The sequence below is a fragment of the Rhinolophus sinicus genome, chromosome 18 (assembly GCF_057876585.1).
Source record: "Rhinolophus sinicus isolate RSI-liver-muscle chromosome 18, RSI-T2T, whole genome shotgun sequence".
In the NCBI taxonomy this organism is placed as follows: domain Eukaryota; kingdom Metazoa; phylum Chordata; class Mammalia; order Chiroptera; family Rhinolophidae; genus Rhinolophus; species Rhinolophus sinicus.
This window is the reverse complement of record NC_142518.1, coordinates 67,171,328-67,305,189: the sequence shown is the minus strand read 5'-3', so window position 1 is coordinate 67,305,189 and position 133,862 is coordinate 67,171,328. Positions and strand designations below refer to the sequence as shown.

At 41.2% G+C, this 133,862-nt stretch overlaps 3 protein-coding genes across 15 annotated transcripts; 2 read left to right on the top strand and 1 right to left on the bottom strand.

The window, feature by feature from the left end:
* The first annotated feature begins 932 nt into the window (after nucleotides 1–932).
* TIMM8A (translocase of inner mitochondrial membrane 8A) lies at nucleotides 933–4,973 on the top strand. Its single transcript, XM_019716680.3, has 2 exons — nucleotides 933–1,172; nucleotides 2,718–4,973. Exons 1-2 carry the CDS (start codon nucleotides 1,041–1,043, stop codon nucleotides 2,877–2,879), a joined length of 294 nt encoding a protein of 97 aa, XP_019572239.1. The 5' UTR covers nucleotides 933–1,040; the 3' UTR covers nucleotides 2,880–4,973.
* A 27,289-nt stretch (nucleotides 4,974–32,262) lies between these two features.
* TAF7L (TATA-box binding protein associated factor 7 like) lies at nucleotides 32,263–51,888 on the top strand. Of its 2 annotated transcripts, XM_088794838.1 has the most exons (13): nucleotides 32,263–32,603; nucleotides 35,848–35,915; nucleotides 36,721–36,799; nucleotides 39,339–39,472; nucleotides 40,174–40,300; nucleotides 40,533–40,588; nucleotides 43,389–43,430; nucleotides 44,233–44,380; nucleotides 44,713–44,826; nucleotides 45,265–45,483; nucleotides 45,682–45,794; nucleotides 46,945–47,004; nucleotides 51,255–51,888. In XM_088794838.1, exons 1-13 carry the CDS (start codon nucleotides 32,369–32,371, stop codon nucleotides 51,297–51,299), a joined length of 1,440 nt encoding a protein of 479 aa, XP_088650964.1. In that variant the 5' UTR covers nucleotides 32,263–32,368; the 3' UTR covers nucleotides 51,300–51,888. The 2 variants fall into 2 exon arrangements, with proteins under 2 accessions (XP_088650964.1, XP_074179887.1); XM_074323786.2 differs by lacking the exon at nucleotides 32,263–32,603 and having other exon boundaries at nucleotides 35,844–35,915.
* A 3,624-nt stretch (nucleotides 51,889–55,512) lies between these two features.
* DRP2 (dystrophin related protein 2) lies at nucleotides 55,513–96,381 on the bottom strand. Of its 12 annotated transcripts, XM_074323372.2 has the most exons (26): nucleotides 95,986–96,378; nucleotides 87,540–87,676; nucleotides 86,431–86,624; nucleotides 86,218–86,309; nucleotides 85,369–85,545; nucleotides 81,088–81,251; nucleotides 79,315–79,471; nucleotides 77,687–77,807; nucleotides 76,253–76,521; nucleotides 75,721–75,867; nucleotides 75,193–75,271; nucleotides 73,399–73,459; nucleotides 73,029–73,090; nucleotides 71,955–72,029; nucleotides 70,822–71,023; nucleotides 70,514–70,599; nucleotides 68,684–68,841; nucleotides 68,181–68,347; nucleotides 66,424–66,535; nucleotides 65,091–65,227; nucleotides 64,741–64,806; nucleotides 64,419–64,484; nucleotides 63,392–63,535; nucleotides 61,349–61,586; nucleotides 60,056–60,176; nucleotides 55,513–59,736 (listed from the first exon to the last, which is right to left on the bottom strand). In XM_074323372.2, the coding sequence occupies exons 5-26, from the start codon at nucleotides 85,483–85,485 to the stop codon at nucleotides 59,612–59,614; spliced, it is 2,874 nt and encodes a 957-aa protein (XP_074179473.2). In that variant the 5' UTR covers nucleotides 85,486–85,545; nucleotides 86,218–86,309; nucleotides 86,431–86,624; nucleotides 87,540–87,676; nucleotides 95,986–96,378; the 3' UTR covers nucleotides 55,513–59,611. The 12 variants fall into 12 exon arrangements, with proteins under 12 accessions (XP_074179473.2, XP_074179474.2, XP_074179475.2 ...); XM_074323373.2 differs by lacking the exon at nucleotides 86,218–86,309; XM_074323374.2 differs by lacking the exon at nucleotides 87,540–87,676.
* Between the last annotated feature and the right edge of the window lie 37,481 nt (nucleotides 96,382–133,862).

Sequence of the window (133,862 nt, the reverse complement as noted above, 5' to 3'; positions counted from 1 at the left end):
TGATAAAATAAAATTAGTGGAAAGCATGAAGATTTCTTGCTATGTCGATTAATCATGCAGCCTCCCCAGCCTCCCTGAAGCGCCTGTGTTCCGGATAACTGTTGTGTGGCATTGGCTTGGCATATTCCTACCTTGAGAACTGGACAGGATCTTTAGCATTTAACCCTTCCGGCTCTTGGAATCAGAGACGAACTCACAAGCCAAAGCACAGTGCATCGCCTGGCACACAGTAGGCATGCAGTTTTATCGGAATAACGCTGACAGTTGGGGACATATTCTGCCGGAGCCTCGTTTCCCCACATCAGGAGAGGAAAATCATCAAAGAACTAGAGCCAGGGGCCCAGGACAGCTAAGAGACTGGCCCAGCAGTCCCTGCCGGGCACCAACACGGCTGCTGGCAAAGCGCTGGCCAGTTTAGAAGCCAGCAGATGCGGGGTTGTTTGGCCGGCCAGTAACGGGCCACGTGGTCTGCAGCAATTTCCTTTTTTTTTTCTTTTCTTTTTACTTAATTCTTTTCTTTTCGGAATAACGTCTGGACAGCGCCCAGGCCCTGGGATGCAAGCCCTGAGACCTCAGTGCGCAGGCCCGGCGCTGCCACGCGGATCGCCGAGCAGGGAAGGGGGCGCAGGTGGGAGCGGGACGCGGGGGCGGCCGGGAAGAGCGCCCGGGGGGGGGGGTCAGGGAGTGGGAGCAGGGCCGGGGGCGCGAGCGGCACTGGAGCGCGCGGGTGGCCCGAAGGAACGTCGGGCACGGGCAGAGGCAGGGGGCGGGGCTAGGGGCGCAGATCGGAGCGGGACACGGGGGCAGCCGGGGGCCCGAGGCGGCGCTGGGGACGCAAGCGGGAGCGAGGCAAGTGAGCGACCAGGAGGCGTGCAGAGCGGGGGTTAGGGGTGGGGCTCAGGGGTGGGTCTCGCGCAGGCGGAGTGCGCTCACGGGGCGGTCCCCGAGGCCGCGGGTTGTAGTTCCGGTTCCTTGGCGGAGACACGTGAAGGTCGGTGAGTTGGTGCGGAGTTCATCTCGGCACGCGTGGCCGCGCTGGGATGGATTCCTCCTCGTCTTCTTCTGCGGCGGGTTTGGGCTCTGTGGACCCGCAGCTGCAGCATTTCATCGAGGTGGAGACTCAGAAACAGCGCTTCCAGCAGCTGGTGCACCAGATGACGGAACTTTGTTGGGTGAGGAGCCTGGGGCCGCGACCTGGGCACTGTCTATACCTACTTTTCCCCAGTCCTTGACCCGCGGGACTCGCCACGACGTCCGGGATTCGGGGAGGGGGAGCACCCGACAGCACCCCTTGATACCCTTAGGTTCCTCAGGCCGAGCTGGATGGGACAAAGGGTGACTCCGCTTCTGAGGGGACTGTCACTCTGGACTTCAGCTTTGTTGGTGCAGAGGACTGGTGATCGTAGGACCGGGGATTATGCTGCTGTCCCAACCAGCACTTTAGGCACCTGAGGTTGAAGCTGTCTAGTGCTGGTCAGCGAGACTGATGAGAGCACCCCAGTACTGGGTTCTTATTTTTGGAACCCCGAGTCCCAGGGAGTGAGTGACTCTCCTGTTTCGGGATTCCTTGGGGTTTGCCTTCATTATCCAGTTGCTCAAACCGTCCCCTGGCAGAAATGAGTGGCTGTAGCTCACTAACTGTAACATACACACTACTGGGTTACAGTTACTGTAGCCCACTAACTGTATCAGACACACTTACTTGCCTTCTTGTTGCATGGTTGTATAATGTCAAGCCATTTTGGGTCTGAAGGTTGAGGAATTGAGTATGCCTTGTGAGGGGACTTTGGCAAAAGGGCGGAAGACATTTACAGCTTGGGATCAGAGTGTTCCCTGGCTGCCAAGGACAGCATAACTGCACTGCCCTGACACACACAATTCACAGAATTCAGAGGCCAAGGGTAATTTTTCTTGGAAGCGGAGGGTCTGAGGCTTGTGTACACAGCAGAGAATAATGAAGAAAATTCATTTGAACTGTTTAACTTGAACTATATACATTCGTCAGTTTTCATAGTTCTTTTTCCATAAACTTGCGGTATTGCTGGACTCCGATCCTTAACACATGCTTACTTAACTCTGTCTTGGACAGAGTGCTTTGATTCTTTTTAAAAAATCTGATTCATTACATTTGGGCCAGGAGTGGGGTGTGATTAAGGACTCCTCTATAAGAATTGGTAAGCATTTGGAAAATGCATACAGTTTCCCATTCATCTTGAGGAGTCAAGAACCTCTGGCTTAAGTAGACAAGGTCACTTAATTACAGATTCTCAGGTTCCTTTGGAAGGTTTTAAGGTGTCTTGCTGCAGTGATTTATCCTTTCAACCTTTTATTCTGCAGTTAAAGGCATTTGATGCATTTGACATTGTGGAGTTGTAACCAAATTCAGCAAAGGGTTAATTCACTTGTATTTTGCCATTTTCCTTGTTCAGTAATATCTCAGCTCCACAATTTTCTGGCCCTATGACTTTAGGCAAAATATCTGTGCCACAGCTTCCCTCTTTGTAAAATGAAGATTAATAATATTACCTATTCCATAGAGTTACAAAAATTTGAGGTAAGGCTGTAAAAAATTACCACAAAGTAAGCTGCTGCCAAATGTGAACTATTATTAACATATCAGATACTGTTTTTAAGTGGAGTTTATTTCCTTTAGGCAAGAAGTTACCCCCTCTTTCTTCCCAAGTTCCCTTCATGATTCTGTATTTTGTCCTGAGCAGGAGAAGTGCATGGACAAGCCTGGGCCAAAGTTGGACAGTCGGGCTGAGGCCTGTTTTGTGAACTGCGTTGAGCGCTTCATTGATACAAGCCAATTCATCTTGAATCGACTGGAACAGACCCAGAAATCCAAGCCAGTTTTCTCAGAAAGCCTTTCTGACTGATTTTAGCATTACCTTTTTGGAAAAGGAAGGTAGTTCAAGAAATGAAGAGTGGTTGATGGAATGATTGAAGAAAAGGCTGTGGGGTATTGGCTCCTACTCTTGTCACTCTTGGGACGCCCTGTCATCTGAGAATGACCAAAGACCAATTTTTTGTGTGTTTGGGGTTTGAGGGTCATATGTGTATTTGGTTTTTTTAAATGTTAATCTTGTGAAAACAATTGATAGATGAATGGAAAACTTTACTAGATGCATATTACTGTATGTGGGACTATGTTTTTCTCAAAGTCCCATTAACTGCTTCCTATAATTTGGGTAGTGGAACTGCTTTCTATAATTTGATAGTGGGACCACATGGGTATAATCTGTCATTTGTGTGGATTCAGTGCTCATTTCTGGGGACATTGATGTACAGCTTTGTGTCTCTGAGAAAGGGCAGCAATGGGGGAAGAATAACTTGGTACTTAACTGTAGACCTCCTTATCTAGTGTTTTGACCATCAGTGTTGGGGAAAAAAAATTATGGAATGTTCATACAATTCAGCTTTCTAAATTATCTCCCTTCCTTATACTGTGATTGAGGTAGTACAGGCAGCCTCAATGTCCAGAGGCCTTTAGTTATAAAGGAATCTAGCCAGTGAACATAATTCTCATTGCTAAACTGCCACAAGGAAGAAAGAAGTTAACTTACCCTGTGTATCAGGGTCCAAGAAATTCAAAGATATGCCTAAATAAGTTATAAAGATTTAGGCCTGTCAAAAACTAACAGCAGTTTCAGGTAGAGGTGCATGCCTAATGTTAATCAGTATAGATTCCATTTACTGCATTCTTTTGATCACTGAAATAAAAGCTTCTACAAGATTCAACTCTGTGATTGAGAAGGCTTTCTATTCTGGTTATCACCAGTACCCTGGAGAGATTTCGGTGTGGGCTGGTTCCAAGGCTGAAATGTAGTCAGTCTGGGTACCTGCTCTGTGCAGGTACAACACAGTATTCCAGGGATATCTGACCTTTTTGTGAGAAAAGAGATCCTTTAGATGAGATATGGAGGGAAGGAATTCAGTGCTGACAGTCAGTTCTCTGAGTGTAGTAGGAGAGTTTATATTAACTGGTTCTCTTCTTCAGATCCTAGTAGACTGGAGTATAGACCTAGAGTGGAATTGCTTGTTGGGTGCCTCTAATGCGGATCCATGAAAGTTGGGGAAATACACATTTTTAGAAGCCTCAAGTCCTTTTTACTTTTCCCCATATAGGCACGACAAGGACATTTTTAAAAATCCTGATGACAACAATTCAACAAACATTTTCAGTGCTTATTTTTTGCCAGACACTGTTTTTGGTGCCAGGGATTCAGCAGTGCATAAAAACAAATCCCTGCCCATGTGTGGCTTATGTTCTAGTGAGGGGAGTCAGGCAACAAACACGTAAATATATCAACATAATAAGTGCCATGGAGAAAAAGCAGTGTTAGGGAATGTTTGTGGGGTATTGTTATTTGAGATAAGATGGTGAGAGAAGGCCTCCTTGGGATGGTGGTCTTTTCAGCAGAGACCTGAAAGAATTAAGTGACCAAGCCACGTAGGTATCTGGGAGAAGAACATTTCAGGCAGAGGTGATGGCAAGTCCAAAGGCCCCAGGGTGGGAGATGAATGCTATGATGTTAAGGTAGAACAGTCAAAAGGTCAGTATGGCTGGAATGAAACGAGTGAGAATGATGAAGTCAGAGAAATGCCTGAGACAGATCCGGGCTGGGGGGTGGGGACATGTGCTACTCATGTAGGGCTTTGTAGGCCATTGCAAGGACATGGCTTTTATCCAGTGAGATGGGAAGCCATTTGAGGGTTTTTAGCAGACAAGTGATGTGATACAACAATTTTTAGGAGGGCTGCTGTGTGAAGAACACGTGCATGGTAAAAAAAGAAGTAGCAGCACCAGAGCAGTGAGAATAATGCTATTTTGAAGTCCAGTAGAAATCAGGCTTTAGGGTAGGTGTCTGGCATATACCTTATATCTATATGCTCCTATTTTTTTCCCCTACAAAATTTAATGTGTTCATGTAAAACCTCAAATCGTAAAGTAAAGTTCCTTTGGTGTTTTACTTGTTCTTCCTTCTTATTATATATTATTTATTTTATTACTATATCGTTATTCCTCCTTACTCTTCCTTCATCTAGTGTTATTACATTTAGACACAAACTTACATGTCTGTTTCACAGTATTATTGCTTTCTCAGCTCATACACATAATGAGAAAGAGGGTCTCAGATTCATACAATATGCTTGAGCACCAAGGATATGTTTGACACTACTAGGCACCAGACAATGGGAAAGAAGAGGCAGAACATTTGCCCTCATCCTCAAGGAGATTAAGTACCAGAGCAACAATGTGAGCTTCTGTTTGTTTTGTCAATCTCAGAAATTTATGTTCACAACCTTGACAGAAAGGTGGTATTATCAGCCCTGATGACATTCAAAGTCCTCATTTCAAATATTCAGAGTAGGACACTCAGGACTCAACTGTAAAACAAGAGGATTGGATTATCAGACTCTTCCTGAAATGAAATCTTTCTTAGAAGCCTGCCTAATTTATAAAATAGCAAAGCAAAGCTGCTGCGACGGGAATCTGGAGGCCTGCCCACTTTTGTCGCATGCCGCCCCCCCAAACCCCATGCCCTCACCCTGTGGTGCCTAAGGCACGGTCTTAGGACCTCTAGGCTTTTACCAAGCATACTGTGCAAATGAACCAGGGGATCCCTAAGGCCCCTGCCCATGAGTCCATGAATGAGCATTAGGGATGACAGATACAAGGAAATCAAGCACTTCATATTTATGGTAACAAGTCTCCATAAGGAGTTTGAATTACAAAACGTAACAAGTCAATAAACCCCCTGCAAAATAGCCTTTATAAGGAAAGCAGTCAATGGTCCTTTAAAAATTTCCCTCAAATCAGTACCTTAATAAAAAATCTTGGTCTAGGGAAATTTTATTCCAAAGACCACCCAGTAGTGCCTCTCAAGTCGCTTCATACTCAGCCTCATTATTGTTGGCATCGTCTGGACTCAAAAGAGGCTGATGGAGAAAATTCTGGTAACCTTCAGTTTCATTCCATGGAAAAGTGAGGATGTTGTTTAGATTTATTGCTCTCCAGTCAAAGGACAACAGATACAGGTACAGACCAAAAGGGACGTTTCAAAAGGTGTGGAGGAAGAAAGGCCAAGGACTATGGTAAGGAAACCACAGGCAGTACCACCGAAGCTGTTGAGGGCCTATGGTGCTTTTCTTTGAAATGAGTGGCAGAGCAGGTGGGGACAGCAGCAGGGAAAAGGAAATACTACCTGGGAATGACTGCATAGGTACTGAAAATATCAAAGGCCTTGTTCAGATAGGTAACTCATTTGAATGCTTATACAAATCACAAGACAAATCAAGAGTATCCCGCCCAGGGCTGGTTTTGTGATACGCTTCCCTAAAACAGCTTCTTCAAAGCAATGCCCAAACTTGATACCTGACATGGAAAGTGAACCAGCAGAAAAGCAGATAAGAATGTACACCAGGAGGTTGCTCTGGCGATCATGAGGTCACACTATGAAGACGGCAAAAAAAGATGAATCCTCTGATAAGAGAAAATAATTGAATTATTAGTTTTAGTACTTACATAAGAAACCCTAAAGCAGTTTGGCAATGAAATCATTACATTCTGTAGTAACTTAGCAAGTGACCAGCATTTGAGCAATTAGCCATTTAATATATTAACTAATGAAATTTGTGTATCTAAAGCTACATCTTGCGAAGATCACTCTCAAAAAGGCAAATACAGTATAATTATGGTACTTTCAGCGACACAGAAATGCATAGAAGGGACAATTAGGATATAGCAAACCACGATTCAGATATACCAATCAGGAACACTAGAACAAAAGGGCCAACAGAATTTTAAGCTATAACTGCATTATGATAATAGTTATGCTTTATCGGGGGTATGTATACTGTTTGCCACACACTGTACTAAGTATTTTGCATGGATCATCTTTTTAAAAATTACACAAACTCTGAGAGGAACTATTATCATCATGCCCATTTTATAGCCGGGGAAGCTGAGGCTCAGAGAAATAAACTTATTCAAGGTTACACAGGTAATAAGTTGTAGGTGGAATCTGAACCCAGGCAGTTTACTCCAGAGCTTATGGTCTGAACTACTATACTAAATTGCCTCTTAATGTGTATTTAAAGATAGGAAGTAATGTTTCTTTAAAAGTCAGGGCCAAAATGACTAGAACATTTCATTCCAGAGATAGCATGGTATAGTGGAAACAGCATAAGTTTTTTAGAGTTAGCAGAACTGGGTTCAAATCCTGAGTCTGCCAACACCTATATGACCTTAGAGAAGTCACTTTACCTCTTTGATCTTCAGTTTCTTTATAAAATTGAGATGGTAATACCTACCTTACAGGGATGAAAAATGAGATCACATGTAAAGTGCTTCGCATACTGTAGATGCTTTAGCTGATGATATTTATTATTACTACTTTTTAAAAAAGATTTTCTTGGGGAAGGGGAACAGGACTTTATTGAAGAACAGTGTGTACTTCCAGGACTTTTTGCAAGTCAATTTATCCTTTCAGTCGTAGTTGTGGAGGGCGCAGTCCAGCTCCAGGTCCAGTTGCCGGGGGCGCAGTCCACCGTCCCTTGCGGGAGTCGAATCGAACTGGCAACCTTGTGGTTGAGGGCCCACTGGCCCATGTGGGAATCGAACCGGCAGCCTTTGGAGTTAGGAGCATGGAGCTCCAAATGCCTGAGCTACCGGGCCGGTCCCCTATTTATTATTATTAAGAGAGCTGAGCATCTTTGACAACCCTGGCAGAGTCATTATCTGTGAGAACAAGAGAAATGCAAGAAGTCACTTAATGAAGCTGACTAATGGATGAAATGGCACAGCTAATGGAGCATATAATAAAAATTTTGAGTTTAGTATTGCGATCAGTGGAAGCTACAGGAGGATTTTAAATAGTGGAGTAATAAACTATTTGCACTTTTTTACAAAAGTACTACACACGTTTTAAAATGTTCAAACCTTATAGAATTGCTTAAAATAAACGAAAGTCCTCCCCTTACTCTCACATATGCATTTAGAAAGATCACTTGAGCAGCTATGTGGTAGCTGGATTAAGGCAGAGAATAGTAAGAGTATTTCACTAATTCAGGCAAGAGAATATGGAGGATTTAGTTCAGACAGTGGAAGTGCAGATGAACAGGAGGGGACATATTAGGAATATGGGGGCGCTGTGAGAGAGAAATATGGAGTAAAGTGGAAAGGAAGTAAAACAGATGGTAGGAAAGGAGGTAGCGTATAGAATAATGTGCCAATGAGAGGATGCCGTGGGGTTCAAAGGGCAGCAAATGTGACTGGAAGAGAGGAAGATAACAACTGATCACGTTGAGCAGGCTACAGAGAAGATACACAAATGGCTCTCCCCAGTTCCATAGCTCCAGAGTCTGGGTAACGCCTGAAATTGGTTATTGTTGCCTTCCAATTTAAAGAACATAAGCATACCCCCAAAGTCAGAAATACTTAAAAGATTACTCACAAATACAGTGTTCTATAAGCTTTTATCAGGAAAAGTTAGAAATGAGCCAAAAAGGGAAAAAAAGATAAAATGTCACTTGAGTTATAACACTGTGTTTTGATGAGGAAAGGAGGAAGGAGTAGAAAGACAAAAAGGAACAAAGAACAGAGTGGGGAGTCAGAGACTCAGCAGTAGTATTCGTTAAACTGTACTTCAGACCTGTAGTTAATTCCTTAAGGCTTAAAACCATTTGCTACATAACATGACTAACCTGTGTACTGAACCAGTATTGTTCACATTAAAAATCTAATGTGGTCACGATATTGCTAGGTATACCTTATTACTACAAAGGAAACCTCATCAACACTGCCTAGTTCTTTTTCTAAACAACTATCCTTCAGCATCATTGTGTGGCAGGATATACCACCAGGTCAAAGGAGATGATCCTCATTTTTCAAGCACTTTCTTTTTTTCCCCTTCCTTCAGGCAGGTCCCAAGGATGCGTTCTTTTCTTCTTTTCTCAAAGCTGCTAATACCTTTGGGTTCTTCTTCCCATCAATTTAACTATTACTCCTAATTCATCCGTTCTTCCTATTCAAGACAAGCACATAAGCCCTTAACATGTTAATGGTTTTGCTTTGAATCACTATGGGGAAATAGATATGGGACAACTCACAGAATAAATACGGGGGAAATTGCAAAGGTCATGAAATTTTACAAATTTCTAGCAGTCAACTCTGATTGACATTCCCTTCCTTATTGATGCGGTGATTACCAAGATCTCCCTTGGTCTTTATTCCTAACTGGGCTTTCAGCAAGCTTTCCCACTTCACGCAAAACTCAGAAGCCACAAAATAAAAGGTTGTTGATTTTGTCCACATAAAAAAATTCTGAACAGCAAAACCTTCCATAAGCAAAGTTAAAAGAAAAAAAATGGGGAACGCATATTTGAAACTATTTTTCCAGTTTTTATTTTATTTATTATTTATTTTTCAGGTGTACAGCATAGCAGTTAGACATTTATATAATTTACGAAGTACCCACTACTAGTTCCCACCTGGACATAGTTATTACCATATTATTGATTATATTCCCTATTTGGATTTCTTTATCCCTTCACCTTTTTCACCCTGCCCCCCAAACCCCTCCCATCACCCCAATACATCTAGTACCCATCTGACACCATACATAAATGCATAGTTATTACAATATTATCAACTATATTCCTTATGCTATACCCTACATCCCCATAACTACTGTGTAACCAACCAATTTGTACTTCTTTTTTATTTCCCCCTTCTTCTGCCTCCCCGCCCCCCCACTCTGGTTCAAGCCGTTGTTTCTCAGTCTAGTCACGCTGGCTGCCGGCCACTCATGCTGGCCACTGGCCACTCACAGCAGCACACAGCATCCCACAGTAGCTCACGCCAACCTCTAGCTGCTGATGCCAGCCTCGGGCTGCTCCTGGCAGCCCAGCTCCAGGGAGAGCTGTTGTTCACAACCTTAGCTGTAGAGGGTGCAGCTCACTGGCCCATGTGGTAATCGAACCGGCGACCTCGGCATTAGGAGCATGGCACTCCAACCACCTGAGCCACAGGTGGTTGTACTTCTTAATCCCTTCCCCTTTTTCACTCACCCAAATGCCCCTCCCATCTGGCAACCATCAAAATGTTTTCTGTATCTATGAGTTTGTTTCTCTTTTGTTTGCTTATTTATTTTGTTCTTTAGATTCTACTTGTAAGTGAAATCATATGACATTTGTCTTTCACTGTCTGACTTACTACACTCAGCACAATACCCTCTAGGCCAGGGGTGTCCAAACTTTTTTCAACGTTTTTTACCAAGGGCCATATGCGGTAAAATACACAAACAGCCGGGCCACTCACTCGAGGTGAAGTACGTATTGCCTCACCTGGTTTATTTAAGTAAACTAAATATATTTTTGGAATTCACTGCGGGCCAATTAAAAATGGATTGCGGGCTGCAGTTGGCCCGCGGGCCGCAGTTTGGACACCCCTGCTCTAGGCTCACCCATGTTGTTGCAGATGGCAAGATTTCATTTTTTTTATGGCTGAGTAATGCATTGTTTATATGTACCACCTCTTCTTTATCCATTCATCCGTTCAGGGACACCCAGGTTGCCTTCATATCTTGGCTATTGTAAATAATGCTGCAATGAACATATGGATGAGTATGTCTCCTCGAAGTAGCATTTTGGGTTTCTTCAAATAAATACCCAGAAGTGGAATTACTAGGTTCTTCTTTGTCTCTTGTTTTATAGTCTTTGTTTTTAAAGTTTATTTTTTCTTGTATAAGTATTGCTACTCCAGATTTTTGTTTCGTTTTGTTTACATTTTCATGAAGTATCTTTTTCCATCGCTTTACTTTCAGTCTGTGTGTGTTTTTCCACCGACTAAAGTGAGTCTCTTGTAGGCAGCATATGTAAGGGTCTTGTTTTCTTATCCATTCAGCCCCACCTATCTTTTAATTGGAGCATTTAATACATTTACATTGAAAGTAATTATTGATAGGTATGTTGTTATTGCCATTTTATTGTTATTATTTTTTTTTTTCGTCTTAAAGAAGTCCCTCTAAGATTTCTTGTAATACTGGTTTGGTGGTGATGAACTCCTTTAGTCTTTTCTGTCTGGGAAGCTTTTTATTTGGCCTTCAATTCTAAATGATACCTTTGCTGGGTAGAGTAATCTTGGTTGTAGATCCTTCCTTTTCATTACTTTGACTATTTCCTGTCAATGCCTTCTGGCCTGCAAAGTTTCTGCTGAGAAATCAGCTGAGAATATTATGGGAGCTTCCTTGTTGGTAACCAACTGCTTTTCTCTTGCTGCTTTTAAGATTCTTTCTTTGTCTTTAACCTTTGGCATTTTAATTATAATATGTTGTTGTGCAGGGTGGCCTGTGGGGTCTCAGCTCCTGCTCCCCACATAAGAACGCAGGATGTGGCTAGGCCAAAAAGGAACACCCACAGAGCCATAGGTAGGGGAGTCATACCACTATACTCTCGCTTTCGGCTGGGTTGGAGACACAGGAAGCAGGAGCCACAGAATCCACAATCCACACCGCCACACTCCGCGCTTGCCAGCCACCATCTTGCTAGCCCCCATTTTCTGCTAGCATAGCCACAGCAGTTATATTAGTGGCCAGTGGCTCACTGGTTACAGCTGACAGCCAACTAGCCACAGCTGATGGCCATCAAATCACAGTTGATGGCCATTTACTACCTGAGCCAGCACCTTTCCAAGTGAGGCCGAGAGCCTGGAAACTGCACTCCTGGCTCTGTCCCCACATATGTCTTGGTGTTGGTCTCCTTGTTTTCATCTTGTTTGGGATTCTGCACTTCTTGGACTTGTACATCTCTTTCCTTTACCAGGTTAGGGAAGTTTTCTGTCATTATTTCTTCAAATAGATTTTCAATTCCTTGCTCTCTCTCTTCTTCTGGTACCCCTATAATGTGAATGTTGGTATGCTTGAAGTTGGCCCAACCCCTTAAACAGTCTCATATTTTTTGGATTTTTTTTCTTTTTGCTGTTCTGATTGGGTGTTTTCTGCTACTTTATCTTCTAAATCATTGATTCAGTCCTCTGCTTTATCTAATCTAGTATTGATTCCCTGTAATGTGTTCTTCATTTCTGCTATTGTATTCATTATTTCTGACTGTTTTTTTTCTTTTATGTTTTCTATCACCATGTTTATATTTCCTGTCTCTTTGTTGAAGTTCTCCCGGAGATCATTGAGCATCCTTAAAACCAGTGTTTGGAATTCTGTGTCTGGTAGATTCCTTGTCTCCATTTTGTTTAGTTCTTTTTCTGGAGCTTTGTTCTGTTATTTTTTTAATTTTTATTTGGGACATGTTTCTTTGTCTCCTCATTTTGGCTGCCTCCCTGTGTTTGTTTCTATGTATTAGGTAGGGATGCTATTTCTCCCGGTCTTAGTAGAGTAGCCTTATGTAGTAGGTGTGCTGTGGGGCTCAGTGGTATAGTCTTCCTGGTCACCTGAGACTGGTGCTCTGGGTGTGTCCCTTGTGTGGGTCATATGTACCCTCATGTTGTAGTTGAGCCTTGGTTGCTGTTTGCAAGTAAATGGGAGGGATTAACCCTCAAATTCATTGGTTGTGAGGACTGGCTGTGACTACAGTGGAGGAGTTGTGGTACAGGGGCTGACCCTAGAGCAGGATCTGCCTCAGCATGGCTCTGATGCCTGCTCAATTTGCCCTTTGGGTGTTCCATCCTCAGGGGTGGCTGGGCGATGCTCCAGCTTGTTTTGAAGCTGGCCATTGGGCACACCAGCCCCAGGGCCACCTGGAAGGGGACTTGCTGTAGGTAAAGTTCAGACGCATCCTCTGCCCCACCCAGGGCCACCCAGCAGGAGTCACAAAGCAATCTGCAGATGGCTGTCATTTGCACCGTGCTTAGAAGTGCCTCGAGAGGCCAAGCCATGAACCAAAGCCAGCTGCTGCTAGTGTCAGGCTTGGGGCTGCTCAGCTAGAGGTGTGGGATGTGCTCAAGCCAGATGCTGCTTGTCTGGGTTCTGCGAACCTTTGAGAGACCCTAGGAAAGTCTGTAGCATGAGCCAAGGCAGGCAGTTTGTATGAAAAAGCCACTGGAAGTGGCTTGGGTGTGCTCAAAAGTTGGGTGGGTTAGAGTCTCAGAATCAGCAGGGCTTGTTGAATGAATGGTGTTAGCCAGCTTGATGTAGATTCAGATATGGCAGCCACCTGCATCTGCATGCCAGGAAGAGGGAGGGCTCAACAAAGAAACAATGCCTTCCATCACCTCCTCAATCTGGGAGAAAGCTGCCCCTCCAGCCCTTGTCCTGAAGCTAGACAACTCCGTTCTCCCCCACATGTCCCTGTCACCTCTCCAGCAGCTGCCCCAGTGCTAGAGCTCAGAGCCAGTGATTTTGTCAGTGAGTAAGTCTGTGAGCAGTCCCTTTAAAAGGATCACCTGGGTCTCCAGCCACCCTCCATCTCACTCAACCACAATTTCTGCTGGTTTTCACAGCCAGAAATTATGGGGTCTTCTCTCCCTGACACTGGAACCCTGGCCGGAGAGCCTGGTGTGGCACTGAGACTCCTTGCTCCTTTGCGGGGAGTATTTGGGGAACATCTACAGCCAAGATATTGCTCCCGATTTTTAATGGTCACGTGCGGGTGTGGGACCAGCCCATTCCACATCTCTGCCCCTCCTACTCGTCTCAAGGTGGCTTCTTCTGCACGTCCTTAGTTGTAGGGCTTCAGTTCAGCAAGATTTCAGGTGATTCTCAATGATGGTTGTTTTGTAGTTTAGTTGTAATTTTGATTTCAAAATTGGCCAAGAGAGAAGGTAAGCACAACATTTACCTACTCCACCATCTTGACCAGAATTCCTGAAACTTTTCTACAAAGGACTAATTTCCTCATTGCAAAGGGTCCCTAAACATCAATAATAAAAGACCGTTTAATAGAAAAATGAGCAAAGGATATAAAGAGACAGTTCACAGAAATGGAAATACAAATGGCTCTTGAACATGTGAAAAGATGTTTATATTTAATAGAAATTTGAAAAATCCAACCTGAGATTTCGCTCACATATTAGACTGGCAAAGCAAAACTATGATAACATACCACTTTGTGTGGGTGTAAGAAAACAGGCATTCTTACATTATTGGTGGGAGTATAAATTGGTACCACCTCTGGGACAGCAGTTTAGCAATATCTACCAAATTATAGATGTAGAAAGCTCCTATTCCAAAAATCTGACTTCTAGGAATTCATCCTACAGATGTACTCACATGTGCAAAATGGTATATAAACAAGGTTATTAATTGCACCATCATTTGTAGTAAAAAAAACAACAACAAAAAAAAAACAACTGGAAACAACCTAAGTGTCTCTCAATAAGATAGATATTGGTTGAATAATGTTCCTACAATGAGATACTTACCATACAGCTAAAAATAAATAAATAAATAAAAAGAATGAGGTACCTTTTTATATACTGATATGTAATGAGCTCCAACACATATTGTTAAATTAAAACAGCAAGATTCAAGACACAATATGGGGGGATTAAAATAAATGTACACATTTGCTTGAATAAGTATACATTATCTGTTAAAGAATATTGTTAGCATCGGTTGCCTCTGGGGAGAGGAACTATGTGGTTCCCAGGGGAGAAAGGGAGACTTTTTACTATATATCTTTTCTCTATGCCTTTTGAATCATGCGAATGTATTACCTATTCAAAAAATAAATATTATTTTAAAAACAAAATTTATACTTTCTTCAGAACTCTGAACTCCATACTAAAAAGTGCAGAGATGTGATGGAAACCACTTCCAGGAATAAAAGCCCTATATTTCAACTACAACACTTTCAGATACCCACTAGTCTCAAATAGATTATTTGTACCTATGGACCTTAAGCAGGACTAGGATAAGGGAGGGGTGAGTAAGGAACTCACCTCATGTGCAAAATTTAAGGATGCCAAAAAACTCAGTAATCCAGATAAATTCTATTTTAATGCAATATTTTAAAATAAAAATTAATCCATAAATCCATGATAACCAAAATATCAAAATTTTAAATAAGAACAATGCCGTACTGAGCCATACTGGAGCCTGAGGCAAAAAGAACAATGTGGGGCCCCCATACATGTTTTTATGTATTCTTGAATGGTTAATTTTTTCCAGAAAATTAAAGCAGTTGAAAAAATGTTGAAAAATTGAAAAGTAGGTAGATTAAAACTCACAGCATTAAATTTAAATGTTTTATCTACTCCAAAAGCAGAATGTATTAATTTTTCTATCCTGGCTTTAATGGAAGCAAACTCCTCAATAATATCTTCATTAAAATCAATAATATTTTCATTAAATATTTTCTCAGACCTAATGAGAATATGTAGAATTTGAGGGAAGTACTAATAATCTGGTGCAACTTAAATGCAAAGGAGATATTGGAGAGTCTCTGGAGTTGAGACTCATAAGGTAGACATGGAACTATTTAGTTATGCCATGTCCTTAGAGTTTGAATTTTATTTTGAAAGTGATGGGTAACCTCTAAAGTATTTTAAACACGTGTTTTAGGAAGACTACAATCACACCAGTGTCAAGGACTGAAAAAGGACAAGACTGGAAGTAGAGATCTGATAGAGTTTTAAGGTTGAAATACACTTGCAAGGTAGATAGGCTAGGTTTTGATGACCAAATAAGAGGAGTAAGAGGGAAAGTGTGAGGATGACCAACCATCCAATATTCACCCATTTAGTCTGTTCTGTGTTGGATTATATTACACGTTTGTTCCTCAAATATGTGAAAGGAAATAAATCACTCCCTCCTTTCTAAGAAGTGTGCCAAGCACCTTTTGTTTTTGTAGCAGAGCTCACCATAAATGATCCATCCATTACACACACACACACACACACACACACACACACACACACACACAACTGGTAACTTGACAGTTTTGTTTTCTTTCTTAGGCAAGCAAAAATATTTAAGATGATGAAACAGGCAGAAAAAAAGCCATTCACATTCTTCTGTGAAAGAAAGGAAGTTGGCCTTTTAAATACAGAATTAACATCTAAGCCAATGCTGCCTGTCATCCTAAGATTATATTCCTTTAAAAATAACCTTTGATGCTCATTTCCAGTAACACAGTGGCCAAAATAACCTGAAAGTTCTCCCATACTACAAAACACTTAGAAATCCGAAATAAAATATAACATCCTTTAAATGTACAGCTGAGTTTGCAAGTAAGTAAAGGAAACTCCCAAGGATCCAAACAGAAAGTGAAATACAGAAAACCAGAGCATTTAGTGGAAGTTGGAAGTTTTAGCCACTCTGATGGTGAGGTGCAGGTGGTTTGGTTATCCACTAAGTAATGTGCATAGGTTTTGGTGGCCATGTAGAGGTAGGAGACAGAGCCTTGGGCCTAAGTAAGGCAGGGGGCTGGAACTGATGCACTTGTCGAAAGTTGGGACTTTCAAAGGATTACACCTTTAATAGGGGTGAACTAGACAAAAATCCATTCACTGGCATAGGGAGACAACTTGGGATCTGGGAATACAGAAAAAGGGTCTACCTATGAGGATTTGTAACTTTAACCCTGCTTTCACATGGGCTTGGTATTAAAAATGTATACCTCCTGCAAGGTTCAGGAATCCTCCAGGTTAAAAAAAAAATTAGCGTGAAGTGGCTCCTAGTTGTTGATATCCAACATAAAACATCTCTAGGGGAATAAATCCTCTACAAGATTCCCAAAGGTATAGCTGCACTGAACAGGATTTACAGTTAAAAATTACAAAACACATGAAGAAACGCCACACCATAAATCAATATCTGAAGACACAACAGCAGGATTAGACTCCAAATACTCAGGTAGTAGAATCATCTAATACACTATAAAATAACTGTTTAAAAATGATCAAAGACATAATTAAAAACATGAGAAAAGAACAAGACATCATTAAAAAAAAGACCAAATACTTCTGAAAGAAAATTCTAGAAATGAAAAATAGTTTTAAGATTGAAAACTCAATGGCCAGATTAAACCACAGATTGAGCACAGCTAAAGAGTGGTAAACTAGAATATAGCTATACAGAATATATCACAGAGAGGTAAAGAAATAAAAAAAAATGTGAAAAAAAGTTAAGGAGACTAGAGAACAAATGGAAAAAAGGTAATAGTCAAAGAAATAATGGTTGAGAGTGTTCCGGAACTGATGAATTATAGATGTAAATTCTTAGAAACAGACAGTATGAGTTCTGAGAGAATAAATACAACTAAATTCACTTTAGACCATTTTGGTGAATCTTCAGAACATCAAAACAAATTATCATAATTATAATACTTAACATTTTCTATGTGCCAGGATTGTTCTAAACACTTTACTCAAAAGATAATCGCCCCTGTCCCCACCTATCTGGGCGGATCCCTGCAGGAGTAAACAGAAATGCTAAAACTCGTGGGCTCTGAATCTGGTGCAGGAAGAGCTTTGGAACTTCAAAAGCTCTCCGCATACCCACAGGGATGCACTGCCCTATGATCCAGGAGAACTGTTAACAGAGGAGAAGCCCGCCTTCCAGGGAGTTGCCCCATTGTGTGAGAAGCAGGAATAGTGCAGAGAAAACAACACTACAGTGTGAAAGAGAAAAAAAGGCTGCAGTCGGAGAGAAAATAAAACACTCTATCAACACGTACTGGAAAACAAAAGAAAGACCGCTTCCTATTAACCTGTTGCAGAACCCACTCCTGTAGATGTCTAGGAAGAGAAATAATACATCATTAATTGCCATGAATAACCAAGGCAAAAAGACAGCTCAGAAAGAAAGTAAACAGTTTCCAGAAAATGAAGTTAAAAATGTGGAAATATGTGACTTAAATGACAGAGAATTCAAGATTGCAGGTCTGAAAAAACTCAACGAGATGAAAGAAAATACAGAAAGGCAGTTTAGTGAACTCAGAAACACAATCAAAGAACAACATGAGCATTTTACCAAAGAGATTTAAATTTTAAAAAAGAACCAAATAGAATTTCTGGAGATTAAGAGCTCGATAGAAGAAATTAAGAATGAAATAGCCAGTTTAGGAAGTAGAGCTGACCAGATAGAAGAAACAATCAGTGACATCGAAGATAGAAATCTGGAAATGACATGGATGGAAGAAGAAAGAGACTTGAGAATAAAAAGAAATGAAAGAACTCTACAACATCTTTCTGACTCCATCAGACAGAGCAATATAAGAATAATGGGCATACCAGAAGGAGAAGAAAGAGAGAAGGGAACAGAGAGTATATTCAAACAGTCAATGAGAACTTTCCAAACTTGTGGACAGAACTGGATCCTGGAATCCAAGAAGCAAATAGAACACCTAATTACCTCAACCCTAACAGGCCTTCTCCAAGGCACATTGTATTGAAGCTGTCTAAAATCTACGACAAAGAGAGAATCCTCAAGGCAGCCAGGGAAAAGAAGATGGTAACCTACAAAGGAAAACCCATTAGATTATCATCAGATTTTTCAGCACAAACTCTACAAGCCAGGAGGGAGTGGAACCAAATATTCAAACTATTGAAAGAGAGAAATTATGAGTCAAGAATAATTTACCTAACAAAGATATGAAGGAGGAATAAAGACCTTTCCAGACATACAGAAGCTGAGGGAATTTTCTAATACACGACCTTCACTACAAGAAATATATGGTGATGGAAGGAGAACTGACTCTGGATGGTGAACACACAATGGGATTGATAGATGATGTTATACAGAATTGTACACCTGAAATCTATGTAATTTTACTAAAAAAGAGAAAAGAAAGAAAAAAAACAAATACAAAAGGAGGCTATTCGACCACCATCAACAGGGACAATTTGTGGCAACCAAAACATAAAAAAGGGGAGAGTAAAGGCCTGAACTGGAATATGGGAATGGAGAAAATAAGCGTGCTGAAGAAAATGGAATACTCTAAATATCAAACTTTCTTTTACACAAATTTAAGGGTAACCACTCAAAAAAAATCCAGAACTGAAATATATACTGTAATAAAAGAAGAAACAGAGTGAAACATCATAGAATACCACCACACAGAAATAATAGACAACAACAAAAAGGGAAAGAAACCATGGAGACACAATCTTACCAGAAAACTAAAGATAGAATGACAGGAAATCCGCACATATCAATAATCACCCTAAATGTAAATGGACTGAACTCACCAATAAAAAGGCACAGAGTAGCAGATTGGATCAAAAAACTAAACCCAACCATATGCTGTCTCCAAGAGACACATCTCAGCTACAAGGACAAGCATAGACTCAAAGTGAAAGGATGAAAATTGACACTCCAAGCAAATGGTATCCAGGGAAAATCAGGTGTAGCCATAATGATATCAGATGAAACAGACTTCAAGGGGAAAAAGGTAACAAGAGACAAAGATGGACATTAGATAATGGTAAAGGGGACTGTACAACAAGAAGACATAACAGTCATCAATATTTATGGCCCCAATCAGGGAGCACCGAAATATACCAAGCAACTACTAACAGAACTAAAGGGAGAAATTGACCAAAACACAGTTATACTAGGGGGATTAAATACATCATTGACAGCTATGGATAGATCATCCAAACAGAAAATAAATAATGAAATAGTAGCCCTTGATGACACATTAGATGAAATGGACATAATTGACATGTATAGATAACTTCATCGTAAAACATCAGACTACACATTTTTTTTCTAGTGTACATGGAACATTCTCAAGGATAGAGCATATATTGGGACATAAAACTAACCTCAGCAAATTTAAGAAGATTGAAATCATACCAAGCGTATTCTCTGATCACAAGGCTTTGAAATTGGATATCAACTGCAAAAAGAAAGCAGGAAAAACACAAATACATGGAGATTAAACAACATACTTTTAAAGAAAGAGCGGGTCAAAGAAGAAATTAGAGGAGAGATCAGAAGATACATAGAAACAAATGACAATGAAAATACATCCTACCAAAATTTTTGAGAAACAGCAAAAGCAGTTTTAAGAGGGAAATTTATATCGTTACAGGCCTATCACAAGAAACAAGAAAACTCCCAAATAAATAACCTCACATTACACCTTAGAGAACTAGAAAAAGAAGAACAAATGAAACCTAAGGCCAGCAGAAGAAAGGAAATAATAAAAATCAGAGCAGAATTAAATGAAATAGAGAACAAAAAGACAATGGAAAAAATTAATGTGAGAAAGAGCTGGTTCTTCGAAAAGATTAACAAAATTGACAAACCCTTGGCTGGACTCACTAAGATAAAAAGAGAGAAGAAGACACTAATAAACAAAATCTGAAATGAAAAAGGGGAAGTTATAACGGATGCCCCAGAAATACAAAGGATCATCCGAGAATACTATGAAGGACTATATGCCACCAAATTCAATAACCTAGAAGAAATGGACAAGTTCTTAGAAACATATAGCCTTCCTAGGTTGAACCATGAAGAACTGAAAATCTAAACAGACTGATCACCAGTAAGGAAATTGAATCAGTCATCCAAAACCTTCCCAAAAGCAAAAGTCTTAGACAAGATGGCTTCACTAGTGAATTCTACCCAACCTTCAAAGAGGATCTGATGCCAATCCACTCAAACTCTTCCAAAAAATTGAAGAAGCGACAGTACTCCCTAACTCATTTTATGAAGCCAACATTACCCTGATACCAAAACCTGGCAAAGACAACACAAAAAAGAGAAGTACAGACCAATAACTCTGATGAATACTGATGCAAAAATCCTAAATAAAATTTTAGCAAATCGAATGCAACAATGCATTAAAATGATTATTCACCACGACCAAGTGGGGTTCATCCCAGGGGCACGAGGATGGTTCAACATCTGCATATCCATCAATGTGATACATCACATAAACAAAATAAAGAACAAAAATCATATGATTATATCAATCGATGCAGAAAAAGCACTTGACAAGATACAGCATTCATTTATGGTTAAAACACTTAATAAAATAGGTATAGAAGGAAAATACTTTAACATGATAAAGGCCATATATGACAAACCGTCAGCTCATATCATAATTAACGGTGAAAAACTTAAGCCCTTTGCTCTACATTCAGGAACATGACAGGGCGGTCCCCTATCACCTCTGCTTTTCAACATAGTGTTGGAAGTCCTCGCCAGAGCAATCAGGAAAGAGAAAGAAATAAAAGGCATCCAAATTGGGAATGAAGAAGTTCAACTGTCAGTCTTTGCAGATGACATGATGCTGTATATAGAAAACCCTAAAGACTCCACCAAAAAGCTTTTAGAAACAATTAAGTGAACACAGTTAAGTTGCCGGCTACAAAATCAATGGGATTTATAGATGATGTAATACAGAATTGGACACCTGAAATCTATGTAATTTTACTAACAATTGTCACCCCAATAAATGTAATAAAATTTAAAAAAAAAGAAGTCCATTGCATTCCTATATACTGACAATGAAATCTCAGACAAAGAAATATTAAAAAAAACTTTTTGCAATTGCAACAAAACGAGTAAAATACCTAGGAATAAACTTAACCAAGGATGTGAAAGACCTATATGCTGAAAACTGTAAGACATTTTTGAAAGAAATTGAAGAAGACACAAAGAAATGGAAAGACATTCCGTGCTCATGGATTGGAAGAATCAACATAGTTAAAATGGCCACATTACCCAAAGCAATGTACAGATTTAATGGAATCCCCATGAAAATCCCAATGACATTTTTTAAAGAAATAGAATAAAACATCATCAGATTTGTATGGAACCACAAAAGACCCTGAATAGCCACATTAATCCTAAGAAAAAAGAGCAATGCTGGAGGTATCACACTCCCTGATTTTAGCTTGTACTACACGGCAACAATAATGAAAACAGCATGGTATTGGTAGAAAAACAGACACAGAGACCAACGGAATAGAACTGAGAACCCAGAAATAAACCCCCATGAATATGGACAGATAATTTTTGACAAAGAAGCAAAAAACATACAATGGAGAAAAGACAGCCTCTTTAATAAATGGTCCTGGCAGAATTGGGAAGCCACGTGCAAAAGAATGAAACTGGACTGCTATCTGTCACCATGTACCAAAATTAATTCAAAATGGATCAAAGACTTAAGCATAAGACCTGAAACAATGAACTGCATAGAAGAAAACATAGGTACTAAACTTAAGGACTTTGGGTTCAAAGAGCATTTTATGAAAATGACTCCAAAGGCAAGGGAAGTAAAAGCTAAAATAAATTTATGGGAACATATCAAAGTTAAAAGCTTCTGCACAGCAAAAGAAACCATTGACAAAATAAAGAGACAACCAACTGAATGGGAGAAGATTTTTGCAAACAGTGCCTCTGATAAAGGGCTAATACCGAAAATATACAAGGAACACATAGAACTCAACAACAAAAAAGCAAACAACCCATATGAGAAATGAGCAGAATATCTGAAGAGACATTTCTTCAAAGAGGACACACAAATGACAAAGAGACATTTGAAAAAATGCTCAACGTCACTAATCATCAGAGAAATGTAAATCAAAACCACAATGAGATATCACCTCACCCCAGTTAGAATGGCTATCATCAACAAGACAAATAGTAACAAGTGTTGGAGAGGGTGTGGAGAAAAAGTTATCCTTACACGTTGTTGGTGTGAATGCAGATTGGTGCAGCCGCTATGGAAGGCAGTGTGGAGGTTCCTCAAAAAAATTACGAATAGAATTGCCATATGACCCAGCAATCCCTCTCCTGGGTATCTACCCAAAAAAATCTGAAAACATTTATACATAAAGACACGTATGCTCCAATGTTCATTGCAGCTTTGTTTACGGTGGCCAAGACATGGAAACAACCAAAATGTCCTTCGATAGATGAATGGATAAAGAAGTTGTGGTATATATACACAATGGAATACTATTCAGCGGTAAGAAAAGATGATATAGGAACATTTGTGACAACATGGATGGATCTTGAGAGTATAATGGTAAGCGAAATAAGTTTTACAGAAAAGTTGAGAACCATACGATTTCACTTATATGTGGTATATAAACCTAAAACAACAAAAGAACAAGACAAACAACTGAAAGAAAAAAAATAATCATCGACATAGACAATAGTTTAGTGGTTACCAGAGGGTAAAGGGGGAGAAGGGAGTGTGGCTCTAGAAGAGGGTAAACGGGGTCTAATATATGGTGGTGGAAGCAGAACTGAGTCTGGGTGGTGAATACACAATGTGAGATATAGATAATGTATTACAGAATTATACACCTGAAATCTATGTAACTTTACTAACAATTGTCACCCCAATAAACTTTAAAGAAAAAAGAAAACAAACACAGAGAGTCCCACGAAGAAGCCAACACCAAGACACATCACAATTAAAATGACAGAGGTTAAAGACAAAGAGAAAATCTTAAAAGCAGCAAGACAAAAGCAGTTAGTTACCTACAGGGGAGCTCGCATAAGAGTGTCAGCGGATTTCTCAACAGAAACTTTGCAGGCCAGCAGGGATTGGCAGGAAATATTCAAAGTAATGAAAAGCAAGGACATACAACCAAGATTACTCTACCCAGCAAAGCTATCATTGAGAATCGAAGGACACATAACGAGCTTTCCAGATCAAAAAAATAAAAAATAAAAAAGTAGAGGAGTTCATCTCCACCAAACCAGTATTACAAGAAATGTTAAAGGGACTGCTTGAAGAATGAGGAGGAGAGGGAGGGTATGAATAATAAAATGGCAATAACTCCATATCTATCAACAATTATTTTCAATGTAAATAGTTTAAATGCTACAATTAAAAGATATAGTGTGGCTGAATGTATAAGATAACAAGATCCTTACACGTACTGCCTAAAAGAGACTCACTTCAGATGGAAAAACACACACAGACTGCAAGTAAAAGGATAGGAAAAGATAGTTCATGAAAATGGAAACAAACAAACAAACAAACAAAAGCTAAGGTAGCAATACTTATAGCGGACAAAATGCACTTTAAAACAAAGGCTATAACAAGAGACAAAGAAGGACCCAGTAATTCCACTTGTGGGTTATTTATTCAAAGACACCCAAAACGCTATTTCAAAGGGACATGTGCACACATACGTTCATTGCAGCATTATTTACAATAGCCAAGATATGGAGACAACCTGGGTTTCCATCAATGGATAAATGGATAAAGAAGATGTGGTACATATATACAATGGAATATTACTGAGCCATAAAAAATAATGAAATCTTGCCATCTGCAACAACACGGATAGACCTAGAGGGGATTGTGATGAATGTAGTAAGTCAGACAGAGAAAGATAAATGCCATATGATTTCACTTATATATGGAATGTAAAGAACAAAATAAATAAACAAAACAGAAACAAACTCATAGATACAGGGAACATTTTGAGGGTTGCCAGATAGGCGGGGATTTGAGGGGCTGGGTAAAAAAGGGGAAGGGATTAAGAAGTACAAATTGTTAGATACAAAATAGTCATGGGGATGTACTATATAGCATAAGGAATATAGTTAATAATATTGTAACAACTATATATGGTGTCAGATGAGTACTAGATTTATCAGGGTGATTACCTCGTAAGTTATATGAATGTGTAATCACTATGTTGTACACCTGAAACTAATATAATATTGCATGTCAACTGTAATTGACAAATAAAAAATATGTATTTTTAAAAAATAATCTGAAGTGTAACCTTCTAATTTGAATAAAGCGATGGCTCTGGGATTATAAAAAATAAGAAACATCTCAAATCAACAGTCTTACTTTATACCTGAAGGAACTAGAAAAAGAAGAACAAATTAAACACAAAGCTAACAGAAGGAAGGAAATAATAATAATTACATCATGGAGATGTAAAATACAACATAGGAAACATAATCAATAATATTGTAATTATTGTGTAGATGGTAGATGGTTACTAGACTTATTGTGCTGATCCCTTTGTAAGGTAGATAAATGTATAATCACCATACTGTACACCTGAAAATAATATAATATTGTATGTCAACTATAATTAAAAATAAAGTATAAAAAGTTTAGAGTGGAGATAACTAAAAGAGAATACAAAAACAACAGAAAAAATATCAATGAAATAAAAAGTTAGTTCTTTGAAAATATCAACAAAATTAAGAAGCCTTTAGTGAGACTAAGACAAAAAAAAGGAAGAGAAATTAATAAAATCAGAAAAGAGAACAGTGACATTACTGTCAATTTTACAGAAATAAGAAGGATTATAAAAGAATACTATTAACAACTGTGCATGAGCAAATTGGACAACCTAGATGAAGTGGAAAAGTTCCCACAAACACAGAACTACCAAAATTATATGATGAAGAAACAGAAAATCTCAACAGATCTATAACTAATAAGGAGAATAAGTCAATATCAAAAACATCCCTACAAAGAAAAGCTCTTAAGCATCACCTCACTGATAAATTCTACCAAACATTTAAAGAAGAATTAACTCCAATGTTTCTCAAACTCTTCCAAATTTTGTAAGGGGAAGGCACTTCCTAACTCATTTTAAGAGGCCAAAATTACCCTGATACCAAAAACAAACAAGACACTATAAGAATGGAAAATTATAGACCAATGTCCAGAACATTGATATAAAAATCCTCAAAAAATACTAGCAAACAGAATTCAGCAAACTATTAAAAGGATTATATACTACGACCAAGAGGGATTTATTCCTGGAATGCAAGAATTTTTCAACATATAAAAATCAATCAATGCAATACATCATGTTAATAAAATGAAGGGGAAAAATACATGATCATTTTAAGCAATGCAGGAAAAGCATTTGACAAAATTCAACACCTTTGCCTAAAAAAAGCATTCTACAAACTAGGAATAGAAGGAAACTTCAACATGACTAAGTCCATATATGAAAACCCCATGCCTATCATCATACTCAATGTCAAAAGACTGAAAACTTTCCCCTAAGATCATGAATAAGACAAGGATGTCCACTTTTACCACTTCTATTCAACATGTATTGGAAGTTCTAGCCAGAGCAGTGAAGTAACGGGAAAAAAAGTCATCCAGATTGGAAAGGAAGGCATAAACTTATCTCTGTTCACAGACGACATGATCTTATATGTAGAAGACGCTAAAGATTCCACGAGAAAACTATTAGAGCTAATAAACAAATTCAGCAATGTTGTGGGACATGAAAGCAACACAACGAAACCAGTGGCATTTCTATACACTAACAATGAACAACATGAAAAGAAAATTTAGAAGACAGTTCCATTTACAATACCATCAAAAAGAATAAAATACTTATGAATAAATGTAACTAAGGAGGCAAAAGGCTTTTACACTGAAAACTACAAACATTGGTGAGAGAAATTAAAGAAGACAGAAATAAATAAAAAGACATCCTGTGTTAAAGGATTGGAGGACTTAATATTGTTAAGATGGAGGTACTGAAAGTAACAGATGAGCAAGAGAAACAAACAAACAAACAAACAAACAAACAAACAAACCGAAACTCATAGACACAGACTACAGTTCAGTGGTTACCAGAGGATAAGGAGGTGGAGGGTGGTAGAAGAGGGAAAAGGGAGTCACATATATGGTGATGAAAGGAGAACTGACTCTGGATGGTGAGCACACAGTGCAATATGCAGATGATGTATTATAGAAATGTACACTTGAAACCGATATAATTTTACTAACCTATGTCACCCCCAATAAATTTAATAAAGGTTAAAAAAAGATGAAGGTACTACTCAAAATGGTCTACAGATTTAATGCAAGCTCTATCAAAATTCCAATGGCAATTTTGGAGAAATAGAAAAAGCCCTCCTAAAATTCATATGGAACCTCAAGGGATCCCTAAATAATCAAAAGAATCTAGAAAAAGGAGAAAAAAGTTGGAGGATTCACACTTTTGGATTTCAAAACTTATTGCAAAGCTACAGTAATCAAAACAGTGTGGTATTAGCATAAGGACAGACATGTAGACCAATGGAATAAAGAATCCAGAAATAAACCTTTGCATACATGGTCAGTTGATTTTTCACAAAGATGACAAGACCATTCAGTAAGGGAAAGCACAATTTCTTCAACAAGTGGTTTTGGGAAAACTGGATAGGATATCCACATGCAAAAGAATAGATGGACCCTTACCTTACACCATATATAAAAATTAATTCAAACTGGATCAAAGACCTAAAAATGTAAGACCTAAAACTGTAAAACTCTTAGAAGAAAACATAGGGGAAACCTTTTAAAAATATTTTTATTTTTATTTATTTTTGAAAGATTTTTATTTAAAAATATAGCAAACATACAACATTACATCAGTTTCAGATATACACCATAGTTGTTCAACATTTATATAGCTAAAAAAATAATCACCCTACACCATACTACGCTATCACAATATTATTGATGATATTCCCCATGCTGTATATTACATCCCTATGACTTATCCGTTTTATACCTGGAAATTTGAACTTATTTCCGTTCACCTTCCCCCCTACTTTTTAATTTTACAATTACAGTTGACATTCAATATTATTTTGTATTAATTTCAGGTGTACAGCATAATTAGACACTTGTATAGTTTAAGAAGTGATCCCCCTGACTAGTCCAGTACTCACCTGGCAGTATACATAGCTAATACTATATCATTGACTATATACCCTATGCTTTACTTTACATCCCCATGAAAATTTTATAACTACAACTTTGTACTTCTTAATCCTTTCACCTTTTTCATCTTTTCCCCCAAGCTCCCTCCCATCTATCACTCTGATAAATCTGGTACCCAACTGACACCGTAATAGTTATCACAATATTATTGACTATATTCCTTGTGCTATACCCTACATCTCCATGAGTACTTTGTAACAACCAATCTGTACTTCTTAATCCCTTCCTCCTTTTCACCCAACCCTAGCTCCCCTTCCATCTGGCAACCATCAAAATGTTCTCTGTATTTATGAGTGTGTTTCTGTTTTGTTTGTTTGTTTTGTTTTGTTCTTTGGACTCCACATATAAGTGAGATCACATTGCATATATTTTTCTCTGTCTGGCATACTCCACACAGCACAATACCCACACAACACAATGGGTTCTTGCCACCACAGATGACAAGAACCCATTGCCTTCTGTAGCCAAGCAGTATTCCATTGTATGTATGTACCACATCCTTTTTATCCATTCATCCATCGATAGACACCCAGGCTGCCTCCACATCTCAGCTATTGTAAATAATGCTGCAATGAACATATGCATGCACATGTCCCACTGAAGTGGCATTTTGGGTTTCTTTGGAAAAATATCCACAAGTGGGATTACTGGGCCCTTCTTTGTCTCTTGTTATAGCCTTTGTTTTCAAGTATATTGTGTCTGGAATAAGTACTGCTACCCCAGTTTTTATCTTCCATTGCTATTTTCATGAAATAACTTTTCTTCATCCCTTTACTTTGAGTTTGTGTGTTTCTTTCAATCAAAGTGAGTCCCTTGTAGGCAGTATATGTAAGGGTTTTGTTTTCTTATGTATCTGTTCAGCCACCTGTGTTTTTGATTGGAGTATATAATCTATTTACATTGAAAGTAATTATTGATAGGCATGCACTTATTGCCTTTTTATTATTCCTATTTTTGATCTTTTTTTTTTTTGTCTAAAAGAAGTCCCTCTAACATTCCTTGTAATACTGGTTTGGTGGTGATGAACTCCTTTAACTTTTTCTTGTCTGGGAAGCTCTTTATCTGAACTTCGATTTTTATCACTGAATATTTCCTGCCAGTCTCTTCTGGACTGAAAAGTTTCTATTGAGAAATCAACTGACAGTCTTATGGTAGCTCCCTTATAAGTTACTAGTTGCCTTTCTCTTGCTGCTTTTAAGATTTTCTCCTATGTTTATTGGACATTTATTTACAGTGGCCAAGACATAGAAACAACCAAACTGTCCTTCACTAGATGATTGCATAAAGATGATGTGGTATATATACATATATATGCACAATGGAATAGTATTCTGCCATAAGAAAAGATGAAATAGTGCCATTTGTGACAACATAGATGGATCTTGAGATTATTTTGCTAAGCGAAATAAGTCAGACAGAAAAAGCAGAGAGCCATAAGATTTCACTGATATGTGGTATATAAAATGAAAACAACAGAGGAACAAGACAAACAAATGAAGAAACAAAAACTCATAGACACAGACAAGAGTTTAGTGGTTGCCAGATGGTAAGAGGTGAGACGGGTGCTAGATGAGGGTAATAGGGATCAAATATATGGTGATGGAAGGAGAACTGACTCTGGGTGGTGAACACACAATGGGATTTATAGATGATGTAATACAGAATTGTACACCTGAAATCTATGTAACTTTACTCACAATTGTCACTCCAATAAACTTCAACTAAAAAAAAATACATATGATAAAGATAGATATGAGTGCTAAAGAAACCCACAATGAGATACCACTACATACCCATTAAGATAGTTATTATTTTTATAAAATGGAAAATAAGAAGTGTTGGTGAGGATGTGGAGAAACTGAAACCCTGTGCATTGTCCATGGGATTGAAATGGTGCAGTAATTATGGAAAACAGTTTGGTGGTTCTTCAAAAAGTTAAACATAGATTTACCATATGATCCAGCAATTCCACTTCTAGGTATATGCCCCAAACAATTGCAAGCAGGGACTCAAACAGATACTTGTACACCAATGTTCATAACAGCATTATTCACAATAGCCTAAAGGTGGAAATGTCCCAAATGTCCTCTGACAGATGGATGGATAAACAAATGTGGTATATACGTATGATGTAATATTATTCAGCATTTAAAAGGAATGAAATTCTGATGTATACTACAACATGGACTAACCTCGAAAACATTAAACTAAGTGAAAGAAGCCAGATACAAAAGGACAGATGTTGTATAATTTCACTTATATGAGGTACTTAGAATAGGCAAATTCATAGAGACAGAAAGTAGAGTAGAAGTTACCAGGGACTGGGCAGATGTGGGAAATGGGGAATAACTGCACATCTAATTGTGTAGAGGAAGTCTGAGCATGTAGACATAGACACAGTTAGAGTCAAATGGACCTGGGCTTAAATTAAGTACTGGTTCTGCTGTTTACTAGATGTGTGACATGGGTCAAATTAATTAACTTTTTAAAATCTCACTTTACTCATCTGAGGAAAAACAAAACAGAATCATAGTCACACCAAACTCAGAGCAATTGTCAGGGGTATGTGAGATAACGCATATAAAGCACTTGGCAAAGAGCTTAGCACCTAACAAGCTCTCAATGAATTTTTACTATTATTACCCATAGAACAGGTCCTGGCACATAACTCAATAAATTTCTGTTGAAGGAGTACATGCAACTGCATAGTTGCTATAATGATGAAATGGATTAAAGCCTTAGTCGAGGTGGGGGAGGAGGGATTTGGAGGAGATGGGTCCAGAAGAACTTGTTGGAAGGACTGCAACATGACAGAACAGAACACAGAAATATGTTCCGTATGCATTTGACAACATGATAGTATGTATATGACAAGTTTTTATTTGTATGTCAATGCTACTTCTGAGATCAGCTTTCCCCTACCAAGATAAATCATAATTCGTGCCCTTTCCTTTATTTCACTTTTCATTCTTAAGGAAGAAGGGGCTGGAAATCTGGCAATAAAGGAAAAATTACATATGTGTATGCCTTCATGTTAATTTTTGTTTCCTTGCATGAAACTCTTACCATATTTTAATCATTTAATAAATATTTCAAATCAAGCCTGGCACATTATATTCTCAATTAACATTTGTCGGATGACTAAATTTATAAGTGAGCAGTTTCTCACTATGCTCCCCTCCTGCACTCATAAGGATGCTCCCTGCGATACCTCTGTAAGAGCACTATTTTTATTTATCTAATATTTATTTCTGATTTTCTTTAAAAAATGTTTTGAAGCAGCTTTCAGTGTTACTTATCACACAAGATAAAAATAACTCCTGGGGGTGTACTGTATCCCTTTCAGTTTTCTTCATTTCTGAATTGAATTTTCTTTTCTTGATGTTGGTCTCCTTAATATTGCCTCAAGGTTTAGACTGGAGGAACCAGTATGTTGGAGATAATAATCTTGAAAGGAGACATTGTATATAATCGAAAGGAAGAGGAAAGAAGGACTGTTCGTTTTTATATTTTACTGTAGGTGGCCAGTTGTTTCTCACAGGGAAATCTGACCCACCTGTCACGTTGGCTCCTAAGGAACTGCTGTTGTAAGTGGATCATGCAGAGTTGAACGTCATGTTGCCTTGCTGGGAATATGGAACAGGAAGAAAGCCACAGGACTGCCCATTCGGTCTTGGGAGGATCCCATGAGTCTGCACAAGCAAAAATGAGTTGAAATCTATGTATGGACACCTCTCTACCAATCCATCTTCAGCTGACTGAATGTTGTATAATAGCCCTTCTCCAAAGCAGGGGTGGAATGTTCTGGTTTTACCCCAGATTTTCTACTCATTTCATTTTTGGAATCAGCTTATAGATTCCAGGTCTTGTTTGTATATAACCTTATTCTTTTGCTTTTTTAAAAAATAATTTTGTTTCATATCTAAAGCCTTTGTATTCATCCGTGATTCATGCTCAGCATTATTTGAACCATTTGCCATTACACAAAAAGAAATACTTATTTGTGTTTTAAATAAAACTGGTATAGGAAAGTCTTGAAAACAAACTAAGTAGGATCTGGGAGAGACTGGTTATTTAAGATAAGAGAAATATCAACATATACCAATGAGGTTTACAGTTGTTAGAGGTGGGTTGCAAAACGGGTTCTAAGTGTCCTAGCAGCTATCACAAGGAAATTTAATTTCCTAATTCACATTGTTCATATGAATAAAAACACACAATTACTCAGTTATTTCAGCTACTGAAAATGGAATTTTTTCTTTGAGTTATTATTAAAGAATTATTTTGGTGTAATAAATGCCTTCAAGAATATTATACAGTAAATGAAAACCGAAGTCCATCGATCTATTTGTATTACCACCCTCAATGTAGCCAGCCCCACAGCATAATACTTAAGATCAGTGGACACATTCTAAAAGGGACCGAAAGATTTTGTTTATATCTGAAGCTCTGATAGTTTAGCTTCACTGAATGAAAAACAATCACTTATCCAGAAAAAAATGATTGTACAATAATTAGTTTTCTAAAAATATTCCTTACAATTAAGTTTACATAAATGTTAGGCAGTAGAGACTTCACGGCTATAATCTCTAACGGGCACCCGTAATGTCTAATATTTTTCCTATGTCTTTAAGGAGAATACCTTTGACATCACTTTATGAAAGTTCGGGAACCTTTTAGGTCACGTGACTGAGCCGGTAGCCATTTTACGACCTCAACAAGGTAGATCATGGAGTACCCTGAGGGACGGCTCTTCGATCTATCAGAAAGAGATTCAGCACCAACAACTTCAACATCAAAAGTAGTGAGTTTTGAAGAACCTCAAATTCTTGTAGACTGTGGAACTGAAACCGCTGATGATCCCGGCACCCAAACTGCCAGCAATGAAGGCCTCCGAACTCCTGCCAACCAAGGCGCCCAAGTTGCTGCCAGATCTCCTCCGGGAAACTTACTGGAAGGGATAAGTAAGTGGCTTTATGTTCTCCCACACACACAAGTTAAAGATATTCTTTGGGAGAAGAGAACTACTAGAAGTTTATTTGAACGGCACGATCCCCGTTAGGAGAAATAAGTGGTTTAACTTGTGTCCCTGTCCAAAAGATGTGAGGTAAAGACTGTGGAGGACAGGGAGCTGCTAATGTGTTAGAGTAGTTTGGGCGCGGATTCTAGTTATTTAATGGGTTTGAGCGGCGGCGTATTTGTCACCAGGTGAGGTCGCCTTGCCTGGGAACAAGTCGGTCCAACCTAACGGGTTTGAGGAGCAATTGAATGTGGGCACCCCTTTTACAAATATCACCGTGTACTGGTAAAAGTCCTGTTGCCACCCCCCTGAAGGTTGGCCCTGTGTCAAGGGAATTTGTTTCGAAGCTTTGTTCTGCGAGGTTCCCAAGCGATCGTATCGCCGTCTCGCTCAGGGCCCTTCGAGCCTTTCCACTCCGGCACGAGGCAAACTGGCCGCCGCGCGAGCCTATCAGCCTGTGCGCTGGGCCCGGCGGCCGCGGAGGCGTGACGAGGCGGGGAGGGGCGGTGCGCGCGGCTTCTACCTGTCGCGGCGCTGTCCGCCCGCCGCCGCCGGCGGTCCCCACGGTCAGCGGACCAGGAGCCCACTCGCGCCCCCCCGGAACACCCGGGACAGAGAGGTGGGTCCCCCCACACCCTGCGCGGCCTTCAGGTGCCGGCGCGAGTCGGCGGAGTTGCAGGTGAGTCGGCCCGGGACGGGCAGAGGGCTCTCAGGTCAGTGCCCTGAGCCTGCGCACTGTGCTGCTCTTCCTTGCCTGCCTGGACTGTGAGGTGCGAAGGCTGGGACCCCTTGGCTTTCCAGGGAAATGTGATCAAAGTTTAGGAGCTGGACTTTGCCTTTGGAAGCTCGGTGCTCCTGGGATGAGGATGGCGTGGTCATCGCCTCCAAATTGCCGTCAGCGGCTATGAAGTTAAGAAAATGCCCCTTTCGGCTGGTGCTGACTTGCGCTGCCTGGAGCATGTTGTTAGGCGCCTTCCAGCCAGCTATAATTCTAATTCCAAATCTAATTCCACCGACGCGAGATGGAGCCGAGGTGGTTGTGAATGGTGGAGAGCGGTCCCGTTCATTTAATTAGCGATCAAAGAGTGCTTGCTGGGGAAAAAAAAAAAAACACACAAAAAACAAAATGAGAATGCCTTAAGTATGATACAACCAACCAGTTCATTGGGAAAATGCAGGTAAAAATTTTTTTTTACGTATTGAAAACTGATTTCAACCAGGGTTGTCTCCCTTCTCTGAAATAGTTTCCATATTTACATTCTTTCTTTTATAAGAGAGGAGTTGTGAGAAAGGCATTGAAATGAACAAAATGCCCTAGTTTTAGTTCTGCTGAGAAATCTAAAAGTTACAACTGATCTGATAAAATCTTGCTCAGCTGCTAGTTCTTCAAATAATCTATATTTCTTCTTCCAACCTTAAGTATTTGTTACTCTTTGTTCTGCTATGCAATATTCCCAGCCCCAAGATTTTTAATTTAATTTACTTTATTTTAATTAACTTTCCTCTTTATGTTTGCATCTCGTGTGTGTGTGTGTGTGTGTGTGTGTGTGTGTGTGTGTTTGTGTAACTGTATGAAGCAGGAAGAAATGAGTATCACAAATAATCTCTCCCTTTCTCTTTTTTTAACTCTCTCTCATCCTGGATATCTGCTTTTCCACTGCTGATACCTCTTGTGCTTTCTATGCCTTTCTGGTAGTTTCTGGCATCATACTAAAGGACTGAAATCATAACTAGTGAGTGATTTCACCATAATAAGGTCTCAGACTAACTTGTATGTGTTTTTTACGAAAGGTTTCAGTGGTATCCAAATTCAAAACTCAGAGCCCAGGTTAATAGTTTACAGAGTATTAGGAGCTGTACATTAATTTAAAATACAAGATTTTATAACTTGGTGTATAATATCGTGTTCTTAGAACATAAGAAAACTTTGTCAGGTTACATATACATTGCCTTTTTTCCCCTGTTGAGAAGAAAACAAATCTCCTCAGAACTGTGGGCCTTAAAACCCAAAATGCAAGCCACTTCAGATATATCCCAAATAGATGGAAAATAAGGTGAAAAATAAAGTTTAACTTGGAGGAGATTATTCACTTTACTGTGGCATTTTATATATACAGAGGGTGCCAAAAACTGTGTACACATTTTAAGAAAGAAAGACTGTGTTAAAATTATAATACTCAATATATATGGATAACAAAAGGTGAATACAAGTCACATTTGACTTTTGCAATGACAAGAGGTGCTCAAAGTGGTTACCGTCAGTGTCCAGATACTTCTAATTACGGCGAATTACTGCTTGAGCAACATTGACCAAAGTGTCCACTTGTATACATTTGTTTGGCATCTGGTATATGGATCCATCTTAGGATTCTCTTTAATAGCTTTTAGGGGTATTTCAAATAAGTGGTGGTTGTGAGGATTAAATGAAATAACAGACCTAACACACTCAATGTAGTAGCTTCACATAGAATGCATGCAGTAGGTGTTAGTAATGAATACATCAAATTGGATTTTACATTCTTTCCTATCACCCTTCAGGAATGCATCTGTCCCATGAAGTTAGGTGTACTCATGTAGATACCCTAGCCATAAGAACTGGATTTTCCCCAAGGTAACTCGGAGCTCTTTATGCTGGCTGTAGAGTCATAAAAAGCTGCCTGCTCTCACATGAGCTTGTTCAATTCCTACCAATCTATTAAGGTGAATGAAGTATTGAAAATTAAGCTCTAGTTTCCTTCTAATCATCAGAACATTTCTGCCAGTAGTTTTGGGGTTGATTTCGGCCTTTTTTTGGCACTCTTCCCTGCAGAGATATATAGTTTGCTTCCGTAACCCCCACTGTATTGGTGAATTGTATGTAATCCTTTACCTGAGAGCCTAAGAATATCACTAAAAAGACTAATGAATCATGTTTCATAACAGCTCTGAGTTCATTTGTTCTCATTTTATTTGGATTAATTTTGGAAAATATGCACATATTGGAGGGGAGATAGAGTGACTTTTAGAAATAATAAAGTTATGTCAATTAAGGTATTTCAGAAGTGTACACACACCATTCCAGTAAAGGTTATGGGCAAGATCGTGTATAATTTAACCAGTACTACCAGAAATGGTCAGCAGAGGGAGCAAGAGGAGTGTTGGTGACTTTCTGTTGGTTTTGTTTTTGTTTTCATGAACTCAAAAACAAGAGATGAGTAAAAGCCAGCATGAACCTCCTGCTGACCCGGAGAACCAGTTTATATTGCGTCTGCCTCGGGTAAGAAACCTTTGTATCTCAGAGCAAATATCTTCAGTGCATAAGTATTAGATCTGCTTGGATTCTGTAGCATTTCTATTTAAGGTAGGCTATAAAAACTGAGAACATTTGTTTTCCAGGAATCATATTCTGTTAAGCATCCCTATCCTCTTTTAGCAGCACTTCTTTTGTCTTGTACATACCACCTATCATGTAGGTTGATTTCCTGACAAATAGCTGTGATGATGATGGCTTCAGTCACTTACCACAGACGCTAACAGCCTGTTCACTGGACAGTCAAGATAAGACTCTTCTAAAATCCTTTCTGTCACCTCAGAAGGGGCAGTGAGAGGGACCAGCACTGTGTCCTGCAAATTCATCACCATGCAAGGCTCTTGAAGCTCATCTCAATATTGTGTTAGGTTCTCTTCCCCCATTGAGACCTGTATTCAAGTGTTATTTAGTCTATGAAAGCTATATTAAGGATGGACTTCAGAAAGCTATTTCTCCAATTAGGGTTAATACTCAGTAAACTGCAACTAAGCATTTCCTTAGCAACTACAACTGAAGGACAGCAGTGTGAGGCAGGAATATAGAGCCGGGAGAAGGCATTAACTGTAGCTACTAAAAGACAACAATGAGGTTAGCATCAGTCTCATCCTAAATTGACTTTCACAATGCATGGTATCTCATGGTACATGGCACTGTTCCTAATGTTTGGAAGGTTTAAGGCTTTATTTAAGGAGGACTGTTTCTGACACATATATTCTATTAGCTTCTAAAAGACAATTCATCCTTCCGATTTGTCAATTTACCTCCCTTTTAGGAACATGCTTCTACGGTCAGGAAGATGATACGTTCCGGACGTGCTGCCATGAAAGACAAGCTAAAAATTGACTTATCTTGTAAGTAGTTAATATCCATTCAACATACACTGAACAGTAATTTATTAATAGATTGCTATGTGCCAGGTGCTATACTTGATACTAAGGATGTGACAAAGAATAAAATGTGGTCTCTGTCTTGGTGGACTCTAAGAGAGGCTTAAGTCACTCCCATCTCTTTTTTTAAGAGGAAATGAAGTAGATATTATATAACTTGAGGTAGTTGTCATAGTGTGTGTAGGAAGAATTTGGGGGTCAACTGTGGGATTTGCATTTGCTGATTGTTTCCTCCGTACAAGCTTCTGACTATCCAGGGGAATAACAAATGAATGTACTATTCTTTGTTTACAAAGGTGATATATCTTTTTCTTGTTTCAATCAAATTTATTAGGTTTTTAAAATACAGAACAGTATATAAAGAAGAAAATAAAAAATGGCCCATTATCTCACCATTCAAGTAGCCCTTATTGACATTTTTTTAAAAGGGTAATACAAGTTCATGGCTAGAAAATTCAAATAAAACAGTAAGGTTCAAAAGGAGGAGTGAACCTCTTTTTTACAGTACCCCAACATCAGTGCTAAAGGTAACTGATAATAACCGTTCTCCTTTTGTTTCCTTACAGACAGAACTTTTATGCATAATACCAACATTTAAATAATCTGTTTTTAAAGTTAATTTACACAAAAAACGTCATGTCAAACATGGTTTGGCACCTTTCTTTTTTTCATTTACTATTAGAAGATTACACTTCAATCCTCAAAAGGTATCTATGTTTGAGACATCGGGGCAGGATGCAGATTTGTCAGTATAATATATATATATATATTGTATATATATGTATATACACATACATACACACACACAAGGTGTGATCAAACAATATGGTGAATGTTTAAGTAAAAAAAATTGTTACAGTAAAAGACACATTGCCATTTATCCTCCTTAAAATACTCCCCCTCACTTTGAACACAATTATCCCATTGTTCTTGCCACTTTCTGAAGCAGTTCTGGAAGCCCTCTTTTGTAAGTGTCTTTAGTTGCGCTGTTGTGGCTGCCTCGATGTCCTGAATCATTTCAACTCTGGAGAAGAGCCAGAAGTGGCACAGTGCCAGATCCAGTGAATAAGGTGGATGGGGACACACCATAATGTTTTTATTTGACAGAAATTGCCATACCAGAAGCTATGTGTGACATAGAGCGTTGTCATGATGGAGGATGATTTACAGCACACTTTAAAACACACCTTTTTGAACCATAGCTCACACCCGACTGACTGCACTGAACAAGTTGAAACTTGTCACACATGCTGTTACTAAAGTTTGATGTGCCACTTTCCATCTTGAAGATCCCTCTCTTTCCATTGGATGGCACTTGTCATCAGCATTCACTGTAGTTTTTTTATCACAATGGGAAGGCTCCGTGTCACACATCACTTCTGGCATGGCAATTTCTGTCAAAAACATTATGGTGTGTCCTCATCCACCTTCTTTGCCAGATGGATCTGGCACCATGTGACTTCTGGCTCTTCCCCAAAGTCAAAATGACCATGAAAGGTAAACGTTTTGAATTGATTCAGGACATCGAGGCAGCCACGAGAGCGCAACTAGAGACACCAAAGAGGACTTCCAGAACTGCTTCAGAAAGTGGGAAGTACAATGGGATAAGTGTGTTTGAAGCAAGGGGGAGTATTTTGAGGGTGATTAATGGCAATGTGTCTTTTACTATAATAATTAAAAAGATTTAAACATTCACCAATCACCATATTTTTGATCACATATATGTATATATGTGTATATATTTACATATATATGTGTAGATATGGGCACACACACACACACACACCAGAAGGTGCCAAAAAATGTATACACATTTTAAGAAAGGAAAAAACTGTATTAAAGTTGCGCTGATGATAAACACTATGAGCACCTCTTGTAATTGTAGAAGTCAAACGTGACTTATATTCATTTTTTGTTATCAGTATATATTGAGTATTACAATTTTAATACAGTTTTTTCCTTTCTTAAAATGTATATACCTTTTTGGGGCACCCTCTGTGTGTGTGTGTGTGTGTGTGTGTGTGTGTGTTCCAGTATATGGCTATTGTGTAGAATTTTATCTTTGTAAAGCCAACTAGAGGTTATAACTTGAGACTTATTAGCACCATTCTAGGATCAACCCTTCCCTCACCTGACCCTTTGAAAACGTCTGTGTACAATAACACAATTGGATGCTTCTTATGGTGTAAACATGAACGGGGTTGAATAAATGAAATTTGCCTTTCAGTATGAGAGTGAATCATTTACCATTTTATCCACATTTAGTTCACAATCTTTACCAGGAAATCAAGTGACATAAACTGGGGGGAAAAAGAGCTCCATGTACTCTGCCTTCTTTTCTCTGGGGAGTTACTACTGGTGTGCACAATTCTAGCATTATGAGAATTAGTAGATTTCACTGAAAGGCTAATCTGTCCCACACAAGTCTACATTATTCAAACCCTAGTAGGATTAAGAGTACATTGGGAAGATTTCAACTTTGATCTTTCCTGCTTCTCTTCAGCTGACAAACGTCATGCGATTGTTGAGGTGGAAGATGTCTCACTAAATGCTAAGCTGGTTGACTTGCCTTGCGTTATTGGAAGCCTGAAAACTCTTGATAACAAAATGTTTTATAAAATGGCAGATATTTCCCAGGTATGGATGAGTTTTCTTAACCTTTCTTAACCTTCACATCCTTGCATGAATCCCTTTTTCCCTCCTTTTCTCTTCCTTTCAGTGTTCCTTTCCTCTTGGTGAATGGCTGCCTGTCACTTCTAATTTCGAACTCAATTGCACAGGAATACAATGGCGTGTTCTGGTTTGGTGTTTGATCCATAACTTTTCACTACTTTATCCAAATAGCTTTTAGAGCCTCCTTTTTGCCATTTATAGTGACTTGAATTATTTGAACACTATGAGCATCTGGGATTTTCTTCTGAACATTCTGTTAAAGCAGTGTGCTGTTAACGGTGGAGGTTTACACTGGTTCTTATTCACCATCTCTACTGTTGACTTCTTGTTTCCTTTAAAAATCAAAATGCTAAGATTTATTTGTTTTCAACATATTCCTTTTGCAGTAGTAAGCACTCAAGCTAAAACAAAAACAACAACAACAACAACAACAACAAAAAACACTCAGAGTCCACATACAGTGCTGCCGAGAGAGAGAGAGAGAGAGAGAGAGAGAGAGAGAGAGAATGAATATGAATGTATGTAATACTTGGTTTTCTGCAAATGCTAAGTAATACTCTCCTTACTTCTATGCTCCTGGATTTCTGGTGGTAAGAATGATCACGATTCATTACTAACTCAAGATTTGTGGCCATAGTCAACTTGTTTGTCTTTGTTAAATGTAGATGCTTGTATGCACCACTGATGGTGATCCCCACTCTTCTCTGGAAGAACCAGTTGCTTCTGCTGATCTTAAAGTAATGGGGAAAAATAAAAAGGAGAGACTGAAAAAATATGCCTGGAAGCATGGCAGTAAGTCACTGGCCCCTTGCTTATTCTGGCTAACTACATTTATCTGCTGAATCCTAATTACTTGTGAGCCACACTTAGGTGTTTGGTTCATTAGGCATCCAGACACTCTTAAAGGAATGAGTCATGTCATGAGCCAGTAGTTTATAACATGACCTTTCTCCTTATCAAATTCAGATAGATATGTGACTACCATCAGTCTTACATATGTTTCACCATGTTGAATTTATTTTAGTTACTCCACCACTTAAGAATGTCAGAAAGAAAAGGTTCCGCAAAACAACAAAAAAGGTTAGTTGTATACTAGTTGTTTGTCTACTGGGTGGATTGGAAAATGATTATGAGTGGGGGGAAAGGGAGACAGTCAGTTGGGGATTAATTTGTTCATTCATATATATGTCCAGTAAATGTTTATTGAGTGTGAGCTAAATGCTAGGCACTGTGGTTAGCAATTGGGAATATATAGTAAAGGAAAACAGATCTGCTCCTTGAGATTATACTCTAGTCCTTTAGGGATCTGGATGTGTCTTGAATTTGAAACTTCTGCTAATACTTTTAGTTTTCAATTGCAAGATCTAGCTTTAAAGTGAACTCATCCAAAACCTGAGAATTGGGAATTGTGGTTATATTCCTAACCTTACCTCAGACTTGTGGAACCTTGGGCAAGCTACACGAGCACTGTGGCTTAGCTTCTTCTTTTTTTAATTAAACTTTTCAGTTTAAAATAATTGTAGATTCACATACAGTTGTAAGAAATAAAAGAGATACCATGTACCCTTTACCCAGTTTTTCCCATTGTAATTTTTTGCAAAATTATAGTACAGTATCACAAACAGGAAATTGACTTTATTACAATTCACCAATCTTTTTTTTTTTAATCAAAGTTTATTGGGGGTAACAATGGTTAGTAAAGTTACATAGGTTTCAGGTGTACAATTGTGTAACACATCATCTATATATCACATTGTGTGTTCACCACCCAGAGTCAGTTCTCTTTCTATCACCATATATTTGATCCCGTTTACCCTGTCCTACCACCTCCCTCCCCCCTCTCCCGTCTGGTAACCCCTAAGCTATTGTCTGTGTCTGTGAGTTTTTGTTTCTTCATTTGTTTGTCTTGTTCCTTTGTTGCTTTCAGTTTTATATCCCACATATGAGTGAAGTCATATGGTTCTCGACTTTTTCTGTCTGACTTATTTCGCTTAGTATAATAATCTCAGGATCTGGTGTATATACACATTGGGATACTATTCTGCCATAAGAAAAGATGAAAAGGATTGCAACAACAATTCACCAATCTTATTCAGATTTCTCCAGTTTTACTTGTACTCCTGTGTGTGTGTGCTTAGCTCTTTGCAGTTTTATCCCATGTGTAAGTGTATTCACCTAGATAGTAAAGATACTAAACAGTTCTGTTACCACAAGGATTCCTCATCTTGCCCTTTTACAGCCACACTCACTTCCCACCTATCCTACAGCCCCAGAACCCTGGCAATCACTAACATGTTCTCCATTTCTCTAATTTTGCCATTTTGAGGATGTCATATAAATGGAATTATACAATGTATAACATTTGAGACTGGCTTTTTTCAGCATAATTTCCTTAGGATCTGTGTAAGTTGTTGCACATATCAATAGTTCATACCCTTTTATTGCTGAGTAGTATTTCATGGTATAAATGTACCACAGTTTGTTTATCCATTCACCTGTTGGAAGACCTCTGGGTTGTTTCCATTTTTTGACTATTTTAAACAAAGCTGTGAGCAGGTTTTTGTGTGAACCTAAGTATTCATTTATTTGGGATAAATGCCCAGGAGTGCGATTGCTGGGTCATATGGTAATTGCATGTTTAGTTTTATAAGAAGCGACCAGACTGTTTTGCAGAGTGGCTGTACCATTTTACATTCTCACCAGCAATGTATGTGTGATCCAATTTCTCTATATTCTCTCCAGCATTAGGTGTTGTTGCTATTTTTTACTTTACCCATTCTGACAGATGTGTAGTGATCTCATTGCAGTATTAATTTGCATTTCCCTGATGGCTAATGATGTTAAATATCCTCTCATGTGCTCTCTCATTTGCCATATGTATAACCACTCAGTGGAATGTCTGTTCATGCCTTTCGCCCATTTTGTAAATGGATTTTTTTTAAATTGTTGAGTTTTGAGAGTTCTTTTTTATTTTCTGAATACTAGTCCTTTGTCAGCTATCTGCTTTGCAAATATTTTCTCCCAGTCTGTAGCTGGTCCTTTCATTTTCTTCACAGAGTATTTCAAAGAGCAAAAGTTTTTTGTTTGATGAGATCCAGTTTCTTGATTTTTCCTTTTAAGGATCTTGCACTTTGTGTCACTTTTATGAACTCTTTGCCTAGCCCTGATCATGAAGATTTTTACCTATTTCTTATTTTCTAAAAGTTTTACATTTTACATTTAATCCTGCAATCCATTTTTGAGTTAATTTTTGTAAAAGGTGGGTTTAGTTCAAGGTCATTTTTTTTTGTCTTGTCCAATTGCTCCAGTTCCATTTGTTAAAAAAAAAAAAAAAAAAAAGAAAAGAAAAGAAAAGAAAAAAAAGGCTGTCCTTCAATTGTATTGTTTTTGTACCTTTGTCAGAAACCGGTTGGGCATATTTGTGTGAGTCTTTTTCTGGGTTCCCTGTTGTGTTCCATTAATCTATGTGTTGCTCCCTCCACTGATATCACAATGTAGCTATATAGTAAGTCTTGAAATAAAGAAAACTGTTCTCACTTTATTTTTCTTTGTCAAGATTTTTTAAACTATTGTGGAGCTTGTACCTTTTCATAGAAACTTTAGAATAAGTTTGTCTATGTCTATAGAAAATGTGTTGGGATTTTTATAGGAATTGTATTAAACGTAGAGATTAATTTGGGGAGAAGTGACATCTTTACTATGTTGAGTCTTTCAATCTATGAACATGGTTGCCTTGGCTTTTATATTGTCAGTCAACAGCATTCATTGAGTGCCTACTAAATGTAAACCTAGGTTAAGAATAGTTTTAGAATTCTTTAAGCTTTAGTGAAGTAGGAAAATCATGCTATAACCTTATTGTTTATTATGTTTTATTTCATAGCTGGTTGATTTCAAACAAGTGGAAGAAGTCAGCTTTACTGAGGTAGAGCAGTCATAATATGACTTTATTGTTTGACCTTAGAGTGTTTTATTTCATAGCTCATTAATTGCAAACAAAACAAAGAAATCATAAAGGTTATTTTCAAGCCTTCCTTCTCACCTCTAACCCCCACTCTCATACACATACACTGAATTTGATTCACTGAAAAATGAATTCATTGTTTAATGTCTGACAACTCATAGAGGAAAAGATACAATTTGGCCAGTGACCCTGTGTATTCTAATCTGCTTTTTTCCTCTGATATTTACTTAAAAAAACATTTCTTGGAAGCCATTTCTTAAAAGGGTTCACTTTTACCAGCAGTTGTTTGCAATTGCTTATTCCCCCTCAAAGTTCTGTCTTCTATTTGTGGCATGACGAATCGGTTGCTGTGGAGATAATTGTCTAAAACTGGATTTAAGGGAGGACATGTAGCTAAGACCCAGTTTTTATAGGAAAATCTCTAATAATAAAGATGTGGGGAAGTGGAATCTGGGAAGTTGGATTTTTAAGCCAAATTACTTCTAAAAAATAAATAAGGAGTTATAGTTCTTTTCCAATGTGGGTCACGGCAAATAATTAATAACTGAGGCCTAAAGGTTGCACCTCAGAGAGAGGTCTTTAACACAGAGTTGCAGATTGAAAAGATTAAATGTCGCAAGTAATTTTGGGGGAAAATAAGCTTACTGTACAAAAATCTAGATCCCAGTCAAAGATTCCTTCATAAATAGCATCACTTAAAGTATAAATTTGGCTGGATGGATATATTAAAGAGGGCTAATTATTTGAATTCATTTGTGTGCAGGAAAAGGACAGTCCTGCAAAACAGAGAGTGTTAAATGAGATTACTGGTATTCTCCCTTCCCCTCCTCTGGTTCAGTACATTGACTCTCCTGATGTAGAAAAAGAAGTGAAAAGACTGCTATGTTCAGATACTGAAGCTGTCAGTGCCCGTATCCTTTTGTACTAAATATGTTCTGTGTAGTGTGTCCCACCCCATATGCACTTACTGACAAGCCCTTACTTCTGGTATTTGTGTGCCAATTTTAATGTGTAGAACTTAAGACTTTTGCAAATGTTACTTTCTAGCTAGGAACAGTAAATTTATGTAATAGAAATTTATTTACTTGTGTAATGCAATATAAGGCACTTCTCCATACTAGAAATCCAGATACGAATGGCCTGAATTTGGACTAAATTAAATAGCACTTTCAACCAGAGATCCTCTTTCTTTTCAATGGCGCCTTTTCCTTTCTGCTTTTTCCTTGACTGCCTCTTCTTTCAGGATGGGAAGTCATTATTGAAGGTGAAACCAAGGAGATAGAAAGTCAAGGCTTCATTCCAAGCTTTGAGATATCCCCAGGCATGAGTAACTATGAGCAAGGTCATAGCTCATCAGGTACATTAATAAAGGCAAAGCAGGAGCTTCAGAGAGGGAAGGTGTTGACTGTGTTTAAGACCATTCTCCATAGACTCACAGGCTAATCACAGAAAAAGGATGCCTTTGCCCCTCTTTTCCTCTTATTGGTCCCTCAGTACTTTAGGGGTTTTAGATTGGGGTTCTAATATCCCATCAATCCCTGGTAGTCTAAATTCCTATGGGCCCTTAGATTCTCTAAATATCTTGATCATTGAGTACTTGAATGAACGTTATTACAGTGTTTTGCATTTCCTGTCCTTGCTTTTTGAAGGGAATAATCTTCCTATGAGACAAATTATTTATAAAATTCATTGGTTGCCTAGGAAACTTGAGGGGAAGGGATGTAATTGCAGCTGGAGTGGGAGTCATTTGAAAAGTTGCAGTTAGTTTCATCTTCTTCTTGCTTAAAACCAATAGAATATGGTATGTTTCGGGAGAAGTGCAGTCAGTCCACCAGTAACAGTGATGATGAGGATGATGAGGATGATGAGGATGACGACGACGACGATGAAGTGGATGATTATGATTACGAGGATGAAGAGGAAGAAGGTCATGAAGAGAATCTGCAAAGGGAGCTACAGGCCAAGTTAGTTGAATTTAGCCAGTATGAATCAAAGGAAGGAGCCAGTTCAATAGGTAAGTTAGAAGAAAAAACAAAAGGTGGGAGAGAGTATGTGGCAGTGCTAAAGATTGGCTTTAAACACACTTTAGATGCAAGGTTAAGTTTGAGAAGTTATTGCTTAGATGTGTAGTGGACTTTTAGTTGATTTGAAACTCTATCTGCTAAGTTTAGGCTATGTTTAGATACATAAAGTTTCTGTCTATCTTTATTAGTCATGGAAATTCAGAAGCAGATTCATTACTTTGAGAAAAAGCTCCAACAGGTTCGGTGCAAAGAACAAAGACAGAAAGATCTCATCAAGAAAGTGGAAAACCTGACACTTAAGGTAAATTCTTGTTGGCTGGTATAAAGATATCTTGGTATCTTACTTTCAAAATTCCATCTTTGTGTTTCCACTCATGTCATCTCTGTGCAGCATTCTTGTTCATTCATGAACCTAAACAACTTCTTAGAAACCCCTACTAATAGGCGTATTTCCTTTTAGCTGAGTAATTTTGATCATCTCATATAAGCAGTTTTGGGGAAAGGATCAGGAGACTTGAGATAATTGTTGCCAGTATCGAGCATTTCCTATGTGAAAGGCACATAAAGAGCTGAGCATTTTACATGTATCATCTCATTTCATCCTCATATCCCTGTAATATAGGTATGGTCACTATTCCCATTTTATAGATAAGGAATTGAAATTCAGAGAGGTTAAGTAACTTGCCAAGGACCACAGTAAATGGTAGGGCATAGATTGAACCCTGTTGTTTGTGCCAAAATATATTCATTGTAGTGAAAGAGAATTAATTAAATTTATTTTTAAATTTTATGATGCATGCTTGAACAAGAATAAATATCTTGCTTTATTTTTATAAATACACATTTTATTAACACACATTTCAACAAAAGGAAAATTGTTTACTCCATGTTTGCTTTTCCCTTTATAGTGAAGGAAATTCTGAAGCATCTGGAGAATTCCTTGCCAGATTTCATTTTTTGTAAAGCTGTAGTCATCGAAGAAGAGCAAGTTGACATGAAACTATACCTATTAAAAGTGTTGTTTTTTAGAATAACCAAGTGAGATAATGGATGTGGGCACACATCTATGATTGTTGTTGCATGCAGTACTAGTTAGGGATAGTAATCTTCTGCGCTAGTGCAGGGAAATGAAGGAGTCAGCACAAAATTCCAAGCCAGCTTTTTAAATAGTCCACCACAGTCAAAGGATTTGTGCTAAACTAGAAAAAGGCATCCCAACCATTTATTTTAGGACAAGAAAAAAAATGCTGTGTAGGGTATATAAAATCAAATCAGTGGTCTTGTAGTTAGTGGGTGCTGTTTTTATACACTAAGTCCTTTAAAAAGAGTGCTCTTTTGTTACAACTGACAGTTTTCTTACTTATCAAATTGCTTGCTAAACTCTTTGTCTCTCCTGGCTCTTTAATTTTTTTGAGGCTCAGCATTCATCATTTATACAATTTGTTTTCCAGAATCATTTACATTCTGTGCTGGAGCGGCTTAAGTTACAGGAAAAACAAAAAGATAAACAGGTAAGAAGTATGTTATCAAATCAACCAGAAAACCTTTGATACAAAGAATACCCCACCCTACCCTCAATCTCATTTCTGGCTGTTCTTTACAGGAATGGTAGTGGCCAACTCTTCTAAATGAGGGTAGCAGGTTGCAACAAACTTTGTGAAAATTCACTCATTTAACAGATATTGAATGCCTACTATGTCAAAAGCCTTGGATGTACATACAGTGTTGAATAAGACATAAGACAGATACAATACTTGTCCTCATGGAGCTAACAGTCTAGCAGAGAAGATTGACTGTAAACAAATTATCATACAAATTTAAAGGTGCTAATCGTAAAGAAGTGCTATGAAGGAGAAAAAGTCACTGGTGTTACTTGAATAGAGTCCTGAATTCAACTGTGGGGGGGTCATGATCAGCCTTTCTGAGGAAGTTATGTTTAGGTTGAGAAAGAAGTGTAAGTCCAGGCAAAGAGGGGATGAAGAGCTTCTTGGATGGAGCATATGCCAGGTCCCACATTGGGAAAAAACTTGACCTCTTTGAGGACCTCTGGAGTATTTAAAGCAAGGAAGAGAGTAACAACATAAGGTTGGAGAAGTAGGCAGAGGCCATACTGTATGGTTCTTTGCAGGCCATGGTAAGGAGGATGGGTTTTAGTCTTAAGTACAATTGGAAACCCTTGATGAGTTTTAAGCAAGAGACTCACATTAACTTAAAGATCACTCTGATTCTTATCTGGAGAATGGATTGTAGGAGGGCAGGACTAGAAGCAGGGAAGCCAGTTAGGAGTCTGTGTGGTAATCTAATAAGAGGAGATGGTCACTTGGACTAAGGTGGTGGCAGTGGAGCCAGAACGAATATATATATATATAATATATATATATATATATATATATATATATATATGTGTGTATGTGTATATGTATATGTATATATATATATATATATATCAATAAAAATGTTTTATAACAGCTTTATTGAAATATAATTCACGCACCATACAATTCACCACTTAAATTGTACAGTTCAATGGCTTTTAGTATAGTCACAGAATTGTGCAACCATTACCACAATCACTTTTAGAACATTTTCATTATCCCCAAAAGAAACCTGTACCCATTAGCATTCACTTCCTATTTCTTCTTAATCACCCTTACTCCCCACCCCTAGGCAACCACTAATCTACTTTCTACTAGTCTACTTTGCCTACTCTGGATAGTTTATATAAAAGGAAACATATAGTCTTTTGTGTCTGATTTATTTCACTTAGAATGTTTTCAAGGTTAATCCATGTTGTGGCATGTATCAGTACTTTATTTGATGGCTGAATAATATTTCTTTGTAAGGATATACCACATTTTGTTTATCCATTCATCCATTGATAGACATTTGGGTTGTTTCCACATTCTGGCTATCATGAATAATGCTGCTATGAACATTAATATATGAGAGAATGCATTTTAAAGGTAGACTTGATGGGAATTGGGTAAATTACTGGGTGTTGAAGGAGAAGGAAGTATTAAGAATATGTGCCAGATATCTAACTTGAACGACTATATTATTTAAAGCCACAAGAGAGTGAACAGACTGAAAAGAGAAAAGGGAAGTATGTGATAAGTGAAGGTCAAGTAGCTGTATAGAAAATGTATGCTGACTCTAACCTTATACTGTTGAGGGTAACAATTTTAAAAGACTGGAGTTCGAATTAGGAAGATGGGCTTAGCATGGTCTCTTAAGGTAGAGATGATGCCATCCCCATCCCCATCCCCATCTCCATCCCCATCCCCATCCCCATCCCCATCCCCATCCCCATCCCCATCCCCATCCCCATCCCCATCCCCATCTCCATCCCCATCCCCATCCCCATCCCCATCCCCATCCAACAAGGCCAGGGGAATTCTTATGTTCTGTATATTCCCTTCCCCTCGGCAAATCACTTATCCAAGTACTGCTTATAAACAGTCATGTGAACGGTCAAGATCACTTTAGCGCCCACTAAACATCTTTGTTTCCATCAATGCAAGTAGTTAGTATCGGGGAATTTTATTTTCGACATAGAAAGATAGTCGTAAAGTTTATTCACTCAGAGCCCTTTACATTAGCTCACTTACCCAATGTATATTTATTGAGTGCTACTTTAAGCTAGGTACTGCAGGGAGCTACAAAATGCTTACAACAGTTTCTGCCTCCAGTTGGGGAGAAATTTATGAAAGGGATAGGAATTTAAAGGAATGAGAGCTCACTTTTGTCCATGAGAATTAGGGAAGACTTCATGGAGAGATGGTGTTTGGGGCCTCAAAAGGTGGGTAGAGGTGTTTTTTTTAAAGATTTTATTGGGGAAGGGGAACAGGACTTTATTGGGGAACAGTGTGTACTTCCAGGACTTTTCTCCAAGTCATGTTGTTGTCCTTTCAGTCTTAGTTGTGGAGGATGCAGTCCAGCTCCAGGTCCAGTTGCCATTTTCTAGTTGCAGGGGGCGCAGCCCACCATCCCTTGCAGGAGTTGAGGAATCGAACTGGCAACCTTGTGGTTGAGAGGATGCGCTCCAACCAACTGAGCCATCCAGGAGCTCAGTGGCAGCTCAGCTCAAGGTGCCGTGTTCAATCTTAGTTGCAGGGGGCACTGCCAACCATCCCTTGCGGGACTCGAGGAATTGAACTGGCAACCTTGTGGTTGAGAGCCCACTGGCCCATGTGGGAATCGAACCGGCAGCCTTCGGAGTTAGGAGCATGGAGCTCCAACAGCCTGAGCCACTGGGCCGGCCCTGTGGGTAGGGTTTTAATAAGGGGATAGGGAAAGGAGGGCATTTTATGTAGAAAGTAGTATGCACAATGGCTCAGAGGTGGTGATGCCAGGCTAAAGAGTTTAGATTTTTGATGTAGGTCATAATGAACCATCAAAGCCTTTTTTTTTTTTTCTTACTTGGGGGAGTAACTCAGGAAGATTTCTCTGGCAGCAGTATGTAGGAGAAATTAGAGTGGGCAAAGATTAGAGGAAAGATGCCAGTGATAGAAGGAATCGGAACTCAGCAACTGATTGGATTTACAGGACAAAAAGGGGGAACAAAGAGGAGTCTAAAGTCTGGGTAACTAGAAAATGGTATGTCACTAACAGAAATGAAGGCAACAGGAAGAGGAATATTGGGGTGAGGGATGGAGAAGGTGATGAGTTGATTCAGAAGCATGTTGACTTGGAAGCATTTGAAAATGGGAGATTGGAGAGTGGCCCATGCATAGAGATGGTCACTGAAACTGTGGGGATAGATGAGTTAGCCAGCTTGACTGGTCAACAAGAAATCTGAAGCTAGGGGAAAAGCTCCCTTTAGAGGGTGGTGGGAGGAGAAACAGCCCACAAATGAGAAAGAACTGGAGCAGTCAGTGGTTATAATTATGGTCAGCATCCGAGTGAAAAGATCCTCTAAGTTACTGCAGGTGGCAATTATAGCAGTTCTGGTAGGTGGCGTGCAGCATAGGATCATTTTGTAATGCTCCATTCTTTTCATTTCACAGAATGAAAATCCACACTGGTATGGAGCGATGTAAATTGAATAATACTCAAAAACCATCTTTGTCCTAAACACAGTATATGCCTCTCTGAGTGTTATCGATCACTTTGCCATTTCAAGTAAAACAAACAAACAAAAATTAAACCCTACACCACAAAAGGTTCAGAGCTTCTGACATCAGGATAAGTAGAACATTGTCAGGCTCCTGATTGGTCAGGACTCTGAACCGGTTTCTAATTGTCTCATAAATGTGGCAACAAGCAGCAGCTAAGACCTGGTATAAGACCAAGTGTGTTCAATGAGACAAGAGGTTCTCCCAACTGCCTTATCTCTGACTCTTAGACTATAGCTACAGTGACCTCCTCTCCATTGCCCCCACACTGAGCTGTGACCTCTGTACACTCTTTCCAGAAGTACAAATTCTTAACAGCAAGCCTATTTAATTTTTTCAGCATATTCAATTTTAAAGCTTCCTTTTATAAGTTTGGCATAATAAAGGACAGTATCATGCCCACAGTATTGTGTATGCATTCTTGACTGTGGCACTGTTCTTTGGAATATCACAAGACTAAGATTACCCTATAAATGCCAAATTACAGTATTTCTTTTTGGTTCATATAAGTAAACTCTCTTCTTAAAATTAAAGTTTATTGGGGTGACAATTGTTAGTAAAGTTACATGTAAGTAAATTCTAGATCAAATAATGGAACTTAGGATTTCAGATGACTATTTCATGTTTTTCTGCCTCTCTCCCTACAGCTCTCTTACCTACAGAAAAAACTGAAGTACTTTCTGGAGAAGTGAGGGGAGCCTTCAGCCTGGCACACAAACCTTGGATTCCCCATGCAGACCGAAGACTGCATGAAATTTCATGTTTCTGTTTGTTTCATTGCCCTATGTTGAATCGTTTTTATGTTTCTCTGAGCCATTTTTACTAATTACATTTGAAGTTTGTAGTCATGTAGAAAAGGATGGAATATAAAAAAAAAAATAGTAGACCTAAAGACCCAACTCAACTAGGACACTTTGCTTCTCTGTTTTAATTTGACAGTTACGTACATTGCTCTGTTCTAGGGTGCCTTCAGATGATTTAGCCATGCGTGCCAAAGACAGTGTAGCCTAAAGGCCATACAGCTAATTTGCATATGTTTTAGCTTTCCATTCTTCTGCTTGCTTTAAATATTTCCTAAAACATAGAACAAATCAAATCATTTTTACCAAGGGCTCAGACTGGCCACAGTGAATTTAAGTGCCTACCTCGCGGCAGCTATTATAATAGGTTGTGTCCTGTCTCTGTTCAAGTAATAGGGACTGCTTTCCTGCTCAGGGATGATTTCTTGCCACTATCTTTATTCTGCTGTTGTGTTTTTAGGATTGTGGCTGGTTATTATTTGCCAGTGAAGGAAACAGTTATAGCAGAGATGAAATTCTGAGCTGTTGTCCTTATTCTGAGCCTCTTCATCCTAACCCCCATCGGAAAGGGTTAGGAAAAACCAGATGCCTGTGAAAAACCCTGTGTGGTTTTGTTTTTTCAGCTGTAAAGGTTTTCCACTCTGTATTCTTTAAACAATAAATAAATCCTTCATTTTAAATGGATTGCTGTTACTTTATTAAACCACTCACATGATGTGAGTGCACTCATATCCAAAAGGAAACTGGAGAGACAAGCAGTAAACTCTATGATTAGGAAATGCCACACAATGCTGTCAGTGCTGGAGCTCCTTCCAAAGAGCTCTTAGGATAACTTGTAATGATCTAAGCAAATGATCTCATAATAACCATATAGCATTGGGATTTCGAGAGAGGGTAGAGAGAAGTGGTAAAAATGGCAGCTCCAATATTTGTGTTATGTTGTGGAACAAACACAAGGTTGGAACCCCAGCTCTGCCATTCACCTTGGGCAAGTCCCTACACCTCTTAGAGCCTCTGTTTCCTCATCTGGAAATCAAGGGTGATAATGCTTATTACCAAGAGGCATCTGAGGATTTTCTGGAAGTAGCCCACCTAGACCCAGGTCTGCTTCCAATTGATCACGTTGGTACTGCTCTAGGAAACATACTCCCAAGTGTTCTCTGCTGCTTCTAGTGCTCGCATTCCAAGCTGAAGTTAATAAGCCAAGGGCAGAGAAGAGGAGGTCACTAAGTATGGGCAGGGCCTATGGAGGAGGGATGACGACAGAAGGGCTAATTAGCTGATGGCTAATGCAGGGAAGAAGGGACTAAGGGAGATTGAAATGTTAAGGGCAAACGAAATGAAGCCAAGATTAGGAGAGAAGTTAGAAGACAGCTTGAAAATCAAGATGATATAAAAAGCAATTTCCTCTCACCCTCAGAAACCCAGAATTTAAAAGATGAAAAGAGAATGGGGAAAAGGAATTGAGTGTCAGAGGCAGAAAGTGGGGGAAGAGGGAGAGTTTGAAAAGCAGATAGGCCTTACACAGTCCATGAAGTGGTCTCCCTAATAAGACAAGTGCCCATTCGATCCCCTACAAAATTTTTACGTTATTGATTATATTCCCCAAGCTGTATTTCAATATCACAATGACTATATTGTGACTAATTTGTACTTTCTAATCCCTTTATCTTTTCCCCCATCCCCACTTCCTTCCACCTAGCAACCCCATTTCTTTTCCCCCTGTATCTTCGAGTCTGTTTCTGTGTACTGTGCTGTACACCTGAAGCTGAATAATAATGTCAACTATAATTTTATATATATGTATATATATACATATATGTGTATATATATACACATATACACATACACATACATATATATATACACATACACATACATACATATATATATATATATATACATATATATATATTTCCCCCCCCCCACAGTGGAGTACGGCATAAGGAATAGAGTCAATGGAATTGTAAGTTATATATGATATCAGAGGGGCAGTAGATTGGGGGAGGGGATTATCACTTTGTGAGGGGTGTAAATGTCTGTTGCATTGTTTTGTACACTTGAAACTAAAAAGAAGAAGAAGAGGAAGGAGAAGGAGAAGGAGAAGAAGAAAAGCAGTAGGCCTTTTCAGATGAAAGAAGGCAGAAAACTGGAATAGAAACATAAAAAGTACCCTGGGGCCATGAGAGACTGAGGCCAGTGAGGGTGGCATATATATGACAGGTGGCATCCAGGGGTGACAGAGGTAGAAGAACCCTGTCCAGCCTCTGCCTGATACCGCAGCCCAAGAGCAGCCAGAGCTCTGCTGAGATGCGGGGGGGAAGACAACAGGAAGGGGCAAGGTCAAATTCATGTGTCTGCAGGACCCTTCCATTCCCTCTGCTGCCCTGTCTCATTGTATCCTGTAGTAACTGCTTCACCACTGCCCTCCAGTCCCCCAAGGCTTGTTGCTGCCATGCCTCTCCCCACCACCCAATACACACAAATATGATACCCCATAAAGTTTTCTTTATCTATAGCCCAGTGATTCTGACTTTTGCATGTTAACAGACCTGCACTGTCCAATATGGTATCCACTAGCTACATGTGGCTTTTGAGCACTTCACATGTGGCTAGTCTGTATTGAGATGTGTGCTAAATATAAAATATACACCAGGTTTCTGTAGGGAGGCTGCGCTGTGTCAGCACCTTGACGACCTTGCACTATCCACACAGGCCACGTAGGCAAGGCTCAACTGTAGGCTGCCTTGGGCCTGGGTGGAACGCCCTGTAATCCTCCAGAACACAGGAAGATAGGCTCTCTCATGAGCTGCTACAAGATCTTTCTCAGTTACCTCCCTATCTTGAGGGAGGCTGCCATGAGGCAGTTTCTCATCCCCTCCCCGTCATTCTGTTGAGGCATGGGACTTTCTGCCTGCCCCCCAATCCCAACGGAACGTCTGCAAGCCATAAAACTGCTTAGCTGCAGCAACAGGCTGCCCCACCATCCACGGTGCATGTCATAGGACCCCTTTTGCTTCAGTGTTGTCCTGTGGGACAAGGGATGCAGAGAGCTAATACCATTGCTATTCATGCTCTTGGTGTTGCTATAAGTAATCAGTTGTCTGGGTCTTTGTGGGTTTCTTGTTTCTTTACCAGCAGAATCTGTCAGGCTATTTGACAATTTCTAAGACTATTTTTTTAAAAAAGGAATATAAAATATTTCATCAATAATTATTTTATTCTGATAACAACAAAGGAACAAGACAAACAAACAAAAACTCATAGACACAGACAATAGTTTAGTGGTTACCAGAGGGTAAGGGGGGCGGGGGGTGGTAGATGAGGGTAAAGGGGATCAAATATATGGTGATGGAAGGAGAACTGACTCTGGGTGGTGAACACACAATGGGATTGATAGACGATGTAATACAGAATTGTACACCTGAAATCTATGTAACTTTAGTAACAATTGTCACCCCAATAAACTTTAATTTAAAAGATATTTTGGATATATTGAGTTAAATAAAATATATTATTAAGATCAACTTCACCTGTTTATTTTGATTTTTTAATATGGCTGCTAGAAAATTTTAAATTGCACATGTGGCTCACATTATATTTCTATTGGACAATGCTGTTATAGATTGGTGAGAAAAGAAAAATTTGTGGTATGCAAGAAGGACTGACAGTTTTATTTAGCCAGAAAATGGCATTTGTGAAAACTATCACCACCCATTCACAGGGATATATATATATATATATATATATATATATATATATATATATATATATATATATATATATCTCCTTAATATAAGTCTAAGGGCTAGACATATAAATTGAATAAATGTAACTTTATGGAAACTCACTGCATTGTCCTTTTTTTACATATTGCTCCAGGGTGGTACAAAATTCCCCAGACTGATGAGGATGGTGCTGAGAACCATTGCTATAAAGAGCTCATTCCGTGATGGGATAACTAGCTAATTTGTGTGAAGCCTTAAGAGGCAACCACTCCAGGTAACTGTGGTGGATGCAGCTGGTGGGGTGTTTTTTTGGTCCAGTAGGTGTTGGACCAGGGAAGGATGTATAATATCAGAATCAAAGAGTATAACCAGAGGAATCAAAGTGAACAAATACAAATTTATTCTTTTCAAAGCAATCCAAGGGAAAGAGGACAAGCACCACAGTGAGTGGCAATGAAAGTTAACCAATTTGCTTCCAGCCTTGCCCCTTACTCCCAGACATCTAGACTTTATGCACCACCCTTACCAGCTCCTCGGAATCCCTTCTCCAGCTCCCATCCTTGGGACCAGTTCTTGCAGCCAGCAAGCAGCAAAGTGGTCTTCAGTCTGGCCTCAATACTGCTCTGGGGACAGCAAGGACATTCAGCAGGTCCCTTCCCCCCAAATGCAGCAGCTGTGGGAGGAGATGGAGGCTGGGAGCTGAGCCCTGGCCTTGAGCCTCTCCTTCTCCCACAGCGTTGGTGTTAAAAGAGTAAGAAGGAGCTGAAGTATTCCTTTGTTCCCAGGGCTGGATTTTGGCAGGGAGGCCCAGAGATACAGGTGCCTCACTGAACAGCTAAGTCTCCATAACCCTAGAGCAAAGCCCCCAGTTTCTCCCTTGGGCTGCTCCTCTTAAGACAGCTACTTTCTTGGTTATCTGTCACATATGTCAAAGGAAGTTTGATGAGCTTCTTGGCCTGAAATGTTCTCAGAAGCCATAAGTCTGCCAGTGAGACTGTGTGTTGAAGGAACACTAGCCCGAAGGTGGGTATGGAGCCCAGGTCCCAAACACACACCTCAGGCAGTCCAGGCTCCTTAAAATGAGTCTGGAGGCAAAACATCTCCCAGGATTGGCCTCTGTCTGCCCCCAGGGTTTCTCATTACTGCAGGTCTGCCAGCCCAGTTCCTGGAGCACGAGAACGCAAACAGTTTTCTGTGCAAGAAAATATTTCCAAACTTTGAGCCTTGAAGGAAATGGGTACTTGAGAGCCTGGATTTCAGCCTTTCCATTCTGGAGGGAAGGGCACATGTCCTCCCTAGGGAACCATACAGCCAGTCAGCCTCCCCTAACAATTTCCCACTCAACATGACTCCACTCCGCTCTCGCTTTAAGCAGAGGCACCCTCATAATGGCTTTTTGGCCTCTATCAGATTCTGCTGAGAATAAATCGCCTATCAATACTAACTGTTCCCTAACAGTTTGACAACAACCTCAGCAAACACATTCTTTATCACAGATGCTAACCCCACAAGTCTGAGGTTTTCCTCAGGTTGCCTACCCAGCAACTCCCCTCACCATACTTCCAGTACAGGGCCATAAACGGCACAGCGTCACACATGAGGCCTCTAGGAGACACGACACATAACAGATGCTGAACAACATACGACACATCTCAGTCAATCCCACCCTCGTTTGTATTCACAGTGCCCAAGGATCCATTTACCAGTACCTGACTGCGGCAGGCAAACTGCCCGCACATGCTGCAGTGACTGTCACTGGACCCTTGAGTGATATACAACCATACCTCGAGATATTTCAGGTTCAGTTCCAGAACACCACAATAAAGGGAGTTGTAATCTTTTTGCTGGTGGAGAGTCTTGCCTTCAATTTGTAAAAAACACAACATCTGTGAAGTGCAATAAAGCGCAGTACCACAAAACGAGGTATGCCTATACTCACCCCAGGCATTAAGGTAAACACAGGACCACAAAATGTCTGTGACCCCGTTAATGAGAATTCAACTCTTGACCTGCTGCTTCAGTCCACCTACAGCACAAATCCTACATAACAAAATCTGCATCTTTCCTCCCATGCCTGGCCCACTGCAGTTGCCACAGGCCCTCAGCAGCCTAAGATCTCCTGAGTGGAGTGGGGGTTACAGAAAGGATTTTCCAGGACTTTCCTGGTAAAAGATTGTTTCATAACATCTACCCTCCTAAGGCTTAAGCAGGCATGCCTCAAAGACTCTGAGCTCTCTGTTCTATAGCAAATTTCTTCTATCCCATTCCTGCCCCCAATCTAGGCCCTTACAGATATAGCTTCCCCCCACTCACAGGCAGATGCCCAAGCTGTGCGTTTGATGCCCTAACACCAGCTCATCATACATCCAGATACCCAAGTGTTCCTGCCAGAGACCTCGTGAGCACTAAGGCACGTGTTGTGAGGAGGTCTGACATGCTGGACCTATGGCTTAGTGCCCCCTGGTGGTTCTAAAAGGAGGCAATCCAGGCTTTCGGACCCAAGCTGCTGCCCTCCCTCCCCTGTAGCAGATAAATCTAGTTTCCCAGCAGTTCTACCCACTGGCCCACTGCTTCATTAAAACACAGCACCCCAACCACCTCACACCCTCCTGACCTCAGTGGCAACCGCAGCTTTCTTTATGGCCCTGAGCCAGACTTAAGAACTGGAATGGGTTAGAAGATGTACTCTGTGTATTAGCCTGGCAAAGGCTAATAATAAAAGCCTATTTCTTCCTTCTTTTCTGTATGGGGTGAGTCAAGCCTTGATTTGCTCTATTTCTGTACCTGAACCATTGTTTAGGGAGCCCAGGAAAATTCATCCAAGGCCCAGGTCTCAAGGGAACAGGATTTGGAGTGAGTGAAGAGAAGAGAGTGACTCTTCCTGTTTGATTTCTCTGTGGCCACAGACTTTGGTTTTGAAGACAGCTCACCCCAAACATGAATGGAGAGGCATCCCAGGGGAGCAGCCAGGACGCATCTATCTGTTCAACCAGAGGCTTGGGCTAACAAAGAGCAAGGCAGAACATTAATACTTCAAGAGCTATTAGAATTTAATGTGTGAGTGAGGCCAGGGGAGTCCTAGTGGACAGTAGATATGTAGGATAGAAATGTATGTATATAAACTTAGGCAAATGAAGTCAGTTGCAGGGTTCTAGGTTATAAAGCTTTTGATAGAAAGCTGCCTAAGTGGGCTCTTACTCTGTTCAAAGTTCCCAAGCCCACTCCCTCCTCCACCTGCTATCTACTCTGAACAGTTTCTGGAGAAAGGGATCATGGTATATGTTGCTTAGGAAGAGTTAATGCAATTTGAGGGTTGGGTTCACCTTCCAGAGTTAGAGAGGACAGTTTTACACAAAGGAAGACCCTGCTGTCGCCTGGGTGGAAAGTGGCCAGTGGCCCCTAGGAAGGGCCTGCTACTCAGGGTGGCCTGTTGCATCTGCCTTATGATCAGCTAGGGACAATCAGCTACCTCCTCCGATTCAATCTAAAAGGAACAAAGGTCACGCCCTGCTTCTAAAAGAAGCAAGGGTGTTGGGCAGTCACACTCCTCCAGGTTAGTGGGTGGCTTTCCCTCTTCATCCAAGGAAATACCCCCTTGCTAAGCAAGCAGCTGGCCCTCCCCCAGGGCTGGAGCACAGACTCAGAAGAGCCAAGGGGCTTCAGCTAATCTCTCAGGATGCTGAGGCCCTCAGGAAAGAGGAGGATCAGGGGGAAAAAAATCTAAGCTCATAAGTATTCCTTTGACGTTTCCAAATGTAAAGTGGAAATAGAAATCAGAATGAACTGCTCTCGCCTTGAGGACGGTCTGCCAGGGACTGAGGCAGAGGAACTGAAGATATTCGAGGATGAAACAACATCTAGGTAGCATCAGGATGGCTAAAGATATGCCCTCAAGCTGAAGCAACATGACACATGCTGCCCAGAGTTTTTCAGGGGCACGTTGCTGGAGAGGGTGTGTCTTGGGGATACCCTTTTACCTCCCTGAGTTGGGCTAGAGAGTCGGGCTAACTCCTATGGATTCATAATGCTGGAACCCTGGGGTCATTAGGCTTCCCAATCGCCACGATTCCATGGAGAAGGAAAGGCGCCAGTGGGCACTGCTTAGCTCTGCAAGGCAGCTTCCCTGCTCCCCATCTGAATAGCCTCCAAGTGCTATTTTCCTGGGCTGCAGCAGAAGCAAACTTGAGGGATTGGTCTCAAACTTGAGGATTAAAGGGCACATTTCTAGAGTCAGAGGAAACATGCCTCTCCCTCCCCTGGCCAGCTAAAGGGCAAACCCACAGCATTTGTGTCTCCCCTGGCCCCCACACACCCACCTCACATACCACCAGATCCCTGCTGCTGCCCAGAGCCCAAATAACACTGGCTGAGAATTGTGGGGCCAGTAGGGACTGGAAAGGTTGGGTGAAGGCTGAGGGAAGTCTTTGACCAGAACTGGGAGAGGACTATGGATGACAGGATGGGAATCTGGCTCCATCAAGAGGCCAGCAGGGTGTTGGCAGTCACATCAGAGCTTCGCACACTGGGAAAGGCATGGCGGAGTTTCTCCATGATGTCCTCCAAGCACAAGCTAACGTCTTGGCTCTTTGAACCCACATCATCTGCATTGGAAGAGAGAAATTTGGGGAGAGAACTACAGGTTCCCCGATGAGGCCAAGGGGCCGAGGTAGGATGTGGCCAGCTGAAGGGCAAACCTACAGCATTTGTGTCTTCCCAGCACAATGTGTAGGGAAGGGAAGGTGCTCAATGTACATGTATAGAATAAACAAATGAATGAATCAGTCAATAAGCCAATCATGCCTGACACTAAGCTCAAAGCCATGAGGAAAAACCAGTCCCAGCCCTAGCAGGACCTTAGGCAGGAGATCTGAGGCAGGACAAAGCATGGAGGAAGGGGCTGGGAAGGGCTGGGGAACTCACCTGCAGCCTCAGTGTCTGGAGTTGTACGTCCCTTGTCCTGGGGGTGACTGCCTTCCGACTGCTGTGGAGATGAAACTAGGGACGAGCCTGCAGAGCCATTGCCATCTGATTCGGTGGGTGGCTAGCAAGAGGTAATGCATGACTTAAGTGGTTTTGCCTTCCAGATCTTGCTTTGACAGAATCCTGAGCTTAAAAGGGGCCTTAGATATCCCATGCCCATCCCTTTGCCCTTGGACTTTAAGACACTTTGGCAGTGCCTCAAACAGTGGCTTCCCCTTTAAGGAAACTTCTTAGACTACTCAAGTACCAATTACTTTCTTCCTTCAACAACATATGACAGAGTCTCCCAGTTCTTATAAGAATGGTCTTATAAGATTTGCACCTAAAGGTCTCTTGTTGTCATTTCAGCTATAATTAAACTATTTAGAACCCAATTCTCTCTGGAAACGTAGAGTTGCACACTTGATCTTCAGTTCATGACATATCACATGTTAGACACCTCCAGGCATCTAGAGACCATCCCTTGGAGAATCTGGGGAAGAGGCAGGGGGTGGTATCACCTGGTACATATAATGACAATAATAGGTAACATTTATGAAGTGTTTACTATATTCCTGGCATCGTGCTAAATTCTTTAAATGCATTATCTCATTTATGTTCACCACAATTCCATGAGGTTGGTATGTTATCTCTGTCTGGCAGGTGAGGGTACAGGGACATAGTAAAACTAAATAACTTTCCTAACACCCACAGCCACTATTTGGCAGAGGCACATTCAAACACAGGGCTGTCTGACTCCAGAGCTACACTACATCATATACACTACCTCTCAAAGAAGAAAGGGACAAAAAATAACAAGAGCTCCCTTCACAGCAAAAATCTCTCTCTTGTGAAGATGTCCAAACCTGCTTCTTTCCAGCAAACATCATAATAGCAAAATGAATGCTCTGGATGATTCTTCGAACTTTGTTCTTTCAATACTGGGTTCAAAAGGGTTGTGGGGATATGAGCCCTCAGAAGGCCTCCCTCTGCCCCAGGCCCCACAATGGCTTGAGAGTAACACACGAGGGTGGAGTGGAAGCTAAGTGGAAGAGAACTGGCCCAGCAGTGAGACCTACCAGCCCCTTCCTTCCCCCCTTCCCCAACTGCCAGCCCAGGTCTCTTCAGAAGGTCATCTAACAGCCACTGCCAAGGAGCTCTTTCTTCCCTCCCTGTTGCCACACTCTCCGGCTCCCCATCTCTCCACCCTGTGCTCGGGGGCTGCTCTTGTCCTTCCTCTGGCTCCAGCCTTACCTGCAGGAGCAGCTCCCTTAAGCGCTGCAGCTGGGATTCTAGCTGCTTGTTGTGGTCTTCAAGGATCTGCATGCGTGTCTCCAGGCGGCTCTTGTGCTGCCGAAGGATCCGGGCCTCGGCCAGAAGCTCTTCATTGCGGTGGTCCTGTGACACCTCAATAGAGCCCTCGGCCAGGGCGGGTGCCTCAGCAGCCTCCTCATGCTGCCACTTCAGGCGTCTCAGCTCTCCCTGGAGAATCCTGCCAAGGCCAGGGAAGCCAAGACGCATGGCCATAACGAGGTGTTGACTGTCCAGGTCCCAGATGCCCCTTCATATCTAGGTGTGAGGAATCCCTTTGCTCTCCCAACCCCATCCCCACCTCAGCTGGCTTGTTGCTTGAATGGCAATATCCACTTCCTCTCCAGCACATATGTCATTTACTCTGCCATCATTGGGCTTCAGAGCAGAGAGAGTTGACATTTCATATAACAAATGCCTCTGGGCTTTGCAGTGCTGCCTCAGGGATTAATTCTGACCTTAAAATGAGGCAGAAACACAGTCTGCAAATAAAGGAGGCATTAGGGCCACCGACTCAACCACTCCATTTAAAGATTTTTAGATTCCAGAGGAAGACGTAACATTAACAAAAGACCACCCATCTTGCCTCTTCTGTCAACTACTCACTTCTTTGGCCTACTTTGAACACCCATGTTGAGTCATCAAGAAAATAGATTCCAAAGAGATGGTCTACTTTGGCGGACAATACTGTTTTCTTTTTTGCAACAGAATTACTCTCTCCCCAATGGTTCATAGGGCCCGCCACTGCTGCTCTAATGCTGTGCTTCTCATGCTATCCATAGTGTAGACAGTACCAGGGGGGATCACTTCATAAGGTATATAAATGTCTAACACCGTGCTGTACACCTGAAACTAATATAACATTGTATGTTAACTGTAATTGAAAAAAATTAAAACAAAAAATAAACAAAAACAAAAACAAGAAACTATCCATAGTGAAAACCCAGGGGGATTTTTCAATCCACTGTGGACCCATATGTGGTCTAAATGTGCATAGCTAGCACACAGCTCACACCACATATGACTTGCCACATAAGTTCAACAACACTCAAACTGGTCTACACCCTATTCAATGAAAACAAGTCCATTAATTATGTGCTGGGATGTCATGGCAATGTCAAATTGCTATAAAAGTTTCTAAAAGCTTACTCTTTATTTCTGTATTTATCTTGTCTTGAACCAGTAACAGATACCTCACGGACTGGCCCTGTTCCAAGGACTTGCTACTCTAAGCACAGTCTGTGGGCCAGTGGCATGGGCATGTCCTGGGAGCTGGTTAGAAATGCAGGAACTCAGGCCCCACCCCAAACCTCCGAATCAAAATCTGCATCTTGGCGAGCTCCCCAAGTGACTTGCATGCTCACTAAGTTTGAGAAGCACTGTTCTTAGCGATACTGCAGATTCTACTACATGCCCCCAAAGTGGCTTGGATGCTCCTCAGGCCGCTGCTGCCACTGGTACTTTATGGAGATTAATGCCATCCCTGTCATCGTCACATTCCCTCTTCCAGTCCTCAAAGGGGCTATGCAGTGTCACCTTCCTCTTTGTCTATTACTTTCAGTAAGTGCTAAGTATCTCATTCCAGTCCAACCCTTAAAGTTCCTTGAAGGCAGAGACATGTATGCTCTTCTGTATTCATCTGGTTTGCATTGTTTCTGCTTGCATCTAATGGGTACTTGGAAATATTTGGGTTGAGTTAAAAAAATATAAATAATTACTAGAATAGCTAGCATTTCTTAAACGCTTACTGTAAGCCAGACACTGGCCAGCACATTATATGCCTGATCATTTGATCTTCCCAAGTGCCCCTAGGAGGGAGGAACTACGTATTATCACCATCCCCATTTCACAGATGAGGAAATAGAAGGTCACAGAATATAAGGAACTTGTTCGAGGCCACAGAGCTAGGATGTGGAAGTGTCAGGACTTGAATTCAAGCTGTCTCACTCTAGAACCTGCACAGATCTGTGCCATCGCCATACCCACCGATTCTCATCCTCTAAGTGGGCCAGGATCTTCTCTAGCTCTCCCTTGCTTTCTGTGACCATGCTGCATGGAGATTGTTGTCTGAAGCCTGGCTCCCGGTCTGTAATGGGACTGGAGTGCCGTAGCAGGTACTGGTCCTCGTCTCTGCATGGGTGTGGGGAGAGGAAAGGAAGTGGCCGGGCACTGAACCGAGAAACAGCTCAGGGCATGAGTTCTCAGCTCCCAGCTCAGGCCTCAGGAGATGCAGGCTGGAGGATTCACTTCTAAGTCATGTAGAGAAGGAAAGGCCATGTATTCAGCCTTAAAAGGGATGAAAGTGTTCAAAAGTAGCAGAGGTCCTGGTTGAGGGTCATAGGAGAGAGTGTTTCCAGGATGCTGGGGCTTCTGGGTTCTACTTAAAGCCCCTGGGAAACAATGAGCAAATCACTTTCTATTTTGTGCTGCTCCCCCACCCCACCTACCCTTCACTTCCCCACCCCCAGGGGGGATCACTGCCTGCCTGAGTCCCAGTCAGGGCCAGACTGGTGCAAGGAGCCAGCAGCTCCTAGGTCCTCTGAGCAGGCCAGGTACTTCCCTAGAGATGAAGGGCCCCTTCTTGGGGCTACAATACCATGGAGTCTCTCTGGCCACACTTCAGTCAAGTCCCTGGTGTCTCCCCGGGGTTGGTGTGGCACTAGATGGGGCTTTGGTATCCTGAGCATAAGCTAATGGCTCATTTATGCAACTTTATACGAGAGCATATTCTTCTTCCCTCAAAGCTGGGTATAGAAGGACGGGATCTTGCAACAGGAGGGGATCTGGGCAGAGGGCAGGGAGATAGTGCACTATTCATTCCGCAGGTCAGCAGATAGAGGGCAGACTGTTTCCCTTACTAAACACCGTGCCCAGAAAGTAGCCTTCCCTCCTTAGGGCATCCAGGACCCTAGCCACCACACCCCCACCCCTGGAGGCTGTACCCTCTCCAAACAGTGGCAGAGGGATCCTAAAGAGAGCTATTCCTGGAAAAGAAGCAGCTGTGAAAACTCACATGCTGTCATCTGGGGATAGGCTGTCATTAAAGAAGGAGCAATTCTGACTTTCCATCTCAGCAAGCCTGGGAAGAAAGAGCAGGAACAGAAGGGAAAATAGGATGTGGGGCCTGCTTTTATTGCAAGGACCCTAATCCTAGAATAGGATCATCAGTTTGGGGGGGGGGCTGCCCCAACCACCCTTAAGTGTTAGGCCTCACTGGCTGCCACATACCCCACTGTTCACATCCCCCTGGCTCTGACTCCAGTCTCTTTGCCACAACTGAAAACCCCTTCCCGATGAGACTCCTTACAATCCCTCTCCCCCAAACCTCATGGTACCTGCTGGCAAAATGCTCAATGCGGGAGTGTGTGTCAGCATGTGGCAACCTCGGGGAAGAAGCCGGCCTAGAAGAAAGCAGCAAAGACTCAGAGGACCAAGGACTGGGCAGCCTGTTTCCTCACCACCACCCTCCCTGTCCCCTGCCACCAAATGAGGGAGACGGGCAAGAGCTGATGGCAACAGGACACAGAGACTGGATTTACAGGGTCTATTTCTCAGGCCAGATTCCTGGTCACACCCAGGTTGAACTGCCCTGGAACAGCCCCCTAGCCCACATGGGACTTGGCCCCTTTACAACCCCGGGCACAGCGAGGCTGCCCATAGCCCGCACACAGCCACTGGTACTCACGTCTCACTGTAGTCAGACTCCAGCACTGATTGCACAGGCAGATAACCTCGCTGAGGGTGTTTGCTGAAATAATGCTTTGAGCGGAATTTGTTCTTTAAGGTTGTGGCAAAGTCCCTCATGTTCTCACTGGATGTGGTCTGAGGGGAGACAGGGTAGGGGGACTCACCTTAATAGCTTCGGGATATGCTGGCGGAGGTGTGGCTGCTCCCCTAGGGCAGGGAATGGGACTGGTAATCCACTCTTGTCCATGCCTACCTCACCCTGCTCCTAGAGAAAGGTCTAGAGGACACATGCCAAACTGTGAACATCGGCTGCCTCTGAGAAGTTGGACAGGAGGGGTGTGGGCCAGGCTGAGGACAGAGGAGGACTTTCATTTTATACTTTAAACACCTATATATAATGTGGATCTTTTACAATGAGCTCATATTAGTGAATTAAAAAAATCATTTATATAAATTCTAGGGATGTAGAAGATGAGCAGGAGGTAGAGGATTACCAGTCTACCATCTTGAGCCAGTCTCCCTTGACTTTTATAACGTTTACTTGAAAATGATAATAAAAGAAAAATAAAGGGCAAGGCCCCTGCTCTCACCAGGTCACACATGTTTCTGTGGCAACAGAATTTGGAGAAGGTATGACAGTTTGGAGGGATGGATTGTGAAGAAACAGGCTGAAAGATGGCGTGGTAAATGGGAGAGAGCTCAGTCAGGCAGCAAAGCCTGCAGCTGTGGATCCTGGCCACAGCAGAGGAGAAATTCTGCGGCTGGAGTTCATGGATGCTAACCAACCTGGATTCAGGGGGCTATGAAGGGCATGGTTTCCAATGAAAACCAAGTGGCATTGGGGAGCCAAGTAAAGAACACACCCCCTACCCCATCCCAAGAGACACAGTAATTGATGTGAGGACAAACTTTGGTATTGACTACAATGGATGGAAGCAATGACGAAGAAGCAGGTGAAGACCAGGTGACAGGAGCAAAATAGGAAACCAGGCCAGAAAAACTAAAGTGAGCAACAGAAGGCTTGTCCCCTGGAACTGCCTTACTCTCTCTATTTTTTCCTGAGGCTTCTCTCTGCAGGAAAATAGTGAGTGCCTTTTAAATGGTTAAGGGTGTCCTGGGCTGCTATAGCCAGCTGTGGCCCCGGTGAGGGGGAAGCTCTGCGGGAAGAACAGAGAGGCCTGAATCCCACAAACTGGTGAATCACTAGGACTGTTTGGAGAATGCTCCCTGGAGGAGAGCGGAATACAGGTAGCCAGTGCATGGCCAGGTAGATCAAGGGCCCAGAACCTGAGAGCTGCCTCCCCGTCCCACCTGGCCTGGAGGCTCCGTACCGGGGTGTAATACTCCATGATGGGGTAGTGTAGCTTGTTGCCTTTGCTGGCCCTGCCTGTCAAGAAGCAGGTCTGGCAGATGTCCACGTTAAATTGTTTCAGACTCCGGTACCTTGGGGAGAGGAGAAGTGATAGGACAGAGGATCCAATGTACCATAGTGACCTCCCCGTCCCCCTAACATCCAAATATACACACACATTAGAAGGCGGTGAAGCATGGAGCCATGACACACTCAACCTCCTGTACATAGCAGTGGCTGAGTCCTCACTAAATGATTAGCCTTATTCTAGACACCATAAGCCTCCATGAAATCACATGCTCAGCCTCCTAGAAGTGTGGGAAATAGCACTGTCCCACAATCTTTTTTAAAAAGAAGGGGGAGCAGGGGTAAAGAGCTCATGATAGCAAATGACTTTCTAAACAAGGATGGCCCTAAAGGTCCAGTCTCACAAGTACCAGCACCTACTGGAGAATTTACTCTTCCAATACAAAGGCTGCTTGTTCTACCGGCCCTGTGTAAATTGGCTAAAAGTTATTTCTAGAAGTTATTTATGATAATAACTCTATTATTACCCAATACAGACTAGCTCTTCAGATTCAGTCCCAAAGCTGGGCCAAGCTGCCCAGACCTAGTTGTACAGAATGGTGAAATGCTTGGACTTAGAGAAGTCAGAGGATCCAACATCTGCTCCTGGATTTACAGTAACCAGCTATGTGAACTTGGGTAAGTCACATTCCACCTCCGTGCTTCATTTGCTTATAAAAAGCAGGGTGGTTGTGAAGAGAGTGTGTGTTAGTGCTTGAAAAAGCTTAAAAATTGAGCATTTTATGATGAAAGCCAAATTCAGGATAGTGGTTACTTTTGTGGGACGAGGAGGAGAATGTAATCAGGGGAACTTCAAATCTGTCGTAATAAGGTTTTATTTCTTAAGCTCGGTGCTGGGTGCATGCCACAGGGTGCCAGAGCTGGCTCAGACCAGCTCACGAGAGTCACCCCAATAAATTTAATAAAATATAATTTAAAAAAAATTTCAGGGATTTTCCAAGTCAGTTGTTACATATAGCCATTATTAAAAAATAAATTATATAAATTCATAATTAAGTAAATTATATTACAAACAAAAGTAATAAACACTCAAAACTCATCACCTCCTAATTATTTTACTATTATCTATGCTCTTGAGGTTGTTTACGTCTGTTGGATCCGTATGTTGGAAATATTAATACTATAAGTAGTGTGGAACCACAGCATCTCTTCCTGACCTCCTGCGGGTAGCCAAACACTGGCCACAGTGGGAGTATTTACATCATGGAAATTAGCCAATGTTACAAATTAGGTTTTTTTCTTGCTTTCTGGAGAGTCGGTTGTGAACCATTTGCCAGCATACCATTTGGTACATAGGTGTTGTTAAGTCAGGATGCTGGGGTTTTTGTGTTCTACTTACTGCTCCCTGCGAAATCATGAGCAAATTACTTTTCTTTCTGTGCTGTTCCCTCACCTGCCCCCTCTTGTTTATCCGTTTTTGCAGGTCTAGAATATTTCATAATGCAACTAAAACAAAATAAAATATTTCATCATTTCTATTCAAAAAATGAAACGTTCTGCAATCGAAAGGATTACAATGATATATAACAATATACAATAGATTAGGTACAATTATATAATTATATAATATATTGTTTTGTAGTACATAATTTCTGTGCAACACAGATTATTTACTATTATTATCATTCCATCAGGTATTGTTTTCTCTACCTGAAGCCCTTGATGGGGCATTGCCTACAGATAGAGCACTTGGTCTGATGCTTCACTTGCTCAGCAATGGTGACCCGATGCAGAACAGCCAGCCACACCATGGATTGGGGCTCCAAGTTGACCCACTCCAGGAACTGTGAAGCTTCAATGACTGGCTTCCCAGTGCTCTAGGGAAACAAGAACCGAATGGCAATGACTGAGGCCCAAAGTGCCTTGTGCCTAGAATGGCAGCCCTCAGAGGAACAGGAAAACCAGCAAGGCCTGGGTTGGCCTATTCTCCAGAGGTGTCTACCTTCTGCCTTGTCCCAGTAGAGGTGGTGTCCTCTCTGGCAGGACTCTGACCCTAAAAGCCCAGAGAATCTTCTGGACTGTTGTTCCATCCCAACAAACTCCCTTACATATGAGTAGCTCAGGTCAAAAGTTTATCTCTTAGTCCTCCCTCCCTTTTTCCCACCTTCCCTCCCATCAGCCCACCCTTCCACCCTCCCTAGTTCCAGACTCACAAAACGGAAGCAACTACGGACACTGGGCTCCACATTGCTGCCTCCAAAGGCTGCCACTTCCCCCAGCTGACGAGGCACTTGAATGGCCTCATGAAGCAGGACACCAAGGTGGCGTTGGTCACACTGGCTGCCTGAGTTGGCGACTTGGCTGAAGAGGTCTGCTGGCCCCATCATAAGTCACGGCCAACCCCAGTGCAGGAATGGCCCAAGAATGGTGCGAGGAGAAAGAGCAGAAAAAGAAAACAAGGAAAGAGCACACAGACTTAGCTAATGACTTTTGAAACTGGAATGCCTAGCGGTCCACCCCTGACCTTTAGAAGCCTAGGAGTTCCAAACAGAGCATTCTCTGAGTTCAGAGAGAAAAACTGAGACAGACACAAAGAAAGAGAGCATCACAAAGAGAGGGGGAGAGAGAGATGAAGACACAAAGTGAGCTGTGTGAGTGAGCAGTGCCAGACACAGATATAACACTGTTGGGAAAATAGATTCTCAGGAAGCAAGATGAGGGGGGTTCAGGGGTGCCTGAACATGAGTCACAGTCAGTGCCCTATCCCCTCCATAAGCTATTCATGTAGCTTATGTAGTCTGATACTGTAATAAGCTCTCAATTATCCACATAAATGGAAAGAAACACTGACATGGATAGTCCAAAAATAGGAGATAATTCTAAGCATCTGATCATCTAAGAATTAGCTCTAAGTGATTGTGGGAAACACTGTGGTACTTATATTTGAATCTGGGCTATATCTGCCCTTTGGGGGAACTCCCCCACCCCACCCCAACCTTAGAAAACCTCCTCCAGAGATTACTGTCTGTCTGCTTCATACCTCACTTAAGGTTTAGAAAACACACAAATGTAGAGGCAGAGGGCCTGGGTTTTAGTTCTGGATCCATTGCTGACTAGCCTGTAGAACCTTGGGTAAGTCATGAACCTCTCTATGCTGCAGTTTCCTTCCTTGTAAACTGAGGATAAATAATCATTGTCCATCCCATCTCAAAGGAATGTTGGGAGAGATAAATAATACAATAGCTATGGACATGCTCTGAAACATCCCCTTCCCTGTAGTTTCCCCAGACAGCTGTCATCTCACTCCTGCGATCTGATGTAGCACACATCCTTTGCCATTCCGATTAGCCTAATTAGTATATTGCAAAAGATCCGTTCTGTGTCCTTCTGTCTCCTCCTCTGGACTGGAAACCACTTGAGGCAGGGACCATGTCTAACTGAACCTAGTACTCACCACGTTTAGCACAGTGATCAACACACAGTAAGCACTTGATAACTAATTATGCAGTTGCAGAAAAGTATGAAATGCTGTACAAAAGATGGGAGGATGGTAATATACACCAGAGAGGTGAAAAGGTACTATACACCAGAGAGGCTAAAAACTACAGAATTCCATATTGTCCACCTTCCCGTAACAGGGATGATTGCACCCTAGCCGGGTAATCACATGGGAAGTCTCCAGTGTGACATGGCTTGAGCTCCAGACGGGGAGAGGGCTAAGCTTGATAGGTCATGGGTGAATTAAACTAGAAAGTCTGGGTCCTGGGTGCCCCAGGATGCCAACTCAGATCCTGGTTGAGTAATTACATCAGAGCAGAAGAAACCAAACCCCTTGCAGTGACACTGAAAATAATAACAAGCCTTAGGCCTTTGGCTGATGTGGATTCTTTGCAACAGCGTGGACCAGGAAGCATCACAAGGTAGCCCAAGTGGCCCTCTGCTGAGTCATAAGACCTACCTTCTGCTTGGTAGAGACCCTTCCTCCTCCCGCCACACCTCTCCCTCCACCCGATTCCACTCCAGACTTTTGGAGTTGTACTCACACTGCAGTTTTTCCTTTACTTCTGTGCCACACAGGCATGCGATGCCAGTCTTAAAAGACAACGCCCGCATCTTTCCACTGCGACCGCTAGGTTTAAAAGAAGAGACTGAGAACGTGAATATATGTAAAGGGGTAATATCGTGGCAGGCATTTCCCTCACAGAGTTGACCCCAGCAGGGCTCTGCGCCAACCATGCCTCAAGCTGAGCTGGCTCAAAGTCCACCATGACAGCAACCCCTTCACACCAGGCCCACTCCAGATGTCCCACTGAATTTCATCCTGGAGGCTGCCAGGGCTGCAAGCCCTTACCTGTCAAAAACATTGAGGAGCCAGTTGAGGCTCATGTCCACACAGAGAGGCACGTTGACCAGGATGCCTCTCTCCTCCTCCAGCCGTTCATATAAGGCAGTCAGGCAGTGAATGACCTCCACCACGTCCATCACGTGCTCACTGGCTTGCAGATCATGCTCATTGAAGATCTCCAGCGCTGTGGTTAAAGTTACCAGGTCCACTGGGATGGAAAGAAAGAGGGAGAAGATAGAGCCAAAAGAAGAACCCCAGGGGCTAGACAAGGGGATACGGCCACCAGCTTCACCAAATCTGACTCATCATTTGTAAGTATGATGCAAGCTTGCCCTTTACCAAGACACTCATCCCAAGGAGCAGGAGGCAGCAAAAGACCCCCTAAATTAACCCAAAATGTTTCTATACCCATATGTTCTTTGACATTAGTTTTAAGAAGATGGTGGGATGTGAGTAAACTTATCTCCTGTGTTGTGTTAACAACCAAGGAGTCGAACCCCATTTTAAATTTCTCTCTCTTTACCCACACTTCAACTGCAAATAGGTTTGTCCACGAACCTTGTTCTGAGAACCTAGACACCAGGTATGAAGGCTCAGGTGTGCCTGGGTAAATATGACATACCTCAGGAGGACTCTTTAATTATACCCAATGCTGAAATCAACTTAGCCAGACACAGCAAGAAAATCGAATGAACAGTGTCTCTGAGAAAGGCCAGAAGGCACATTGTATCTGTAGTCACGTTGTCCCCTAACAACTGGCATTTGCTCCAACAATTCTGCTGCTGCATCCAATAACCCCAAGATGGCAAAGAAACACAAACTCCCAGTGGCTCCAAACCACTGGCTAGGATGCTTCCTGCCATAAAACAGTTGCCCTGTTTTCCATGTTGGGTAGGACAGAAGGGACAAGGAAGAGGATAGCTGTGGGTTAATTTGGAAACAAGTCTGGGGCTTGGAGAGAATGGAAGGGCCCCAGAAGGAGCAGGTTTCCACAGCCAGCATATCCCAGCCTTTGGAGAGTTCCCACCAAGTCAAGCAACAACCCTGGTCAAGGTGGGGTGAAAGTGGGAAACATCCGACAAATGAGGAAGAGTAGGAGAGGGCTGAAGGCCTTAGGGAAAGTGCACTGGGAGACTTACAGCGCAGTGCCTTCTGGACTCTGCGTAGCTTCATGGCAGTGCGGTAGGCTGAGAACTTAATGTTGTTCAGATCAGCTGAAAAGAATGGAAAGAGACCCACTCAGATCAGGTAAGGGCAAATTAAAACCACAGCAGATTGGCAAAAAATAAAAGTCTGACAACGGCAAGTGTCAGTGAAGATGTGGATGAATGAGATGTGCTGGTGGAAGTGTGGAAGTGTAAACTGATACAATCACCTTGGAACACAATGTGGTATTACTAAAGTTGAACAGCCATGTATCCTACAACCCAGCCACATGTATATCCTATAGCAGTGATTTTCAGACGTTTTTTGATAAAGATGCATAGTAAGAAATTCATTTTACATCACATACAATATACATACACTGATGTGTGTACATATAAATAACTGAACCAAATATTTCAGGAAACAATACCTTACTAGATTTGATAAAGCAAAAACATAACAAAATTAATATCAAATATGACTCTTGCTAAGGAGTTGCCCTTTCATATTTTACAGTCTATTTCAATTTTTAAAATGCTTGTCATATCACACTGAAACGTGCACCAGAAGACATGTACAAGAGCTCTTTAGTAGCACTGTTCTGATTAACTCCAAACTAGAAACAACCTAAATGTCCATCAACAGTAGGCTGGATGAAGAAACTGTGGTACATACAATGGAACACTCTACAGCAGTGAAAATGAATGAACTACATTCACATACATCCACATGGACAAATTTTGCCACCTAATGGTTAGTCTCTCCTAGTAGCCAAAGAAAAGGCACATGAGGGTCACATTCATTACATCCTGGACAGTGTCTTTCAAAGCAGATCTGGTTCACACCTATAAGCATAATTCCCTAATGTGATGGTAAAGTGGTCCAGGGGGAATGTAGAGCCTCCAGTTGAGGGAGGTGTAGATGGGAAATGGAAGAGGACTGCTGGAAAAAGGACAAGGTACTCACTTCTATCCCCACCTGATCGGTGAGTGGGATTCCCTTCCGTTCTTATAGAACAAAGGCAGCTGAATAGATCCCCACCCTATGCAGGGACCCCACATTCTTACCCAGGGTTTGGTATAACTCGGTCATCTTGGGATGGTCCCAGCATGTGGTCTGAGCCTGGTGGCTACAAACAAAAGCATCAATAGCGCCAGGGTTCACAGCACCCCTTCCCCCTACATGCAGACACCACTCAGTGATAGGATGGATGCAAGGAGCTGCAGGATCCTAGGGTGAGCCCTGAAGATCCCAGAGCACAAGGGTTCACCTTTACCCAAGTAGAATCTTGAGCCCTTGAGATGAGTAGGAGGGAAAACTGGACTGGGTGGAGGAATCCCAACAGGTAAGGAGTGAGAGGGACAGGTAGAAAAAAAGGCAGGCGAGGGAGGGTGTGGGCAGGTGACTGACACGCTTCTGAATCAGATGGTCACTCACTTGATATAGTAGGGAACTTTATTGGGTGAAATTGCTCTTTCCCAGGGAACCTGGACAGAGGCTGGTAAGGGAGAAGAGAAAGAGAAAAAAGCTGGCTACTAATGCTCTTCAGGTCCCTGGTGACTCCCCTGGTCTATCCTCCCAAGTAAAGGTCAAGCCCCAAAGGGGATGCCCAACTCATTGCCAGCTCTTAACAGCCCTGAGGGTGGGGCAAAAACTAATGAACACACTTCTTTCCCTGATCTTAGGGCAAGGGAAGGAGAAGAGGTTGTCACTGATATGCTCATGTGCCAGAGACTGGCAAGAGCATGAACAGGAATACCTGCTTTGCCACTCTGACAATCTTCTCCCTGAGCAGGCAGCCATTTCTACCCATTCAGCTGCAGGCAGCTGGAGTGCTGCTGTGGATATGAAGTGGACCCTACTTTCCTCCCGGGGCTCAAAGCCCTTCCCCCAGGAGGTCAAGCTTCTCATTCCTGTGGGACAATGGGGCTCATACTGCCCATTTGTCTCTGCTGAGGAACTCTGGGTTGCCCCTCTCTGCTCCATGTCTTTATCTTCCAGATGTTCCAGGAAAGGCTCAGTTACCTGGCCAACCACCTCACGGTAGTTTCCCTGGGTACAAGAGCCTCTGCAGGTATAGCTGCATACCAGTGATTATAACAGCAGTAGTTCTAACCAACATTAGCATTTACAGAGTCCTACTCTGTGTGTAGTACTCTGAGAAATGCTTTGCGTACATGTCTAATTTTCAGATCTTTATATTGCCACCATATCCACTGCTACCACCCTGATCTGACTCACCAGAATCCCTCACCTAGATTATTGCAATATGCTTCCAAACAGGTCTCCCTGCTCCCACTCTCACCACCCCCAACACTGACTGTTGAAACATAAGTCAGATCGCATCAGCCTTCTGCTCAAACCCCTCCAAAGGTTCTGCATTCCATTCAGAATAAAATCCAAAGTTCTTACTCTAGCCTACAAGGCCCTCCGTGCTCTGGCCTCCTGCCACCACTCTGACCTCCTGCTCTCTCCCCTCCTTGCTCACTTCTGTACTGGCCTCCATTCTGGTCCTTAGACATGCCGGCCTTAAGGTCCTGAAAGATGCTGTACCCTCTCCCTGGTGCGCCCTTCCCTCAGATATGCACATGGCTTGGTCCCTCACCTCCTTGAGGTTCCCTGTCCATTGCCGTGCTCTCAGTGACGCCTTCCTGACCACCCTATTCAGAAGTGCAGTGCCTCCCCATTATCTCCAGCACTGCCCGTTCACACCTTCCCTGCTTTCCTTTTTTTCCATAGCATTTGTCATCAATTTACCTTATAAATGTTTTACTTATTTGTTTATAGTCTGGCTTCCCTCACTAGACTATAAGCTCTATAGGTCTAAAGACTTTTGTTCATGGATGTAGCCTCAGTGCCTAGAAGAGTTCCTGGCCCATAGTAGGCCCTCAATAAATATTGTTGAAAAAATAAAGTCATTTAATTCCCATAACCCTGTGGGTCAGGTAATGTTTTCCCCTCTTTTTCCATGTGGGCAAACTGAGGTTCAGAAAGTTTAAGCTATTTTTTCCAAGCTTGCACAGCAATAAATCAAGGAGGTGTAACTCAGACCCAGGTCTCTTTGACTTGAGAGCCTGGCTTCTGAATCACTATTATCACACTGCTTTATCTTTACTGTATCTTGGATTCCAAGGTATACGGGGCTCCCATTAGGCCCCCAAGGGACAACAGTAGACTCTCTGGGAAGGTGGCTGAGGTTCTGCTAAGTGAAGTCCAGTTTCTCTCACGTACAGGAGAGGAAGTGCTGTGACCCAGGCCCAAAGTCCCGGTGGGCATCCTGCAGCTGCTTAAGCCTCTCGCCAACTGATACCTATGGAAAGAACAGGTAGGAAGTCAGTGGATTCATTCCAGATATTTATGTGGGATGTTCAGGTGCCTCCGGGAGTCTTTGTGAGATCCCTGATAGGCTGGTTCTTCTCCAGTTCCAGCCCTTCCCACCACATCCAATTGCTAGCCCTCCTGCAGCACTCCTAAGGGTCAGAGAAGAACAGCCCTAATTCCAGGCCACAGGCACTCTTCACCTGCCCCTGTCTACCCTAAGTGCCCACATTTAGATGGGTCCCTCTCAGATCTTCATTTCAATCATTCCCTGTAGCTCAGAGGTCGAGAAGCCTGTTACCTGGCCCCAAATTCTCTACTATTCTCCTCCTATGTAGGTCCCATTTCAATGTCCTTATACTTCCTTTGGGCCCAGAGATGTTTTCCCCAAGCCTAGTTATATCAAGGCTCTTCCCCATGGCTCACTCCAGGCTCCTCTACCTGAAGCTGTTTCCACCGGATGTTGATCTGCTCCAGGGCCCGGGAATTTTCCATTGACAAGTGTACATCAGAAATGGCAAGCTGATGGGCCAGGTCATTCACCAACTTCACTCCATCTTTCATGGGGGAGAATTCTTCTTTGAATAGCTGTAGAACCAGGGCCCAAGTCCCACAGTGGACAGAGTGGGAAAAAGGAACCATTAGTCATTCACCGCAACTCCTCCTGCTTCACTCAGATTTTGTTTCCATAGCACAACTTAGGTGCTTGCCTATGAGGGTAATAGGACTAAGATATGGGTAGCCACTGTCCTTATCCTCTTCCTTTGCTATTCTTAGAAAACACCAGAGAAAGAGAAGATAGTAGGACAGAGGAGACTGCAGCTAAACCAGCCCCCACATCCATCACATCAACTGGTGGGCTCAGCTGTAGTATGGGTCAACAACGGAGTCTCATCAGCAGGAACACTGTCAGGGTCTGGAAGGAATTTCAGGTCTCTAGGTGGACTGTAGCCAGGTGACGGGGCCTGCATACCTTAAGAGTCTGGATGTGGTCAGGGAGTGAATCAATGAAGAGATCCCCAATAGGCTCCCAAGCGGCTCGGACTCCCTCAGCCTGGGTCAGAGTAGTGCTTAATTCCTCCATTGCCCCTTGGATCTCCAACAGCTGCTCCAGAGTGCGCTCGATGTGGCGGTCCTGGTCCACACAGCGGGCTGTCAGCTTCTCCCATAGTTCACTGGCCACTGTCGCCTGCTTCCACACAAAGCGGCTAAGATTCTGGATCCGCTGTCTGGGTGAGGTATCTGCAAGGGCAGGCAGGAAGCCAGGTCATGCCAACCAGGCAGCGGAATCCCAGGGAAAGACAGACACAAAGATAGCCCTTTGTAAGATGTGCAGGTGTGTACGCGCATGTGTTTGTGCATGTATTTGTACACACACAAATACGTATTTTTCCATGGTTGAGCTCCTTTTGCACATCCATGTTTTTAAAAAATTAAACTTTTTATTTTGAGGTCATGATACATACACATACAGTTATAAGAAATAATACAGAGAGCTCATGTACACCAATGGCAGCATCTTGCAAAGCTATAGTACAATACCACAACCAGGATACTGACATCGATGTAGTACACCAATTTGGTTCAGAGTTCTCCAGTTTTACCTATACTTATCTCTGTGTGTGTGTGTGTGTGTGTGTGTGTGTGTGTGTGTATTTACATCTATGAGATTTTATCACATGTGTAGGTTCACACATAGACTACCATAGTCAAGAGATCATGTTGTTATTTTCTGTCTATTATATCATGAGGATTTCCTCACATTCTTAAAAAATGGGCAAGGTAAATAGTGAATGAAATATTTTAAGAGGCACAGTGAGGCAAATCATGCACAGTCCTATTCACATGACCCTGGAATGTATTTCGCATTAGTGTCTTCTGCCCACTTCCATCTAAAAAGGGATGCATTTTATGAAGGCCCAGCTCAGGAGAGGTTAGTATAACTTGCCAAGCTTTTTCACTTAGGCTCCTAAACTGTAGGTTTCCTCTTCCTCCTTCAGACCTCCCCACAGAAGTAGATTCAGAACCCTAAAACTACAGGCTACTCAGAACTGTCCTGGTCTCTCTTGAGCTTGTTCTATCTCAGGTCCATCGGGCAGTAAATTGAGTATTAGCCTCCTTCTGAGGGGCTCAAAGTAAATAAGAGGTTCACCAGCATTAACAAAGGGCTCAATTAATGCAGGTACTCCTGAGCTATTCATAGCCAATCTCAGAGGGTCTCCCCTGTTCCAGGCTCTGCTCTCTTTGCTTTTTCTTGCAGTATGAATCTTGCTGCTCTGCAACTATGGACTCCTAGGATAAAACTATCCTCCTAGATAACAGCTGAGAAAATTAGTTTGGGGAGGGCAAGAAGGTATTTAGCGGTTCATAGTTCAAGAAGAAGGGGGGAGAGAGGAAGACCACCCACCTTTGCTCTCCAAAGGAGGCTCCTCTAATTCCTCAAATGGGTGCTGGGACAGGAAGGCCTGAGCTGACTCCAGCACAGAGTAGATATAGGTGCCCCGAGACTTGACATCTTCCATAAAGGCCTGTAAAGTTTAGCAACATGGTCAAGAGGGAAGGAAAGTCTTTCAGTCACTTTAAATTCTATCCTGCAACTGACAACCTTTCTTTTCCTCGGAGTAACTTGATCCTTTGGCATTATCATGTATCTTTGGGCTACCCAGACAAAAAGAGGTGCAAGTCTCCCTACAGGCATTGGAACATCGATGTAGTATCAAACGGGTCTGTCTATGCCACAGGGTAGAGAGAAATGTGGATATTTGGGGCTGGGTATCTTGGTTCTCCGCAAGAACATACAATGTAATATTATATATATATATATATATATATATATATATATATATATATATATATATATATATGATGTATTACAGAATTGTACACTTGAAATCTATGTAATTTCACTAACTATTGTCACCCCAATAAATTTTAATTTAAGAAAAAGACTCAGAAAGTCCCCTGTAAGGGGCTTAGAGAAATCAAAATGAGAATGGGCAGGATTTATATTAAAATTTTAATTAAATTTTTGTTGAAATATACATAGAGAAAAGTACACAAATCAAAAGTGTACAGCTCAGTGAATTTCCGTAAAGTGATTCCATCTCTGCAACCAGTACTGAGATCAAGAAACAGAACTCCACCAGCATCCCAGAAAGCCCCTCATGGCACCTCCCCAGGTAACCACTATCTTGACTTGTAATACCACTGACTAGTTTTTCCATTTTTGAACTTTATATAAATGGAATCGTACAGTATACACTCTTTTCGTATCTGTTTTTCACTCAACATACTGTCTTTAAGATTCATCCATGCTGTGGCACACAATTATAGTTTATTTTCTTGCTGTATTGTATTCCACTCTGTATGAATTTTAATTGAGGTATAATTTATATATAACACTGTATAAGTTTAAGATATACAACATATTCATTTGATACACTTATATTGCAATATGATTGTCATTATAACGTTAGCTAACATTTCTGTCATGTCACATAATTATCATTCCTTCTGACACATTCTGTATTTATATTTAAGAAACATGTTTTTATTTTCTGTTTATAGAGGTAATATATGTCACAGTAATCTTAGAAATTTCAGAAAAGCATGAAGAAAATTAAAAAGAACTCTAATTTCATCACCTAGAGTTAACCATTGTGAATATTTTGATATAGCTCCTTCTTAGGTTTTATGTGTATACAAACATCTGTACAGATTTTTTTTACAGTCGAAATCCACTTGTATTTGGTTTTGTATCCTGTGTTTCTTAAGTTAATATTATATTATGTTCATTTTCCCAAGTCCCCATTAAAAACCAGGGCAGGACTTTAAGGGATGCCAATATTTGACAGAGGAATAGAGAGGCTTGCCTTTCTCTGTGGAGTGCTATCCACAGATCAGTAGGACAGCATATGGCTTCCTGTTAACTTTAAGTGTCTAAGCAGAGACTGGGTGTCCGTCTGTGAATGTATGGCAGAAGATGCTTTCCTGATTGAGAGACTCCACACCACAGCCTCCATAATTCTAACCTACCGCATGTGTCTCCTTCTCCTGTTGCACCAGGGCCACGTCCCCTTGTAGGGGCAGCTGAGCTGACAGTTCCTCATCCTTTTGGCTGAGCCAGTCAATAATCTCTTGGAGAGGGAGCTGAAGCTTTCCACTGTGGTCTGAGAAGGCCTCTAGGCGAGCGCTGCACACAATGGGTAAGACCAGTGATTTTCAATCTTTTTTTTAAGTAGTAAAACATTTTTTTCCAAACAAGTACTTACGTGGAACATTAATATACAAAACAGATTAAAGAGGAGCTGCTCTGGTTGAAATGGGAGAAGGTCCAGAGCCCTCCCTCTTACCCGCCCACAGAGGTACCTCCACATGGAGCTCAGCACTAAAACCAATGAGTAGGACCATGGGTGGGGAGGGATCCCAAACTTAAGTAGTTTAACATGTCACTGGGTGGACGTCAGTTAATTCAGTCACATGCCCAGCATCAGGCAGGGAAGGGCAGGAAACTAAGTAAGGGCGTTAGCAGTGACAGCTGTCTGCTTGCCCTCTTGCCCAGGAGGAACTCAGGTCATGCCAAACTGCTCATCTACAGAGGCTTCTCAGAGTCTGTTCTCAGAGTAGGAGAGGACGCAGTAAGTGGAAAGAGCAAGTCAGGGGGTTGAGCGTGGACACTCACGTGCACAAGGATGCATACAAAGTGGCCCAAGGGTCCCAAAGGATGATAGCAACAAAGGCTAGAGGTTTAACATATGGAAAAATGTGTACTGTATAATCATCTCTGTCTGCCTTCCCCCACAAATGAACTATGAGCTGAGGTCCAAGCAGCAGGAAGATGGAGGCCAGCCTAGGCTACATGCAGCCATTGAGCCCATTCCCCTTTGCTGACAATAATAGTTATTCATTGCCCCCCTACTACCTGCGCCAAGCCCTTTACCTAAATTTTTGCTTCTACTAATTCTCAGAACAACCTATAAGGTAGGCACTACTATTGTCTAGAGAGGTTAAGTAATTTGCCCAAGGTCACATGATAGACTGTTAAGGCATTGATAGAGCTAGGATTTGAACTCAGATTTGTCTGATTCCAGAGCCTGCATTCTTTCAACTTCTCCATACTGCCTCATCCCCATCAGAGCACACCAGAAGCCAGGGGCTTGGGTTTTGATGACAGGAAGCGGAGAGGAAAAGTGTGAGGGGGACGGAGGGGTTACACAGAGGGGTAGGGAGAAGAACAACTGTTGTAGAAATGGCCGCTTGGCTCTTACTGTTTTGCCCTTAGTCTGGGGAGGAATGGGTGGACTAATAATCAATGGATGTGAATAGAGGGATGAATGGATGGGGGAGACAGCAGCTGAGGTCTACCAAGATGGAGGACAGTTATGCGAAGAAGAGGAGGAGAGTAACCATATCCTTCATTTATACATCAGCGCTTGTAAGTTCAGAAAGCATTTTCATATCTTATTTGAATCCTCACAGCAATGCTATGAGGTAGCTAGGACAGGTATTATTCCTCCACTCATTTTTTTCTCTCAAAAAACTCCAAATGGAAGCTAATATTCAGATAACTCGACCACTTATCCAAGGTGACACAGCTACTTAAAACTGAGGCTCAAATCCAAGTCTCCTGACTTTTGACCTAGGGTTTTTCCCCCAGTGCCAGAGAAGGAAAGGAGGAAGGGGATGATGAGGCTGATGAGAGAGTGACACACAGGCTGAGAGGAGAATGACAAGTGACAAGTTGCAGCAGCAAAAGGAGCCCACCGTCAGAGCCAGGCCCCTAGGACACCTGTCGGGGCCAGGCCTTACCGGAGGTTGTGAGACTTCTTCTTGATTTCATTCCAACACAAATTCATGGCTGGTGGTTCTAGATGTCCAGCGGCACCAACAGACCCGTTGAACAGCTTTGGTCTTAAGCAGGAAAGCCCAGCGCCATCCTGAGGAGGTGCAGGGGAGGTGGCAGCAGCTCTAACCTGGACAGAAACACAGACATCCTGTTATCCCTGGAGCATGCCACATCCTGGTCTGCACCAAGCCAAGGGTGGCACAGGTGTGAACAAGAGGAGCGAAGGGCATGTCCCCAGGTGTGTTTGGAAGTGTGATAAAGGAACGCCTGGTGGCTCTGTTCATTGCAAGGTCCACTTTTCATATAGGTCAGTCACGTGTAACCACTGACTGCTATCATTATTACTCTTATTGTAAATTCTGCCAGGACTACCGCCCAGATGGAATCCTGCAAGTCCTTGTGTTAGGTAATAGCTGCTCAGAATTGCCCAAACACAGCATTCAAGGAGAACTGTAGGCTCCTGTTTCAGGGTCCCACAGTTCACCTAACCTTCTGGAAAAGAAAGCTGAGGGGCTGCCCCATAAAGATTCAGAGAGAGAGAGAGAGAGAGAGAGAGAGAGAGAGAGAGAGAGAGAGAGAGAGAGAGACAGAGAGAGAGACAGAGAGAGAGAGACAGAGAGAGAGAGAGACAGAGAGAGAGAGAGAGAGAGAGAGAGAGAGAGAGACAGAGAGAGAGAGACAGAGAGAGAGACAGAGAGAGAGACAGAGAGAGAGAGACAGAGAGACAGAGAGAGAGAGAGAGAGAGAGAGAGAGAGAGAGAGAGAGAGAGAGAGAGAGAGCTATCAGTAGTAGATGTCCTACTTCCCCAATAAATCTAGGCCTTGATGTCCCCTCTCTCTCTGCCCCACCCACATTTCCCAACACAGTCAGAAAGCTTGGAAATCATCCTAAAGAGTGCTGTTTATCTTCCATGGATTAAGGAAGGGCTAAAGCAGCATTTTGGATCCTGATCTCCAAAGGACTCTGACCAGAGTCAGCAGCTAAAAGGACCAGCCATGGAGCCTGCCAAAGTCTCGCCTTGGGCCCTGGAGCTCAGAGCCCATTCTTGCTCATCCTAGGGAGTAATGCAGGGCTTGGGGGAATGGGGTTGTGCCAAATAACCCTTAAGAAGTTAGCTCCTTTAGCAATGCCAGGACCACCTCGGGGAGGGGGAAGTCGGGGGTAGAAGGAGGGGGAGTGCCGAAGAGGAAATCTCAGCTGAGCGGCTCCACCCCAGCCTGGGGAAAGCCACTGGCCCACCTGCCTGTCCACCTGTTTGCCTTCTGTGGGAAGAACATGGTCCTGCTGGTGGTGGAGACTCTCTAGTCTCCCTTTTCCCCCAAGACTTCCTCCCCACACAAGACACTCCAGGCAACCTAGGAAACCAATCATCCCATTAAAACCGCCGCTTGCAGCCACATACAGAAAGGAAGTTGGGGAGCAGCCAGGCTGGGGGCAAAGCTCTTAACTCAGTCACCCTGTGTCCCCATGAGCTGACCCTACCTGTGCTGCCTGGGTACTCCATTGCAGGATTAGATAGCTCCATGATTATCCCTCAGCAGGAATCTGGATCCAGTGCCTGGTGAGCTGCAGGCAGAGTCCTGACAGGCTCTGAGCAGGCTCCCTCAGGGAAGGCAGGCAGAGCTGAGCCAGGTCAGGAGGCGGGAGCTGTCACCCTGTTTGTTTACTGACCCCCCAAGAATCCGGAGGGGGCGGCTATGTCAGGGTTCAAGCTGGTGAATCAGAGCTTTGTTCCTGTGGAATTCCGGCTCACTCCCAACTGGGCCCGCCACACCGGGGCCAGGAGGGCCCTCCCAGGCTGACAAGGTTGGCAGGAGTGGGACTGGGCATTCCATGGTGCTGAGGAGGAGCATGCGGAGGGTAGCTTCTGTTGATGTGTTTTCCCTTGCTATGGAAGACACAAAGGACTCACTCTGCCTGAGGCTCACCCCTCCCCTGAAGTGGAGGAATGGATCAGACTACTTTGGTGACAAACCTCTGGTAAGCAATTTTCCCAAGGCCTGGCAGGAGGATGGGCTTGGAAATAAGCCTTGTCCTTGACTAAGTAAGTGTCCTCAGTGGCAGTGAGGAATGTGTGTGGCATACCTAGGGACAGAGCCATGGGATAGCAGTATTTATCTGAGCCCACTACGAAAATGCAGGGGTGCTCTGTCCTGCCTTTGGAAGGCAGAGAGGGGTGGAGGGAAGAGTCATATCCTCCCAGACCTCTCACCACACTCTAAGACCAGGGCCAAATAGATGGTCTATGGGCATCCCTGGGCCTCTGCAGGGACGAAGAGGACAAAACAGAACCCAACAGCTCCATGCAGGGATCCAGGGCCAGGGAGCCTCCTGTGCCCTGCCTGTGCTGCCCTTGGCCACTTGGCTTGAGGGGCACGGCCCCTTCTGGAAATGGCCAATCTCCTCCAGCAGACTTGACTGGGGAAAGGTTAACATTCCCAAGCTGGGCCCCCACCCCTCAGCACTGAGGGAAACACTTCGTTTTTACCAAAAAGGGTTCTGTTCCCATCCTCATATAGCTCCCACAGAGTCTTCTGGGCTTTCCACAGTCCCACATTGTTTCCATGCTGAGGCCCACCTACAGGAATAGTTAGAGCAGCTGCCTGACCCTTTCTGGGGTGGAGCCGTCGGGCGTGAATGGGGGATGGCAGGAGACAGCAGGCCCAGAGCGGGGAGTGGCTCGCGCTCCGGGTTGCAGCTTTGCTTATACTGGGATAATTGGGCTCAAGCCAGTCTCGCAGAGTCCCCTGGACTGGGAATGCCCCAGAGTTAGGAATGGCCCCCTTGTGACCCAGCCACAACCAACGTGTCCTGGTTTTGAGGGAAGCACCCACGATGAGCTGGCTCCACCCATATTAGCCTTTCATTCCCTGCAGACTTCTTAGTTTCCTAACCCCCCACTTGGCTCCCATACTGTGTTCCTTCATCCTGTTTCCCCCACCCCCAGATCCCCCTTACGCTCACAAGTCCCCCAGGCAGAGCCAGGAACACAATAGGCAAATAATGAACAGTAATTGTTTTCTACTTCTGGCATTCTACATCTGGCCAAGATGCTTGCTTCTCACCCCCTACAGAGCTCTCTACAGAGCTCTCTCCTATTCTCAATCACAAAATGAAGCCCTCAGTTCCCTGTGCCTAGGCTGTGAAGCTCAGAGGGGACAGAAAATGAGAAGGACAAGCCTTTTGGAAGGGCCGGGGCTTCTCAATCCCTCGACCCTATGAAAGCTCCACTCAGGGGGAAGGGGTAGGTGCACTGAGAGACTCTAAGTTGACACTGACTTTGAGACTATGTGAGAGGCAGCACTTGCTCTCTGGCTAGATATGGAAAAACAGCTCAGGAGGACCTAGATCTTATGCTTCTCTGGACCTTGACTCTCCCTCATTATTCTCCCCAAAATGGGCTCCCCAGTACTCACATTCTCCATCCCTACTGCTCTTCTCCCTTCCTTCCTCCTCCCTGTAGATTCAGCTGCTGTCTGCAACCTCAGCAGTGACTCAGCACTACAGCCCACCTGTGATACACTAGGAGACAGTAGTTTCTCACACCCTCATGGCCTCTGGATCCCAAAGCACTGTAGGGCAAGCCAAAATATGCTTATGCTTCTCCCTTGCCCACTCAACTTTCCCGTGGACCTCCCTATTATCAGGAAAAGGGGCTGCCCTCTCAGAAATACTGCCTCTCACACATCCTCTGCCCACCTACCAACATATACAGGCAGGCACACACAGCACCACCATTCCACTCCTAGAGGAAGAGAGAGAGAGGAGAGGCAGGTATAATGCTCAGGGGATTCTTAGAGGGGCTACTCCAGGAGCTTCAAGTAAGACTAGGGACTTAAGAAGAGCAAATGGAAGGAGACAGAATATTCTGAAGGTGCAGAATATGAGATATGCCACAGAGAAGCCAATGCAAAGGAAGGTCTTGCCTTGTCCTAGGCCGTGCCCTGAAGGATCATCCTCTTCTGGGAACCCCCTTGGGAGGTTAACATGGAACCAACTCCCCTCAGCCATGGTGGGCCCTTTGGCTTGCCCAGACCAATGCACTTTCTTGCACCATGACCCCCATAAAAGGCCTCATGTGTGAGAAAGGACAGGCCAGAAGGAGGCCCAATGCTATCCAAGGGGTTTCATGTATATGAAGAGTGTCCCTGAGCCTTAGGAAGCATGAACACCCACAAGAACACACCCAGATCCTGTGTTCACCTTTTCTCCACAGATATTTCTCTTGCTCTTGGCCTCTTACCTGAAGCTGGGGGCAGGCACTGCAGACGCTGCTGCTGTGATGGAACGGGTCAGCTGCCCGCCACTCATGACATCGTGGGAAGGTGTAAGGGCATGCCTGCATGACCACAGGTTGCATTAGAACCAAGGCTCATAGGGGATGAGGATGGGCAGTGCATCAACCATTGAGCATAAGCGCCTAGAAGAGTAACAAGGAGAGATTTAGAGTAAAAACCTAGACAAGGTCTATGAATCCAGCACTTACCCAGAGGTGCCTTGGTCAGTTATGCAAATAAGTTTTCAAAGTTTACTGACATACTCAATGGTTTTCCCAGGCCATCATATAATATAAAATATTTTATTTAATTATTGCTCAAGGAAGTATTTATTGTTTGTCTATTCTGCTTTGTGCTAGAAACACAAAGATGATTTGCTGAGATCTCACAGTCTAGGGACAGGAGTGGGGGAGATGAGGGGCAGTCATGTAAGCTGATAATTATAATAAGCTGCTTACATGGCAAATGCTATAATCAAGGTTTGACCAGAGGGCTAGGGCAGCACAGAGTGGGGAACAACTAACTCTATCTGAGAATGCGCAAATATTTCAGAGAGAATGCATTTCAGATCAGTATTGAAGGACGAGTAGATGTTTGCCTTTGCAGAGAAAGGGAGAAGGGCATTCCCAGCAGAGGGACCCACCTGTGCAAAGGTGGATGTCACAGAAAGGCTTAGAGTGTTCTGAGAACAGTAAGTTCAGTATGGCTAGAGTTTAGGAAGCACAGAGATGAAAAAAGCATGGTGCCTACCTCCAAAGAGTTCACAAACAGAGAGAACAGACATGGGAAAAATCAGGCCATAAAGTGTTACTTACATTAATAATAGAAATATTGATGGGACAGAGTCAAAAGATGGATGAGGTGAGTTCCATCTGGTCATGTCAGGAAAAGTCTCCCTAGGAAAAATCTACTTGAGGTGAGTCATGAAAGAGAAATTGGATTGTCATTAGAGAAGATAAAACAAAAAAGGACATTCCAAACCATATGAAAATAAAATGTATGATGTGACCAGATTATAAGGTGTGTACCTTGTGGGGAGAAGCAGACTAGGTTGGAAAATGAGGCTGTGGCCAGATTGGGTCATGCCTTGAATGATGAGCAGAGGATTCTAGGCTTTGTCTTGTAGACAACAGGGAGGCATTGAAGACTTTAAGCCAGGAATTGACATGACCAGATTTGCATTTTGGAAAGAGCCCTCTGGCTGCCTTGTGAAGTGATTTTCCTAGGGGAAGAACCCATTGAGAAACTGCTGTAATAGGCAGGTAGTAGTTGTGAGGACCGAATGGAAAGCATGGCTTTGAGATACACCAAAGAGGTAAAATACATTGGGCTCAGTGATCAATGGATATGAAGTGAAGGGTGATGAAGGTGAAGGAGTCAAAGGTTCCTAATTTGGTAGCTAGATGGATAATGCCACCAAAGCAAGAGAGGGAAGGTAGGAGGAGCACATTTGGTATGGTACGGGGGGAGGGCAGTGTTCCATAATAAGCTATGATTGAGACACAGTCAAATTTAGATGTCAGGAGCTAAGTTCAGCAAAGGAAGATATAAGTGAAAAAGTTAGATGCTCAAACCAACTGACAGCTTAGTGAATATACACAAGTGTGATGAGAATGGGCAGCAAAGACAATGCTTGCAAATGTTAAAAGTGACATTTTTTAGTGCTGGGCAAAGACATGCAGACCCTGATCGAAAGGGCAGGAAATGAGCATCTTTGATTCCTGATGCTGATGATTAACTCACCACCATTTTTAGTCTCTATTTCCGTGGTTCCTAACACTTTGGGTATAAGGGCCACTTCTTAAGATTAAAAAAATATATATCTCACTTCACCCACTCATACCTACAATAGCAGATGTACTTTTAGTACTTACAGAGTGAGAATAACACTTATCCATTTAAAGATCTGTAGACTCTTTGCATTAAATACCCTTCCCTCGTCTTCAGGAGTTCATGGTCTAAAGATTGGGAACTATTACACATCACAAAGGTGCAAGAGTTTATAGACACTTTAGTGTACTCAAAGTCCCTAGAGATTACACAGCTACATAGCTCCTCATCCCCAAAGAGATTCCCCAAGGAACGGTTGAAAAGGTGCTTCCCCTCTGATCTGAAACCAACATAAAAAAATTAGTACCTCAGATGAAAACGAAGTATTGCTATGGATGTTTTATAAGCGTGAAGACTGCAAAAGACTTGCTTTCAGACATCTTCTTATATAAACATTTTTATTTTTGCTGATTATACAAGTAATGCATGTTCTTTATAGAAAAACTGGAAAATACAAAAAATCATAAGGATGAAACTAAAACGAATCTATAATACTACCACCAAGAGATAACTATTACTAACCAGTGTGAATCCTTGCACATTTTTTCTGTGGAAAAAAAAAAAAAAAAACACTTTTAAAGTAAAATTGTCGTCATATGATATATATCATTTTGTATTGTGTTTTTAATTTGCCATTTATATCAGTCACTTTAGAATGTCACAAACTACTCTTCTAAAGCATGAATTCTAATGGCAGAAAAGGTAACAGAGCACTATGGTTGAGGCCATGGGCTTTGGCATCAGACACACCTAAAGTCAAATCCATACTATTCAGCCTATTATTAGCAGCACAGCCTGGGACAAGTTGACCTCTCTGAATTTCAGTGTCCTCATCTGCAAAAGGGGATGATAACAATACTGCCGTCACAGAACTGTTCTAATGATTAAAATTGATTATGTATTCAAATAACTTAGCACAGTATCTGAAAACAGTAGACCGCTTAATAAATGTTAGCTGTAATCACTGTTGAATACTATTCCATTGAATGGATATACCACAATTTATTTTAACAATTAGACATAAGTCACACTGCAATGAACAGCCTTGTGCACATTTGTATTTCTTTCCTTAGGATAATTTCCTAGAAGGGAGAATTCCTGGGTCAAAGTGTATGAATCAACTTCAGGCTTGTGATGCATAATTCTAAATTGCTCTAGGAAAAAAGTCAGATCACTTTATACTACCAGCAGCAAGGTATGAGAGTGCCAGTTTCCCAGCATACTTGCCAACAGTGAAATAAGTCAGACTGAGAAAGACAAATACCATACGATCTCACTTATATGTGGAATTTTAAGAACAAAATAAACCAACAAACAAAACAGAAACAGACTCATAGATACAGAGAACAAAGTGATGGTTACTAGATGAGAGGGGTGTTGGGAGGCTGGGTGAGAAAGGTGAAGGGACGAAGAAGTACAAATTGGTAATTACAAAATAGTCATAGGGATGTAAAGTAAAGCATAGGGAATAGAGTCAATAATATTGTAATAACTATGTATAGTGCCAGGTGGGTACTAGACTTATCGGGGGGAATCATTTCATACATTATGTAAATGTCTAACCACTACATTGCATACCTGAAACTAATATAAAATAATATTGAATGTCAACTATAATTTTAAAAAGTCACGGGGATATATAGTACAGCATACGGAATATAGTCAATAATATTCTAATAACTAGGTACAGTATCAGATGGGTAATAGACTTATTGGGGTGATCACTTTGTGAGGTATATAAATGTCTAATCACTATGTTGTTTTCTACACCCGGAACTAATAAAATAAAATAAAATCTTTGCCAAATTTGTAAGTGAAAATGGCATCTTGAGGATAACTTTGTATTTCCTTAATTATTAGAGATGCTCAACTTTTCCCCTACATTTGTAGTGGCCAGGTGTATTTCTTCTTTCACGAACTATCTTTTGTTCTCTTGAGATTCACCTCTCTACAGATTAACTTCTTGACCTGATGTTAGGTTGATGTTTCACAAGAAAAAATAAAACAAATGCAGGAGTCAGAGAACTTGGATCTTTGAATCCCAATGTAGGCAGAAAAGGAATAAACTCCTTTTGGTCCAAGCGTGACTGTCCTCTGCTATTTTCAGACTTTGCCACTGACTATCACCTCAAGTCATTTCTCCTCTCTAAACCTGGGTTTGCTAATCTGTAAGATGTTAATGTTTAAGAGTTGCCTCACATGTAAACCTTAGCATTCCCTGTATTTGCGCAACATGCTCTTGTATCTTGCTGTACTGTCTTTCTTGATCCTGAGTGCAAACTGGTAAGGTTGGCCCAGCCAGAATTAGGATCCCATCTGACAGATGAAGATGCTGAGTGAACCTGGGCCTCCTGACTCCTGGCCAGTGCTCTTTGTTCTACACAAAGAATCTTCTTTCTGCCTCTCTATCTCCATCCTGTCCCAAATTATCATCTGTACATGCTGATTCTCTTCTTATTCCTCCTTTTAATTTGCAGAGGCTGTGAGGAATTGGAGATGAATCCAACTTGGTCCCCAACTGGTCAAGTGTAGGAAATAAGACATATAAAGAAGAAAAAGCATAGATTGAGGGAGAAAATAATTTACATGTTAAGTGGAACACAGAAATCATGCTATGAGACGTCACAGCAGAGGAAGTCTTTGCCTTAAGTTGGAGGGATTTAGGATATATTTATGGAAGAGATGCTTTTGAGCTAAGGTGAGAGAGAACATTTGGACACATGGAATAGTGCGAGGATGCTTTTGGGGTGAAATTAACTCTTCTATGCTCTGCACTAGGGGTCCTGATAGATATCAAGCTGTGGCTGTTTGCCACTAGGAATACTCTTTTCCTGGTTCTCAAAGCCACACTCAGGCCCTTCCAGGAGGATTGGGGTAGGGGAGAGACAATGTTTCTCTTGGGCAGAGATAAAAGTTTTAAAAACACATGAGAAATGCCAAGATTTCAGCATGAAAGCAAGATTGTTGGCTCATGGAGTACAAAGTCCATGTCCAATATTTATTTCTATTCTACATATTTTTAACACAGTGCCAGGCACAGTGATTTATTGACTTGAGTTCCAATTAGGTAAGTATATAGGACTTCAACTTTGTAGGTACAAATCCCAGGAGCATGAAGAGAAAGACTCTGGCTACACATATTTCCTTGCATTTCTGTGAAATGATGTAGGCAGAATGTTAGCAAAGCTTCAAATGGAAAACAACAACAAAAACAAAAACCTGCTAACAACCTAAATGTCCATTACTAGAGGACTAGTTGAATAAATAATTGTGTATTCATACAATGGAATTCTATGCAGCTATTAAAAGCAGAATTAAGAATTCTTTATGTGCCAATATGGAATGATCTCTTAAGGTACACTTTCAAGTAAAAAGAAAACAAGAAAAAAATAAAGTGGTCATTTTACATTTGTGTAAAAAAAAGGAAAATATGTGCTTATATATAGAATAAAATACCTTTGCAAGTATTACAAAGGAACCTGTTATCATTGATTGCTTTTGGAGAAGGAAACCAAGTGGCTACTAGACAGGGGTGGGAGAATTCTCTCAATTATTTTGGGGTTTTTCCCTATTTTCCTTCTTTTTAAAACTGAGAAATATAATATGATTACAAAGAAGTGCTAAAACATACACGTAAAATATATTGATTTATAAAGCAAATCCCCATATAATCACTGCTTGAGTTGAGAAATAGAATAATTACTCACATCTACAAAAGCCCTATGTTGCCAATCGGAGATGCAGTTTTTATGGAACATCTTTTTATACCTTTTGAGTATTGAACCATGTGACTATATTAGCTATTTAACAGCTACTTCCTCCCTCCCTCCCTCCCCACTGCCCACCAAAGTGCCATGGCCGTCTTCAACTGTTTTATGTAGATGGTGTAGCAGCTTTTCCATAGCCAAACAAATAGTAGCAGTTAGACTTACTATATTCCATGTTTTACATATATTAAGTAATCAGACTACATACATCCAGTCATTTAACACTATGAAGCAGTTACTATTGTTGTCTTCATTGTCCAGATAAGGACATGGCAGCACAGAGGCAGTGAGTAACTTGTTCAAAGTGATACTGTGAATAGGAGGCGAGGAGCTGGGTAGGTGTGTTCCAGAATACAAGTTCTTTACTGTTACACTATTCCGCTTCTGCAAATTCTAGAACTCAGGCTCTGAGGCACTGTAGTCACTGACTCCTAACAATTAAAGATTTTCTTTTTTTTTTTAAGGAGGGCACAGCTCACAGTGGCCCATGCGGGGATCGATATGGCAACCTCGGTGTTATTAGTACCACGCTCTAACTAACTGAGCTAACTGGCCACACCTAAAGATTTTTGTCTATGGGCCACCAGGTGGGAACCAAGGGCTGACTCAGTCATGCCACTACCCAGGCAAAGACACAAGCAGTTGAGAATGGACATGATGCAGTAAGTCTGGGGTCTGCGGTATCCCCCAGCTGACAAACCCTACAGAACATTTAAATGACCTTCCTAGAAAAATAACTAAATAAATGACCTTTCTAGGACATCTGAGAAGTTAAATTCTGGTCAACTCTCCTAGTCTGACCTGAGAGCTTCCCCAGTGCCTTAGAGCACAGTAAATACTTTTTGAATGAATGAATAAGCTCTTTCCACCTATAAACTGGAGAAGTGCAGGAACCTGTCCTACAGAAATACTTGCAGAAGTGCATGGGGATGTATGCTGCAGTATTGGTTGCAACAGCAAAACTCTGCAATCAGCTCAAATGTCCATGCACGGGGGACTAGTGGACTCTGTTAGAGAGGTGGCACGGCTTGACAGTGAAAGGCGCAGGCTCTGAGCCAGGACGCTCGGGTTTGCATCCCAGGTCCACCACTTATCAACACAGGTTTGGACAAGCTCCCTGGTCTTACTGTGCTTCAGTCCCCACATCTGTAAAACAGAGATAACAAAAAGACCTACCTCATAGCCTTGTTGCAAGGAGTTAATCCATAGTTTTTGACATGTACTCAGTACTCAAATCTTATCTATTATTGTAGCCACTCACACAATGGACTATTATGTAGCTGTTAAAAACAAAGACGTAGATCTGCATGCACTGATTTGAACAGATGCCGCAGATACATATTTTAGGTAAAAGAAAACAAGTGTCAGAATAATACGTCTGGTAGAACTCCAATTTTGTAAAACCTTTTGAAAAAAAAATCTATGTGTGTGTGTATGCACAGAAAGAAAGCCTGCAAGGACACATGAAACTGTTTAGCAACATTACTTCTAGAGAGTTTTATGAGGGGGATTCTCCTTTTGACTTTATATACTGTGCGCACGCGTGTGTGTGTGTGTGTGTGTGTGTGTGTGTGTGTGTGTATCTACAACAAGCATTTATTATTCTTGGAAGAAGTAAAGAAATAGGGAAGACTTCTAAATCATGAGAGGCTCAGGAAAAAACAGGGCAGTGAGAAGAAAAACCCCTTCCTGTGGACTATAGATTCCTCTCTCCAATCCAAGGTAACACTACGTGACAGCACTCTCTCACAGCACTGCCTTTCTACCTGGCAGCATGGCACTAAGAGACGAGACACACATTTCATTGGTACCAAACCTTGTTATGTGTTCCTAAAATAATTCCTGCAATGTAGTCAAAAACCAAGGTTCTGCTTCAGATGCTCTCACTTAATTAATAAAACATGGAAACTCAGATTGTCAGGCTGGAAGGGATCTTAGAGATTATCTAGGCAAAACCCCTCATTTACAAATGGAAACAATGAAATGTGTTCCTGAGAAGTTATTAGCTGTCCAGCAATTTTGAAAAATAAAATTTATTTTCCAGTGACAAAAATCAGAGACATACCCCATGGGGAGAATTTCATTCCAAGAGCCAATTAATGCACTACATCTGAAACCTTTTTACACTGCCGGTGGGCGTATAAGTTAGTAAACCATCTGAGAGAGCGATTTGACAATATCTCCCAAAGGTGAAGATTCTCAGACCCAGTGTTGGGACAATTCCTTCCTAGATATATCCCCGATAGCAACAGTCACATAAGAATATCTACACAAGAATGATCATAGTAGCCCTGTGAGCCAAAAACTGGAAACAGCCTAAAATGCCAATAAACAGCAGAATGGATAAATAAATCATGGTATATTCAACAAATGGAATGCTATATAAACAATGGTGTGAAAAATGAACTAGAGCCACATGTCACAATATGGATGAATTTCACAAATATAGCACTGAATAGAAAAAAAACAAATGGGAGAAAAATTCATACCATTGATATAAATGTTTAAGACATATAAAGCAGTGGTATAGGCTATTTTAAGACACAGACATATATAGTAAAAGTATAAATAAATGCATGAGAATAATGAACACCATATCCAGGAGAGGGGTTACTTTGGAGGGAGGGAGGGAAAGAGAGAACTTTAATCACAGAAGGATAGACAGAGGATTTCAACTCTACTGGTAATGCTTTTTCTTAGTGTGGGTGGTGGGTAATATAATTTTCATTATATTATCTTTATATGTCTTTGAATATATAAAAATTTTTATAACATTGTTTAAAAGAATGCAACAAATTCTATGGTGAAAGGAAAATACATAGTTTTCAGATATAACAATATACTAAGAGAAATGTGTAAGACATGCTGCACTCAAAATGACAGGATTATTCCTTAAACCTGCTTCATTTTCCTGGGATTAGTTTCACAGGAGGGAACCTGCTAGAGAAGCAGCAGTTGGGCACAGTGGACTGAGAATCAGGAAATGAGGGTTCTACTCTCTGATACTCATCAGCTATGGGAAGGAGAACAATTGGATGAACCTCTCAATCTTTATCACATTTAAAAATGCAGTGTTGGACTAGATTATCTTACAAGTTATTCCCCCCCCCGTGACAATTTCTTCCAGCTATTTTTGTTTGTTTGTGTTTGAGCAGCATTTCCCAAAACTGTGTCTACAGGATGCTGAAGTGTTTGCCATGTAGAAAAGTGTTCCCTGGTCAAATCAATTTGCAATATACTGGGTTAAACAAAATGCAACAGATTTATTTAAAGCAGTACTTCTCAGAACCTTTAATATGTTTACATACATTGTGACTCTCTAAGAGGATAGTGCAGCTTTAAAGCATTTTCAAAAAATTATTGGACCGTAGAATGCACCGCCCCCCCCCATCACCACTCCTTATTTTAAAACAGAATCCATTAACATTATCTGAGAACAGTGCTCTGGAGAACACAGGTTTGGTAAATGCTGTCCTCGAAGGGTTTATCTTGCTTGCTATCTTATTCATTGCTGTGTGTGTAGAATCTTTTGTTAAGGGAGGAATGTAGTTTCATAGTATGATTTCCACAGTGGGTTCCCTTTGAGTGTCCCTGGCAAGTTTAGAAGGATGATGTCTCTTGGGCTTCGTTAGTGAGAGCCCATCCTATCTGGAACCATAGCAGATCTAACATGAGAAACTTCTGCATAGCTGTGGTTCGAAGTGCTGCATCCCAGATGTGCTCTCTGCATCTGACTTTTGGGTCTTTGCTAAGTTTGCTACTTCAAGCCCTTCCTTGCTTTGAGTGATCGTGGAGTTGAGAGGTGCTGAGAGCTACTTAGCAACGACCACCTGGGTGAACAACTCTCACAGGAAGAGGAGCCCTTTCGATGTGCCTTCATCCCCAACAATTGTTTGCAGGAAGCAGGACTGTAGGGCAGAGGCTGGCCCACTCAGGCAACGAGGGGCTCAGTCTTCTTTCAGGGATAGGACATGTATCACTGCCTCTCTCAGCACTGCCTTTTCAGGGGGGTTTCCCTAGAAGGCCCTGAAGTTCTCCGGAACCATCTCCCCACCCAGATCCCAGAGAGAAAATCTCCTGAGGTTTGTGGTCCCCACAGGGCCTTTCAAAGGGCCATTTACTTGAAGGCCCTTCATCTAGAAACAAGGATTCCTTTGGAAAAGTCAGGAGCTAAGGTGCACTAGACATAGAGCTTTATAAGAGAAAAGTACGTTCTTGTGCAGACAGCATGCACCATACTCTCAATGAAAGCAGGCAGCTGTGACTGCTGCTGACCCTCCCTCTCTACTTCACTCCACCCCAGCCCAGCCTCAGCTCCCTTCTTGGACCCAACACCCAGGTGGCCTGGCTTCACCTGCCTATCAAAGGCAGGATAAGCCTTAACTCCCCACAGTCTCAGGCCCAGATACCAGGCTGGGACATTGGGTCTGATGCAGAGAAAAGTAAGGAGAGCAGAAGGAAGGGGTGTTTGACTTCAGGAGAGGTAAGACCTATTTCAAAGCACTCCAAGCTATGCTCTCAGGAGTAACCTCCTGATTACAGGGGGTAGAAAGGGAACCAAGGGAAGAACAAAAAGCGTGTCATTGAGAACAAACATAAATAAACAAACAAACAAACAAAAAATACCCCTCTCCCCTCAAAGAAGCAAACTGTGGACCTTCGTGTTATTCATTAGTTGCTCAAATTGGCTTGAGTTTCTATTCCTGGCCAGCTTTTTTCCCCCCTCTATGAATCCAAGTGGTGGCCACTTCATCATGGGTATGTTTTAATGCAAGTTTTCCCCCAAATGCACACGCAGGCGGCAGGCAGGCAGGCGTGCGCACACGCACGCGTGTGCACACACACACACACACTCACACATGTACACACACACACACACACACACACACACACACACAGCACCTCTGGAGCTTCCCCTCCCTCAGTCATTTCCCTTCAGCCAGCAGAAAAAGGGTGAGGCTTAGAAATCATTTCTCTGTGGCCTACCTTCTGAGTCCGTCAGGTCTGAGGAACGGGCGGCCACTGGGAGCTGGGAGGCTGGGGCTGGACTGCCTCTGTGAATCAGCAAAGAAGTCCCTGAGACAGGGATGCTGACAGCTGCTGTATGCACCCTCTCCCTGTCTCTCCCACCTCCCTGCCCTCCTCCTTCTCCTCCTCCTCCTCCTCCCCTCGGAGCCACTCTGTGTTGCTATGCAATCATATCACCAGGACTAACAGCATCTCTCCAACCTCGGGCAAAGATACCCTTGACTGGGCAAATGCAGAAAGAGCAAGGACAGTTTTGTCAAACTCCCAGAGCCTTGGCGGCTCTGGGAGATTTTAATTCAGTAGAAGCAGAGGAGGAAAGCGGAAGAGGCTGAGAAGCAGAGGGGGAGAGGCGGAGAGGCTTCCACTGAGGAGGAGGAGACAAAAGAAGCACGGAGATCAATACAAGCTGCTGAGCGAGGAGCTTGGGCCCCAACTTCCACAGATCTAGCCCAGAGTCAGAGCCAACTTCAGAGCCAGCAGCTGGCAGGGCCCCTTAGTACCCAGTCCAAAATTCAATTTCTGTGTTGGAGGTTGAAACATTCAGCTCTAGAATCTGCACTGGTACACGAGGTACAGTCTTGGGCCCAGGACAGTCTGCCAGTCACCCCTAAGTTCTGTCCTCACATCCTCTTAGATCTTGTAGAAAAAGCCTCAATAACAAGATAAACAAAATGGATCTTGAATGATCTGAGAAACTACAGCTCTTACATGTCCCACTCAACAACTACCCCAGTCACTCTCCCTCCTTCTGTCCACACAACCCTTACTCTTTCCACTATCACCCCCGTTAGTGAGTAGAGGCTTCAAACACCCTGAGAGACCTGGGCGAAGCCCTAAAAGGATGGAGGGGATTACATCCCTTTATAGGGTACCCAGCACACAGTAGTTTACCTAATAAATATTTGTGGGATGAGTAAATTGGTTGGATGGATGGATGGATGGATGGATGGATGGATGGATGGATGGATGGATCGCAGTCAGAAAGGCCCCACCCCCATCCTTCCACACAAACATACTCATACCTAAAGCCTGAGAAGCTCCAGGCCAGGACAAAGGATAAGAGAAGCATTCTTTTTTCTGAGAACAGGGTGTGTATATGAGAGAAACAGATTGGTTTGTGGGTGGGTTGATCAACTCCATTGACTTGCCTCTAAAAACTCTGTATGCTCTGATGGCACTGTGATTTAGTTAGAAAATATTTCCTGACCCAAAGGAACTGTCTACAAGGACTGAGGGGGATTATTATTGTTGTTGTTATTATTATTGAAAACCCTCACCTAGGAAATTATTATTATTATTATTATTATTATTGAAAACCCTCAGCTAGGAAATAATAACAACAATAATAATATTATTATTATTGAAAACCCTCAGCTAGGAAATAACTAGTGTGTATGTGTGTGTGTGTTTTCTTTTGAGAGGACATTTTAAAACCTTAAGCTGTATGTTTCAGTAAAAGGTTAGTAATAAGGCCTGATCTCTTCAAAACAAGCAAACAAAATGGGAACCAACTGCCCCCTCCCCCAAGCTCGGCTTTCAGAACTGTGTGAGTGGCTCCTCCTGTCTGGCCAAAGCGGCAGCAGCCAGGCCCCCAGGCAGGCGCAGAAAGGGCCTTTGATTTCTGAAGGGGCTTTGGGAAGCACATCCGGCTTCTCAATCTACATACCCTCAACAGTGCCTCACTCACCCAGGCCTGGCCCTGAGTCTCAGCCCCAGTCTTAACCCTGGCAGCTTGCAGGGTTTGTCAAGACCATCCAGATCCAGGGCCTCAGGAGTCCTTTACAACTGACTTGGAATTACTTGGGGTTGGGGGAGCTGGCTCAAAAAAAGACCAGAAGGAACACTCTGAGGAATTGTTTGGGCTGGCACAGACACAGAATGACTGCAACAGACACACATCAAACACATGGGAACCTGACTCACTGCTCACCCCTGGCACCAGCTCATCAGCACGCCGAACAACACCAGAGTCTAGAAGGAAGAAGGAGAGTGAGCTGGGTAGGCTACTTGCTCCCCACTCTGACTGCAGCTGGACTTGCCCAGATCACAAGGAGCACTTGGAGTAATCCTTTCCTTTTCTATTTTTACCTCTAGAGAAAGCATTCAGGGTACAGATACAAAGATACATTATCAGCCTCCATTAAAATAGACCCACCGAGTTTGTTTTGAGGGGTGTAACAAAAGGCTCCCCCAAAATCTCTTTCCCACTAACCCCATCATGGTGGAAAAGACCTCCCTCCTTGTTCCTTTGCTCAAGGGACCAGGGGCTCCTGTGAAAATTAGAATATTACCTATGAGACAAAAAAAACATTAAACCATTTTCAGCTAGCAACACCTAAGATTTAATTATTAGATTATAATAATAATGGCTAACATTGAGCATTTACTACAGGCTAGGCACTGAAGTGCTTTGCACACATTATTAGCTCATTACTTCCTCATGGCAAACTTAAAATTGCTTCTATTATTACCCCCATTTTACAGATGAATTATGTAGTGAGATTAACTGACTTGCCCAAGGTCACACAGCTAATGCATTATGGAGCCAACACTTACCCTAGATCTCTCTGGACAATGTCCACGTGATAACTCTCGGTGCGTACCGTCTCCATTTACCTACTAATGGCCTGATCAGATGTCATGCCTAGTAGGTCATTAATTAGGACAAATTTGACTAGAGCAGAAGAATTCCCCGGATAGTTTTTCTGTCCTTTGTGTCCTTTTTTTTTTTTTAAGATTTTATTGGGGAAGGGGAACAGGACTTTATTGGGAACAGTGTGTACTTCCAGGGCTTTTTCCACGTCAAGTTGTTGTCCTTTCAGTCTTAGTTGTGGAGGGCGCAGTTCAGCTCCAGGTTCAGTTGCTGTTATTAGTTGCAGGGGGCGTAGCCCACCATCCCTTGCGGAAATCGAACCCGCAACCTTTGGGGTTAGGAGCACGGAGCTCCAACCGCCTGAACCACTGGGCCAGCCCCTGTCCTTTGTGCCTTTTCTCAAGCTATTTCCTCTACTCAAAATGTCTCCCTTCCCTTTAGAGGTCAGATACACAAATGACCTTAGAGGTCAGATGTCTCTCTCTGAGGAGTCCCAAATGAGTAGACTCCACAAAATATTGGTTAAGGCTATGAATGGACTGTGAAAGGGAAAAGACAAATCACCTTGAGATGAGTTGGAGCTCTCCAGTTTGCTGGGGTCCCCACACGGCTCCCGCAGGCTTTTCAGTGTTTGTCATTTCCTGGGCCACTGACGGTGCACTTGTTAATGCTGTTGATCTTCTCGGGTATTTGGAGGAGGGTTGTTTGTTTTTTGTTTCCTGGAGGGTGTTGGGATGGATAGTTTCTAGTTGTGTTTTGGAAGAGGTCACATCTTTGCTTACTGTCACGACTGGATAGAAAAGTCCACCCTAACATGTAAAGCCCAGGAAGACTCATTTTCACCCAGGGGACATCTGGACAAACCAGGGCAAGCATATAGACTAGCTCCGACTATTTTTCTGAGGAGGGCAAAGAAAGATCAAAGTGGTTCAGCCACAAGCTTTGAGTGTGGCTCTACTCTGGTAACCTGTAGGAAGATGTCTGAGACCCACCCTGGTATCACTGAGCAGGACTTTTCTAGGTGGACAAGGGTAGGTAGGGCATTTCAGGTAGAGAAAACAAGTGCAAAGACACAAAGGTCAGAGAACATGGCTTACTAAGGGACTGCAAGTACTAGTTAAGCATGGCTAAGTTAAGATAGGGTAACAGGTGGGAAATGGGAAAAATGTGGCAAGAGATAAACCTCTGGAAGCATATAAGAAGGCGCTAGAATACCATGCAAAGGATCATTTAAGTGTTTTTTTTGTTGTTGTTTTTTTTTAAGGCAAACAGCCTTTTGGTGGTGATTACTTTGCAGTGCATACAGATGTTGAATTATAATGCTGTACACCTGAAACTAATATAATGGCATATACCAATTTTACCTCAATTTTAAAAAGGCAAGCACCATAGTCAGATTTATATATTAGAAATATTATTCTAACGGCTTTCATCCCAAGGACAATATTGAGTGCCTACTACATGCTAGGTCTGTGCTAGACTCTAGGGGCACAGAGAAGACTCAGAAACTGCCTTCAAGTTGCTCACAGCTTCATGTGTGAGACAATGAACTAACATATGCAATAGAGTAGTAAGTACAATGAAGAATGGACTGAAAGGGAGACAGACTGGAAGCTTGGACACCAGATAGGTGACAGTTGTAGTACACATCTGAGGACCTGAAGCAGGGCAGTTGGTAGGAAGGGTGAAACAGTGCCTCCATCCCCCTCCAGTGGGTCTCCCTCATATTTTCCTTTTATCGTTTCTTCCATGCCTTACTATGTGCTGAGTTGCTAAAGGAGGATTAAGCTGAGAGCAGCTTTTGTCCTTCGGGGGTGGGACACGTGGTGTAGGTAATTCTCATTGCCATTCCACAATCTTATTCATTGGCTCCCTCATCACATTTACCCAAATTACTATACTTCAAATTATTTCTACTCTTCTCAAAGGTCTGGCCCAAGCCTCAGCCAATAACCTCCCTTCTTGCTTTACTGAGAAGGTGGAAGCTACCCCTGCAAAATCCTTCTCTACCTCAGAGTTTCTTCCAGTTTTCTTCTGATTCCGTCATTCCCAAAGTAAAATCCCCTTTTTCCGTTCCCTAAGGTCCATACCTCTACTCATCATGATCTCACACCATTCTCTTCCGATATCCTCTGGGACCTTCTTCATAGATTTTCTCTTTCTTGCTTTCATCTTCAATCGTTTCCTTGCCGCTGACACTTCCCTGCTATCTAAAAACATTTCAGGAGCAGGAATTTTGTTGATTCCTGTGAGCTGGGAAGGGGGAAGAACATTACCTCACTAGAGAAAGCTTCCCCCGCCCCCGCACACACACATATCCCCCCACTGGGATTCAGTTAGAACAGCAAACACACACACAACTAGGTCAAGAATGTTTTACCAACAAGGTGGAGAAAGTCTGGAGGGAAGTAATATCATCAGGGCAAAGAATTTCCAGGCTTTAAAATAAGGCTGGGAAGTAAAATGCAGCACTAAGAAAATGCCGAGGATAAGAATAATACATCTTGGTCAGTTATTTGCAGAGTGCTTTTTTGCCACATTTTTTATTTACTTAGCAGAGATTTGCTTCCAATAAATGGGGATTTCATGAAACAAAACCAAAAGGGTTAAGTGGAGCAGTAGACAGAGGTGAAATGTCTCAGGAGAAGGTAGGATGTGAGAATGAGTCAGACAGCAGGAGGGAGGGAGTTCCACCAAGAGCGTATGACATAGACAAGGAAGCCGGAAATTGGGAGCTACGTTGGAGGAACATGTGAATGTTGGGGTGCAATGCTGAAAAGGCTGGATTTTGTCACTGGAGCTGATTCAGAATACTGTAAAGCCACAACAGACTAAGGGTTGAAGATTCAGTGTTGTCCCAGCCAGTGTTCTGAGCACCCTCTACTGCTTGTGCTGAACATCTCAAAGTGCAGAACTCAGTCTTGCATACTTGGTTACCTCCCACCCTCTTCTGCTATTCTTTAAGCTTCTGCTAAACCAGACCCAGCAGCTGGGATGTTATGTAACCAAATATTATGTTCTATTTATGTTTTCAAATATATTCTGTTTAGACCAAAGCCATTCAAGCTCCAGTTAAAGTGGTACAGTGGACAGGACACTGAATTAGGAGGCAGAAGACAAAGGTTCTAATCCAAATTTTGCTACTAAATTTCTGTTAACCTTTTTGATTCTTGGGTTGTTGTTGGTTTTTCTCCACCAGAAAGAGGATAACATCTGTCTTGTCACTTGATTAGCCTGATGCTCAAACAGGATAATGGATGTGAATATATACTGAATATACTGAAATTATAAAGTACTATTCAAACATAAGAGATGATTGTTTCTTACTTCAAGGTCCTGGTGGTTTTCCTATCTCCAGAAGACACAAAGATCCAGAGTAGATTGTAACGGTTAAAGAAGTGCTTGCTGCCAGGAATGTAATTAGCTCCATTTCTAAGACAGATCAGATATTAGAGTGCTTTAAGTAGACATGCCAACAAGGCAGTCGGACTCTTGTTCACCATCCCTCACATTATCTACCTGCCCATCCTCCTGCCAGCCCAGAATGCTAGACACACACACACGTACTAACAGTCTTTACATGTGAGATTCCAGGATAGGATACACAACACGCTAAGAACCACTGGTTTTCTAGGCTAGAGAACTGCAAAGGATTTGTACTTTCATCACGTTTAGGTTGCTGGGACAAGGTGGGCATTTCTTACTTGTATCTTGCATTGAGAGAAGAGGTGAACTAACAGTTCTTGAGCTCATAATCTGTGCCAAACACCGTGTAAAACACTTGACATCCGTTACCTCCTGTAATGCTCACAACTTCATGAGGTAAGGATTATTGTCCCCAACTCTACAAACAAGGAAAGTGCAGCTCAGAGATACCAAGTAACTTGTTCAAGTTCATTAAGCTAATAACAAATGTAAGCAGGTATCCCATCCCAAATCCATCTGATTCCAACGCTGATGCTCTTTCCACTTCTCTCCTTCTCCAAGGCAGGGCCTCAATATTAAAAGTAGGGCACATCTTAGAAATGACCACTTCTTGGTACACTCGAAAGCACATACGGGCATAGTATCTGGCAAGTACCTTGGCCACCATCAGGTAGAGGCCCCTTCCAGTGACACCTTCACATCCTGATGCTGTTTTCAAATCTAAAGCAAGCCTGGGCCTAAAAGACAAGAGCCATCTATCTTTTAAATCTAGTAGTGAGCTCTATACATCTCACTAACAAAAGGCAAGATATTTGCGTGACAAAGGCAATTTCAAGGTGAGACTGTGTCAGTGATAAAAGCATGCTTCACACAGTGTTGTCCGGTTGTCCGGTCAATAACCAAACAAACTCAGAGCTACTGCCTTAGATTCCATCTTAAATTCATGATATAGGGGTGGGTAGAGTTAGTAGATACCAATTTGGCATGATTTGAAGAGGACTGAAATGCTATCACTGATCAAAATGACTTTTCCCTCTGGCCCTGCAATGAGGCCTGCAATTCCCTATTAATCACTTCTTTCAGGTTAAGGCATCTATCAAAATGTAAGTGCTATCTTTAGTCACTATACATTATACTCATTGGTTTATCACCTTCATTCTAATCACCAGACAGGTATGGGACATGGCAGATTCTGGAGGGGAAGGCCGAGGGCAAGATTCAATGTGATATACGATGGGTAGCTAGAGTCCAGCAGGGCCAGACTGAGACAATTAGAAACCCCAAGCACTGAAGAGGTAATGTTACAAACCCCACACACCCATATATAATTCAAGATAAAAATAATACTAATCTGCAAAATAAGCATAAGATGGTTCAACAAAATCTGATCTTTCCCATAATTACTACTGCGATTCTTTTTTATTGTCATACAATTTACTCATTAAAAGTATACAATTCAATGGCTTTTAGTATATTCAGAGTTGTGAAACCATCACCACAATCAATTTTAGAATTTTCATTACCCTCTCCCCCCAAAAAACCTATATTAGTCCCTCCCCACTTCCCCCCAGGCCCCTCCCAGCCCTAGGTAACCACAAATCTACTTTCCATCTCTGTAGATTTTTCTACTCTGGACATTTATATAAATGGAATCATACAATATGTGGTCTTTTGTGATTGGCTTCTTTCACTTAGCATATTGTCAAGGTTCTTCCATGTTGTAACATGTATCATACTCTATTCCTTTTTATTGTCAAATGACATCACATTGTGTGTATATGCCATATTTTATTTATCCATTCATCAGCCGATAGACATCTAGGTTGTTTCCATGTTTTGGCTATTGTAAGTATTGCTGTTGTGAGCACTTGTGTACAAGTGTTTGTATGGACACGTGTTCTCAATTCTTTTAAGTACACACCTGGGAATGGAATTTCTGGCTTATATGGTAACTCTATGTGCAACTTTTTGAGGAACCACCAGACTGTTTATCAAAGTGGCTGTACCATTTTATATTCCCACCACACCAATAATTGTTATTGCCTGTCTTTTAGATTATAGCCATCCTAGAGGGTATGAAGTGGTATCATATTGTGTCAATCCCTTTTTGAAATATCAAATATCTGTTTAAAAAGAATGTCTTCAATTATTTTTTATTTTTTTAATTAAAGTTTATTGGGGTGACAGTGGTTAGCAAAGTTACATAGGTTTCAAGTGTACAATTCTGTAATACATCATCTATGTGTCACATTGTACGTTTACCACCCAGAGTCAGTTCTCTTTCCATCACCATACATTAGACCCTGTTTACCCTCACCTACCACCCCCTCCCCATTTATCTAACCCTGGTAACCACTGAACTATTGCCTGTGTCTATGAGTTTTTGTTTCTTTGTCTTGTTCCATTCGAAAAAAAGTCTTTAATGCCTCCACGTAGCTGATTTCCTAAGCATAGGCTCGATCTGCCTATTATTAGGCCATTCAGGACTGAGATCTGCTTGAATGGATTTGGTTCCTGGGGTTGGACGGCATGGAAGGGAGGGCCTACTGTGTAAAAAAAACATTTCCATCACCAAACCAAGATACAAAGATGACTAAGCCACACTGCCTGTCTAGCAAAGGGGGGCAGACACCTACTCAAACAACTACAAAACAAAGTAGAATGAGAGAAGTGCTAAATAAGGCAATAGAAGTAGAGAAGGGTGTTAGGGTAAACCAGATGCAGTTCTCCCAAGGACAGTGCTAAGCAGCCCCAAATGTCACCAGCTTACCCAGCCACAGCGTGAAGCCAGAGTCTTCTTGGAAAGAGCTATAAGAGCAGGGAACAAGGCTCTTAGAGATATACTGTTCTGGGCTTGAGAGGTGTATTTGTCATTTTCTCATTTCAATTACTATTCATGCTTACTACCCACTGACTCTTTTAGACTTGGCCTCATTACTTTTAGCCTTATGTCAATGTGTAGGACTGCACTGAAGAATGGCTGTAAAGTGCTTTGTAATTCTAAAGTGCATTATAAATAATAATCTCCCATTGCCACTTTCTTATCAACAAGCAAATCCTACTCCAGCAGTTCCTCACTGCCTTCTCTCCAATCTACTATTTTACCAAATTGTTCCCATTACACCTCTTCGCATCAGTACACCCCATCTTCTGGAGGTAATACTAACAATCAGCTAAGCCTTCAGAGAGCCTTTGCAGTCTTCTAAGCACTTGGATTCAGTATTTTGCTTTGGAAATAGAAAGCAAACCAGAGAGAGTGCTCCCATTTCTTAACGGAGATGTTGAGATTAAGTGACCCAATAATTAAAAAGAAATCATGTTAGCACACTGAAATTCTGTGTTCTCCCTGCCTTACCCTGCCTCTTCTCATGAGGAAACTGCAGCTATTTAGGTTGTGGGTTTGGGGTTCCTACTCCCCAGACCCCAAGCCTTTCTCCTGAGAGTAGCTAAGAGGAAGCAGGCTGCCTGAGCACAGCTAACTCCTATTCAACAGACCAGAGAAGAGAATTTCACTTTTGAACTGCTCTCTACTTTCCTGAAGTGGGACTCAATTGTGCTTGAAAATGTCAAGCACAACCTAATTGCCCTCAACCATCTGTCTGAACCCTGCTTAGAGCAAATGGGCCAGGATGTTGCAAAAACACATGACTCTGCCTGAGGGAGGCCTTGAGAGAAGCCCTTTAGAAATTTAGAGCCCTCTAATTATTTATTTATTCAAATATTTATTGAGCACTTACTAATTTTAATACTTCAGAGTCGTAATAGCTTAGTGGTTACCAGCACGGGTTCTGAAGGCCGACTGCCTAGGCTCAAACACTGACTCTCGTGCTTTCTTATTGACGTTAGTTTCCCTCTTGGTAAAATGAAAATAATAAAATGACTCATACCATAGGGTCAGTGTGAGGAAGAAATGAGATCCATATGTGAAGTGCCTGGCACATTGGAAGTGTTCAATCAATGTTAGCTATTACTGCTATTCTTGCCGAATCAGAGCAAACCTGTCAGGGATCAACAGATAGCAGTAAAATGTTACAGCCCTTCAGCCAGTTTCATGGGCCCATTGTTGGAACCACTCTGGGGAAGAAGCACCTGCTGAGAAGAGTGGTAGGAAAGGTGTCCTGACTGGTGGAGGTAAAGTAGGAATGATATCTGGATGCCAGAGAACTACTTGGTGCACTGCTGAAGTTTCAGAAGAATATCAATAGCAAGGAGGAAATTATTGCCTAGCAATACATTCTGTTCTAGGGCAAATGATTCCTGCTAACACAGCCGTGCCCCTATGCGTCCTGTTTTCCGTCACATGACTAACAACACAGTGCAGACTTAGGACAATGATTCCTAGGTGCAAAGCCTGGGGCCTGCCACATTATTTCAACTTTCTCCCAGCAGCCCTTTTCCTGGAATTCGCCCTGTAAGTTGTGGTACCCCAATTGACCCCAAGAAAAGGCAAAATGTGGCAGAGAGAAAATCCAACTGATGAAGCTAACTGAGCAGAGGACTGATTTTGGACTACCATGAGGGGGTAGAGGGTCTTTTGCTGGAACGAGGTTCAAAAGCAACTAGGGAAGGTGGGGAGTGAAGACGAAAATACTGTTTTGACCATGCTAATGGCTGTCCATCAGGAATCTTTAACCCCTTCCCTGGCTCATGTTTATAAAGCGTGTACTCTGTGCAACAGGAGTGCTAAGCATTGCAAGGGACAGAAAAGAAGCAATAATTGAACTTCCTGCTTCCAAACTGTGGTTAAACTGAAGCAGGAAAAATATTCTTCATTTTCTGCTATAATTTAATTCCAGATTAGAGAGTACAATGGTAACAGATGCACTAATTGCTTTTACTTTACATATAGCACTTAGAGTTAGGGCCTCTTGAACTCAATTCACAAAGTGACGTAAAACCATGTGTGGGGACCCCTGTCTGTTACAGGATTGCAGCTAGAACTGTATAAAATTCTGTTTGTGTTCTCTGCTGCACCAGTCTCTCATTGAACTGGAGTTCCATAGTCTTTAAACAATAACCAATCCAGTGATATATCTCTGGTCCTCCCAGGGAAGGGCTAGAGAGCCTCAAGGGCATATACACAGTGAGTTCATATCATTGGGCACTACTCTGCCAGCTATTTTCTTTCCAGTGCCTTGGCCATTTGGAGGCCCTGTTTTTGTTTTCCACCCCTGATGGGCTGAACCTCAGAAACAGTGGGCTGGTGAGCAACCATTTGTGAACAATCTAATCGTGAGGGAACTGGGGCAAAGGCAGACTGAGCAGAATGAACCCTGAATACTGACGAGCCACAAACCCACCCACACATCAGTATACTCTTCAGATTCCGGTGTCTGAGTTCCTCGCACCTCCCACTTAGGGTAAGAAAGAGAGAGGCGAGGGGGAGGAACAGGCGAGGCAAGTCATTTTCTATGATTATGTTTCTCTTCTACAAGACATTCTCACAAAGTTCTCCTTTGCTGGTCTGGGGTGGATTAGCTGTAGTTGTGCGGAAAGCAAAGGACGGCCTTTTCCAGCCATGTGGATCTCTGGTTCTACTCCTGACTCCCACAGAGATGAGCCAGATTTGGTGTCCATGCTGTTCAGCCTTTTGTTGTTGCTGCTGTTCAAACCTACCAAGGGCCAAGCTATCCAGAAAAATCTCTGCGTACTGAAAGCTTGCTATTACTGCTATTACTACTACTTTTTAAAATTTTTATTGAACTACCATTGGCATACAATATTGTATTAGTTTCAGGTGTACAACACAGCAATTCAACATTTATACACCCTACGATGTGATCACCCCATAAGTCTAGTAACCACCTGTCACTATGCAAAATTATTACGATATTAACAAATATATTTCCTGTGCTGTGGGAATAAGAGGTACAAATTTTCAGTTACAGAATAAATATTACCACTTTCATCAGTGATTCCTTTTGGAAAAGCTCAGCCTGAATGCACAGCAACTGAGAAATTAATTTTGACCTCAAGGGAAGAGTGTCTGTGAGACTTTCCAAGGGGGGCTGATATTTAAACTGGTCACCAGGTAAAGGAGCACATCCCAGGTTGAGAGCAGCATGAGCAAGCGCAGTATGTAAGTGCAAGGCGAGTTCAAGAAAGCTGAGTGGGGCTACAGTGGAAGGTATGAGAGCAGAGCGTATTGCCCGAGAGACTGGAACAGGTAGGGAGGGGCAGATTGTGAAGCATGTCATGCTAAGGGGTGGGGATTGACTCCTCTAGGCAATGGGGTGTTCTAAGCAGATGAAACACAATCCAATCCATGTTTATAAAGAGAGCTTTGGTGGGAATATGGAGGCTTGATAGGCAGAGATAAGGAGACCATTTAGGAGGCTCTCGCAAAACGCTAGGTAAGAAATGACAGCTATATCTAGGGCAGTGGTAGCGGGTAGTGAAAGGTGATAGATTTGAACAACACTGAGAAGCAGTGGTGTGCTGATACACTGGCTCTCCTGAAAACAAAAAACAAAGGCCCGATGTATAGTATTTGTTGACTCCCCTGGTGTAAATACTTCCCCATGGTTGATTTCAAGCTACCAACTGGACGTCATGGGTTGTGGAGTTGGGAAGAGATGTGCTTAATCAGCTCTCCTGAGCCAGTGTGAGCCGGTGTGAGCCAGCATACCTACAAGGTGACCAAAGAGATGTGGGGAAAGAGAGGGCAAAATTAAAGATGATGGAAGTGTCTAATTTGGATGACTCCTTAGATGTTAGTGGAGAGGAAATGCAGGAGGAAAAATAGACTTTCTTTACTTGTCTATCTGGGGTAGGTGGGGATTAAGAGGTAAGAGGCATACCAAGAGGGAATTATGACTTTGGAGTTCGACGTGTTGAGTTGGAAGTGCTAGCCCTGGAATGCAATTATCAGTGAGGCTCTGCCTTGTAACAATAACTCACATTAATACTTATAGTGTACTAAGCACATTATGTATTTTTATGTTCTTTTAGCTTCACAACAACCCTTTGGGTCTAACAGAATACCTGGCATATAGCAGTTGCTCAACACACATCTATGAAATGAATGAACGGATTAGGTATTGTCATTTTCATTTTACAGATAAGAGAAATGAGATACAAACTGGCTAAGTAACTTGCACACGGGCACACAGCTGGGACTCAAACTCAGGCCTGTGGGATTCCAATGATGTGTCTGCTGTACCACATGTGTGCTGTGGAGACAAACCACGGCAGGATCTTTTCTTTTTATCTTTCTAACTCTAGTCTAACACAATGCTCATACATAGTGTTACGGACTGAAGGTTTGTGTCTACCTCAAATTCATATGCTGAAGCCCTAACCCCCAATGTGACTGTATTCTGAGAAAGGTCCTTTGCGGAGGTGGTTAGGGTTAGATAAAGTCATAAGGGTGGGGCCCTGATCCAATGGGATCGGTGTCCTTACAAGAAAATGAAGAGACACCAAAGCTCATTCTCGCATTCTCTCTCTCTCTCTCTCTCTCTCTCTCTCTCTCTCTCTCTCTCTCTCTCTCTCTCTCTCTCTCTCTCTCTCCACCCCATGTGCACGCACCCAGGAAAGGCTATGTCAGGACATGGTGAGAAGGTGGCTGTCTGCAAACCAGGAAGAGAACTCTCACCAGAAGTTGAATTGGACAGCACTTTAGTTTTGGACTTTTCAGCCTCTAGCACTGTGAGAAAATAAGTGTCTGTTGTTGAAGCCACCTAATCTATAGTATTTTGTTATGGTAGCCCAAGCAAACTAATACACATAGTACAGGATCATTAAATAGTTGTTAAATGAACAAAGACTGATCCTAACATTTATATTGGAATTACTATTTTTCAGAGACAAGATCTATTTGGAAATCAGGAAGAAATAGGAGTAAAAAGAGGCTCCACATGATAGATCTTTGGTGGTAGACTTTTCTCTGATGGAAACTTTTCTCTGTGGGATTAGTGAGGGATTCCTTGCCAGGGTTTACAATGGTATCTATCACTAACCAAGCCTCAGAAATATCTTTTCCTGAGAATCATCATATTCTGCTTCCTCCATTATTGATTTACTTAGGACATTAGGAATGCAATGAGAGAATTACAAAAGTATGCATTAACAAATATGTATTGAGTACCTAAGGTGCTATACAATATGCCCATAATAGTATTTATTTTTTACCACAAGTCTGGGAGGTAGTTCATATTATCCCATTTTTGCCAATGAGAAAATTGAGGTTGGCAGAGGCTAAGTAATTTGCTTAAGGTCATCTTATAAGTGGAATCACACATTTAAACTCATGTTTGACTTTTAAAAAAATTATCTTCTCCCCTTCCTTACCCCTACCAACCAGCAGGGTGCATCCTCTGCTCAAGAGATCTTTTCTCTACCTCTTGGTTTCTGCTTGTCTCCACATGGGGGTACTATGCTAACTGCTCTGTGTGCGTTTTCTTATTTTACTCTCTTGGGAACCCTATACATCTAGTGCAGTAGGTAGCACATAATAAATATTCGATAAATGTTTTTTGGAAAGATAACCATGTAATAATAATAGAAACTATTAATAACATTTGAGCTTTCTATGGGTCAGCATCTATTTGAAATATTTTACATGTATTAACTCATTTAATTTCCACAACAACACAACAAGGCAGCAACTATTGTTATCTACATTTTAAATATAACTAACTTTTTGGGTGTTTCAAAGGCATCTCAAACTCAACATGTTTAAAATTGAGTACCTCTTCCCCACCACATCCTGCTCCCCTGAGTAGACATATCTGTCTGCCTAACATCCTATTGTCCCTGCTTCTGTAAAAAGCACACATTATTCTTTGGAGAAATTGGCCCTATCCCATTTAATTGGTTCTTGTGGAATTATGAATCACAGTATCTCCACCTCCCTGCGACAACAGGGGCACGTGATCCAAGCAAGGTCGGACTCTCTGTCTTAGGAATCTGAATCTCAAGTGCATATGGAGATGGAAGTTTGCTAGGGCTCGGATACGTAATGGCAGCACCCTAAAGAGACATCCACAATTTCCTGCTGTAGAGAAACCCATAGGAGTTGCTGTGATCCTGTCCTTTCCAAGATCTGGTAGCTCAGCTCTTCCTTCAGTTGTGACCTCTCCTATATCCTTCCAATGAATTTTAGGTTGCTTTTTTTGTTCTTGTTGTTTAAGTCAGTTAGAGTCTATCTGTCTATGTCTGTTTGTCTGCCTGTCTGCCTGTCTGCCTGTCTGCCTGTCTGCCTGTCTGCCTATCTATCTATCTATCTATCTATCTATCTATCTATCTATCTATCTATCTATCTATGGATCATATATCTATTATTTTTCTGTTTGCCACTAAAGGACTCTGATTAAACCAAACTTAGTGAATTGTACCATTTTTATTTACCTAGTAGCTTAGATTAGAAACCTGAGAATGCTAGGCTGATAACATACTCTTATACCATCAGTCAAAAAGTCTGATATTGACTCAACTTCAATCTTTCTAATTTGTCTCTCTATTCTTATTGCTACTGCCTTGATTCAGGCTTTTGTCTTCCCTTAATTGTAGCAATAGCCTCTTAGTTGGCCTTGCTTCCGGTACAGTCCCTTCCAATATACTCATGCTGAGGTGCACGCTTTCTGAAAACCCAAACCTGATCATGTTACTCCACTATTTAATACCTACTGTGGTTCCTCATACCCTTAAGATGAGTCTGAATTCCTTAGCTTAGCACAAAAGGCAACTGATGACAAAGACCCTGCCCATAATTCTCCCTCTTGAACAAAAGATAAAATAAAACCACTATTTTTGTGTTAACATGCAACTACCCCCCAACACACACAACATGCAACTACCCTGCCCCCAACCACACACACACATAATACAAACCAATAGGCAGGAGATATTTTCAAAATATTCCCCCAAAAGACTTTAACTCCTGGAGGGACAGACCATGTTTTATTCATTTTTGTAATCACAATGCCTACTCATAGTAGGCACATGATATTTAATTCCCTTTACTCTTTCCCATGCTGGATATTCCCCAGTAATTCCTCAATGGCATTATTTCATCTTCTTTCTTTGTTGCTTTGACTCTTCTGCACAAGCCAAAATGTACACATTATAATCTTTTCTTCCTGTGATGGTCTCCCAATGAGCCTATGCCTCCCTACGTTCACACCCTATCTGATCCATCCCCATGTCTCTCCGTTTCCCTTGAAATCTTGACTGGTCTTGTGACTTAACTTTTTACCAACAGAAATGACTATATGAATGTTGAGGAGAGGGCAGGAGAAGCCTTACAGCTTCTATCTGGGCCATGGGGACCACTCCCTCTAAGAACCGAGCCATTATACTGTGATAAATCCAAGGCACGTGGAGAAGGCACGTGTAGTTGCTCCAGTTGACAGCCCCAGCTGCGTTTCTAGCCCACAGCCAGCATCAGCTACCAGTGATGTGAATAAGCCATCCTGAACATCCAGCTCAATCAAGCCTTTCGATGACTCCAAGAATTGCTCAACTGGGGCTAGTCAGCATGCAAGGGTGAGAGACAAAAATAGTTTTAACCTTGGGGTGGTTTGTTACACAACAAGAGATCATCAGAACACTTTCCTCATTCCACCCTGCATCTAAAAAATAATTCTCATAGGTAAACCTGCTCATGTTGTAGGACTGAACTTTTTCTCCTAGTCATAGCGTCATCGAGTCTAACAAGTTTTTGCTCCTGGGACATTCAGAGAAAGTAATCCAGATGATTCAGCCATAATCTACATCTTCTACAGTTCTGAGTTTCTCTTTAAAAGACTGAATGTATTCATTTATTTTTTTAAAAAAATTAGGAATAGTACTGATTACAGGATTTCAGTAATTGCAGCTTTGTGATGAAGTATTTAGAAATTCATCCTAAGTAATGGCCAGGTACTTTTTCTTTCAACTCTGAAAATCTACCCTAGAACTCTTCTACTGATAGCTATAGAACCCATAGACATCTTCATCCCTATACATGGTCTCCAGGAGCCAATCCCTCTTCTACTTGCATTAGAAAGATATTTAACAGCAGCAGACAGACCACTGACATCTCATTCCCATTTCTTCAGACAACATCTCAACAATCTATAACAAATAAATTCTAGGAACCTGTGCCAGTAATTTACCCATTGCCCCTCATCCCCACTCCCACCATTCTATACTTTGCTCTGTACATGTCCCAGGCTCTCTTGCCAACTTAGCTTGCTCTTAGGGTTTGCCAATAGGAGGCGCTGGCAGATCAGAAAGTAGGAGGAAAAGAGATGTATCCTGCTTTTGGCTCTGATGAGTGGCAGTTGCTGGCAGAAACTGTAGTAGCAGCAATAGTAAAGTTTCTAGCTCTGGTTAAGGTGATACCACCTTGGCAGATCTGGGACTGATCGTAATGTCTCTAGCAGTAGTACAATAGTAGGTACAAGCTTGAGAGCTTCACTCCTCTCTGGGTATTGTTTCTTTTTCTCTTGTCCCCCCCTCACACTCCGCCCTTTCCCTTTTGCTCTACCATTCTTTTCAAGACCTTTGTAACTAATTCTTTTTTTTATTTTATTAAATTCCCTGTTTGAAACATCAAGAGTAATTTAAATTCTATTTACCTGGCTGGACCCTACGACCACAAAGAACTTACAGATGAGACAATCTGATCCCTGCTGATGATTTCAAGAAAGTGATAAATACAGAAATAGCATCAGAGGACTTAAACAAGCAAAATATTGTACTTAAAAAAACCCTTTTGTATTGTAAAGAATAACACACACAGAAAAAACAGCACACAGCAACATATGGCTCAATGATTTACCACGAGTCAGTGACGTACCCAGTACCCAGATCATGAAACAGAATGTTACCAGTACCCCAGAATCCTCTTGTCAATCACCAAGTCCTCACTCTTCCACAAAGGTAACCACTAACTTGACTTCTATGAGAATCATGTCCTCATCTTGCTTTATAGCTTTACCACATAAGCATGTATCCCTGAGCATGAATCATTTAGTTTTCCTATTTTTTGAATTGTTATACACATGTAATCAAACAATATGTATTCTTCTGTGTCTGGTTTCTTTCACTCAACATTATATTCATAAACTTCATCCATTTTGATGCAAGGAACTGTAATTCATACATTTTATTGCTATATAATATTCTACTGTATGAACAAACATGGCTACCAAACAAGGTCTGATCTGAGGCTATATTAATAAAGTAGATGACATTAGGTAAAATACCAATGAACTAGAGGGCACACTGTGAAGGATGACTAAGTCAGTAAAGGTCTAGTTGTTTATACTATTCTGGAAAAAGGGAAAGCTTGGGCATACAAGAAAAGGAGCCACAGCTGTCTTAAAATGTTTAAAGAGCTAGGTACAAGAGGAATTGAACTTATTATTCTCTGTACTTTCAGAGGGAGGGCAGAATTAGAACCAATAGGTAGATGGTATAAATAAGTGTATTTCAGCCATCTTGTCACTATGTTCTTGTCCTTATCACCACATAAACTTCTTGGAGCTAATTTGGTCAGATAGGCAGGCCACAGGCATACCTATCTAAATATGGGTAAACTAAATGATCTACCTGGCTAGTTGCCTGAGCCCAGGGTTTTCAAATGCAATAAAATAGTTATAAGAGATAACCCTCATCTTAGCATTCCCTGCAAGCTTTCTGTTGAGAGTTTTCAGCTGGAGCAAGCAGAGGCAAATCAATAAAAAAGATAGGATAGGAACTATAGTAGATACTGACCATACAAATCATGAGCACTACATAATGTGAAGGAAGGCCTCTGAACTGGAAAATTAGGATGTCATTTGAGTTTTACACTAATCTTTTTCTTTTTCTTGAGGGCGCAGCTCACAGTGGCCCATGCGGGGATCAAACTGGCAACCTTGGTGTTATCAGCACCACGCTCTAACCAACTAAGCTAACCGGCCGCCCCTACACTAATCTTAAAAATCAATTCCTGTACTAGATAATGTTGGAAATTTTTCTGACAAAAAAGTGACCTTAAATATATAAAGTTAGAGGAAAAAGACTGCAGAAATTTCTTGGGACCTCTGTGTGTATAAATGCTATCTGCCTTAGAGTTATAAAGTTCAAACAAGAGAAGGTAAATATAAGCACTTCATAAACTGCAATGTGCATTAAACTAAGAAAATGAGCTTTTAAAAAAGCAAGGTTTCATAGAACTCTCAGAGGAATCTACCTGAAGTACCAAACCAGGGTTTAGTCTGAATAATTTTTTTTCAAAAATGAGGCTCCCAAAAATTTCCTGATGGGATTCTTGAACAGAATTAAAGACATAAGAATTAACCCCTGAGAGGGAGTTAATTTTGTGAATAAACATAAAAGGTACACCATTAGACTTTAGACCATCAGGTCAAATTTTGCTAAGAAAAGCCTTCTTCTAGTCTACCAGCTCCTTAAATACACCACCAGAGGTTTTCCTTTTATAGGCTGGCCAAAACACTAAAGGCGTTGTTGCTTAAGTGGTAATTTCAAAGATAACTGATAAACAAAGTGGGTTTTGCAAAAATTTATTCCCTAATCTAAGCATACTGAAGAAAGAGGTGTAGGATCTGATGTTAATAGTAAATGGTAGGATGAGAAACTTCTCTCCGAGCCTTCAAATTCTATCTTAAGATTTTGGTGGGGAACTTCAGTCATTTACAATAATATGAGTACAAAGATTTCAATCATACCTCTCTCAATTGACTATTAGCCATAGTACGGTGCCTCATTGTACTTATGTGTAGGGGAAAATCAAGATAGAGAAAGAACACAGTATTTTTTTTTTTTTAAATTCACATCTTACAGAAAAACAAAATAGATGAGGTTGGGTATGTATATTTTTTTGAGGTTAGAAAAAATAAAAAGATAGAAAAGAAAAGAATGTTATTTAAAATTTGAAAACAGAAAATTACAAAATATTGCTGAAATTAAAGAAAAAGTAAATAGACTGTTATACTATGTTCATGAATTAGAAAACTCATCATTTTTAATATGCTCATTTTACCCAAATTGATAAATAGCTTCAATACAATCTCAATAGAAATGCCAACAAGTTTTGTTGTGGAAATCAACAAGATTCTAAAATTTATATGGAAAGCAAAGGTTGTGGAAGTAATCTTAAACAAAAATAAAGCTGGAGGGCTTACACTATCAGATATCAAGACTTGTATTATAATGCTACAGTAATTAGGACAACATGTATCTATGCAATGATAGTCAAATAGACCAAAGGGAAGAGTGTCATCAGCAGGATGGCCACATTAGACATCCTTTGCTCATATTCCCTTCTCAACAACAATTTGGCATCCATCTATACACCAAAGTGCCTTTGTGGGAGATGTGGGTTCCCAGTAAGAGATTTTAAAATCCTGGTACAGTCTAAGAATGCAGACAGTCATTTTAAGAAGACAGGCCTGCACCCAGGCTGCTGACTTGCTACTGTGGCCCCAGCTATAGACCCAGAAACAGCTCTGTACCCCTGCAGACTGGGCTACAACCGCATTTAGTTTTGATTCTGTCACCAGCACCATACACTAAGGGAAAACTTTGCATTTGAACTATACTAAAGACCAGTGGACTTAAAAGACATATATAGAATACTCTATTCAACAACAGCAACAGCAGCATATACATTCTTCTCAAGTGCAAAAAGAACATTCTCCAGCATAGATCACATGATAGGTCACAAAACAGGTCTGGACAAATTTAAGAAGACTGAAATCATACCAAGTATCTTTTCCAACAACAGTGGTATGAAACTAGAAACCAATTACAGAAGGAAAACTGGAAAATTCACAAAAAATATGTGGAAATTAAACAACATACTCTGAACAATCAATGGGTCAAAGAAGAAATGAAAAATCAAAAGATATCTTGAAACAAATAAAAATGGAAACACAACATACCAAAACTTATAGGATGTAGCAAAAGCAGTTCTTAGAGGAAAGTGATAAATGTCTACATTAAGGAAAAAAAAATCAAATAAACAACTTAACCTTACACCCCCAGGAATTAGAAAAGGAAGAACTAGGCCCAAAGTTAGCAGAAGAAATGAAATAAAGATCAGTGGAAACAAATGAAATAGAAGCCAGAAAAATCATAGAAGAGATCAACGGAACTGAGAGCTGGTGTTTTGAAAAGATAAAATTGACAAACCTTTAGCTACACTAAGAAAAAAGAGAGAAGACTCAAATAAATAAAATCAGAAATGAAAGAAGAGACATTACAACTGATACCACAGAAGCACATAGGATCATAGAAACTACTATGAACAATTATATGCCAACAAATTGGATAGCTTAGAAAAAATGGGTAAATTCCTAGAAACATACAACCTACCAAGACTGAATCATGAAGAAATAGAAAATTTTGAACAGACCAATAATGAGTAAGAAGATTTAATCAGTTATCAAAAGCCTCACAAAACAGAAAAGCCCAGGACCAGATGGCTTCACTGGTGAATTCTACCAAATATTTAAAAAATTAATGCCAATTATTCACAAACTCTTCCAAAATATAAAAGAGGGCAGGAACACATTTTAACTCATTCTATGAGGCCAGTATTATCCAATATTAAAACAAGACAAAGAGGGGTGGCCAGATGGCTCAGTTGGTTAGAGCATGAGCCCTGAACAATAGGGTTGCCGGTTCAATTCCCACATTGGCCAGTGAGCTACGCCTTCCACAACTAGATTGAAGACAACGAGCTGCCGCAGAGCTGCCGGAAGGGCGGCCAGATGGATCAGTTGGTTAGAGTGCGAGCTCTTAACAACAAGGTTGCTGGTTTGATTCCTGCAGGGGATGGTGGGCTGCGCCCCCTGTAACTAAAGACTGAAAATGGTGACCGGACTTGGAGCTGAGCTGTGCCCTCTACAACTAGATTGAAGGACAATGACTTGTAGCTGATGGGCCCTGGAGAAACACACTGTTCCCCAATAGTCCCCAATAAAATAAAATTTTAAAAAAAGACAAAGAAATCACGAGAAAACTACAGACCAAGATCACTTATGAATATAGACATAGTAAATCCTCAATAAAATACTAGCAAATCAAATCCAGCCACAGATAAAAAGTATTGCATACCAGGACCAAATGGGATTTGTCTCATGTTGAGTCAACATAGAAATATCAATCAATGTAATTCACAGTATTACTAGAATAAAGAACAAATACCAAACCATATGATCAGCTCAATAGATGCAGAAAAACCACCTGACAAAATTCAACACCATTTTATAATAAAGAGCTCAGCAAATGAATAGAAGAGAATTTCCTAAACTTCATAAAGAACATCTAACACATAACCACAGCTAACATCATACTTAATTGTGAAAGGCTAAAAGCTCCATCCCTGAGTTTACAAACAAGAAAAGAATATCCTCTCACCCCACTTCCATTCACCACTGTATTGGAGATTCTACTAGCCATGAAAAGAAAGTAAAATAAAAGGTATCCAGACTGCAAAAGAAGTAAAAATACCTCTATTTGCAGATGACATGATCTTGTATATAGATAACCAAAAAAATCCTCTAATAAACTACTTGAGGTATTAAACGAGTATGGAAAGGATGCAAATTACAAGATCAAAATACTAAAATCAGTTGTATTTTGAAATTGTTATAGCTCCATAGCAAAAAAACAAAAAACCTAATTTTTAAAAATAGGGCAAAGAAACTGAACAGACATTTCTCCGAAGAAGACATACAAATGGCAAACAGGTATAAGAAAAGGTGCTAATCATCAGGGAAATGCAAATCAAAACCACAAGGAGATATCACCTCACACCTATTGGGATGGCTATTATTTTTCTGAAAAATCTGAAAAGATAACAAGTGTTGTCAAGGATGTGGAGAAAAGAGAAGCTTGTGAACTGTTGGCAGGAATGCAAATTGGTATAACGACTACAGAAAACAGTATGCAGGGTCTTCAAAAACTTAAAGATGTAATTACTGTATGATCTAGCAATCCCACTTCTGGGTACATATCCAAAGAAATTGCAATCAGGATCTTGGAGAGCTATCTGCACTCACATGCTCACTGCAGCATTATTCAAAACAGCCAACACAGGGAAGCAACCTAAATGTCCATGGATGGATGAATGAACAGAGAAAATGTGATATATACAGGTACATACAATGGAATATTATTCAACCTGAAAAAGAAGGAAATTCTGCCATTTGCGACAACATGGGTGAACCCGGAGGACATTGTTTTAAATGAAATAAGCCAGACACAGAAGGACAAGTACTACATGATACCACTCATTATGAGAAATTTATGAATTTTATGAATTAAAAAGTCAAAATCATAAAAGGATGAGTAGAATGGTAACGCCAGGCGCTGGAGGGAGGAGGGGTGGGGAGGTAGTAGTCAAAGGGTACAAAGTTTCAGCAAAAAAAATAAAATAAAAATAAAAACAATCGTATTTTATACACTTGTAATGAAGAATGCAAAAATAAGGAAAACAATGCCATTTACATTAGCATCTATAAAAAGAATACAATATTTAGGAATAAATTTAACAAAATAAGTTCAAGATTTGTACACTAAAAACCATAAAACATTGTTGAAATTAAGTAAAGCAGACCTAAATAGATGGAAAGACATTTGGTGTTCACGGACTGGAAGACTTAAAATCATTGAGGTGGCACTACTCCCCAAACTAATCTACAGTTTCAATGTGTTCCCCATCAAAATTCCAATTGCCTTTCTGTGTAGAAATTGAGAAGCTAATCCTAGGCTTCATATGGAAATGCAGGGACCCAGAATAGCCAAAACAATATTGAAAAAGGACAAAGTTGGAGTATTCACACTTCTCAGTTTGAAAGCTTACTACAAAGCTACACTAATCAAGACAGCGTGGTACTGACATAAGAACAAACATATAGATAGATCATCAGGACAGAATTGAAGGTCTACAAATAAACCCATACTTCTATAGTCAATTGATTTCTAACAAGGATACCAATGGGGGAAGTAAGAGCCTTATTCATTGGGGGAAATAATAGCCTTTTAAATAAATGGTGTTGTGACAAATGCATATATCTCCATGTAAAGGAATGAATTTGAACCTCAAACTAACATTGTATAAAATAACTATCTCAAAGTAGATAAAATACCTAAATAAAACAGCTAAGACTATAAAACTCTTAGAAGAAAATGTTAATGTAAATCTTCATGACCTTGGATTAGTAAACAGTTTCTTTTTTTTTTATTAGTTTCAGGTACACAAGACAAAGTAATACTTAGACGTTTATTATTTATATCCCTCACACTGTGAACCCCCATCCACTATCCCTCTGACATCGCACAGAACCATTATATTTCCACTGTCTCTATTCCTAATGCTGTACTCCGCTTCTTGTAAGTATATACATACATATATATACACATATATATACACATATACATATACATATACATACACATACACATACACATACACACACACACACATATATATATATATATATATATATATATATATATATATATAATTATAGTTGGCATTCATTATTGTTCAGCTTCAGGTGTACAGTGCAGTGATCAGGCACCTACATCATCCCTGAGGTGGTCTCCCAAATGGGACAAGTGTCCATCAGATAACCTACAATATCTTTACAACATTATTGATTACATTCCCCACATTAATTTTCAAAACCCCGTGGCCATATTGTGGTTACCGACTGTTTTCTACTCCCCTCACCTTCCCCCTTATCCCCACCCCCCCGCCCATCTTGCAACCCTCTGTTTTTCCTGTCTCCAAAACTGTTTCTGATTAGTGCATTCACTTATTCTTTTCTTTAGATTTCACATATAAGTGAGATCATATGGTATTTGTCGTTCTCTGTCTGACTTATTTCACTTAACATAATGTTCTTTAGGTCCATCCATGTTGCTGCAAATGGTAAGATTTCTTTCTTCTTTATGGCTGCGTAATACTCCATTGTATAATATACCACAGTTTCTTAATCCAGTCATCTACCGATGGGCATTTCAGTTGTTTCCATGTCCTGGCTATTGTGCATAGTGCTGCAATAAACATAGGAGTGCATAAAGAGTTTTGAATTAGAGTTTTGGATTTCTGCGGATAGATACCTAGGAGTGGGATTGCTGGATCATAAGGTAGTTCCATTTTCAGACTTTTGAGATACCTCCATACTGTTTTCCATAGTGGCTGCACCAATCTGCATTCTCACCAACAGTGCACAAGTGTTCCCTTTTCTCCACATCTGCGCCAGCACTTGTTGTTTGTTGATAGCCATTTTGACTGGGGTGAGGTGATATCTCATTGTGGTTTTTATTTGCATTTCTCTGATGGTTAGTGAGGTTGAGCATTTCTTCATATGTCTGTTTCCCATCTGTATGTCCTTTTTAGAAAAATGTCTCTTCATGTCCTCTGCCCATTTTTAATTGGGTTGTATGTTTTTTTGGAGTTGAGTGAGTTTTTTTTTAAAATAAATTTGTGATATTAACCCCTTATCAGATATATCATTGGCAAATATCTTTTCCCATTTTGTTTTATTGATGGTTTCCTTTGCTGTGAAAAAACTTTTTAGTTTGATGTAACCCCACATGTTTATTTTTTCTCTTACTTCCCTCGCGTGAGGGGATATATCAGTAAAAATCTTACTCCAGGTAATGTCTGTGAAGTTTCTTCCTATATTTTCTTCTAGGAATTTTATGGTTTCAGATCTTACATTTAATTCTTTAAGCCATTTTGAATTTATTTTTGCATATGGTATAAGGAGGTGGTCCAGCTTCATTTGTTTGCATGTGTCTGTCCAGGTTTCCCAGCACCATTTATTGAAGAGACTGTCTTTACCCCACCGTACATTCTTGCTTCCATTGTCGTAGATTAAATGGCCATATAGGCATGGATTTATTTCTGGACTCTCGATTCTCTTCCATTGATCTATGTGTCTGTTTTTATGCCAGTACCATGCTGTTTTGATTACTGTAGCCTTGTAGTATAATTTGATGTCAGGTATTGTTATACCTCCCACTTTGTTCTTATTTCTCAAGATTGCTGAGGCTATCCGGGGTCTTTTATGGTCCCATGTAAATTTTAGGATTTCTATTTCTGTGAAAAACGTCGTTGGCAGTTTGATAGGAATTGCGTTGAATATGTATATTGCCTTAGGCAGTATGGACATTTTAACTATATTAATTCTTCCTATCTATGAACATAGCATGTGTTTCCATCTATTTGTATCTTCTTTCATTTCTTTCTTCAGTGTCTTATAATTTTTTGAGTACAGATCTTTTACTTCTTTGGTTAAATTTATTCCCAGGTATTTTATAGTCTTTGGAGCAATTGTAAATGGGATTGTTTTTTAAATTTCTCCTTCTGATGTTTTATTATTGGTATATACAAATGCAACTGATTTCTGAAAATTTATTTTGTATGCTGCTACTTTACTAAATTCATCTATCAGCTCTAATAGGTTCTTGGTGGAGTCTTTAGGGTTCTCTATATATAGTATCATGTCATCTGCATATAACGACAATTTTACTTCCTCCTTACCGATTTGGATGCCTTTTATTTCTTTTTATTGTCTGATTGCTGTGGCTAGAACTTCCAGCACTATGTTGAATAGAAGTGGAGCAAGTGGGAAACTTGCCTTGTTCCTGATCTTACGGGGAATTGTTTTAGCTTTTCCTCATTGAGTATGATGTTAGCTGTGGGTTTATCATATATGGCCTTTATTATGTTGAGATATGATCCCTCTATTCCCACTTTCTTAAGGGTTTTTATCATAAATGGCTGCTGGACTTTATCAAATGCTTTTTCTGCATCTATTGATATGATCATGTGATTTTTATTTTTCATTTTGTTAATGTGGTGTATCACATTAATTGATTTGCGGATGTTGAACCACCCTTGCATATCAGGGATAAATCCCACTTGATCATGGTGTATGATCTTTTTAATGTATTGCTGAATTTTGTTCGCTAATATTTTGTTGAGAAGTTTTCATCTATGTTCATTAGAGATATCGGCCTGTAGTTTTTTTTTTGTGTGTGTGTGGTGTCTTTGTCTGACTTTGGCATCAGGGTGATAGTGGCTTCGTAAAAAGTGTTTGGGAGCCTTTCCTCCTTCTGGATTTTTTGGAAGAGCTTGAGGAGAATAGGTGATAATTCTTTTTTGAACGTTTTGTAGAATTCACTTGTAAAGCCATCTGGTCCAGGGCTTTTGTTTGTTGGGAGATTGTTGATTACTGATTCAATTTCCCTGGTAGTAATCAGTCTATTCACGTTTTCTATTTCTTCTTGAGTTTGCCTTGGAAGGTTGTACGCCTCTAGAAAATTGTGCATTTCTTCCAGATTGTCAAATTTGTTGGCATATAGTTCCTCCTAGTAATTTCTTAATTTTTTTGTATTTCTGCAGTGTCTGTTGTCACTTCTCCTCTTTCATTTCTGATTTTATTAATTTGGGTCCTCTCTGTCTTTTTTTTTAATGAGTCTGGCTAAAGGTTTGTCAATTTTGTTTATCTTCTCCAAGAACCAACTCTTGGATTCATTGATCTTTTGTATTGTTTTTCTGGTTTCTATTTCATTTATTTCCACTCTGATCTTTAGTATCTCCTTCCCTGTATTCCCTTTGGGCTTATTTTGCTGTTCTTTTTCCAGATCCCTTAAGTGTGAAGATAAACTGTTGATTAGTGATGTTTCTTGTTTCTTTAGATAGGCCTGCAATGCTATGAATTTCCCTCTTAGGACTGCTTTCACGGCATCCCATAGATTTTGGGTCGTCGTGTTTTCATTTTCGTTTGTCTCAAGACATCTTTTGATTTTTTCCTTGATCTCCTGGTTGACCCATTCATTATTTAGTAACATGTTATTCAGCCTCCATGAATTGGTGTGTCTTCTAGTTTTTTTCCCTGTAGTTCATTTCTAATTTCATAGCACTGTGGTCAGAGATGACAATTGGTATGATTTCAATTTTCTTAAATTTATCAAGACTTGTTTTGTGGCCTAACATATGGTCTATCTTGGAAAATGTTCCATGTGCGCTTGAGAAGAACGTGGATTCTGCAGCTTTGAGGTGAAATGCTCTGAAGATATTGGTTAAATCCAAGTGGTCCAATGTATCATTTAAAGCTGTTATTTCCATATTGATTTTCTGTCTGGAATACCTGTCCCTTGTTGTCAGAGGTGTGTTGAAGTCCCCTACTATGATAGTGTTACTGTTGATCTCTGTCTTTATGTCAGTCAATATCTGTTTTGTATATTTAGGTGCTCCTATGTTGGGTGCATAGATGTTTACTAGGGTTATGTCCTCTTGTCGGATCGATCCCTTTATTATTATATAGTGCCCATCTTTGTGTTTTAATATGTTCTTCATTTTAAAGACCATTTTGTCAGATATAAGTATCGCAACTCCAGCTTTCTCCTCATTTCCATTTGTATCAAATATCTTACTCCAACCCTTCACTTTCAGCCTGTGTGTGTCTTTTGATCTGAGGTGAGTCTCTTGTATACAGCATATACAAGGGTCTTGCTTTCTTATCCACTCAGCCACCCTATGTCTCTTGATTGGAGCATTTAATCCATTTACATTTAAAGTGATTATTGATAGGTACATAGTTATTGCCATTTTTAAATGTGTAGTTAGATTGTTTTCATCTTTCTTCTATTTACAGAAGTCCTTTTAGTATTTCTTGCAATGCTGGCTTGGTGGTAATAAATTCCTTTAGATTATTCTTTTCTGGGAAGCTCTTTATCTCTCCATCAACTTTAAACGATAGCCTTGCTGGATAAAGCAATCTAGGTTGTAGGCCTTTGTTTTCCATCACGTTGAGTATCTCCTGCCACTCCCTCCTGGCCTTCAATGTTTCTGCAGAAAAGTCATTTGATAGTCTTACGGGAGTTCCCTTGTATGTAACCCTCTGTCTTTCTCTTGCTGCTTTTTAGGATTCTCTCTTTGTCTTTAACTTTTGCCATTTTAACTATAATGTGTCTTGGTGTGGGCCTGTTTGGGTTTATCCTGGTTGGAACTCTCTGCACTTCCTGGGCTTGTATGTTGGTTTTCTTCATCAGGTTAGGGAAGTTTTCGGACATTATTACTTCAAATATATTCTCAATCCCTTGCTTCCTCTCTTCTCCTTGTGGTATTACTATGATGCGCATGTTGTTGCGCTTGATGTTATCCCAGAGGTCTCTTAAACCATCTTCATTGTTTTTTATTCTTTTTTCTTTCTGTTATTCTGTTTGGGTGATCTCTGCTAATTTGTCTTCTAAGTCGTTGATTCGATCCTCTGCTTCATCTAACCTGCTGTTAATTCCTTCAAGTGAGTTCTTTACTTTAGTAACTGCGTTCTTTAGTTCTAACTGGTTGTTCGTTATGATTTCTACATCCTTCTTTATGTCGTCGCTAAGCTCCTTAAACATTCTTATCATCAGTGTTCTGAACTCTGTCTCTGATAGGTTGGTTACTTCTGTTTCATTTGGTTCCATTTCTGGAGGTTTCTTCTGTTCTTTTATTTGGGACATGTTTCTTTGTTTCCCCATTCTAGCTGACTCTCTGTGTTTGCTTTGATGTATTAGGTAGATCCCCTAGAGTTCTTAGTTGTTGCCGGGTTATCTTATGTAGTATGTGTCCTTTATATTTGACTTGCACTACTTCGTTCTTCTCCTCTGCGTGTGCTCCAAAGGTGACTCTTGTGTTGTGTATATTGTCCTGTTAAAGAAGATCTTTAATTGCTCTTCGCTTGTGAGTAGGTGGGGTTAATTCCCAGGCTGACTGGTTGTGAGACTTGGCTCTGCCCACCGCAGGGTGTTCTGCTGCATGAGGGTTGACCACTTAAATGTGGTTTGGCCTCTATGGTTTGGCTTTTGTGCCTATAGAGAATTCCCTCTGGTGTGTAACTTGTAGGTCAAATCCGGTAGTACTCTGGTTTGCTCTGGAGTTGGCCTCTGGGTGTGTTGAATCTTGTGTCTCTTAAGCTGGGCCCTGGTAGGGCAATTTCAGAACAAAGCAAATCACCAAGCACAACAACAACAACAACAACAACAAAGAAAAAAATCAAATACCTTCACATGTAAAAACATCCGACAACCCCCACTCAACACAGGCAAAGATATCGAAGATATAAAGACAAAACAAAACAAAACAAAAAGCAGCGCCAGTCTTGGCTTTAGCCCACCAAGTACTCTCCAGGTTGTCCTCTGCTGTAGCAAAGAGTCCTCTGTGTATTGTGCAGGCAGAGCCGGTCACCTGGTGCCCAGAGTGATGTTGGAACTGCAGATTTAGATGCGTGGGGCTGAGGGGTCTGGATGGTAGTTTCTACAAAGTCAGTGCAGTTTCTGCTCTTGCGTGCACATATGAGCACTGAGAGTAGCACCACCAGCCCTGTGTCCAGTTCTCCTGAGTCTTAGGGCACTTTTTCTGTGTGTGTGTGTGTGTGTGTGTGTGGCGGGCGGGAGATTTCTGAGCTGCTGAAAGCCCAGAGCTGTGTCTGCCGCTTACTGCTGATCCCTGGGAGTGCCTCTGCAGTTGTAATTGTCTTCCCTAGGCAGGCATGAAAAAGTGGTGGCTGGGGGTGGAGGAGTCTCTTCTCTCCTAGCCCAGCAAAAATCACTCTTCCCAGCCTCTTCCCTGGGTCAGAGCTGCACGCTGGTCTTCCCAGAGCCTGAGCACTAAGGCTCCTCTGTAATCTGACACTACTCCTCAGTTCAGGGGCCAGTTTAAGTCTCTGGATGGGTGGGGGTAGGATTGGAAGAGTGGGGGGAGGGGCCCAGGTATGGAGTTTGTGTCCTTTGTCCGGCCTAGGGCCCAACTGGAGGTCTCACTGAGGTTACTGCCTCAAATGCTGGATATGCTGCCCCCTCGGCGGGAGAGATCAGCTGTGGGACGCAGGGAAAGAGCCCACCTCCTGGCTTTTGTGTTCTCTGTTCTGTCCTAGGCTCCCCTGCATCTCTGCAGTTGCGGATGCAGGCCGCATTTCCACCGCCGCAGATGCCGGCGTGTTTCCACCACCGCAGATGCGGGCTGCGTTTCTACAGCCACAGGTGCGGACTGCATTTCCATAGCTGCAGATACGGACTGCGTTTCTACCGCCGCAGATGTGGGCCGCATCCCCACAGCCGCAGATATGGGTCGCGTTTCCACAGCCACAGGTGTGGACCGTGTTTCCACAGCAGCAGATACAGACCGCATTTCCAACGCTGCAGATGCAGGCCACATCTCCATTCCGTTCCCTTCCCTCTTCCCCTGCTCGCCCAATTTGCCCACCTTCAAGTAATCCTTGCACAAGTCTCTTAGCTGTTCTGCGTGATGAGCGGAGAGTCCTTTGATGGGTTATAGATGTTCCGTTTTTTGATAAGATCTGGAGGAGAACTCAAAAAGTGCGCCTTGCTGCCGCCATTCCTATGACGTCCCTCCAGTCAATAGTTTCTTAAACATGACACCTAACCAAGAAAAAGCAACTAAATAATGAAAAAAACAGACTGGACTTCATCAAAATTTAAAGTTTTGTACGTTAATGGGCACTATCAAGAAAGTATAAGGGTAACCCACTACTTGCAAATCATATATCTGGTAAGCATCTTGTATTCAGAATATATAAAGATGTCTTACAACTCAACAACAAAAAGACAAACAACCCAATTTTTAAAATGGGCAAAGTACTCAAATAGGCATTTCTCCAGAAAAGATATATAATGGCCAGCAAGACATGAAAAAACGCTCAACATCAGATTCATTAGGTAAATGAAAATCAAAGCCACAATGATACCCATTCAGACCCACTAGCATGGCTATAATTTTAAAAAATGAAAAATAACAAGTGTTAGTAAGGATGTGGAAAAAACGGAACCCTCATATATTGCTGATGGGAATGTAAAATGATGCAGACACTTTGGAAAACAGTTTGGAAGTTCCTCAATAGGTTAAACATAAAATTAGCATTGAACCCTGCAATTCTATTCCTAGGTATATACCCAAAATAACTGAAACACAGGTGTTCAAATGAACATTTGTATATATGAATGTTCACAGCAGCACTACTGACAATAGCCAAAGGTGGAAACAATCCAAACGTCCATCACCTGATGAATGAACAACAAAATGTGGTCTACCCATACGATGGAGTATTACTCAGCCACAAAAAGGAACGAAGTACTGAAACATGTTGCATAATGTTGAAATCATTATGCTAAGTGAAGGAAGACAGCCACAAAAGGCCATATATTATATGATTCCATTAATATGAAATATTCAGAACAGGCAAATTTGTAGAGACTAAAGAGATTAGGGGAGAGAGGGAACAGGGAGTGACTGCTTAATGGACCTGGGGTTCCCATTTGGTGTGGTGAAAAAGTTCTGGAACTAGATATTGGTGATGGTTGTACAATATTGTAAGTGTACTTAATGCCACTGAGTTGTACACTTAGAAATGGTTAAAATGGTAAATATTATGCTATGTGTATTTTATCAGAATAAGTAGTAAAATAGTAATCTTACCAAAATTAGCCTTAAAAAATGCTTAAAAATAGAATAAATGAGCAAACTATTCAGAAACAGTCTCAGAGATATAGAGAAAAAAACTGAGGGTTGCTAGATGGGAGGGAGGTAGGGATGAGGGAGGTGAGGGGATTAGAAAGCACAAATTGGTAACCACAAGATTGCCACGGGGATACAAAAGACAGTTTGGGGAATATAATCAATAACGTTGTAAAGATTTTGCAGGGTTTCTGATGGACACTTATCAGGGAGACCACCTTATGGACAGCGTAGGTGCCTGACCACTGTGCTGTACACCTGAAGCTGAAGCTGAGTAATACTGAATGTCAACTATAATTTTATATGTATATGGTGACAGAATGTGGAGTACAGTATAGAGAATAGAGTCAATGGAACTGTAACAGCTATACGCGATGTCAGAGGGACAGTAGATTGGGGGGAAGGGTTATCACTTTGTGAGGGGTGTAAATGTCTAACTATTACATTGTTTTGGACACCTGAAACTAATAATAAAACAAGTGCTTAAAGAAACCTAATAATACAAAAATACAAAATACGAAATATTTAAGAAGTCAAAGTTAAAACTATTGGTGATCGAATAAGAAAAAATTCTAAGAAAAAAAATTAATGCTCATTAATATCAAGGAAAAATCTGAGAGTAAGGCTAAAAGGAGCTAATATAATTGGTTATTAGCCAATATATCTACTGTTAGGTCAATGGCGGACAGAGGCAGGATTTTTCATGAAGTGTAGATCCCAGCAAGACTCAATTACTGTCCGACTCCTAGAACCTAAGTCATGAGCCAAGAATCCTCAAGTGCTTTCTTTCAGCTCAGGTCATTTCCAAACACAAGGCACATGGCTCTTTGAAGTCAGGAAGGGCAGAAAAATCCGAATTGTACTCTAGCTCCCCATTCAGTTCAACACACTAACTACTGTAGCCTTCTCTGCGCTTGTAAAGGCTGTTGCAGAGATCGAATACTTACTTCCTTGTAGTGGGGTAAATGTCCACCAGGGGGTGATAGTACGTTATCCTAGATTCAGCAATAACACGTAATTCTAAATATGACTTAAGTTTTTTACATAGAACATCTTAGAAACTGAGCTTTTTTAAAATAAGCCTAATTTTTACAATTCTCATCTGAAATTAAATTGATTAATACTTTTTTTTACAGTTATCCATTTAAAAATGTGAAAGTTTCCAAATCCTATTTAATATATTCATTCTAGCTATGTACTATACCCTAAATTCAGAATGCGGGAAATTAACTAAATGTTTTGTCAGAAATCTAGTTGTGCTTTATTTGCTTGAATACAGCCGTAATAGCTATATTATATATTTCATTCTCGGCAGAAAAATATGCAAATCCATCTAAAACTGCTCAAAAACTTTTTAAAGAGAAATAATGATTTTTATCCACATACAATTTCAAAACCTACTTTCTACTTATCTGTATTTTAGAAGATTATTCTAATGTATTTGTTTTCCTCGATGACCCTAAAATATTTCAAATAAATGTGTAAACCTGATATTTACCTTTAAGAATTCTTAATCCAGTGCCTTAGACTGCTCAGCCATGCTACCATGCAAATTCCTAGAAGTACTTGATAGGTGCACAACTACCCCACACAATTCTTCTTCTTGCATATTCATAATTTCCTAGACTGGAAGAAGACACGGTATGAAACAGATGAGAAGCAAATCATGATTTGATGACTATAAATTTTCTAAATTTGTTATTATACAAAAGATAATCATGCAAACACAAGATCTTTAAGATATTTCATTGTTTTCCAAAATGGGACTTGAAGCAGTCCTTACAAGTTTTTTTTAACAGCTTTAGTGTTACAATTTCATAACATAAAACTCATCCATTTAAAATGAAATAAAATTCAGTGGTTTTTATTATGTTTAGAGCTTAGAACATTTTCATCATCTTAAAAAGAAACCTCATACCCATTAGCAGTCACTCTCTGTCTTAGTCCATTGCGGCTGCTGTAACAGAGTACCACAGACTGGGCAACATATAAACAGAAATTTCTCACAGTTCTGGAGGCTGGGAAGTCCAAGATCAAGGTACTGGCAGATTCATTCTGTTGAGGGCCGGCTTCCTGGTCCACAGACAGCCATCTTCTTGCTATAAACTTACCTGTGAAAGGGGCAAGGGAGCTCTCTGGGGTCTCTTTTTTAAGGGCTCTCATACCATTTAGTAGGGCTCCACCCTATGATCTAATCACCTCCCAAAGACCCTACCTTCAAATGTCATCACACTGGAGATTAGGTTTCAACATATGAATGGGGGGGGCAAACTTTTAGTCTATAGTGCTCCCCATTATCTGTCAGCCTATCCCCAAGAGCCCTAGACAACCACTTAACTACTTTCTGTCTATAGATTGCCTACTGTGGATATTTTCATATAAATGGAACCATACAATATGTGCTCTTTCATGACTGGATTATTTCATTTTGCACATTGTTTTTGAGGTTTGTCCATATCACAATATGTATCACTTCTTTATTTTTTTTGTTAGTGTTCCATTATATGGAAATAACATTTTATTTATTCATTCATCAGTTGATTCCACTTTTGGCTATTATGAATAACGCTGCTATGAACATTTGTGTACAAGTTTTTGTGAGGACATTTTCATTTCTCTTAGGTATATACCCAGGAGTGGAACTGCTCAGTCATATGGTATTTCTAATTTAGATTTTTGAGGAACTGCCAAATTGTACTGCAGTTGGCTACACCATTTATAGTACAGTTGGCAATGAATATTTCAATTTCTCCACATCCTTACTTGTCTTTATTACAGCCATCCCAATGGTGGAAAGTGATATCTCATTGTGATTTTGATTTGAATTTAATTAATGACTAATGATGTTGAGTGTCTTTTCATGTTATTATCCATTCACATACTTTTCTGGGGAAAAAATATCTATTTGGATCCTTTGCCTGTGATTTAATTGACTGACTTTATTATTGAGTTGTAACAGTTATTTATAAACTCTGGATACAAGATGTTTATCAGATATCTGATTTGCAAATATTTTCTCCCATTCTGTGCATTTTCTGTACATTTTCTTGGTCTTGTTTGAAGAAGTTTTTAATTTTGATTAAGTTAAATTCATGAATTTTTCGTTCATTTATGCTTTTGTGCATCATAGCTACAAAATCACTAACTCAAGGTCACGAAGGTTTACTATTTTGTCTAGTTTTCACGTTTTAGATATTCCATTTAAGTTTGTGATCCATTTTGAGTTAATATCTACATATGATGTGATATAGGGGTCCAACCAGATTGTTTTGCATGGAGATATCCAGATGTCCCAGCCCCACTTTCTGAAAAGACTGTTCTTTCCCCCATTGAATTGTCTTGGTATTCTTGTTAAAAAACAAATTGACCCTAGATGAATGGGTTTATTTCTGGACTCTCAGTTCTGTTCCATTGACCTATGTGTATCCTTATGCCATTAAATAGTGTCTTGATCAGTGCAGCTTTGCATTAAGCTTTGAAACAGGGAAATGAGGTCTCCAACTTTGTTCTTTTGCAGTATTATTTTGGTTATTTGTGGCCCCTTGCATTTCCACTTGAGTTTTAGGATCAGCTTGATTATTTCTACAAATGCCAGCTGGAGTTTGATAGAGATGCACTGAAACTGTATATCAATTTGGGGAGTACTGCTACCTTAACAAAAGTCAGTCTTCGCATCTATGAGTATCAAATATCTGAGTAAAAAAATGCATTTATTAGACGCAGTTTTACTTTTTTGTTCGTTTTACTTTCTTTAAACAATGTTTTGATACGGTGTATTACATTGATGTTAATAAAACAACCTTGCATTACTGGGATAAACCCAAGTTGGTCATGGAGTGTAATTTTTTTCATATATTGCTGGATTTGATCTGCTAGCATTTTCTCAAGCATCTTAAATGTGTAGATTTTTAAAAAAAAAATCAGATTTGGGGCATTATCAGTCTTATTTCTTCAAAGTTTTTTCTGTCCCTTTGTCTCTTCCTCTGGTATACCCATGAGTGTGTTTGTGTGCTTAATAGTGTAAGCACACATTTCTCGAAGGCTCCGTTCATATTTCTTCCCTCTTTTCAAGTCCAGAATTTCCATCTGGTGTGTATATATGTATGAACTCTATTACTGATACTCTTTTTGATGAGACATTGTCATCATATAGTCCTTTAATTAAACATGGCTTTTTAACGCTCTTTGACCATATTTATAATAGCTGCTTGGAAGTCCTTATCCACCAAGTTCAACATCTGATCCCCCTTAAAGTCAACTTCTACTGTCTTTTCCCCATGTATGGGTCACATGCTCCTGTTTCTTTGCATGTCTTATAACCTCTTATTAATTTGAACAGTTTAGGCAATACATTGTAGCAGCTCTGGACACTGATTGTTCCTGCTCCAAGATTTGCTGCTGTTTAGTAATTTGGCTGGACACAATCTGTCAAGTCTATTCCCCCCCACAGTGTGCCGCCTCTAATGTTCCTGTTAAGATTTATTATCTTTAAACCTGGCTTCTTGAGGGTCATCCCTGGGTCAGTAATTTAACAGTTAGACACTGATTGATCCGAGTTGTGCTTAAACCCTTGAATCAATAAGGTTTTCATTTTTTGCTGTTTTTAATCTGTGCGGCCTGGACACTGCTTTCACACTTCAGGGACTTTACAAGTTTGTCGCACATTTAGTCAAGGACTAAAAGCAAAGCAGTTTCCTCTCCAGTTGCTCCTGCATGTGGTATTAGGCATGTACACATTCTTCCATATCAACAGGCCTCCTTTGTGCTTTCTCTGATCTCCCTGCTAAACTTCTGGCTACTCTGCCTCTATTAGTGTCATATCACGCTTTTGGACTCCGCTGATTTTTATTTTGGACAGTTCCTTGGAGCATAAATTGCTCCACAATAAAGTTAGGCCCCTCAGGCAGGGCCAGTGTATTGCCAGTCTTTGAGGTTTTCTCTGACCCCCTCCTAGGCAGAACCTCTGTTTTATGCAACAGTGTGTAGGAGAGATGGGAGCTGCCACTTGGCTGCTGAGCCCACTGGAACACCTCTTCTGTAACCCAGAGTTGGGTGGGTGTTTGGGGTATAGCCTCTAGCTCATAAGTTGTTGCGTCCTACTACTATTACTAGTTCTACAGATTTTGAATAAATGGTTTTCAATTTATTGTAAATCATTTTATCATTCTCCAGAGACTCTGAATGATTGTCTTTGCGAATTCTGACCAAGTAGAAAGATGTTTCTCTGGGGAGAGGTTCCACTGAGGTCTGCACATTATCACCTAGAAGTCCTCTGCATCAGTTTTCAACTGACTGCAGAAACGGGTGATCAACTGTCTGTATTTAACTTAGTCCACAAAG

Excerpts from the sequence above, each read along its gene's own strand:
- TIMM8A (XM_019716680.3), top strand. The coding sequence starts at position 1,041 with ATGGATTCCTCCTCGTCTTCTTCTGCGGCGGGTTTGGGCTCTGTGGAC. Across the intron at positions 1,173-2,717 it reads AGATGACGGAACTTTGTTGG|GAGAAGTGCATGGACAAGCC; the intron begins GTGAGGAGCCTG and ends TGTCCTGAGCAG.
- TAF7L (XM_088794838.1), top strand. The coding sequence starts at position 32,369 with ATGGAGTACCCTGAGGGACGGCTCTTCGATCTATCAGAAAGAGATTCA. Across the intron at positions 44,827-45,264 it reads GCAAGGTCATAGCTCATCAG|AATATGGTATGTTTCGGGAG; the intron begins GTACATTAATAA and ends TAAAACCAATAG. Across the intron at positions 45,484-45,681 it reads GGAAGGAGCCAGTTCAATAG|TCATGGAAATTCAGAAGCAG; the intron begins GTAAGTTAGAAG and ends TATCTTTATTAG.
- DRP2 (XM_074323372.2), bottom strand. The coding sequence starts at position 85,485 with ATGCAACCTGTGGTCATGCAGGCATGCCCTTACACCTTCCCACGATGT. Across the intron at positions 81,252-85,368 it reads GTGCCTGCCCCCAGCTTCAG|GTTAGAGCTGCTGCCACCTC; the intron begins GTAAGAGGCCAA and ends GTTTCTGTCCAG. Across the intron at positions 73,091-73,398 it reads AAAGTTCCCTACTATATCAA|CCACCAGGCTCAGACCACAT; the intron begins GTGAGTGACCAT and ends TTTTGTTTGTAG.